Source organism: Buteo buteo, chromosome 8, assembly GCF_964188355.1.
Source record: "Buteo buteo chromosome 8, bButBut1.hap1.1, whole genome shotgun sequence".
NCBI classification, from domain to species: domain Eukaryota; kingdom Metazoa; phylum Chordata; class Aves; order Accipitriformes; family Accipitridae; genus Buteo; species Buteo buteo.
In genome coordinates, this window is record NC_134178.1 from 30,729,444 (window position 1) to 30,873,622 (window position 144,179).

The window sequence follows — 144,179 nt, forward strand, 5'->3', positions numbered from 1 at the left end:
TGTCTAATAATAAGTTGAACACATGCTGTGGCCTTTCCATTGACAGGGGCTTGCCTTGTGTCTATTTGGCAGCATGTTTTCATCAAATGTATAGGGACTTTTCATCTCTCTGCAAGTTTAGTTAAAACTGGGCAATGAGTTCAAAAGGAACTCATGGGGACTAACAGACAGCACGATCTTGTAAGCGTCATTTCCCAAGGAAGCTGGATTTAAAGACTAGCAGCTGGCTATGTGGTAGGCTAATTCAAACCTTCTGTAAAAAAAAAAAAAAGTGAGAAAATATTTTTTTTAACAATGTTAATTAGCAGAGTTTCAGTCAGAGGGAAACCGACTCCCCAAATTATTTTTTTTTCATGAATAGGGTCTAGAAGAAGGACAGTTTTATGTCCTTATATAACTAGAAAAAATTACTTTTTTAAAGTGCCCTTTTTTATTAATTACTGGCGATTTGCTTTGTCAGGGATTTCCACTGCATGGTATCTCCTCTGAAGTAATTGCAAAATCATTATCTCTTTAAGGTTTTTTTGAGCAACATGACAGAAGACTCCTATAGCCTGTTTTCCGACGGGAATTTTTATCCTTCTTGATTATCAGCTGTGTTCCCATGACAATTCCTTTACTCACGCATCCCAGAATTAGCTCCTAACACGTTCCAGCCTGATGGTACATCAAGCCCACTCAGTGCTCTGGAAACTACATGTATGCAATAGGCTCTGAATGTGTGGGGAAAGGAAGGTCTCTAATTTGGGTATTAAGGCTATGTGATTGAAAGATGGGAGAAGAGATGGACAGAAGGGAGTGGAGGAAGTAAAAGATGCTTAGGTTTATTCCTTTTTTTAATTTTTTTTTTTTAAATTGAAACGCCTCATGTCTGTAGGATAACTTCTATATAATTACTATATACTTTTGGTGAAATGGAACACTTGCTTGAAAATGACTTATCAATTTATCTTCAGAGTCAGCTGATAAGGCAAGCAGTTCTATATGTTGAGTTAACTTTCCTGCAGCTTTCCTTCACTGCACCCTCAGTTTACCTGGAAGCTTACTGTTTCCATGAGGTGCGTAGGCGTCATTTCCACTTTAAATGCTGCTGCATAGCTGGGTGCATTCCAGATGCAGAACTACATACTTTTCTAAAGATTGCAAGTAATCTTTGTCAAAACCTGAGCAAATCCTAGCAGAGATCTACTCAAAAGAAACACCTCTGTGCTCAGTTCTAGCTGCCAGAACAGTGCCAGACCTGATGGTGTACATGCAGCAGGGCCACTAGCTAAGAAGGGAGCATCTGGATACTCCACTACTGCAAGCTAATTCAAGGTCCGTTGACAAAAAAGGCTCCCAGCAGGTGCTGAGTTGGCTCCAGACAGCACTGGTGGTTTGCTAGGAAGACCACCATCACACTCCCATGTTTTGTGGCCCACACTAATGTTTCTCAGCCAAGGCACGATGAATTCCAGCCAGGAGTCCTAATAGATCTTTGTGGACAGCCAACACTGCTAGCAGAACATGCCTAACTCTAATACAGCTACCTAGAGAGCTGCTAGCTAACTTTTTTCTGCCAGTAGTTGAAGTTCACAGATGAAAGCCCTTCTGAGGCTTTCTGGACGTTTTAACCCCAGCCTGTTCTCATGAAGCTGTCTAGATTGTAGAAGTAAAGCTTTTCAACATGTCCCCATCTGAGAACAGCCTACCATCTCACCATCTGTCACAACAGCATTTTCTAACATTTTCTTCTCCCTCTTGGTGCTTCTTATGCCTTTTCAAAGTTTGCCCTCTGGCATTCTCCAAATGGCACAGCAGTGACATTAAGCAGTGACAAATACACCTCGGGACACCTGCATTTATGGAATATCAAAAAGTCTCCTTCCTCCCAGCTAACCACCTTTTCTAACTCAGTATGATGGTACCACAAGGGTTAAAAAACCAAGCTTATTATAATGGAAGCATGTTTACCAAGATAGAAGTTATAGGAGAAAATGCAATTGAGACAGTAGTTTGCTTTACAGTTTGAATGATGCTCTGAGCTTTCAGCTACCTTTACCTTTTGTAAGATATATTACCCAAAGATATTTAAAGATGCATACAGATTTTAAGATACTCAGTTTACATTAATCACAGTCTCAGCACTATTAATGATTTGATTTCAGAAAAGTTATTGCAAAAGTATATTTTTGCTACAGAATTCGTGCAGACCTTCAGATGATCTAAAACCAAATTTAAACTAAAGATAATACATTCAAAGGCCAGAGTGTCTCTCTGAGGGATCACCTATAAAAGTAATATTGACCTCTCATCCTCACAGAACCTCTGTGAGAATCCTTCCAACAGAAACATTGCTGCCCATTGCACCAGCTGCCATTGCCATTTCAACAAGACCCTTTTTGGTCCTTGGTGGCAAACCTCCTGATTACATCTGCCCCCCACTCTAAGGATAGCCAGCAGAATTGCACAAGGAGGTTACTACTTTTTTCTCTGCCTCTCACCAATTTCCCAACAGCCCTTCCACCTATTCAAAACCACACAGGCACCCTCCAAGTCCCTGTGCCAATGCTTGTCTCCAGGCTGAGCCCAGGGCTCAGCTTAGCCCAGGAGGAGACCATAGGAGGGGAATTCCAAGAGTGAGGGAAAAACATCGCATTAGTGTTGCTGTGGAGATGAAAATTAGCACAGTAACTATTGTGTTCTTTTTCAAAGCTTCCCAGTCTCCAGCTCTAACTCCTTCCCCCACTCCACCACTGCTTCAGTTCTGTCCCAGCAACATGTCAGCACACCTGACAGATTTCTGGGTCAGGAACTAGGAACTAGGAACAGCAGAACATATAAGAACCTGAAGTCTGGCCAGGGACCAGAAAAGGGGGAGAAAAAAAGTGAAGGAAGGTCTTTTAGAAAGAGGAGAGGATAAAAAGAAAGAAAAAAAAAAAACAGAAGATGGTTCTAAGAGGCAGGGACATGGAAAAATATCTTTTGGAGATGGTGCAGAAACAGACAGAAATGCAAAATATTTAGGTACCATATGGTTACCCTCTACTCTTCCTTAATGAAGCTCTGTCCCTCGTGGAGAGCAATGCACAGGCTGTACACCACTCAGCAGTGAATACCAAGACCGTCATCTTCCCTCCTGTATGCAACAGCCTACCCCTTTTCTTCATCACTGAGAGGAAAAGCAAAGCTTCTAGGAAGCAAATACAACATCACACTTTCTTCCAAGAGGAAGAGCAAAAGTCAGAATGAATTCGGTAACTTTAAACATAGTTTTCCACATCCACATTGTTACATTCAATTAGATGGTTGTGCCATTTCTGATGGGGTTTATGTTCCAGTGCCCTGAAGCTTGCACTGCTTATGTACAAGTTGTTGACATGAGTTCAATACCCTTCCATAAAATCACCCATGCTGTAAACATAATGCCCTACCCCTCTACAGACACACTGGAAAAGCATTAAAAAAGGGTAATAAAAATTCAGTTGAACTTGTAGGTGAAAACTAGGAGGACAAGGTGTTTCTGATCCACTAGGCTTCAAATTTAACCACATATGCGAGAGACAGCATCACCAGCTGTGTAAAGTGTCTCTGAACGTATCTTTCACCTGCCAATAACTTTGCCTCTTGCTGCCGCAGCCATTGTGCAATGAGTCTCGCTCCGCTACCTCTGGCTCTGCAGCAAGCACTACCTTTGTTCTTTCAATCTTCCAAAATCATATTCCTCTGCAGCCACCAAAAGCACAGCTGAACTTTCATTTTGCCTAGTTAGTGAAAGACACCATAAACCAGTTGATAAGCAGAGGATAAAATGTGCCTCCCAGGAGAGCAGCAGGATGCCTGGCCTGGCCTGGCCACCCCCTGCCTGGGAGTGGGGCTCCAGCCGCAGGGAAAGCAGGCTGCAAAAAAAGCCTAAATGTGGCTAGGGGACATTCACACTTAAGCCATTGTTACATATCCTCATCCTGCATCACGTCCTTTCCTAAAAACGAATATTGATTTTCTGAGCCCAGAAACTGAGCTATTGGAAGTTCATTTGGTGCAGGCAGAGCTCACCAAAACTACCCCTTAGATCTTACCCTCCTTTGTCCAAAGTGACATAGCAATTGGCTGTTCATGCCACCTGGCTGTGCAATGGCACACACAGAGAGCAGCATCCCCACAGTGATGACTCTGGGCTTCTCGCTGCACCACCTTCCTTCCCTGCTGGCTGACAACAACTTGAAAATGGGCATAGTTTGCAAAAGACACATGAATGATACAGCTGACTCTTGAGTCTTTGCTGCTTTCCAGTTCCAGCATTCCCAAAGCTTCTTATACAGTTTCTAACTGACCTGTGAGAGTAAAAAATAACACACAGCAAATTGCCTCCAGCCCCATGATGGGAGAGAGCACCATGAGACTAACTTTTGGTGTGGTGTTGTGGTGTCAAAGATGTACTGCTGCATGGATTTAGAAGGGTAGTGAGAAATAGCCAATTTTGGCTATTAGTTGCTGTGCAAAAATTTTCAAATAAAACCATAATTTCTCATAACTTGCCCTTGTAAGCAAGCCTTCAAAAGCAGGAAAATGAATGTGTTCCCTTCAAGAGTTTAAAGAGGAGGGAGAGTCTTCACTCATTTACTGAACTATAAAGGATATTTTGTGGGATGATTTCCTTATCTTTATGCCTGGATTTTTATGTACCACATGTAGAACATACAATTTTTTAATAACAGAGTACATACTCATGTTTCTATTCAGGGGTCACTTTGTAGATAAAACACTTGGATGAATGCCTAAATTATTTCAATTCTCAATCACATGGAAAGTCAATACAACCCAAATACACAAACTACAAAGATGGGTTTGGAAAATGCTATGTTAGGCTGGGGTCATACTGTCTTAATCTAGGTATTTGCATCCAGATGATGTCACTGAGACGTGTTTGGTTTTGCAAGGATGATTGATTTAATTTTCTCTCTAACATCATGAATGGTACTAATCACTCTGTCTAATTGTGTTCAATGATGGTATCAGTTAGTTTCATGGTGCAAATAAAATTTAGCCCGATGTCTCAAGAACCTGGGCATCATCCATATTAAAAAAGCCTTACCACACGAGATTTCTTTTATGCCTTTTTTAAGCCTGAACACAATATGGTTGGCATCAAGGTATGGGGAACTTTTGCATCTTTAGCAGGGGCCAGTGTGGACTAGTCAGTATGTCATGAAACAGCTCATATTGATCACAATGATGGTCTGTTACATGCAAAGCCATGCCTGGGTCTTTGACTCCAAACAATACCTGAATGACAAACAGTAGAGCTTCTCAGTGTACTCCGTCCCACCTGTACCAACTTTATCCTATAGGAAACACACTACTTCCTTGGCCTCTGGTACAAATGCCACCTGATGGTTAGTGAAAATGTCTAAGGTTATGCAAAAAACAGAAATCGAGGCTGAGTGATGTAAGTTTGAATCTTGAACAGGCAGAGTCATGCCACACCATCCAGTGGAGAGCTACTAGATGGTGACAACTGCTTTCTCTCTTCCATGGAGTGCAGCGCACTTAACATCAGAGGTTAAGCCTTTTGTACATAATAGCATGTAGGGCATAAAGTATTGCTGGGGTCTCTTCACTGTCATGTAAAAATCACAAATGTTGCAGCAAGTGCTGTGCTTTGATTGCAGTGTTTTTCAAGCCCATTTTCACTTTCCCTTGCACTTGCCTTTTAAGCTTTGATCACAATGCTGTACAGCTAAAGGCACCTGAGAAACAGATTGCTAGGCAACAGATGCTGCAAAGGACAGCTTCCCCTCCCCTAGCACCGAGGTGGCAAGAGACCTTCCAGTGCTCAAAGTTACCTGTTACAAAATATTCAAGGCAAAACCAGCTTAGTGTTACGAAGGCAGTCAGGTGAAGCAAGAAATTACTTTGAAAGTAGGAGTTAGAAATAAACAGCAATAGGAAAAAGAGGCAATTCAAGCAAATGAAAGAGAAACATGATGGGAGGCAACGAAAGACAACATCAAATAAGGAGTTGTTATTAAATGTGTGGGAGCAGGTAGAGAATATGAGGAAAGAAATAAGCAAAACACAGGTACAAGGCAGATTTGAAAACTTGTGCAATAGCATAAAAATATATATAAGCTTAATTTACTGTCATTCTCATAAAAGTTTATTCATTGCTAAAGTTCTGTTTACTGTTCATTTTACACCACCATGTCAAAAATTATGTCTACCATGAGGAAACTGATATTACTGTTGTGTTTTATTTCTGAATTACCGAAGAGAGTACTTTACATCATTTCTACTCAGTCCATAAATGTCATCCATGGAGTAAATAGAAAAGTTTAATTTGATCACCACTTAGGAGAGAATGCAGAAGCTACATAAAGCTACGTAAATCTTTATAGAACACAAATTGGTATTTCACCCAGAATATAACTTGGAAGCCAACATATAAATGCAAGATGGTAGATACTAAGCAATGCTAAGTAAGCAAAGGTAAAGTTGCATCTGTCTAATGGGAGTTTCCTTTAGGATAACAAAAACGAGCTGCTAAGGTAACCTGACCTGTAAGTTACGAAGCATAGTGCAGTACCGCATTTAGGAAATGTGTTTTCCTTGTTTAAATCCTTAATTGCTATTTTAAATGTGTAAATGGGCTTGCCCAGTAGGATGAACAGTAGCAACAAAAACAGATGCTCAGTATGCAGAACCATCAAGAAAGTACTGAGCAGCAAAGCAAGCTGAGTGTTAGAGATGAAGAAATGCCAACATACAGTGAAAATTAGACTTTGAAAAGGATAGTAAAACGAATGGGGGGGGGGAATGGGGTTGCTATGCAGGAAGAATGAGAGAGAGATTAAAGGTAAACTAGGTACAGCACAAAAACTAAGTAAATACTCTGCCTCATTTCAATCAGAGAAGATGATGTTGAGCATGGAACAGAAGGCAGAATGGCTAAAGGGAATCAGGTTAGGCAAATTGCTAAGGAGCTTATTTGGTCTTTTGAGACCAAATAATTGTTACAGCAGAATTCTGAAAGAACAGGATGCAAAATAGTAGGTACAATAACTAGTATTTTCAATAATTCTGCTGGGTCAATCCATTCTTAAATGACTATACAATTGCAAAGAGGTTGCTGAAAGACTGTTTGAGCTTGCCAAAATACCAGCCAAGATGAGAGTAGGGGTTCTGTCTACAAACATATCACTGAAGTAAAAAAACAGAAAGGGGAAAATTATGTTTTAGCTAAAGGGTGATGTCAACATGAGAACAGACACATCATGAAATTAAGAAAATGTTTCTAACCTTCAATGCAATGGGGTTTGGAAACAATCTTCCAACAAGTGTAACTGGCAAAGAACTAGTTAGAAATTGAGTTTGATCAGTTTGGAAAACAGATTTAGTGATAAATTTGCCTGAGGCAGGTAGAAGAGAGGCCATTCCTAGTCCTTTTTTTGTGTAAATTTGTAATTAAGTCTCTGTGATTCCTCTATGGTTTCCTAGACATTCAACTAGATAATATTCTAGCATTCATTAATAATCCTTTGCCTTGTTACTACTTGCAGTCAGTTTAACTACCATCCATCTTGCATACCTCTCACTCCAGCAACAAACAGGGTACATGTATTCCCTCACAAGGAAAACTTTTCTGTTGGATGTGCTGACATGGCACAGACTTTTCTAGTTCTGCCAGTTGTTCCTTGAGCTGAAGGAGGAAATGGAGAAGTTGAGTCCTGGCTGCTGTAACAGTGGTTGAAACCCCTAGATGGCTCACCCAATGCTCGTGTAATCGACTGCACCCACGCTGCCCAGATGAGAGACACATTTAAGGAAAAGCAACCAAGTGTTTCCCCTCAATCCATTACTTTGAAACTTTAACAGAGTTTATGCAAAGTTTGTCAAAGCTAAAACAAAGTATTGAGAGCGTTGAAATATGAGAGTAGAAAGGAAGGCACAAGTCTTTTCAGATATTACCTTTATGCTTTTCAAGTTTGGAGTACATGGGATATTCCCTCCACGGGTTTAACCAAACTTAAGTATATGTTTTGTTTGTGAACCCTTCAGCCAGCTTTTTGCCGCTGACAGATCACCTTGGTAAATCCCTTTCACATTTGCTTCAACATACCCATTCACAATATCTGACTCATTTCACAAATATACTCTAAGGTTTCTTATTAAAAAGCCTTGCAATAGTCTAAGAGAAAAAGGCTTCTGCAAATAAAGAATAACATTAACTATTCTATTTTTGGAAAACAGGAGTGCAGTGCCAATTAGCCTGCAGCAGTCTGAAGGCAAAATTCCCCATCCCCTACCAGACAAGGTCACTGGAGTTATGTGTGCATGTTGACACAACCTTTTAATGCATATACCCATTTAAAATAATTATTTTGCATGCTAAGCTGTATCTTCTTCCTCTAAGTTCATCTGCACTGTGTAATGGATGGCTTGAAATCCAATTTAATTCATTTTTGTGATGCAATTTTCTTCCATGTCTACTATTTTCAGTGCCTATTACATCTTCACTACTTCTGAATGTATCTTATTAAGTAGCAATTGCAAATATTTATATCATAAATGTCCTACACAAATGTAATTTCTCCTTTTAGTCAACTCTAACTTCGGTCATTCTTGAAAGCACAAAAAACCCCTGTAGAACAAATATGCGTTTCAGTTGTACTCCATATCCCAGTCACTGATCAAAGACATTTCATAGCTAACCTGTATTTATTTATTCCTAAAACCAAGGCCTTTTTTTATTGAATCTTCTTAATGTATTTTGCCTTTATAACAATTTTATATATAGTTATGCAATTCAATTTGATGACAGACTTTTTTTCAAAGCTGGAAATGAAATTTGCTAGCATCTTTCTTCTCATCCTCAAAACATCAGTTTGAGGTATTTGAAACACCTCTACAAACCAGAGTTAAAGAGAGAAACAAGAGAACTGGGGATCATGTAAAGCCCCAGAGAATCCGCTCCCCTTCTTCCCCAGCTGAAGCGTGGAAGGGATCTGGAGGGATGCCAGGACATTGTTACCCTTAGATCCCACACACACAGGAGGGTTTGAGGACTGGGGTTTGGGCAAGTTTTGCTTGGTTGGTTGGCTTTGCAGCCTCTGTATGAAGTTCTTCCTGCCTATGCGAGACCAGTTTTTTCAAAAGAAAAAAAGATTCAACTTTAAGAAGAAAATTCTTATATTTATCTGCCTTAAAACAAAACAACAACCAAAAAACCCAGTCTATCTTAAATCCAGCTACTTCACAGACACTTCTATTAAATTGTTTTTTCTGCTCTTCTGTTTCACAGAAGGGACAAGCTGTTTATCAACAAGTTTTTTGTGTTGCCTTTGAAGGGATTCTGGACCTGACTGTCCCATTCTGAACAGATTTAGCTTTATCACAACGAAACATTCAGGAAAGTGTGGTAGTGCTTTCTACTTCCATATGAATGATAGTTCTGCCTGCAAAGTGGCCATAAGAGCAGCCAGCAGGAACTTTTTAAGTTGTTGTCTGTCAGTTATTTCCATGTAAAGTATACATTATTTGCAAGTTAAATTTGTTTTGTTTTCCCCAATCTGCCAGTTCTACAAACTCAAGCTGACAATCAAGCAAAGTTCTTCTCATGCATAATTACCTTTAACAAAGAATCCTTTGGCCAAATTGATTCACTGACACTTGAGCATTTTGTTTCCTCTCAGCACTTTTTGCACAGCTGGTGCAGACCAGAACTTAACAAACAATGCTGATATACAAGAAAATGTTGAACCTGGTTTATTGTCAGCACATCTCCTCTGCTGGGCTTGCACATCACAGAAAATAGTTAAAACATCAGCTTTAAAGGCAAGCTAGTAGCTATGACTTTGAATACACATAAATAACATGCCGAGTAGGCGGTAATTTTACATTGGAGTGGGAGATGTTAGATAAAGTCTCTTGTCAGTGCAGCTTTTGAAGTACCTGGGACTGAGTGCTGCTATCTTTCATGTTTATTCCACTCTGCCCTTTGCTGTACACATGTAGCACCTTCACTTTACCCAACCCCATGAAAAAGATTTCCGGGACAAATACGTTTTCTGGGCTTGGGAAGAGATAATTAGAAAATTAGTTCAGTTTTGTTCCTTAAGAAACAGTGAATATTTTTAGTGCCTAAACATCTCACTTTTGCTTTCATCTGCTTTTGGCCTTAGAAAGCTGGAAAGTTTTATATGTGTTGTGCATAGGTAATAGCATGGCCTGAACACAGGTAGGGTGTTCTCTATCTGATACAATAAGCAGTTATTTTAAATTGAAAGCAAGAAACTGATAACTGGTACTGAAAGAATGAAAAATGTGGTTTATAAAACACACTTTACCATATGATATTTGCCTTATATCCAAACCAGTGGGCCAAGAAAAAGTTGATTTTCATTTGGAACACAGGTTGGGGATCCCTGCTCATCCCATGCCAATATTCAAGTACTCATCAACAGGGGTGAACTGATCTCCCCCCTTTTCTTTGTTCATACAGGGTAACATACACTGGTACCTGCAATCAGTAGTTACTTTTATTGTACTGCTATCTGTTTTTCATAATAATTAATGGAATCATATTACAAACTGCTGGTGTAGTACTGAGGAAACACCCATAAATTCTGCTTTGCTGAAAGACCACTATGCAACACGTAATATCTGTGAGACATCCATGTTGTACCCACTCACATCCAGAAGTCAGCCAATCCTTTATGCCTAAGTGATTACTTTCAGTGACAGATGAAACTGTCTTCCCTACTTCTCCAGATGCATGAATTTTTCAGTTTATTGCCTTTTTGCAGAAAAGGGGATCAAAGTAGAAATGGTGATAAATATCTCTAACTCCATCGATACCAACATTTTCAGACATAAAAATGAAGAGCTTTAAATATGTTTGCACAAAGATTCTTTCAGCATTATACCGATCAGCAAGAATTTATATACGTACTGTTGTCAACACTGCAGACCTTTATAAATACACTCAAAGATGAAATTGTCAGTTAATAGCAAATAATCCTAACATTTGCTAACAGTCAACCAAGGACAGTTTAAAACAGACAGATAGTTATTTACAGCTGTGCCAGATGGGACAGTTTGAAAAATGTTTAACTACTCTTTAGTTAGCATTTAAAATATATTCTTCAACATCCTTGAATATTTTTAAATTGCAGAGATTTTTTATTTTTTTAAGTAAAATTTAACTGCAAATATTTTTATGTTACTGCTGTCGAATACAATTATACATGCCTGTAAATACAAGACAAATTGCCTACAGAAAACCATTGCTGGAGTTCACGCAGCAGAAACATTAAATATTAATAAATGAATACATCAATTTTAGTAGTAAGTGACTGAACTTTGTGGGAAATTTGTGTGTTATTTATTGTAATACATTATTTGAACATGACATTTATACTGCACTATACATTGGGGGGGATTAGTGCCGTCTGTGTGTCTAGCTCTCAGATAAACAGTCAATAACAAAACCTTTAAGGAAGGGGCATTGAGGTGGCAGTGTTTTGATTCAGTGTTATCTCCATATTTATTTAGACCCTCCAAATCCACTGCAGGTCTCTGCTGTTTTCTTCCACCCTCTTGCAATATCGTCTAAGAAATATAAAATCATTTTAACAACAGATTTTAGCAGAATGGCTAAACTGATGGGGCAGAAACACCATGGCATGTAGAGCTGGACACAGCTTTATGGCCTAAAGCTAAAGGAAGTATTAGTTTTTCTAGAAAGACAGAAGCAATCAGTAAAATATGATTGCAATGTTCTTTCTCATCAAACCTTCAGCAAACCACTAGATAGATAGCTCATACTTAAGCAGCAAGCTATACTGTTTTACAAGCCTTTAACAATTTTGTTAACAGTGTGTGTGTGTTTACAGGTCATGTACCTGACGAATATGCCTGGGAATGTCTGGGGGGGGTGGGGGGTCCTTCAAAACAGGTATGTAAACTAAAGCATCTGAACTGCATAATTATCTTGTGTTGCCCCTTGGATATGATTCAACTTAAATCCTCAGGGACATCTCTGGGGATGTCAAGACTTCAGTCTTTGGGTTATCTGCTAAGGCTTCTAGCAGTGTTATCAATTTTTTTTTTAAGGTACAGCCCCTGATCCACTGAAATCAGGGGAAAACTAATTTTACATACACTGAAACAGCCATTGTTAGCCTGGGCTGGATTTGAAGTGGCAGCCTAAAGAGGAAGCTTTAGTCCCCTGATTTCCAGTTCCCTACAGCCTAGGGACAAGAAAAAAAAAACACGGAGAAAGGAGGAGATACAGGGAATTAGTTTGTCTTCTACTTCCAAGCAGCAAAAAGAGGAGGTACTGCAGGGGTGAATACATAAATATTCTCCCCTCTTTACCACATCACCCCTTGCGCACACTTACTCTCCACTTAGAGGTAGAGGGAGGAAGATGACAGCAAAAATAGCACCTCTTATTTTGGGAAGAAGAAAGAGAATGCCTGTAGCAGGACATGAGCCGATGGGTCTCTTTGTGGACCATGCAAGCCAATGGGTGCAAGCCGATTCATATTCAAACTCCTCAGGGACTAACCCTCCAGAGCAGGCTCAGCCAAGGTTGCTTTGGCTGTACAACAAAATATAAGGAGGGCCAGGGACAGCTTCTGGCCATGAAGCACAGGGCTTTGGGATGACTCCCTTCCCTATGGCACACTTTCTGCACAGTTCTGCAGTTCAGAATGCCAAAATCATGCCAGCGTTGGGTTTAGGGTGCCATGCTGAGGGGTGGCACGAGGGTTGCTGGGGTGGTGCTAGGAGTGCCCCAAGCACAGGGCCCATACCCAGAGCAAGCCCCATCCTTTATGTCAAACCTCACAAAGCCACAAGGGAACTCTCCTGCCACCTGTGGCGAGGCTTTCTCTGCTCCTCTTGGCCTCACCTATTCAAAGGGGAAGATGAAGCAATTTTTGGTTTTAAATGCACATAACACATTAATATGGTGCATCAACATGCATAAATACAAATCCTGAAGGTTTCATTTTGATGCACACCAGTAGCTTATGTTTCTCTCATGGCATTGCCCAAAGCATGAATTTTAGCACAGCTGCACTATAGAATCTTTGAATTTGCACTGGTATTTTAAATATGACTTCCTTACACAAATTCTTATTGCAAGTGTAGGCATTTTGGATGTATGTCTAAGAAAACCAAGCAAGAACTTAGTCTAACCTTTTATTTGTACCAAGTAGTTTGGACACACTATTTTATTAGCTGTTAAATCATCTAGCCTATGCACTATTTCTACTGTTATAAGCTGGAAACACAAATTGCAAGATTCTTGTAGAGGGGAAAGCAATATTCTTTATACTTTTTCACTTTTGGTTTGTCATGTGTAGGGCGTGGTACTGTTTCAGTCACTTCTTGTATACACATATGGCTCCTGTGATTGTAATTGTGCTTATACTTGTCTTAATCTTCAATACAGAAAAAGAGAAATATAAGTGGGGCTACATTCCAAACTTGCAACTAAAAAGTGGTTCTGGGTTTTTTTGTTTTGTATTAATATTGTACTAATGTTGTGGTTTCAGCCCAGCTGGTAACAAAGGACCATGCAGCCGCTCGCTCACTCCTCCCTGCCCCTCCTCTGGTGGCATGGGGAGGAGAATCAGAAAGGAGAAAAGAAAAAAAAAATACTGGAACTTTGTGGATTGAGATAAGGACAGTTTACTGGGACAACACAAAAAGAGAAGTTTACAACAATGACAACAGTACTGATAAAAGAATATATAAAATGAGTGATGCACAGTGCAACTGCTCACCACCCGGAACCTGACGCTCTGCCACTTCCACCACTGAAAGCCAAAAACTCCCCCCGAGCCCATTCCCCATTTATATACTGAGCATGATGTCACATGGCATGGAATAGCTCCTTGGCTAGTTCAGGTCAGCTGTCCTGGCTGTGCCCCCTCCCAGGTTCCTGTGAAAAGTAACTCTATCCCAGCTGAACTCAGGACATTATCCACCTCTTATTCTATAGCATCTACATCATGCCCAGATCCTACATTTTCCAATTAATCACCACCACTTTCCTTGTCTTTGAGAGAAAGAGAGAGAGAGATGTATATGGACACACACACACACAAATAGCATTCCCTTAGTCTATGGGCCATCCCTCTAATGTGTCCATCAATTTTATTTAGTCCATGACTTTGGGGCTCCATCTGTTGTAACAGTCCTTCAGGATAGGAGAGATGGTGTGAGGTGTTGGATTGTTGCATGCTGCCTCTGGAGCTTGTGGCTGGTATGTTTGGTGCAACCCATGCCCTTGGTTTGCACGTTGAAGATGTTGATCTTGAGGAAATTGCTGGGCGCCAGCTCAAGTTCCATCACTGTTGCACTTGGCTCAGTTTCAAAGTCCATCCTTCATTCATTTGGGTAATTCTTACTGTAGTACCCTTGATATGGCATATAGCCACTATAGATGTAATGACATACATTGGCAGGTTATTTAGCAGTTAACATCATACAGCCTAATTCACTGGCTATTCTCTCCCAAAATCAAATCTTCTTGAGCTACATGTTGAACTTCCTCCTTCTGCATCACCCACCAAGTGCACCCAGGTCCTTGAACAAAAGCAATCCCATGGATGGGTTTGTCTCTGCCTGAGGCAGGACTAACCCAGACTGTCTTCCCTAACATACTCTTCATGTGCACTACAGGAACTTTATCTCCTTCTACAGTATGTGGAAGTCTTGGCTGGGCGGGGCCAGCCCAATTGGCAGATCCTCTGGTATTAACCAACCAGGTGGCTTTTGCTAAATGTGTATCCCAATGTTTGAAAGTCCCACCCCCCATTGCTCTCAGTGTAGTTTACAGCAGTCCATTGTATCGCTCAATTTTCCCAGAGGCTGGTGCATGACAGGGGATGTGATATACCCACTCAATGCCATGCTCTTTGGCCCAGGTGTCTATGAGGTTGTTTCGGAAGTGAGTCCCGTCGTCCAACTCGATTCTTTCTGTGATGCCATGTCGTCATAAAACTTTCTCTTCAAGGCCCAGGACAGTGTTCTGGGCAGTGGCATGGGACACAGGATATGTTTCCAGCCATCTGGTGGTTATTTCCACCATTGTAAGCACATAGCGCTTGCCTTGGCGGGTTTGTGGGAGTGTGATATAGTCAATCTGCCAGGCCTCCCTCTATTTATATTTCAGCCATCGCCCTCCATACCACAGGGGTTTTAGCCACTTGCTTGCTTAATTGCAGCACAGGTTTCATATTCATGGATAACCTGTGTGACAACGTCCATGGTCGAGCCCACCCCTCAATCACGAGCCCATCTATATGTTGCATCTCTTCCCTGATGGCCTGAGGTATCATGGATCCACCGAGTTATAAATAGCTCACCCCTATGTTGCCAGTCCAGATCCACCTGAGACACTTGAATCTTGGCGGCCTGATCTACCTGCTGGTTGTTTTGATGTTCTTCAGTGGCCCGACCCTTGGGTACATGAGCATCTACGTGACGTACTTTTACCACTAGTTTCTCTAGCTGAACAGCAGTATCTTGCCACAGTACGGCAGCCCAGATGGGTTTACCTCTGCGCTGCCAGTTGCTCTGCTTCCATTGCTGTAACCACCCCCACAGGGCATTTGCCACCATCCATGACTCAGTACAGAGATAGAGCACTGGCCACTTCTCTCTTTCAGCAATGTCTAAAGCTAGCTGGATGGCTTTCACCTCTGCAAACTGACTCGATTCACCTTCACCTTCAGCAGTTTCTGCGACTAGTCGTATAGGACTCCATACAGCAGCTTTCCACCTTCGATGCTTTCCCACAATGCGACAGGACCCGTCAGTGAACAGGACATATTGCCTCTCATTTTCTGGCAGATTATTATACTGCAGGGCCTCTTCAGCATGCATCACCTCCTCCTCTGGCGACATTCCAAAATCTTTGCCTTCTGGCCAGTCCATGATCACTTCCAAAATTCCTGGACGATCGCAGTTTCCTATGTGAGCTCGTTGTGTGATCAGTGCGGCCCACTTACTCCACGGGGCATCAGTTGCATGATGTGTAGAGGAGATCTTCCCTTTGAACATCCAGCACTGGCAGTCAGGGTGCTAGGAGGAGCTGTGTCTCAGTACCAACCACTTCTGAGGCAGCTCAAACTCCTTCATATGCTGCCAATATCTCCTTTCCAGTTGGGGTATAGCGAGCCTTGGATCCTCTGTATCCTCGACTCCAAAACCCCAGGGGTCGGCCTCAGGTCTCTCCAGGTGCTTTCTGCCAGAGGCTCCAGGTAGGGCCATTCTCCCTAGATGCGGTATAGAGCACATTTTTAACATCTTGTCCTGCCCGGACTGGCCCAAGGGCTACTGCATGAACAATCTCCTGCTTAATTTGTTCAAAGGCTTGTTGTTCTTCAGGCCCCCATTTAAAATCATTCTTCTTCCAGGTAACTTGATAGAGAGGGCTTACAATTAGACTGTAATTTGGAATATGCATTCTCCAAAAGCCCATGACACCTAAGAAAGCCTGTGTTTCCTTTTTATTAGTTGGTGGAGACATAGCTGCTATTTTCTTGATCGCACCTATGGGGATCTGATGACGCCCGTCTTGCCATTTTATTCCTAAAAACTGGTTCTCCAGTGCAGGTCCCTTGACCGTTCTTTGTTTTATGGCAAAACCAGCCTTCAGATGGATTTGGATTATTTTCTTCCCTTTCTCAAAAACTTCTGCTGTGTTGCCCCATATGATGATGTCATCAATGTACTGCAGGTGTTCTGGAGCTTCACATTTTTCCAGTGCAGTCTGGATCAGTCCATGGCGAATGGTGGGGCTGTGTTTCCACCCCTGGGGCAATCAATTCCAGGTGTACCGGACGCCCCTCCAAGTGAAAGCAAACTGTGGCCTGCACTCCGCTGCCAAAGGAATGGAGAAAAGCGCATTAGCAATGTCAATTTTGGCATACCACTTGTCTGCCTTTAATTCCAGTTTGTATTTAAGTTCTAACATATCCAGCGCAGCAGCACTCGGCAGTAGTGTGACTTCATTCAGCCCACAATAGTCTACTGTTAGTCTCCATTCCCCATTAGATTTCCGCACGGGCCATATGGGACTATTGAAGGGTGAGCGAGTCTTGCTGATCACTCCTTGGCTCTCCAATCGGCAAATCAGCTTATGGATGGGAATCAGGGAGTCTCAGTTGGTGCGATATTGCCGCCGGTGCACTGTCATGGTAGCAATTGGCATTTGTTGTTCTTCAACCTTCAGCAACCCCACAACCGAAGGGTCTTGAGAGAGACCAGGCAGGGTGGAGAGCTGTTCAGTGCCCTCTGTCTCCAATGCAGCTATACCAAAGGCCCAACAGTACCCCTTTGGGTCCTTGAAATACCCCCTCCTGAGATAATCTATACCAAGGATGCAGAGGGCCTCTGGGCCAGTCACAATGAGGTGTTTATGCCACTCATTCCCAGTTAGACTCACTTCAGCTTTCAATACGGTTAGCTCTTGGGATGACCCCTGTCACACCAGAGATACAGATGGGTTCTGCCCCTTTATAACTTGATGGCATTAGGGTACATTGTGCACCAGTGTCCTCTAGAGCCTTATATTCCTGTGGGTCTGATGTGCCAGGCCATCGAATCCACACCATCAAGTAGACCCGGTTGTTCCTTTCCTCCACCTGGCTGGAGGCAGGGCCCCTCTAGTTCTGGTCAGAGTATCTGTTACTCACTTTTCTCAAATGTGAATCAGAAGTCCCTTCAAGAGGATCAGAAATGAGATCAGCCCTTCTACTCTGTCTGGGGGACTGCTCGCGGGAAACTGGAGTGGCATTTTTCCAAGAAGAATCCTCTTTTCTGATTGCTTTTTCTCGCAACTCACATATCCGTGCATCTAGGATTGAGGTAGGTTCTCCATCCCACTTTCTCATGTCCTCTTCATGGTCACACAGGTAAAACCACAGGTTTACCCATCGTGTGTACTTTCTATCTCCTCTCTCTTGGGCAGAGGAACGCTTACTCCTAATAGCTGCAATGCGGGTCTGTACAGGTGGGGAGAAGGACACATCCACTTTGAATTGCTGGAATTCCCGGGACAATTCCTCTACAGCTGAGACACAGGCCCATACGGAAGAAGAGAGACTTCCTTCGTATTGCTGGAGTTGGACAGCCAGTTCGTCCACCGTTTGTCCATAGGCTTCTTTCCAGGACATTACTGCCAATGAGTTGGCATAGGTTGGTGGCGCACTTCATAGAAGCTTCCGCCACATGGGTCGTGTGCATTGGACTTCATCTGGATCTGTGGGTGACTGCCCATTTTCTGGATCATTATAAATCACCTCCAGCACGGCTAATTCCCTCAGATACTGGACACCTCTCTCCATGGTTGTCCACTTGCCTTGGTGACATGTAACATCATCCTTGAATGGGTATCTTTCCTTCACACCTGACAGAAGTCATCTCCAGAGGCTGAGGACTTGTGTTTTTCTCCCAGTCACCTTGTCAATGCCCCCTACCCTAGACAGGGATCCCAGCTGCTTGGCTTCCCTACCCTCTAATTCCAAACTACTGGCCCCATATCCCAGCATCAGAGCAGCCAGGTAACAGTGTGCTCACCTAGGTGGCAGCCAAAATCTTTTCACATGCCATACAACTCACTCAGGGATAGAGATTGGGTGATTATTTCAGGTTCTGCCTCTTCCTCCTGTTCTCGTGATGACCCTAGTTCACTTTCATCCTTCACTAAGCAAACTGATTCCTTTGTGCGTTTCTTCTTCTGTATAGGAGGCAACTGATACTGGCACAGGGTGGTTCTCTGGTTCAGCTGCAGTGCCTGTCACCGGGATTGGGGTAGCCACGGTGCCTGTCACTCTGTTTTCCCTCTCTTCCCCCTGTGGGTGCTGCCTAATATCAAGCAGTGTTTGGTAGATACCGGCCAGGGCCGAGCACAGTGAGGTAAGTTGTGCATCTCTGGAATAGCCACAGCATTTTCCTTTCAAATATTCTACGACTTCATGAGGGTTCTGTAGTTGTTTGGGAGTGAAGTTCCAAGCCACTGGAGGTGAGAAGTTCTCTAGATACCTGCCCATATCCTCCCACATGCTGTGCCACCCATGAATATCCAGCCTTTGGGGCAGATCTCTGGGTGGTACTCTTAAAGAGCCTTTTTGTAGCCCTAAACAAGACCTGAAACATATTCAGGAGGCATAGCACTAACAGCATGCTGGCTTGCACATCCCAAGGATATTCAAAATTCTCAAAAGCTGTTGTAATTGGCCGGAAGGAGAGAAGGGAGGATCCCCCTGACTTCCCCATGGATTGGGTGCGATTACCAATAAATTCCGATAGAAGGCGCCCGAAGTATGGAAATTATATCATTGCTGCATACAGATACCAGCTTAACCTCATGACCAGTGATGTAATAATTTCATAAATCGACATCAGTCACCAGTGTAGCAAAATGATAATCCCGATCCCTCTCCCAGAGGTGATAAACGTAACCGCAGGGAATACATAGAGCATACAAGAATTTACACAAGGCCACCATGTGACCAAATGAACCAACATTGTGACTAGCAAGTATTTAACTACAAGAAATGCGTATGACACATTTGTTTTAACACGCTCTGGCCAGATCTGTCGTTGTCTCAACCCTTCGTGCCCCACGTTGGGCGCCAAGAAGGACTGTCGTGGGTCCAGCCCAGCCGGTAACAAAGGACCGCGCAGCCGCTCGCTCACTCCTCCGCCCCCTCCGGTGGGATGGGGAGGAGAATCAGAAAGGAGAAAAGAAAAAAAAAAGAACCAGCACCTCGTGGGTTGAGATAAGGACAGTTTACTGGGACAACACAAAAGGACAAGTTACAACAACAACAACGGTACTAATAAAAGAATATACAAAAAAAAAAAAGAATATACAAAACGAGTGAAGCACAGTGCAACTGCTCCCCACCTGGAACCCGGTGCTCCACCGAAAGCCAAAAACTCCCCCCCAAGCCCATTCCCCATTTATATACTGAGCATGATGTCACATGGCATGGAATAGCTCCTTGGCTAGTTCAGGTCAGCTGTCCTGGCTGTGCCCCCTCCCAGGTTCCTGTGAAAAGTAACTCTATCCCAGCTGAACCCAGGACAACTAATAACAGTAGTCTCTACCACTCAAGAAGAACCTTGAGTCAAAAATGCAATATTCCAATGAATGGAATACCTCCAGCTAGAGGAATTAAATATTTCTTTTGCTTTATTTTCCAACTACAGTTGCTCTAAAGGCAATGGTAGAAGTTAAAGCAATGGTTAACCCATTGGATCGATATCCACATCATTTATACTCTTCTGGTCTTTTTTTACCCTTCAGCAGATGAACAGGGAAAAAGAAGAATAAGGAACAGAAAGAAAAAAGCCCTCAAAGACCTAAAAAGCTGAAAGCTGAGTTTAAGTTCTCTTGTTCTCAATTAAAAATTAAATTTGCAAGATAATAAACCCATAGTTGTTAACTCATCGTAGTTTCAGATTTGGCACAGTCCTCTGAGTACTGTGCACAGCTCAGGAAAGGTCTATATCCTGTTTTTAAAGCACTCACTTGAAACATAGACTAACTAAACAATGTAGGTTCTGTATTCTAGTTTAACATACACCTTCAAAAAAGTTGTGTTATTAGGGAACACATGTTTTCCAGGGCTACAGTGGAAACTACAGCAAGTTACACCAACTGTAACAGATGAAGGCCCCCTAAAAGACTTCTTTTCCAGTGGCTCTTGATTGTTGTGAAGAGCTGCTGCTGAGCACAGGTCTGTACTCTCTGGTCAGAGCTGCAAAGGTCTAACTGACCCCAATGTAGAAACTCAGCTATTCAACTCCTGTAGAAGGTTTCAGGCTAAGGATGTGCAAATAATATGAGCTACCTAGCACCTCCACTGCCAGGTGGGTTCTGGATTATACGTTTAAGTGCATTATAAAGGAATTGCCCTACCCCCACATTCTCAGTAGAAAAAAACCCTAGTTTAGTAGGTGAGATTTGCCAAGCAGTATTGCTGACCCACTTTAAAGCATGCTAGATTTATTGTAGCCTATTTTCACCCCAGCCAGATATTCAGACAAAAGACAGTAATTCACCAACCATATCTTTTTTATAAATCTATTTCTTTTATGAAGTTATATCAGTTGGTGCCATTGCTTGAGACAAGATTTTTATATGTGGCTTAGAAACTTATGTCTGAGCAGGTCATTCTATACTCTCTTTGTAGTCAATGAAGAGAAAAAGACAGAATGCAAGTCCTCTCATCTGTTTTAAACATTTTGGTTTCAGATGTAAAGCATGCACCCTAGAAGGGCTACTGAATATAAATGGAGCGCAAAAAAAAAACCACCAACCGATAGTTAATAGATGTTTGCATTACCTGCATCCAGAGAGCAACAAAGCTGGTGAAGGGTCTAGAGAATGAGTCTTATGAGGCGCGGCTGAAGGAACTGGGGCTGTTTAGTCTGGAGAAAAGGAGGCTGAGGGGACACCTTATCGCTCTTTACAACTACCTGAAAAGAGGTTGTAGCGAGGAGGGTGTCGGTCTCTTCTCCCAAGTCACAAGCAATAGGATGAGAGGAAAAGGCCTCAAGTTGTGCCAAGGGAGGTTTAGGTTGGATATTAGGAAAAATTTCTTCACTGAAAGGGTTATCAAGCATTGGACCAGGCTGCCCAGGGAAGTGGTTGAGCCACCATCCCTGGAGGTATTTAAAAGGCACATAGACATGGTGCCTGGGGACATGATTTATTGGTGGACTTGCCAGTGCTAGGTTAATGGCTAGACTTGATGATCTTAAGGGTCTTTTCCAACCTAAATGATTCTGTGTGTCTACATTTAACCAAATTAATCTCTTCCCTGGAATTTTTCAGACTACACTGCTGAATTTAGTATCATTAGAAGTAGAAACTGCATCTCTTCTTTTAAATGGGTGGATTAAAATTATTTAAAAGTCATGCTCCTCTCAGTTTGGTGTCACTTGAAATGCTGTGTAAAGTTCCCCAAGTAAAAAGAGACTCTCTTAACAGTAAAAATATTCTCAGTCACAGATTGAGCTGGCCCGGTACACTGAAAGCAGGATAGAGATCTTGATAGCTGATTTACAGAAGATTTATTCATCCTAAATGCTTTAAAAAAAAAAAAAAAAAAAAAAAAAAAAAGACTTAAACCAAAAAGCTCATTTCAGGGAAGCAAAATATGAGATAAACACTACACTGAGCCTAAAGGATGTCTGGCTGTCTGTGGATCTGAAAAACTTTTAATTTTACCATGTATTCTCTTCCAGATGTTAAGATTGGTCACCCATGCTGCTGTGATTTTCTAGCTTCTAGCCTTACAAGATTCATTAGCTGTTCATCAACCAAGATGCATATATGACACACTGCAAGAAAGATGGTATTGCTGTTATGATGGCTTTTAAATAACAGGTTCCTGACATTTGATATTTGTTGGATCCCATCTCTTGATCGCTTAGCTTCCTTGTTGTTGAGCAAATAGTCTTTACTCACATTACCCCTTCAAAAAATCCTGCAAGAAATTCTTGACACACCAAACAATTCTTGCACGGCATTTCTTTTCAGTATAAGTATTGCATTTCAGCATTTCAGATATAAATTTTGTATGCAGCAATTTATTGTCTAGCATTCTGTGAATTTGAATTCATAATGCTTTGGTAAAATTCTTAAATTTTCAGTTAAACTTTTCTTCACAAGGCTCTGTTTGCCTGGTCCGCTTAGCTGTCCACCTCCTCCTATTATTAATTTATCTACATGTACTTGTCCCAGTGGCAACAATGATGTTGCTTAGCTGGTGCTATTTTTAATCATCAAAACACTTTGCAAACATTGTCTTTAGAAACTGCATGGGTAAGATTTTGGAGTACCCCTAGTGCCTTTCACTACAGAAATACTGAGGAAAGTAGATGGCATAAAGCTTCTGCATGAGCAAAAGGTTTTGATTAGAACTCGCATCTCTCTATATTCAGACTGTGTTTGAACCTCTTCTTTCCTTGCCAAGCTCTGCTTTGGTGATGTAAGCCAGATGCAATAACAATCCTTTTCTGAAGTATTTTTACATTATGTAGCTTTTGGTGTAGAATTAGGCTGTTTCATTTTTGTGTGTCTCGTCAAGGGGAGAACATCATCTGCCCTTCCCTCCATCCTCCCCTGCATCCCCCATCCCACAACCTTTTCAGCATCCCTCACAGTTCGATACTCCTTGAGAAAGTAGAGATTTGTGTATGGTCTCTGCAAGCCTATCAGATGTAGACTTTTGGGAGGTGTGGATTGCAATTTTTTTTAATTTGTCACTATTGGGGAACAGAATAGTGGCTTTTGTTTTGTTAGAAATAGTTTAAACATTGCAAATAATTTCAAGTTTTTGCAATTAAATGTATTTTGTTTGATTGTGCCATTTGTACATTTAGCTCCTTCTTCCTCATAACTAAAAGATTATCTGATGAATAAATATCCTAGTTATAGACAGGATATCAGAGTAAGGTGTGGAATATTTTACTACAAAGCTATAGTAAAACTTTGAGATCATCCACTAGTATGGCAACTTGAAGTAGTTCTTGTAACAAGTGTCTTGTTTTTGAAAGTATCTACTCAAAACAAATATCAGGGATCAAATGATGTCTATTTAATAAGAATCCATTCACCTTATTTTATAGTATTTCTACTATATTCAAAATCATATTTCTGTTCACTTTTACACATATTAAATATATAAAAGTCTTTTAAGTCTGAGTACTTGTGTCCAACTTCAATTACCTTAGTTCTGCTTATTTTGTTTTATTTATAACTTTAATCCAAAATAGTGGATATGTCAACCAAAACCATGTCAGGGCTTGCCAAGCTGTTGTAGCCCAGATCACCAACGTGCATGAATCACGCTGTTAGCATTTCATATTCTGGGTCATGTTTTTAGGCTTTAAATGTGGCTCAGGAAAGTTTGGAGGTTTTATTTAATCAACGAAAGAGATTTATGCTTTTCTTCCCCCCAGATATGATCTAGCAGAATGCTGCCCAATATGACTGGAGCTCTTGGGTATCTATGCTGATAGGCAATAACATGTTCTCATGATGAAAACAAGAAGGCATTTTACAGTATAGGAAATGGAGTTGTATAATTAGGGATCCATAATGAGAATTCTTACTATTTCCATGGAGATTATGTACTGGAGATGGCTAAAAGGAGGAAAATCAGGATGCACTGGTCAATCAGTGTATGACTGTGAACTGTTAGTGTGATGCAGGCGTGGAAAAAGCTAATGACATTTTAAGATGCTTTAGGCAAGATAGTTTTGGAAGAGAAGACTGTCCTTTTGATAGGCTTCACTGAGACACTATTTGGACCACTTTTCTGGTCATTTACATTCTGAAAAGAATTTATGTAGGCTAGAAAGGGTACAGAAGAAGAACAGAACGATGATTAAAGGAATGGATTATTCAGCATATTCAGCAAAGAAGTTACAAGAGCTTGGACAATTTTTCCTTGCCAAACAAAGTTGAGAGGGGGCAAATAGGAAGGTAAGAGAAGATCAGTTTCAAAAATATCAGCAAAAGTTCAATACAAACTGGTAGTGAATCAACTGAAACTGGAAGTTGGGGGGGGGGGGGGGGCAGGGGAAGTGCTTTCATGCTTATCAGCATAAAACTCTGGATCAACCTTCCAGACAAAGCAGCTGGGACAAGGAACTCACACTGCTTTAAAACAGAGTTCAATCACTTTATGCAGGAATACCTAAGATTTGCTGCAGACAAAAAACCAAGTCTATGCTACAGGTCTTTAAATTGCTGGTGCAGAGGTACAGCCAAAAAATTTACTTGCATGACACCTATACTGTATTAAACCTCTGCATCAGAATTTCTTTTGGTTACCTGCCAATAGCAAGAAAGTTCTTTTTGCCTATGACACACCATTTGTTTTCAGAGGTTTTCTTCTCCTTCCTCTGAATCCTGTCAGATTAAGTCTAGAGTGTTTTTCAGCATTCAGCTTTATTGCCCCAAAGTTGGCCCCATCGATTGGCTGCAGCTAGAGACAGGCTGCAAGTAACATGTGCCAGCCTGCCTGCCAACTTTCAATCCCCAGGACCAGGGCACCAGCTCCTCTCCACTTCCCTCAGGCTAAGCCAAACCAACTCAGCCCCAGCTAAGAAAAGCAAAAAGATGAGCCAAAAATCAAAAAGCAGTCCCTTAACTTTAACATGAGATACAATTTTTTGGACCTCTGGACGTTTCTCACATCATATTACCTACTACTGCAATACTTAAGGCATTTGCAATACTCTTATTTGTCCATGGCTTCTGTCATTTTACCACATATAGCCTGCGTTTGTAATAGCATTATCAAGCAATTTGTTCCTGGACTGCTTGCAAACATGCAAAGTAGACATTTTGCAGACCTTCCAAATCAGACACCTGTGGTCAAACTGCCTGTGCATGCGGGACGCTGGTGTAAGCCTTCAAAACCATTAAGAGCACTTAAAAGAAATTTAATTCTGTTAAATAATTGTAGATGTGGAACATATGTTTATGGAAGTGCTCTGAAACAGCAGTTGAGTTCTTCTGAAGTTGTTAGTATTTACTTTAGGCAGAAGCATTTTTCAAGCTCTGCTTCAAATAATTGGCAGGAAGCCCTGTAAAACTTACTCTGAGAACTGGATTGCTAAAACACCCAAATCAATTTCCTAATACTCTTTCAGCCCAGACTCTAATTTTAACACCTCCCCCTTGACCAGCAGCTCTGGCTGACAATAGTTAACTCCAGAGATTTGCGTCTATCTGCATACGACAATATATTCAAATACTGACTGTACAGAAAGCCCAGAGTGTTTCTTCCTCTCCACTAGAAGGCTGCTTGCTGGCCTCAGCCTCTCCCCTGCTTCATTTTAGAAACTTCCCCTTCCCTAGGTGGCCTCCAAAACCACCTGGCCCCACCCAGTTCCCTGACCTCCCCTCCCAGCCCATTCCATCACCTTTCTCTGCCCTTGCCCACCATAAACAGGGACCACATTGATTCAGCTGGGCTGATCTACCCATCGTGCTCCTTACCTGAGCCAACCACACAGGGCAGGAGGGAAGGCATTCAGCATCCTGTTTTATGGTGCTATTAATCATTGGAATTGTTTTTACTGAACAAAACATGCTGCAAAATCAGTAGGCAGTAATCCTGACTATTATCATTTGTTTCATCTGCAGTGACAAGGCAGTATGACCTAACTGCAGCTCTCCTGTAGTTCAGTTATTGTAGATAACACAGCTGTCATTTTCAAGAGTGGTCTTGGTGGTTTGGACATGCTGCTGACAAAAATAACATGGGAATTGTGAGTTCAGTGTCATAGCCAGCTTTAATGATTAATTCATTCCTCTGGTTTTGTTTAGTAAGATCTAAGATCTCTGCTTTTAATTTTATGTAATCACAATACTTGCTGGAAGAGAAGAGGAATCTTGGGGATGTATGCAGGAGGATTCCTTCTCAAAACAGGAGCGGACCAAAAATGAAACCACCCTGCCATATAAATGCAGGAGTGAATTCTACATAAGAGCAGAATTAGTATGCTGATTGAAAGCAAACTGAGGGGGAGGGGGAGGGAAGCTATATCCCTTATTTAATAATAGTTTTTCATTACAGTTTTCAAAAATGTGGTCTCCTCTAACCATGCATTACTTCTGAAATGGTCTAAAACATGTGGTGGAAGTTCCAGGTGTGGGAGTTGCAATATAAGCTATCAAGGAAAACAATATATAGATAGATACATACAAATCAAAATAGAAGAAGATGATCTATTTAATCATTTACATAGGGCTGCAGTACATTATGATTTCTAGCAAATACCAATCCCTGTAACACCAGTTTTCCTCATAGAATAGTATTTTTAGAGGCAATCATAGACCAATTAGTATTAATTAAGATCGTAAAAGATGAAGTATCATACAGGAAACAACTCTCAAGGGTGAGAAATGGTGTAACATCAGGTCTATAAAGCATCTGCCTGCTTAATGGGTTGAATCATGTCTAAGCACCTCAAAACCACCCTGCTAGGTAGGAAGCTAGCAGGATCCACACATGTAGTCTCTTGTATCCTGCAGATACACTCAACCTGGGGTTCTTTCATACTTCCTAAGAGTGTGGCAATGAAGCCCAAAACACTGGCTTTAAACAAGCCACTGTAAGGATTTGGATCATGTCACCCAATGGATCTCCTCTTTCCATATGTTGTTGTTCACTTTTGACTTCAAGATCACAAAATGTTTTCAAGCTAGGGAATCTGAGGGAAGTTGTGAGCTAGGTATACCTAGTGATGGGCCCTTCAGCTCTGAATTTTTCTTTCCCCTTTTAACAGCCACATCCTGGAGATCAGCATTGTCCCTGCACACTGCAAGTGTGTTCTTGGTGCACTGTCATCAGAAAAAAAAAGAAAAAAAAAAAGAGGAATTTGAAAAATGAGAATGAAATATATACAGATGATAATTGATGGTAACAGTAGGGAAGGAGATTAAGCAGGATCTTTGTTAGGGGAATTCAAGCCACCAGCAGCCCTGGAGCTAACATCCAGCAAGTAAAAAAGAAGTGACAACAAATGTTACAGCTCTGAGCCCAGCCAGCCAAACCCCTTGAAGCAAGAGGTTGCAGAGCGTGCTGATGCACTCAGTGTCCTGACAGTGAGTCTAACCCTTCTCTGGATAGAAAGGCAGATCAGGGAGGGGAGAGCAAGGTACAGGAGATAGTCAGTTCTCATATATACATATTTTGGAATGGGGTGAGAAGATGAATCAGTTTATTTGAAGAGTGAGATTATTAAGGAGGTTTGAACAGCATGTGCAGGAAAAAATCTGATTATGCAAAATGGAGGAAAAAAAAAAGAGGAATTAAAAAGATTCCAGTGTCAAAAACACTAATTTGTTGGAAGAAGAACATCAGCCAGCAGGTTGGACTGCATACTGAGTGGAAAGCAATGAGGAAGAAGAGAGGGAAGAATAATAAGAACAAAAAGCAGCAGCAGCTAATGGGATAAGTTTCTGTGAAAACGAGCCTAAAGATTCGGAGATGTATATGCAAAAGTCCCTGCCATGTAGAGGTCTAAATGTGTGTAGGAGGAGGGAGGGGGGGTCACGCAGGCAAAACCTGACATCAAATATTGATTCCGTCTATTGTCCAAACTTTTTGAAACCCCATCCTAAAAAAAGCATGTTTTTACAGAGACAGTTTTATAGTAATTTCTTCTCTTCAAACCCTGAACCCTACAAAGAAATTCACAAAGAAAGTTTTTAAAATCATGATAGAAGTAAACACTCATATCATTAAAAGGTGATTGTTAAAACAGATGTCACTTTAGTTTCTTTTCACTTGCCAAATTCAAGAAACAGTGTGAAACAGAATATAAAATGCTAGAGAAAGAGCTCTTTGCTAAAAGGTCATTTAAACCAGGAACTTCTTTGAAGATGTAAAGCCACTTCAGTATTATTTAGTCCCAGTCACTCAGCAGGGTGTCAGCAGTGAGGGACCTATTCTGTTAACAGATAGCCCTCCAGACTATGCCAATACCTGAAACATTGAAAAACACCTATTTATGCTTTTATATTTTACAATGATCACAAAGAAAGGCCTTCCCTGGTTTCTAGGTCTTAAGCAACAAAATTCATCCAGTTTTGTAAGGAGATCTCTCCTGCAGATGCTCTAGTGAGCCTGCAGAGCAGAGTAACAAATGCTGGGCCTTTACTCACAGCCATGTAATCCTGTTGACTCCTGAAGAGAAAGTGACACATACAATGGAGATCAAAAAGTACTTAAAGGCAGAGGCCCATATCCCTAGAGACAAATGAACAGCAGAAGAAATGTTCTGAGGCATGAAACAGCCAAAAGTACAACTACAGAAACTAGGTAAAGCTAAAGTCTGGCAGAGTTTGGGTTTTGGCATTAATGAAGAAGTTACATAGTCAAAAGAAATCTTGTTAAACACCTGTTCTTTGTGTTTCCTGCTGTTGCATCCAAATGTTATTTAAATTCTGTTCTTTCCTTAATTAGTTTTCAAGTTGCAACATCATGTCAGCCGCACAGTCAGTATCTTGCTTCTCCTTTTGTTCAAGCCAGAAGCAACTCTGCTTTTATTGAGAGCTGGCTACTCTTGGTGCTTCAATCCTTCACTTACATACAAATAAATGTATAGATATAGATATATACATATAATAGCCTTTTACACATTTTCTTCATGATCGATAGTAGCTGGACACTTCTTTAACAGATTATTCCTGTTCTTGTAAATGAGGACCAATATCCAGAGATTTGAGGACACACAATATGAAATTATTTACTTAAAATGCTCAGAACAAAAGCCCCTTCAAAAAAAAAAAGAAAGTCAACTGTGTCTTGTCTTCTGCTAAAAAGCATGGGAGAAAATGAGACTGCAGTGATCTCAAGATGTTAAAGGTGGCCAGGTCACTTAAGCAGGTATCAGATCATTTACTGTAAGCATAACGGAAAGCCTGTAGTGTGCTCAGTTTTTGAGAGGGCATGCTTTAAGTCAGGGTGTACCCTGGAGACAGGAAGGAGAACAGAAATGAAAAGAGAAGCCCTAAGAAACTACATCTGGCTTTTGTCTCTTCCCTCACACTTTTCTCCCTCACTGTTCTTTCTTCCACTCATTTTTTCTCTCCCCACTCCTAGCAGCCTCCCTTGAAAACTCTGCTCTTACTGACAGCATCCAGCATTCAACCCTGCTTGCAGCTACCCTCCTCCCAATCCTTCCTGCATTGCTGGAGCCAGCTGCTCTATTTTATTATGAAGCCTTTCCTTAACCTGCCATGCAAGCCTGTTAGGAGGCAAAAATAAACACAATTATTGAAATCCTGTTGCCAAGCTCCTTAGCTGCAATCCTTCCCTGAAGTGTGGCCTAAATCAGAGTGCAGTGACATCTTCCTCCTGCAAAAGCACCCATATGCCAGTAGGTTTTGTCAGCAGAAGTCCTAAAGGTCCTGCAGCAGCCAGCAGTAAACCTAAATCTTCAGATCAGCATCAGCTATAGACATTCACTAAGTTGGCATTACAAGCTATATGCTCAGATTCCAAGTCTGCCAGTGCCGGAGCCCCGTAAATCCCGCTTGGCTGGCACAGCAGTGCAGAGTCACAATTTGCAGGGAGTCACTGTCCTCCCTCCTATTTCCCATGCAACAGCCAGAGCAGTAAATGTCACTCTCCCCATCCCACACTTCTCCCTGCCCCACCACTATACTTCCCTCTGCCTCCCTCTCCCATGTCTCAGCCAGACCTGACCCTCATCCTTGGGTCAAGGATTTCGACTTTGTCTCCGCCACTGACAAACCTTGAGCATATTCTCTCTCAGGTGTTACTGTCTGCAGTACTAACCAAGGCACTAACCAATGCAGAGACCTTTCCCACAGCATAAACCCTCCTGGGCACTAGCCTTCATCTATCCCTGTGGGTCCTGTGGTATTTAGGAATGAACCTACTTCCTCGAACTCTTTAGGCACAAATCATAAACCCAATACTAGCATTAAGCACATCCTCAGCAATACACATAGCAGTCCATGGCTAGTTATAAGCCATTTGTCTCATCTTCACCCTTCCTTATCCAAACTCTTCTTGTCCTGCAGAATCCTCTGTAACCTGAAGGTTATGGTTAAGCTGAGGGTGAGCAGCATCCCTCTGGCCAGCACTCTTCCACCGCTGCATCGCCCTGCTCTCTTTCCTGTGCCTCTTGCTGTGGTGAAGTAGCTTGAGAACAACAAGCCCAGGAAGGTAGGGGAGGATCCTGGCTCACCTCACTCTTTCATAGGCAAATAAGGCCTGCCACCGGCACATTTTGGCTGGTCTGCTTTGCCTTACAATCCCCACAAGCAGATCAGATGCTGTCAGAGATGGAGATGACAGCACTTGCTAGGAGCAGTCCCAGAGCAGTCCCAGTCCTCACAGGAACCACCCTGGGGCCAGTGTCAGACCTCCTTTGCATCGCATGAGGCAAGATACAGGGACACCAACTATCAGGTCGCACATTTCTGAAAACACACAGCCAGGTGTCCAAGCCTTGACAGGTGCCATGCTGGCTAAAAGAGGCTTCAAACAAGGACCCGTCTTAAAACCCTAGGATCATTCCTGTTTAAATTTCCTTGCTTAGGGGATTTGCTATTGTAAGACTGTTATTTTCCTCCTGACTAGCCGGGCTTGCAGTCCTTCCTTAACTCTCCAGTCAGGATAATGTGGCATTTGGTTAGTCTGGCTTAAGTAGTACCAATATTGGAACTATTTTAAGGCTCCAATATTGGAAACTATTTTAAGAGGTGGAGGGAAGGTGTTCAAGAGAGGGAAGCATTACTCGTGATTGACAAATAAGCAGTTGTGTCTTCAGAAGCCAAGTGGGAAGGTATGAGCCTGAGATTTAAGAGAGGAAAATAATGAGATTAAATACTTCTTTGCCTTTTCATTATACATCCAGTTTTCTTAACGGTGTTTTTTCTCTGTAGGAATCTGAATATGAAACTGTGAGATGTTCTGCATATTGCCCTTTTACAGCTTTTATCTGAAATCTTGCAGCGTCAAGTTTTGGCTTCAAATTCTTGAACAGTCTATAAACAATAGTGGAAAATCTATGGTGGAGTGAGTGCAATAGAATTCTCATAAAAAATATAAAAGAAAATATTCTTTTACTCCCAAACAAAATGCTCTATGGGCACTTACATATTTTCAGTATAAAATTGATTTAGCTAATCTTCTACACTAGCACTGTACTTAAAATCAATTGCATTTTTTCCATTTTAAAATGTTCAGATTTTGAAGAATGATTTTCCTGCTACCTGTACATTCCTGCTATCTGTAATGTAAAGGGATGCTAATGACAATGAAAAATTTATTTTTCATGGGCTGGAAAGGAGTGGAAATCCCATTTCAATTATGGTTAATTATGGTAGCTTTGCTACCTCTATCCCCTCCACTGAAAATGCATGCCTCATTCAAGCCTCTTGTCCTTCTTTGACCTCTCCTTGCTTACCTAATGTTTTATTCATTAGTAAGATGTGGCAGGAAATGTCATGTCATTAGTGTTGTATTCATGTACTTTGAAGACCATCTACCACTTTGTGACAGATTGTGTGGATTCTTCCATTAACAAATCAACAGATTTACTCATTTCTTTAAAAAAATATTTAAACCTATTGTTACTACTTTTAGCATGTAGCTTCTTCAAGGCAGATATTTAAATATTAATAAGTTTTAGGTCCTAAAAGTTTCTAACAAGGTGAAAGTACTTCTGCAGGTCTTGTAGTCTGATCAGTATCTCCCTCCCTCTCCTCCCTTTTCTTATTGTTAGATGCTCAGTTTCTCAGATGTGTTATACATGGTAAATTGATGAGATATGTCTTGAAATTCCCAACTTTTCTGTAATATACATCTGCTCCAGAGAACTGGCAAGCCTAAGAAGTTCAGCTGCAAATGCGTCAGCCTGAACCTAAGAAGTACAGATTGAAGGCAGTGACTCACTAGTTCACGATGGAGTAGCTTTGTGCAGTCAACTTTTTCCTACATTAAACAGCTCTGGGAGAAAAAGTTGGGGGCGGGTCTGGGAGCTGGTTTGGGGGTTTTTTTGCTTATGTGTAGACTTCCATTCCATCTTAGCCTCTGGTTTTGTATAAAATGAAGTAAACTTAGCTTTCTACACAGTGGGGAAAATCTTCAGAAAAGACATTTAATAAACTCATTGTTCTACCATCCATTTTTTCTTGGAATTTGCCATGATAGGCTCGAGTGTGCACAGATGGCCCCACCTACTCTAAGAAGGAAAAAAGAAAATTCTCTAGAGAGACTGATCTGATGAATGTGTGTGTGTGTGTGTGTGTGTGTGCACTTTTGTTTAAGCAGGGAGAAACTGGACGAGGTGCAAGTGACCATCCTTAACATTAAAAAGTTATCTGGTTTCTGATCCATAGTGAAAGAGAGCATTGGAAAATTTCAAATCTTTCCACTGAGATTAGACAACAGATAGTGCAGCTATCTCAGCTGTCACAGGTGAGGGGGCCCACAGCAACTGGAGCAAATGAGAAATAACATAGTTTTTACTCATAGCAAAAGGCTAACCACTAAGAATTTGCAGCCTGTAGCTGGAGGCTGGGGTGCTGGGGTTGAATGTTTTTGTCTGAGAATAAATAAGAGCAGCAACAGTCTGTGACTTACACTGGAATATAGTAATTAGCATGCCGGATCAGATTTGTACCTCATCTTTAATCAAAAACAGGCAGAACACTGAGGTGGCCAGGCCGGGTTGGAGAAGGATAAGGAAGAGGAGGGCATTTTATATATTTGGCACTAGACATTGAACTGCATGTTTTTTGAGCTCTAACACATCATTTTTTAAACTAAACCATATTGCGAAGCATAGGCACTTTTAATGGATAGAAAGATGTGGCTTAGTACGCAATTAGGTGAAAGACCTTGGAAGGGTTGTCCATGAATATTTTTTAATTCAGGCAAAATCCAGACATCTTTACCTAAATCTGTACTCTCTCTATCTGATAAAATTTATATCCTCAATGTAAAAGAAACCTGGCTATTTCTCACTTCACTGTCTTTTAGAGAGAAACGCAATTACTTTTGTGCAGCTTTCAGGTACAAAGCAAAAATAACCAATGCACAGTATTTTCAAAATTCCCTGATTTCAGTAGCATTAAAAATTAATTTCTTCATAAAAGAAGTCCTACTTTTTCCTTATCTAATTACAAAGGTCTCTACAATGTTCTCAAATACATTCAACAAGAAAACGCCCTTTGTGCAGAAAGCTAAAAAGTGATTTATCACTGCATATAAAAACAATGTGCTTGAGATATAAGCTCAGGCAGGCTGCTGGCTAATTTTTCTAAACTGATGCAGCTTTTGGGTATGGCTTCAGACTGGAGTCCTGAAACAAAATGTAATTTAGCAGAATGGAGAGCAATTATTTCACTGCATATCACCATTAAATAAATCTGTTTCAACAGGTAGTTCTGAAAGTGACATCCTTAGCAGCTCTATTCATCAGGGACCCACAAACACCAGTCAATTTTCAAAATATTGAGTAGAAGTTGAGATTCTTAGGTTGCCCAAATCATATCTTCCTTTTACAATGGTACTTACCCTTACAAATATCCATTTTCTGTTAAGCTGTATGAGTTGTGGAGGTGATTCTTTCTGTTACATTCTTACAACTTTGAGGAAACTCTGGTAAGAAACTGCTTTGGCTGAGGAGGAGCTTTCGCTCCGGACGCATCCTGCTCATGTACTCCTCCCTGCACCTCCCTGGCAGCAGCTCTCAACGTTTGCTCCAATGCAACCCAGCATTGCTGAAAAACAAATCAAACAATGATGGAAATAGTCCACGCCCGGGCTGGCTGAAGCCATTTGTCTTCAAAAAATACTTACAAAGAAAGCAATCCAAACTAGTGAAAGATAATAGAAATGCTTCCCAAGACTATTTATGCTAGATCTACAGGCTGTTTGTTTGCCTTCTCTGGAAGAAAAATATAATCAGTATCCTGGGTATATCCATCACCATTTCTATGACCCTCACAGGAATTTTTCCCCAAAAGCTATTTGGACAGCAGCACCTGCATCAGGAAGAAAGGAGTTAAATAATCTGAGCAGGTTTCTATAAGCCGCTGTGCTATCCAGTACTCCAAAATCTGATAGTAAAGGTGAACCAACAGAAAAGTTGTCTGTCTCCCCACCAGTTGCCAAACCACTGATAAAGTTTACAGCAAGATTTCCTTTCTTTTTCCAATAACTTTGTTTATATTAAGCCCTGCCTCACCAACAGCTATATATAAAAACAGTCATCCTTTCAGGAAAGTTTGACGTATGTGATTGTTTTGGTAAAAAAGTATTATATAGGACTAAAATGCTGCCTGCTTTAAAGATATGCCCTTTTGATATGTAAGATATTGCTCTGTGAGAGATTCAACATACTTAATCACCTGTTATACCAGTCAAGAAACAGCATATAAATTTTAAAATCCTAGGCCGTGTCCTCTGTCTGTTAATCCCTGAGCTTCCTCACTAGAAGTGCTCTTGATTGAGTGATTAAATGACAAAGATCCCATTTTAGTAACACAGCTTTCACAAACTGATACTGGTGTACATTATGAATTCAGATGACCAAGAAACAGCACGTTACATCAACAAGTCTATTTAACACAACTGAAACTGTTATTTTCCTTTAATTTTGAGGAGACTAAGCCATTTAATTCTTTCCTCTACTAAATCACAGGTTGTCTTCCAAATGACTGACTTCTTAGAAAAGAAAAGTTCTCATACCCCAAAATGAAAGCCCAAAATTTGGCATGGGAGGGAAAGAGATGTGGAACTCTGGTTACAACTTTGTTGATTGGTTAGACAAGGAGGTAATTTTACTGCATATTTTCTTATCTTTATTAATTGAAAAACATCCTTTCTCCTTGAAAATGAAGTTCAAGCTCTTTTTCAGTCTTAATCAAGAAATTGTCCTTTTCAGTTTCCTGATCTGTCAAGATTTGACAGATAAGTTCTGAAAATTGCAACAAAACTGTGTGATTTTCACTAGCTATCTGAAGATAAATTCCCTCTGGCTCAGTTTTGCCATTTTTTGAAACTGCTGAGCTACTTTTTTGTCTTGTTGCAAGGCCTGAAGAAAGTAGGTTGTGAAAGAAAAGAATCTTTTTTAAAAGCAGATGAAGGGGCATTTATGTTAAATTCTTTCCTTTACTTAAGCAATTTCTGAGGAACAATCCATACAGAGAAGTACAGAGCAACTCTGACTACTTAGCTTTGCTTATTTTGTCTTATCTGCCTAGCCTTCAACCCATCAAAGAATGTTAGGGCTAACATGAAGTGTCCTTCCCAGTAGTCCATGACCTCACATGGGAGTTTTTAGGTTCTTTATGATATAACATTTATCTTCATGAGAGAAAGTTCTCTCAGTCATGGTTAATCAATGCCTAGAACCCTAAATTGTTATAAACGTATATCCATTATTTTGATTTGTGTTTCATAATTGACTTGTCCTGAAGCAAAAGAGGGGGAAATACATGCTGACATAATTTTGTTCAATTGCTACTTAAGTTATGTAATTCCTTAAGCTTATTAGTCAAATTGCTACCCGTTGTTGACATGAAGTAACGGTAATATTTGCAGATGGTTAGGGCTTGTGTATAATTTCCACACTCACAGGAAGCCCTTGTATGGTATATGTGATGATACAATGACAGTAGTCAGAAGTTTACAGTCTAACAGACACAACAAAAAAATTGCAGAGGAGGAAGATACAATCCCGCAACTGAAATCTGGCATTTTTTTGAGTTTAGAAGTGATTCCTGTTTGCAACTGCCCCTTCTCTTGTGCTTTCATGAACCAACTAATTTTGTGTAGTCCTCATGGTCGAAATAGCTCTTTAGGAACAATGTACAATACAGAAATCAGTCTTTTAGCAGAAAAGTTAGTCTTCCATCATGCTCAACAAAAAGCAATTTTCCCTTGCTATAAGATGAGGACAGATGTGGAAGCCAGGGTAACTTCCTGAAGCAGCAGAGGTAGAAGCAAAGCATCCACGCAGTCTGAATCACGACAGGTTGGGCAGCCTCATCTTTCTGCTGCTCCTGCCCGTCCCTGCATTAAATCCTCATCTGCAATTAGTGATGACATGTTCTAATCCTCTTCATACAAGCTATCAGAGGATTGTAACTTCATATGGGAAATATCAGGGGAAGAAAAGCTCAGAACAAAAATCCTTTTTTACAAAAGCATTCAATAACAAAGAAAGAAAAACTAAAAATAAAGAGCAGACAGACTGCATAGGAAGGTTTGTTTAGAACTAAATAACTTCAGAAAAACAGCTTGGCTTTCAATTTATTGCTGTTCCTTTGTGGGATTGACATCTTGTTTGAGGGTGCAATTTATGCTTGCAAAATTAATTTCATACAGAAGTAGTCATACTTGTGAGTAAATGTTATGCTCTTCAGGTAATAAAAGAAATAATGATAATAATCAGATTTGTTTCTAGAATTGAATGGCAGCTTAAAAATTGTCAACAAAAGTTAGTCACAAAGAAGATCATCCTACATATTTAACCCTTCACATACTGTTAATTTTCATTTTTGCTGCCACCTTCTTCACCATCAGATGGCAAAGATTTCTTTTCATTTCATGGAAATGAATATTTGAAAGGAATCATTTATTTATACACAGATGATATCATGTAATGCTGCATCCTCAGCTTCAAGGTCAGATATATTTATTGTGCTCAGATAAATTACCTATTATTATTATTATTATGCCTATCCAGTGTAAATAGATTTTTAGCATAATTCTTTTTCTTTCATTTGCAGCAGGGAGTTTTTGACGTTTGAACATAGGCTCTTCCTTCCTATTATTTTATGCATTTGCCCTCTGGTCATTTTCAACCCCTGCAGTCAGAATAATGAATTCCTCTTTATTGCACTGTCAGAGTGCTGTTATTATCGTGGAATTTTTCTTCTCCTGGAAGGCTGTTTTGTAAGTTATTTTTGAAAAGCTATACTACATATGTGTTTGGGATTTATAGGACTGTAGTGATCCATCACCTTCTTGCACATCCGATGCAGCCACTGTAAACTCAAAGAAAAAGAGGATTCTCATCCAACAATGGACATCAAGCCATTCTGGGAAGTATTATCTACTTCTAACTCCTTGCCCCTTTTATGCAGGAAACACAAACTCCGCTCAAGATCACAGATAGATTTCTGTTTGCCTTTGCAGTAAGGCTGTCATTTTCTTTATGCCACCTCCAGTTACTGCTGGCTTTTGAGAAGACAAAAATTTGTGTGTGATTCTGAACCTAGGTCTTCTGCATGATAGCAAATGGTGCTGCTAGTTGAGCTTTTAAAACAGCTGTCAGATTCATGTAAAGCTGTTTTTTTCCCATAATTATCTTAGCACAAGATACCATTTTAAAAGTCTTATTTAGCATCCTCCACACAGTAAGAAAGTCACTTTTAGTCTTGTCATGGAATTATTGCAGATGCTATTTTTAATCACAAAAAAAGCTTGCCTCCGTATTCCACACATTTCACAAGACTCTTTCCATTGCTTTTCACAAGACCAAAGCCCTCATAATATCACTGTCTTTGCTAGGAAAGGAGGGCTGGAATTTATAGTTCTGCTTTTTGGTTACTGGCAGACTTCAACCTGACATAATAAATATTCAGACTTGAAGCAGGAGAACCATGAGGCTTGCAAAGCGATGGAAGCAATAAATGTACTTCAGAGGTGGAGGCAGGTCCAGAATTACTTCTGCTGGACTACTTTCCTAAAGGTAGTTACTGCCACACATAAACTGAGATTACTGGGATTTTGAGCAGATGTGAAATGATTTTATATTGGGTAAAACCAGGTTCATTTATGTTTAGAAATATTAAGTCCTCATATGTACAAGACAACCCTGTTCATCTGGCTTCTGTTTATTAAACAAAATGGTGAGTTCATAGGATTTCAGGCAATTTCCTAATTTTTCCCTTTACCTGAGGGTGTTCTGCCATAACAAAAATTACCCTGGTTGTAAATTGCATATCAATGGTTCCCAAAAATCCTTATTTCTGCAGTTCTGTAATGTCGTCTTCTCCATTCTCAGTTCATAGGAATCACTATTCTATAAACAGCCTCAGTTACTGATTGAACATTACCTATTTTTTTCAGATGTTCCTAGAAAGCTAAAAGAAAGCATAATTCCACATGAACTTTACCTGCTGGGTATGTAAGATTCTCCTTGGAGATGTCTGTTCTGTTCCTGTGCTGAACCTCTAGGTCCAGGGTACTTACATTTTAATTAAGCTGAAAATGATGGCAGGTAAAACAGCTACATCCATACTGCTGTATCCTCAACAAGGACTCCCACATCCATCCTCCCTTCCCATCCAGACAAGGTCTTCACAGGAGCTTGTGGGCAACTTGCAAATATGCCTGCACAGGAATGCCTGGCAGCACTCCAAGCTAGATAACAAGGTGCAAATAGTGATCTAAGCACCCAGGTGGCCTCCAGATCCCCTTCAGAGGACACTCCCCATTTGGACAAGAATTAAGTCATTGGATGACATGCCAACAGTGAAATTCTTGACTATGTAAGCACACACCTTTCAAAAATATTCTTTTTTGCATTAGAGGACCAGGAGAGAAAAAGGGAGTGCAATTAGGAAGGGCCTGAGTGCAGAGCCAGGTGCTTGCAAACACAGTTGAGATGAGGATGAAAAGGTGAAGATGCAGAAGCTGGAAGGAAAAGAGGATGGGAAAAGGATAGACCGTAGGGGGAAGGCATGTACAAAAAGGACCTCGAGTCTGTCAAGAAACGGAGCCTTCTTATTTGTCTAGAGAAGCCAAACAAAATCTCTGAGGTGTGTAGGTGCTACCTAGACATTCCAGTACATATAATTTCTTACCTTGGGATGAAACATTCCATACAAGATCTCAAAAAGGAACAAAAGCCAGCTTCCCCTGCCTCCACCCCTTCAGATGGAAATCCTTCTGAGTATTTTAAGTTCACCCTAAAATTAGCCTGACTCTCGTGCACTCTTGTATTTTCATACAGAACAGTTTTGCCATGTTTGATGGAGTGTGTTGAGAGAAAAGGATGCAGACAATGGTTACGCTAACAACTTCCAAGCAAACCCAGACAAAAGGGCTACTCTGCCTTGATCAGTTGCTGCTGATCATCCATTGAATGCTTAACGAGGTAGAGCTAAGTACATCATTATGTCCTGAGCACTGCATGTTCCCGTAGAAGGTCATGCTGCCCATTCTACCTTCTGTCCTTCCTGGCCTTGCCTACAGATAGAGAAATCTGCATTGCCGAGGAGAGCAGGGCAAGAGAGACCATGGGCACTCATTTTACTATTTAAACTCTATTATTACTGCCAATAAGTTACATTTTGAAGCTTAGTGCTCTGTACTGAGCAGGAGACTAATTTCTGAAAAATGCAAGTCTTACGTCTACCAGCGGCATGGGGACAAAAGTACTAAGAGCTTTTACTTCTCCATGTTTTTTCAACACATACAGGACTGATGTTATAATTCATGATTTGCTGGGTGCCTCCCTAGCAGGGAGGCTATTGCCCTTCCTTTAGCAATAATGAAACCTGGACTTCCAAAAGTTGCACTGACAACCTCATGAAACCACATCAATGACTATCCCAGCCTAGGCCATAGGCCATAATATCAAGTAGATAGTACAACAAATAGGTCTGTAACCACCCTCAAAACCTGCCCCAGAGTACTTTGAGCTGCAAGAACTGATCTGGCACCAAGTCACAGTCAAACGTTAGTAGAATTATATTCTAGATAAATTACCATGTTATTTGATAATGTGTGAAAAATTACTAGGTTTTATCCTTTTTTCCAGGAAATCAATGATCGTTCCTTATTTCTTTTGTCACTCTGTCTTCTTTTTCTTCATTTTTCTTACTGATTGCTCTTCTGCTTTGAAACAAGAACTGCTTTTGATATCTGATTTTCTACATTTTAAGCATATTAGCCATTTAAAGTTTTTATATTTAAAATTAAATTAGTCTATTCTTGGTAGAATCCTCTATTTCTGCTTCTCACAGTGCAGACATTTCACAATGCATACTCTTTTGCAGTATATTTCTTCTTTAGGCAGTTGCTTACTGTGAGACAGTGATAACTGGGGGGAAAAAACCTTAACAATTTGATAATGCAAGAAACAATGCCTTGCAGTTCAAACAGCACATGCTCTGGCATGTTTATGTCATTAGTTTAATAACATGAGGCCTAACGCTGCAAAATGCCAAGTGCCCTCAGCTCCCACTGCAGTCAGTAGGAGCTGACAGATGCACTCAGGTGCTAATAGCATGAGATACACTAAAACTACTGGCTTCACTGAATGGCACAGGCTTCCTCCTCCTTTTCCTTTTACTGACCATTTATCTTCAGAAAAGTCCAGGTCAGTTTGTTCAACTCCTTGAGTTCCTCAAGTGGAGCCAATTTCTGAAGTGTCAAATCCTGCAAGGTTTTTGCTGGTCATTATCATTATAAAGAATTTCAGACATTGCCAGCTGTGCTCTTACACGAACTCTGTGGGGTTTTCCTAACACTGGCCTCTAAGCTTTTAAAGAATCATTCCCAGTTAGTTGAAGAGGTCCTGCAAATTACAGTTTAGGCCTTCTGAAAAATTTTTTTCTTCCCCTGAAGTAGAGAACCTTCATTGTCACTTACAGAGTCTATTTTGATGAGTTTTTTTGCTTTCTTGCAGGTTTTTGGCAGTATCCAGTGTTGGTAAGGGTCATTTAATTCCTACTTCCAGTCCAATCCCCAGGCTTCCTGGCACAGAGGCAGCTTTTCCAAGGCTATTCCAAACACGAGAGATGGTGAGTTGCTTTCTACCCTCACACATAGAGACTCTACATGTGGGTTTGTGAGGGATATACCTATTTTAAAGATGATCAAATTCATTTAGTTGGGTCTTCCACAGGGGTTCTGCAAAGCATGTTGAATAGAGTTTTGCTGAGCTCTGTGAGATTGACCTTTCCTTAAAGTAGTGCAGGAGGAGAGAAAAGTCTACACTGTGAAAAGCCTAAATAGAGCAGGCAAACATAGCCAGGTGAGGGTTGACCTACGGGGTGATTGCAGGCTTAACTGGGCAATGTGAGTACACACAGTGCAATGGAAAGCTGCAGACCAGCCAGGGAAAAGATGTCAAAGAGGACAATCAGTTGAGAAAAGAAGGGCAGTGGCCAATGGAGGGATGACTGAATAAATGAAGAATGTCCAGCACAGTGTGAGAAGCTCAGGCACTGCAGGAGAAGCTTAGTCTTCAGTCCTAGTTCTGACTGACCTTCTCCACAGCCTTGGATGTTTAAAAACTCAACATCCACTTCAACTGAGGGGAAGAAAACAACGGTGGCAATATAACGCTTCATTTCACAGGTATATTTTAAAGACTTAACCTTTGTAAGACATTTTGAAGATGAAAAGCACAGCAGCACTCATTACTTTACTTAAGCAAATTTCTCTGTGCCTACCTGAACCTAAAATCTTTTTATATTAGCTCATCACAAAGATATTTTGTGAGAAGATTTTTCTCACTTTTGTGTTGGCCTGTGGTCATTTCATGCCACTGCATGCCTGTTTTTATTTCTGGTTTTGCCGTGTGCAGTTTTGCAAAGAAGTGACTTTTCCCATAGCATGTAATTGTAGATTTTTAACAACAACAAAGATGAAATCCCCAAATCCTTGTTTTCCGTAGTGATTCAAATACAACAGTTTAAAGATAACATTTCATAAGGCACTTAAAACTGGCTTGAATATAAAAATATTTTAAAAGAGAAAGGTAAAACTTCCTGCAACAGTGTCAGGAGACAAAATTGTCATTTAATATTGAGACATCTGGATAATAAAGTAACAAAAAGCAAATTAAAATCTTCAGCAGTCAATTGCCTGAGCAAATGCAGATGAAGTATGATTGCTCATAAGCAGACCTGAAAATTGCACGTGGGAGTAATGTGCCACCACTCAACATCCGAAGACATTCTTTCTGGCGTATTTAATCTCATTACTTTTTTGCTAGAGAAAGAAACAGACCCTCAAGGCTGATGTTTTCACATGTTCAGCACTCCTTACCCTCAATATAAGCGAGTATAAATTCAGAGTCCTAGCATCTCAGGATTGTGCGCGCAATCTCAGTGTCTGAAAGATCCAGCAGGGTGCACTTTAAAATTCTTATTCACACTGAGAGAGGCAAGGACAAGGTTGCTGTGCTTGTAATAACAGAACAATTAAAAAGTGTGACTGGGTAACTGCAAAACTGATGAAAATAAAGTCACCTAATTGTTTCATGGTAACCTTAATGAACATACAGATTTTAGTGAAAAATAGGTCAGAATACAGGCCAGTTTCTGCCTTTACAAGCCTTTCCTGCTGCCATGAATGACACGTACAGAAAGACAGCCAAAGTTGCCAAACTTGTATGATTTTATACTTCTAAGTTGCATTTTGCCTTGGCCAGGAATTCCTCCAACTGCCAAATTAGAGGATGAATGAGCCAGGTCCTGGAGGTATATGCTGAACGGGAGCTCTTCTGATCTGTGACCTCACCCTATTGCTGCCTAATTTAGTTTTTGAAAAGGGGATTAAAGAATGCATCGTAAATCAGGAGAAATTCATTGCATATCTGTGATGAGACTGATGTACAAGGCAGAATAACTGTCAAGGCTTCAGGAAAACAGCAAGGTAGGTGATGGTCTTTGTCTCTAATGGAGTTTTAGCCTGTGAGTTGTGTGCTAGACTGCATGAAATGCATACTCTGGTCTATACTGGGTTCAGCTATGAAAGGTAGCAGCATCTGAACCAACTGCAGGTAGGGACATAATGCCTCTCAGCACAGCTGTGCACATAATACAGAAAAGGATGAGTTTTATACTGTATTTGGGATGTTCAGCTGATTCAGGTGTGGGGAATGTTTGGTTTGAAAAGTTCTCTTTGCTTTTCCTTACCATTTTTAAAACATACTTTCTTTCTTACTATTTATTGTTTTGTATACAGTACAAGAGAAACTTTGGCTGTTCATTTATTCTACTGTAATACCTGAGGTGACATTATAGAGAGAAATTACCTGGTAGGAAAAAACAGAAGGGAAATATAAACAGGGCTTTTTTTCTTTTGGTGATGGAAACGGATTTGCTGGCTGCATGCCAGTTTCCAAAAGACAATGACAGACTGGCAGCTTAAAGAAAACAGGTCTTGACAGCACACTTTAGTGCACCAAACATTTTGTAACCTTTTGTGTTATATGAAGCACTTTCATACCATCTGTGCTCCAGCAGCAATGGGTTGCTCTGTCCCAGGCAGAACCTTTTGTCTTTGCATAGTCACAGGAGTCAATAGAGCCAGATATCAGAATTATAAAACTTGTCTCTGGCTGGATGTATGCAGTGTCTGCTGTTCCTGCAAGCCCTCTCTATTCCTGACTTCCCACAGCCTGTCAAGAGCAGCAGCCCAGCTCAGCAGATATGCCAGCATGCAGAGAACTATCAGACAGGTACAACTGTTATGTTAGTGCCACTTTCTGTTTAATACTAGCTTGACTTGCTGAAGAAAAGAAGTAACATAAGCAAAGGAGGAAAAGGGAATGCAATAGAAAGGCAAGCATGTGTCTCATTAGTGCTTGCTATGTGAGTTCCTTATATTCTGGGGAAGGTAAAAATACTTCAGTGATGAAAACAGCGGCTTTTCAAATATTTCTTTTTTAAAAAAGGCTCTATAAAGACAACTTATTTCTAAGATAAATATAGGTAACACATATACTATCTGCAACTTAAATAGAGACCACAAGGGAAATTAGAAAGCAGAGTATCCTGATTACATTGCCTTCTTCAAGCGGTGCCGTTTGTCATTATTAAATAATTGTATGTTTCCTAGTATTGGAAGAAGAGAAAACATTAATACTAATACTTACATAAGTAAAATAAAGGATTATTCCTTATAGCACTATCAGGCCCAGTTTTTGTGCTAGTAAAATCCCATATGCCTCTGGCAATGTAAAAGTAACTAAGTTGCCATAATTTTCTTTGATTTCTCAGAATTTTAAAAAAGAGAAGGATCTCTGAAAAAGCAGCCCCTCTCATGCAGTAAGCCCTAAATGCAGTGTCTGCTTTCAGTATTGTCGACTTTGAGGCTCAATACTTTTCTCGTTATCATCACTGTTTCATGGATTTTTCTTTAATGAATTTCTGTGCTCAGGCACATAGCTATTTTCTTAGCTATCTTGCTTCATTATTCTGATGGAAGCAGTCTTTTAATTTAAAACATTATTATTAAAAGTAATGCATGAAAGTCTTACCTGAAAGGTGTATTGTTTTGGCAATAGATGCAAATCAAAATGCAACTGTCTAGATACTAAATTATATATTTTAATGGAAGACTTTGAGTAAAGCTTAGGAGGGAAGGAGAAAAGTACTTATCAGCATTTATCATTTAAATTACCAGCATATTTGTAGACTATTCATGTATTTCTTATACCTCAATAAGGTCGAGACTGAAGCTAGTTCGATGGACAGCAGTTAGCTTGTCATGAAGTCTCTGTCCTTGGAACACATTTCCACAGCAGTATTCCAAAAGGACAAGCTATTCTTGTCCTAGCACTAGTGTCTTTCAACATCTGATAGGTTTATATTATGCCACTTTCACTTTTGTAATCCACATAAATATTTACCATCTATTTGTCTTTGAATGTGCACCAAATTTTTTTCTTCTTTGTGATTTTATGGGGTACTCAATATCCCTTAGGATAGGGGTGGTCCATAAGAATGCATGCTAAATAATGCCTTCACTGGGACACACATCAGACACTAAGCTGTCCAAATTATATTTGGTTTTACTTTTAGTTTTCGGTCTTGCAAGGTTTTTTTCTCAGCTCAATACAATGCAACTAACTGTAGTTTACTGAAAATCCTGAGTTTTACCAAATAGTGGTTAGAGTGTCCTGTAGGCTCATGCTGACCAACAAATTCACATGATACAAGTTCATCTGTACCTCAGCTGAGAATATGGCATGGAGTTTAAGCCCTGCAGTGCTCCATGTAACTCAACCCTTAGCTCTTCAGAGGTGGTGTGTTCTTTACTGCTCAGTCTCCTGCAGCCACCTCAGTCCAGAGACCTTTGCAATGCCGCAGAGGTTGCAGTGATTTCTGTAAGGCTGGGATCCAGGATAACGCATCCTGAATGTATATGAAGTCAGAAAATCATTTGGGCTCACAGAATCTTCTAAAATATGCAAGACGACTGTCTGGTACCTTAGTACTTCCCAAAGGGGAATATAATGCAGACTTTTAAGTGCCAGCCTATCAAGCTCACATATTGCTGCCCATGTAAAGAGAGCAAATATGCTCCAAAACCTCAAGGTCATGCAGTATTTAGCTTCCCTGTACAAGCACCTCCAGCAAGACAGAGACATAAGCTTGTCATGTCACTGTGTAACCAATTCATATCTAATATGCAGTTTTGTTTGGGTTTTTTTTACTGATTTTTGTATTTGATTGCTGTTACTTGCCTGCTGTCCATCCTTCTGTTTTATAGCAGTCTGTCACCTGAAAGCTAGCTACAGAGATGTTCATACACAAAGTCACCATGTAAATATTAGCATTTCCCTATTTGTAGATAGCTCAGCTAAAACAGTTTCTGGAGTTTGTAGACAGCAACAATGCTGGTAGGTATATGTTTTTTCCTCAGCACTGAACTAGAGTTCATTCCAAACTTTTGGCTGTCTGGTTTCTCCTCTGATCTCTGTACGTGCACTCTTTTAAGATGTGCACTAACCTAGTCTTTTGACAGCTGAACCGGGAGTCATCATGGTAGACAAAAGTTAGGATTTAAATGGAAAACTGAAATGCAGATAGGCCTTGGTTGCAGAAGGGTTTCACTTTGGCGTAGTATTTGCCCCCATTAATATAAAATAATAGCTTTAGCAGGGCTTTTTGTTCAAATATTTAGGACTTCCCCTGACATTCACTCAAATCTTAGCAGCCTTAGCTACATACAGAAGGACTGATAATTTTAAAATTGTTTTACTTTCATACAATAAAGTTCATTCCAAGAGTTTTATTAAAATTCTTACCTGCTAAATTTGACTCTGAGGTTATTTTAATTATACTGGAACCTTCTAACTTGAAGTTAACAAAGTCACGTAGATGCTGCACTTCAATCAGAAATTCCAGAGAATTGGTACAGACACTAAGGCAGAAGAAGAGGACCTATCAGAAGATTGTACTTAATGGCATTTCTGTAAGACATCTGAAAAGCTGACCTTTGCCAAGTGCTTCTTTTATCATGTATTGCAAGAAATATGTTACTTCTTTAGGTTATAGCTGCAGTAGACTCTATCAGCTGAAATCATGCAAGTTGTAATTCTACTGAAGTCAGCGTACTCGGGGGAGGACAACTTTAGCTACAAATGAATAGGGTCATTTACACTTGAGCTAAGGGAAGGCAAGTTACTGCTATTTCAGTAAAATACATACATAATACATACATATATAATAATTGGGGGGAAAAATCATTCAGACTTTTAAAATGTGTTTCTAAAAATGATGGTAACTACAATATGTTTGATAAGGTTGTGTCCTGTTTTGAACACAGTATTGTCATCACCTAAGCATGTTTAGTTGAATTGAACTAAGCTCTGTTATTGCAGATAGGGATGGTACAGCAAAGCTCAGCAGGTTCCCTTTTGAAAGGCTCAGCAGATAAACACTCAAATTTGGGATTTTATTCAGGACCTAAGATATAGTAATAGGGTGTTTTTCTGTTGCACTGCAGTCTACTTCAGAGAAGAGACATCTCTATTCCTTTCCAAAATGTGGGATTCTTAGGATACTAAACATCAGGATGGTGCTGTATTAGAATCTATTCCTGCTGACTATCTCAGTAAAATTTACAAATTTCCCAGCAGAAAATTGTCATACAGCCCTTATTGTTCTCAGTCAAAGTTTAAACACTTAGTATCTGCAAATTTAGGGTAGGATTAATCTGACCAAAGATAGACATCTGTACCTAAACCAATTACTCCAGGCTTCCTTTAGTAGCATTGGAGAGGAAGAGCCACTCGTAAGGTGCGAGTCATATGGTCTAAATAGGTCAGCACAATCTCACCTCAGTATTTACTTCACTCCTTTGCCCATAAAGAGTGCCAAAGGGTACCTGTCTAGCACAGATAAAAGCATCGTGTTGCTTTTACCTTACACAGACACCTAAGAGCAGGTGAGATGAATCCTACCGACAGTAGCTGGAAAATTTAGAAAACTGGAGAGTTTCATTTCCCTTTATATAAACAGGTGCATGAAAATTTCTCACTTAGAAGGAGTGGATAACTCCAGGAAGAATGGTAGTTTACCAGAAACATAGTGAATAAATAAATAAATAAATAAGTAGTTTAAATTCATAGAGTAAATCAACATATGCAAATACCTTTTGCAATCTCCCCAGTGCAGGGGAATAGGTAGCATGATCTGTTCAAGAAAAACTGGTAAACTTTACTTTGGTAAATAGCAATCTCCATGTGTTCTTCTGGGCGATAGCTGTTGCATGCCTTAGGAGTCCTTGCTGCAGAGTTTTTAAAAAGGTCTCTGTTGTTGTAAGCTCTGTCTCTCATGCCAGCTAGGGGCTATACCCCATAAAAATCAAATCTTGCATGTAGGTGTTGTCCTGAAAGAGTGTGTTGGGTTTTAATTGAGCCTATCACTAGAAATTTCACCCCTGGGATCTTTCAGGTCCTTGGAAAGAAAGATCAATATCTCTACAGAGGAAAAATGGGAGGCAGCCAATTGAAAATACTACTTATTCTAAATACAGGATTTCTTGATATGGCTGTAACCCACAGCAGGTCACAAAGATTAACCTGCTAATAAAGAGTTGTTTAACGAAGCACAATACTTGAGAGTCATACTGCTGACATGCTAGAGATGATGGGGCACCTAAGAGACTGTCAATGTTCTGGAAATGGGCTAAAAATACACTGCCTTGTATTTTTCCTATGGAGTAAACAGAAATGTAGCACTGGTATTCTTTGCAGAATTTAGTTGTCAAAAATCTATAAAGTCTGTACTCAGCCTGTACACATTGCGATTTTTTCTTTTTTTTTTCAGTAACACAGGTTTCATTGAGCTTTCACAAAGATGTCAAGGCCATGTGTTTCACCAGCAAGGTTATCCCATGTCAAATGTCAAGGTCATAAAAGTCTGCTAGTATTTCTCAGTCAAGGAAAATATTCACAGGTGTTTTACATTGGCAAAATGACTTAACTTTTCTATGTCTGCCTCTGGAAAAAAGGCTGCTGGAAAATTTTCTAACATATATTTCCTGGAAATGTTTCTTTCTTTTCTTCCTACTCTTAAAAAAAAATAACCCAAGACAAACTGCAAATGTCAAGCAGCTGGTTAAGGTTAGCTTAGAGAGTAGAGAACAGTAGAGAAAACAGCCCTGAAAAAAGGGCTTTGGAATGGAAATTTTCAGACAGTCTTAATCAAATCTCTGCCTATCCCTGCACCAAGCTGGAAATGTAGATTTAATTCTGTATTCATTAAGATCACAAAGGGACTTGCTATTTACTTGACGAGACAAACAAATGTCCAGTTCTATGAGGTCAGTTATGAGTATAGTATTTCCTTCACTTTGGAACAGGATTTGTTTTAAAATTACAAATACGTATACTGCTAAGCTGGACAAACATGCACATTATACCTTTAACTATCTAAAACACTAGCAGCAGGATAGGAAAAAAAAAACCAAACAAAATTAGAAATTGCCTGTTTAAATATAATTAAAATTAAGACAAATTGCATGACTAAGCAGTTTACATTTTGTTACTGCAACTTACAAAAGGCAACCCTAAAATACAAAAATGCTGTGTTTGACCAGGAGGAGGCATTAAACCCATATTTGAACTACGTGTCTTCAGTTATCTTGGTCATTGTCTCCATAACATAATTTCTAGAGTTTAGTAATTAGCAGTTATTGCACTGCTCCGTTACATAAAATAAAGAAGCAGCTGAGAAACCTGGTGTGGATTCAGGCAGGTATTTAAAATAACAGAAACTGACCATTTGGCAACAACGCTGATGGCCAGATGCTGAGATGCTGCTCAAGAAGATGGTTTTGAACTGACTCATAAGAAGAAAGGGCAAGACTTGACAGTTTTGCTGCTCTTGCTCACAAGTGCAGAGATGTTGCTGTTTCTGGACTTTTTTCTTTTCTTTCTCCCTTGCTGCTTTTAAGACACACAAACATAAGCCCCAATCTTCGACACTTGCAATTTCTGTTTTAAAAGGATAGAACAGTTGCATGACTTGGAGGCTACAGATGTATGTCACACATAGGATCAGACCCTCAACATGCCCCTGTAACTCAGTGACTGTAACCAAAAGCTTAATTGCTGCACTGCATAAGCTGTGACTGTATCTGAGGTATGAAAGCATGAATAGGAAGGCCTGCATAGAATTATCCTGGAGTGGTTATTTGTTCATAATTGTGTTATTGCAGTAGTGCCTAGAAGCTCCTCTCATACTGAACAAACATACAGTAGTAAACAGTCCATTTGCTAAAGAGCTTTCAGTATAAATTGGCAAAATGAAGGCTTGGGAAAAACTGGTTTTGAAAGTAATTGTGGTCCTGCTTAGCTAGACAAATTGTAACAGTTCAACTAAAGACCTTCAGAAGCTAAAGTTATGCCAAGCAATTGAAGTCCACATGTCTAGGGGTATAATAGTTTACATCTGCCTTCCATCAAATGCAACTTCATTTGTAAACTTGCATCCCTAAAAATATTTCCACAAGCAACTGTTTTATTCTATACATAACATGCATATGTTCCTGCACCCAGGTGTCCTTGGGTCATACGTCATGACTTGAAGCAGGTTAAATAGTGTGGCTTCAAACCCTCTGAAAAACAGCATGACTATGAACAACCTCACTTCAGTCTGAAAAGCAGATGGGCCAGCACTACCATCTTTGCTGACAGCAAGCTATGGTTTCAGCCTGCATTTTTATTAAACTGCAGTACCAGAAAATGTCAGTGGTTGCTGGTGTGATAAGCATGATTAAAACTGCACATGCAAAATCCCTGTTCCTGTTTGAGTGGTTTCTCTTTCTTGCCTCACTTCAAACCCCTGACCACTATTGTTGGACTTCAGTTCCCAGAGTGATACCTGTTCTCCAACCTTCCAGCTTTCCCTTGTCCATCCACACTAGTAGTTCCAAAGGATTTTTCCAATTGCTCCAACAAACTGACCAGAAATATGGGGGATGCATAGGAAAGGGGAAGTTCTTTTTCGAGTTGTTAGCAAATTGTCCATGGAGAAAATTAAATAGTAGTCCTCACATATGATCTATCCTGCCTAGATTTTGAAAGACAATCATTAGGAGATATAAATAACATTTTTTCCATCAAGAATGGCAGCTTTGCACCTTCACCAGCTTCTGTCCCTATTGGAAAGCAGAGAGAGAAAAAAAACCAAACAACTTTCCATGGATTTGAAGGAACCCTGTGCTCTCTGCATTTTGCTTGTAGCCTCTGGAAGAGGAGAGCAGGGCCAAGTGAGTTTGTGTTTGGGGGTTTGGTGCCTTGCTGCTGTTGCCAATTGTGGGTGGCGGGATTACAGTCACTTGTGTTGTAAACACAAAGGTGCACAGCCTAGCAGAAGCACAGAGTATAGCCATGCCTGTTTCAAACAAATTAGCCTTCTGATCTGCAAAATAATGGAAGAACATTTCTTGGTATCTTAGATACTTCAGTGGTAGAAATAGCTAGTGGCAAAGTTTAGCAGCTTATCCTACAGAAGGGAAAGTCATAATTTTGTGGACAATAGGGAAGTATCCATGTTCTTGAGCTTATCTTAGGATCTAACTATGAAAACCCAAAGCATATAGAGGAAAACCTAAAAAGTCAAGCTAACTAGAGGCTTTTTGTACTTTGACGTGCTGGGCTAACTTTCTGACACTTGTATCTCTCATCCAGTTTATTCACTCATGAGATACATACACAAAATGATTCATGGTAAGTGACAGCTTTTATACCTCAGTGTGGTATGAGCTCTGGTACAGCAGAGCACTCACTTATGCTCAACTGAAGAAAGGCAAAGTTTAAATCAGAAGCAAGTGAAACAAATGATGATGCTGATGGATGGAAATGACTGAGGCCTCTGACTAACCACAGCACAGAAACCATCACTAAATGGAAGCTGCTACTTTTGTCACCACTGTGCGATTACAACTTGCAGGTGATACTTTTGAGTTCTCAACTGCAACTACACTTTTCATTTTCATGATTAAGACAATGCTGCTGGATTCACTCTTTCACTATCCCAAGACACACCATTTGTTTGTCGCAGAACAACTCAATGAGAAAAAGAAAACTTTTCAGCCTGTGTTCTCCAGGGCTAGAAGCATTCTTTCAGTCAATTAACCATCTGGCAAAAGCTTTCTAGCTTGAATACAAGAATCCCATGACACTAAACAGAACATATTTCACTGCTATGAACCAACAGAAATAAGATCTTCCATGTCACTACACAGGTTTTTTTTCAGTAAGGCACAAAAAATGTGCTGGTGCTGGGTCAGACCCTTGCGACAGGCTCTAAACACCGTCACATCAGGACAGTCCTACTCAAAATGGCTTAGAAGTTCCTGAGATGGAGGTTACACATAGAGTCATCATGTTCAATAACAGTGTTGGATCTTTATCCATGAATTTGCTACCACCCATTTTCAATCTAGTTTTATCATTCAATGTTTCAGCATCCTGTGGCAATGAATGCTGCAGTTGTAATAACTTCATAGCCAGTGTCTCATGAACTCTGTAATAGGGCATGTCCTCTGTTATTAAAAATGTGCTTGCAGGTACTTCCACTGCTTCCAGTGGAATTTCTCTGTAACTTATCTTGCATAGCTAAAGGACAAATTTGTTACTTTAGGCCTTATAAACTGAATATGCATTATATTGAGTGCAAAAAGTACAGGAGAGGATTTTGTTTGCACATTTCAACTCTAAACAGTTCTAAATTAAATGACTTACCCTCACGTAATCACTTTAGTAGTGGAAATCAAAATTTGTAAACTTTGTCCAAGTTTAGGATTCTCCGCCCTGTGATAAGCACCTGGGACTAGCCAATACAGTTAGAGCCCTGAAAATGATACATAAAAAACATATTTAAAAATTTAAACAAGTCTGTCACAACTGTACCAATTTTGCTTAAGGTAACCCGAATTTTGAAAACTCTTGCTTGGACTACCTTCACACAGGCATTTTAATGCGGGGGTGGGGGGGGTGGGGGGGCGGAACAACAACACAAACCTATTTGGTTATACTTTAAAAATAACAAAAAAGAGCTTTCTTAAGAAAACTGTTAGAAATTTTAGGACCCAAACAGAAGACTAGCACTTATATGAATTCATTATTTGCTTCAAAACAACTTATTCAGAAGTAATGGAACAGAAACAAATTAAAATGTCCTTTTAGATTTCACTCAGGGAAGATATACTTTTATAGGTCTTTGACTCCAACCTTTTGACAGCTAAAATTAGCTTTGCATTACTGAAACATATAATGCACCATCCTTATGATAGTCAGATATAATACAGTAAATACTGATTATTTTTTACACGAGGTGTACAGCAGAAACATTTGTGAATTTGTATTAGTTTGTGTCCATGAATGATGTCTAGCTGTCATTTAGGCTTCACTATTTCCAAATTTTATTTAAAACTGATGTTTATGTCAGCTTTAGTAGTTTTTTGTTTTTTTGAATAATACTTATATGTATATGCACATTTATACAAATATTACTTTAAATCATTTTGATATAAAAATAAACATTTCCTTTATCTCCTGCTGCCTGCCAGACAGCTTGCTTATAGAGGGAAAAAACACATCCTATTTCAGATTAAACATGTTATGTATTTTCAGAGAATGCAATAACCTTTATATAATAGCAGAAAACTGTACAGGAAAGTGATGATTTTATAGTGCCATAAAATGTGTCCTTTTCCCAGGATTTTCAAGACTGCGATATACAGGTTGATACAATCAAAAACCAACTATGTAATGTGGCTGACAGTGATGAGAATGACGTAAAACTATCATGTGTATAACACATAAGGTGGCTGCTTTGGGGTTTGGTGGCTTTCTTAAGCAATCACTGTTGGGAAGAAAACTCTGTCAGTGCACAAATTTTTAAGCCCCTGCCATGTCACACAGCCCGCTTGTCCAACATCCCTGACTATCCTGTTTATTCCAAAGGCTCTGATGTATTTCTTAATTAAATCTTGACAGTTAAATTGTAGTTTATGGAAACAATCTATGGTGGTTTGCGAGCCAGTGTCTGTGCATATTAAAACAGCACTTGACCAGATGGGGTTTTTAGAGTTCAGTCAGGTATGCCTTGAAAGCATTATCAAGGGTAAGTGGTAGCTATTTGAATAATAAGTACCCTATGTCTGCCTCTAGGATGAAATACAAAGCTTCTCAGGAAGCCTGCAGTGCTGTAAAGCAGTCATAATTTTGGTATTTTGTTCTGCTGCAAGAATCCACAGTTTACTAAGACACCAGGTTACTTTTCTGATCCTTTTCCCCCAGTAGCAGTGGTGTCTCACCAGCCCATGAAGCCAGAGGTGTTGTTATTCCCATTCTCTTTAATTCCCCTCTCTGACCTATATTCACTCATCTACTTGTTAGTCTTTCACTTATAAATAGACTTTAAATGTTACTGTGTGACTTCAAACTTATGTTAATAGGTAACACCACCCACTCCTACTAAAGAGAATACTATTTTTCATCATCTTACAAGTTTAGAGACACAATTAAGATAAATTTGAAACACTTTAAACATCTCAGTCCAAAGGCATGCACATTTCAGAAGTGCTCTTATTAATATCTTTGTAATAATTTTCTTACTTCTTACAGTTACAGAGGTGATTTTTGTTACTGAAAAACAGTTAATATTGCTTTTCAAAGGATGGTGTCGCAAAGTTAATCTCCCCCTTGATTTGAAATTTTGTTTTTCGTTTGGAGTAGTGACAGTTTGGACCTTGCTTGCCCTGTGGTTGCCCCTTAGTTCTTACCATCCCTTTATTTGGCAGAGCTGAGAACAGACATAAAGGTAGCTGTACTGCCAGCTGCTTACAGGACAGTAGCTGGCATGGGATGATGCTCTAGAAAGGCACAATTCATCATAGCAACTCATTTTACTTATAGTTTCATGGTCAGCACAAGAGCTGAAGTCAACAAGCTCTCCAAGTTTGAGCCAGAGGCGGATCTCTTGTGTCCTTCCCAAGGAGCGCTTGCATACTTGACCGCAGGCATCACTGTGAACAGCGCCAGACTTAGCACCTGCAGGGGCAGTTTCTTTGCCAGTTTTTTATACTGGGCAATGCTGGAGCCGTGACCAGGGCCAAAGCAATCTTTGATTTGAGCCTATAATGCCCTCTCTGATGGTCTTCCCAGGCTCGTAGCCCTTGTGGCACAGGACATAGTTATCATATATTATTCTTATCATGTGTTTTTTTAGCTAAAAGCTAAGAACATGAAAAGCCATATCCTAGCCTACCAGAGTAACATTTTTATACCATGACACTTGTATTTCATGACTGTGATATGGCGTGAGGGTGTAAGAATTTGAAGATACAAAGGCTGCTCTTGGAGAGGCACAGACATGGTGCTGCCTCTGTACTCTGCTGGGTAAAAAACGGGCTGGATGGCCAAGCCCGCAGAGTTGTGGTGAATGGAGTTAAATCCAGTTGGCAGCTGGTCACAGGTGGTGTTCCCCAGGGCTCAGTATTGGGGGCGGTTCTGTTTAGTATTTCCATCAATGATCTGGACAAGAAGATTGAGTGCAAAAAGTAAGTTTACAGATATAAGGGAGTCAAGTTTATTGCATGCACAGTATTGATAATAAGATCAGAGCCCTGGAGTAAAACAGGAGGGAAAAAGACAATGAAGCTGCAGTGCAAGGGCAGCATATCCTCAGGACAAAAAGGGAAAAGGAGAAAAGAGATTGACTGAAACCATAACAGGAGAGGCTTCATGAGATGTAACAGTTCACAATCTCCCAAAGCTTTTTCTAGGTCCCCTACAAACAGGGGAGCGATGGAGGCTGTTTTTATACATTGCTCGTTGGGATCAGGATTTGGGAAAGGCACTAGAGATGAAACACAAAGTTTAGGGGAAGTCCTCTCCCCTGCATCTGACAGATAATGGTGACAAAGTCAAACAGCAGTCCGTCAGTTCTGTGGGTAAGACAGAATTAAATAGGACGATTGTAAATCTCAGATATATTTCAATATAATTTAAAAATAGTAGCCTGCTAGTTAAATAAAAATAATAGATGTTCTTTCTGGAAGAAATTAGTTTTTTCCAGGATCCTAAATAAGATCCTAACAGTAATGTCATAAAATGAGATATTAATATTTATACATGTAAATGATAAGAAAAGGAGAATTTTAAGAAACACATTTTACACAGCTGCAATTTAAACCATAGATTTCCTTAAATAAGTGTAACTGTAAGAAATAGTATTCAAGGAGCTTAGACAAATTACCAGACTGATATTTCTAGATGCAAAGTCATTAAAAATATCTTCAGAACAATCTCCAGATTAAAAGTGACACACTGAAGGATGATTTAATTTATTGTCTGACATTGAATAAAGTAGGTTTCTGTTGCCTAGAAATGTAAAATAAACAAACTGCAAACACCCGAAGTGCAGATTCCAAAGGAAATACACTGAAACTAAAAGCATTTGTTGTGAATCTTCCTAATCTTAGGACATACTTTTTGCATATTATGCTTTTTGCATAATTGGGTTTTGCTGCTGTACCTGAAAAAATGATCACATTGTAAAAATGGACTGGTTAAACAAGCGACATTTTTAGGCTTATGTGGGAAGATAAGTAGTCACTTGGTTTGTATGCATACATGTACATGAAGAGCATACAGAAAAAAACCTGCAAGCCCAAAACCGCCCTATAAACACTATGTCAACAAATCAATATATTGTTCACTTACAAACAATCAAAAGTTAGAAAACAACAAGCTTAAAACTGTCATACATCTCGCATTCAGCTCCTTTGCACACTGGCTTTTTCATACAGTCTTTCATTGGACCACACTATTTCCCATGGACTCTGCTATACTTATTGGTCAAAGAGACCGTGCCCACTGAACAGACAAATCCTATTACCTTTTCCAATTAATACTTTTTCCCTCACTGTGCATTAGAATTGTTCACTCCCTCGTGGTCTTTTTCAGTGGTGTTCATCACTGTAGACTTCTTCTGAAGCCCAGTGAAGGCCTCTGCCCCAACCCCATGTGGGCTTGCAGCATTGCTCTTATTTTGAAAACAGAAAGAAGACACTCACCATTATCTACTAATTGCAGGATCCCAGATTAAGAAGAGCATAGGCTTAGTTGCTAGAGGTTTTTGAACTGCACAGCACTTTTATTTTTACTTAGAGGATATGCGTCCTGGATATCAGCTTTTCAAAGCAGCTTATCACTTCTGCAAATCAGAGATGGGGTCTCAAGTCAAGCACTGAAGACTACACAGAGGGACTAGAGCTTTACTTAACTGACTTCAGAGAGTTTGTAGGTGATATTAGGACAGAAAGAGGGCTAAAACGCATTTTAAGATCCAGAGGCAAATGTCTAATCCTGAAGTCTTTATTTTCTTTCCTCTTTTATTACATACGCTTTGATTGTCTAACAAAGCAGGCAGAAATCTGACACACTACTCCCTTCTCTATAAAATTCTGACTTACACCCTCTTAGGTTGCACCATCTTAAGGTTGCACAAGCTACACCTGCTGTTTTCTCTCAATACAGTTATTTTGCAGAATCTTCTTCCTTTTAAAAACAACACAAAGGAGAGCCCTGGGAACATCCATCGTGTATCCTTACCCTGACACACAGGCTTAATACCCTTGGATCGTTACCACCAGCTTCTTTCACCGAGCTAACAGAGCAGAAGAAAGTGCTTTAAGTTGCTAGTGTCTCTAGGCTGACCACTAGCAGAAGATGGGCATGCATTTTGCCAGTGGGTGTTGCAGCTGCTGGCTGATAGGAAACAAACATAGATAGAGATGGTGGGCACGGGGATTTTTTTCCCAGCTTTGGAGAGTAAGCACTAATAACCAGCCACTTCCAACCTGTCTCTTCTCCACCAGTTTCCCTCTTCACACTAGTCTGCTCAGAGCACTTTCCCAGGAGGAGAAGTCCTTTATAGTGGGATGACCATAAGTCTTCCCCCTCACTGTCACTTCCCATCTCCCTTCTCTCAGAGTTCTGAAGGAACTGCTGCAAGGACTTTAATAGTGACAAAATTATTCAAACTGCTGTAAGGATTTTAATAGTGACAAAATTATACATTTTTCCCTAACCTCCTTCTCTGAAACAACCCAGCAATTTTAGTTCATCCTGCTACAATTCATTCTGAGGCACAAAATCAGCATGACAATTCTTTTTTCTTCTTTTTTTTTTCCCACAAAGCTACAAGAAGTCAAAAATCACATCTTACAGTGGAAAACATGTGGGTAGTTTTAGGCACCATCCCCTGAATGAATTTCATTGTGATTACATTCAACTCTAAGGTATGAAGTAACAATTCTATTTTTCTTTTCACTCTTCACTAGCAAACCTGGAGATTCAATAATGTCATACAACATATTGCATTATGACAGCAGAGTGCTGATATGTCCTACACAAGCATTTGTCATTTTAGGTGTGGGATGGTTCTTCAATATATTCAACAACACTTTAAAATATTTGCCTAAATTAGATTTTTTTACCTTCTGTTACACAAATCCAGATTCTTTTCATCCATACAGGGACATTCAAGTTAAATGGAGCTATTATCAACACTAACAGAAATATTTTATAGGAAATGAAAAGCCCTATGAAAAACAACAGGATGCAGAACAAATACTGTATTCTCTTGCTTGTATAGTAATAGTAAAAATATGCCGGTCTGACCAGAGGTTTTTAATTAACTAAGGAATAGCCAGACTACTGGTATAAATATTGTAGTGCTCCCTGTTCTATTCAGAAATGTGCACACTCAGAACTAAAATACTTACTCTGTTTGCAATGACAGGTCATCCATTCCTCTGAAACACAACTATTAACTAGTGCTACAGGTAACATAACTGAAGGGATACCCAAAAAAAGTCTATAGTTTAATGTTAAAGTTAATCTTACATTTGGAAGGCAGTTGTCTACAATCAAGATAATGCTGTTATTTTCATGCCTTGCTCCCAGCACTTTTAATGAACAATGCTCAGGATATGAACACATTTTGAAGAAACAGTGATCTAGAATATCACACATGTATCACTTTTCCCTGCCCAAAACAGCTGCCATAACTGCAGTACTTCTATATGTTTCCAGGTTAGTTCTTATAAACGATATCATAGTTTAGACATGTCACCAGCCTGTACTAAGATGCCTGCAGAGAGCAGCAGTGATTACAAAAGTCATTCTGGAACATAAAGTAGCGAAGGTTGTATTGTATAGTTTCTAACATTGCATTTGACACCTTATGTTCATTAGCTAAGTCATAATTTATTAGAATAATTTACTAAACAAAGTTTTGTTAGTGTGTTTCCTTAATTTTTTGCATAGTTTACTTTTTGTTTTCTTCCTCAAGTTAAAAGTTATTGCTATTAGTCCTTGGTGTGGAACCAGCCTAATTGTTTGCACTCAACTTATTTGAAACTTGCCATGACTTGTAGAACTGAGAAAAGTTACTACTTAAATACATTAGGCAATGAACTTTACTTTTAAAAATATATATACTCCTTGTTTTCCTTAGAATATTCCTACTTTTCTTTTTTTTAAACCTTCCCTGAAGGTCTACAACATTAATATCTACTGAACTTCAAGTCTTGTTCTGGAATGATGGTCCAAGCACAGACCATTGCTTTTCTCTGGTAAATGCATCCTTTGTGGCCCAAATCTGACAACTAGACCCTAAACAAAGAGTATTTGTGGCAAACTGGAGAAAGAGCCCATTTAAAAAGAGATAGCCATTGTCCTCAGTGAATCTCAAAGCACTACGTTTAGGTAGGAATAATCACCTGCATAAAGCTATGAGGAACTCTGCTGAGAGGAACCTAAGGGATCACGAGCTGGACATGAGTCAGCAATGCCATGCTACTGGAGGGAAAAAAAAAAAAAAAAAGGAAAGAAAATATTATACTGTAATGTAATACATAAAACAAAGATATAAAAAAGCATCAAAAAGAATAAAATCCTTTTGCTCACCACTAACACGGCATCACCCAGACCACTCTATCCATTTTTGAGCACTGCACTTTGAAAGAGGCAGGGACATATTGAAAAGCACCCAGAAAAGAAGAAGGAAAAAATTCAAAGAGCTAGAAAATCTGGCCTAAGAAGAAATATCAAAGAAATTAAGTTCTTTAGTCTAAACAAGGGAAGCAGGGAAAAAGCATGTTTGAAAGCCTAAAGGCTGATGCAGTAAGGGAAGGAATAAAACAGTCTCCATGCCCACCCAGAGCACAGCACGAAGGTGTGCATGGCAACGAGGAAGGTTTAGCTCAAATTTTTGTGACTGCGTTGGAAGATCGTGCCTAGGAATTGTTTTATTTCTATTGCTGAAGTGCCTTAAATGAGAGAAATGTAATTATTTGTCAGATGTGACAGTAATATTGGCATGGTGGCATAGTCAAGATTACTGCTCAAATCTGGTTTTCAAGCAGATTATATTACTGCCTTGCACACACAATTTTCACAGAACAAGTTTTGCCTTCACAGAAACTCGAAATTGTGACTAACATAATTGAGTGTTTGGCTAGTGTAAACAAGGGGCTTTAAGGGGTAGTAACTCTTTGAATTTTATTTTTGTCACCAGCACAGAGACTCTGACTTTTTGGATAGTTTTCTTCCAACATGTTTTATTTAGATTCACCATTTTTCAAGAGGGGTTAAAAAAAAAAAATTAACACCAAACCCAAACTTGTGGTCCTCAGAAGTCTATCATTGCTCATTTCTGGCAAACTCAACAAATACTCAGATTTCTATATAAGCTTTTATTTAAAAAACACTTATCAAACATACTTACACACTTGTTTTGATTTTATCTACTTCATGTCTTCTTTTTGATGCCCTCTCTAAGACTCTTCAAATTCAGTAAATTGTCTGGAGGACAAAACATCCTCTGCAGTTTACCAAATTGTGGTAAGGTTCCTACCTATCAGAAGAATGCTAATGCAGGAAGCGGGGGACATTTCAGACTAAGGGCTTGTTACTGGGTTTCAGAGAACATAATTGCACACTTGGGAGGGAGTAACTTCTTAATTACAGTCCTCTGGGGAGTGGGAGGAATCAAAGTGCTAGCATGTCTGGAAGGGACTTGACACAAGTAGCCAAAGTGGCCTAATCCTATCAGTGCAGAAAACACTTGATCTGTACTCAGAAAGCACCCCGCCTTCTTCAGGCACTCTATAATTAAGTACTTAAAATTTGCTCCCTTCAGTGCACTTTTCTGTTTCTGCTCTTCTATCAGCTTCATCACTTAAATCATCAGCATGGTTAACCAGTACGGATTTCTACTTCCTACCTTACGCATGCTCCGGTTTCAGTGGAGGGACATGGGATCATGGCTAAGGCACGGGGCTGGGGTCAGATGCAACAAATCTAAGAGTTCAGCTACCATTTTCTGCATGACCCATGCTCCAAGTCTTAGGCGTTCTACCATGAGACACGTCAGCTGAACGCACACAGGAATACTGAATGTATGAAGTGATTTTAGAAATAATTGATTTTTTAGAAGTTAGGGCCTGGACATTGCAAAGAACTTATGCTTGAGAACAGTGTTGAAGCATATGCTAATTATATTTATTTCAAAATCTCATCCAAGCTTAAAAAGAACTAAACCACATTGCTGGATCAGGACATGTGACTGACTAAAAAAGGGACTATCCACACCATTTCTAAAGTGTGTCATTTAAAAAGGAATGCAGTTATTCATTCTTCAACTATCAGCCAACCTGCAGCTTATGGCAGTTAGAAACAAGCACTTTCTGCTTTTTCATAACTGTCTATGCATGCATTTCTTGTACTCTCCTCCTTACTCTCTAGCCCTAGACCCAAACAAAATCAGGATCTTGGAGTTGAAAGAGAAAACACTCATAAACCTAAAGGTGGTTTCCTTTACAAAGCAGTGTGAAGCAGGTACTTATTTTAGCTAGAGTGCTGTCCAGACCTCCAACCACCACCAATCCAGAGACCACTTTGTAAACCACTGTTCTGGATCATCTTTCATACACAACCCACATTTCACAGGGGAAAACAATGCAAGAAATTTTCAGTGTTATTATCTGTAAGTTAGCTTCCTGCTAATACAGCAAACCACTATATCCATGACAGCTAGTTACCACTAACACCACCAGAGGTGTCCTCTGACTTGGGTAAACTCACCCATGACTGGAACAGGGTGGAAGATGATGAAATTGCAAGCCTAGGCATCTCTTTGTATAAAATGGGTCATTTTTTAATGCTTACCACAAAGAAAGGAAAGAAACAAGGACAATGCACTGTAGAATGACTGAAGCAATCTTTTTTAAAAATTGTAACCTGTAACTGCAGAAAACTAAACGTCTGCAGACAGCCTTATCAAACTTCAGTTGAACTTTGGTGCTAGAAAGACATACCGTACAAGGCCAGTGCCTCATTAATACAGCCACAGCACAGCAATCCATGAAGGAAGAAATGGGGGAGGAGGACTGAGCAAATTTAGCTCTGAATCCCACTGAAGAGAATGTCACACTCACACCCCCTCAGCAGTGGGCTTTTCATATGGCTGGATCCAGGATGGTTAGTGGCTGAAAAGAGAAATTGCTACTGCTGAGAGCGAGCACACCAGTCAATCATCAGCCTAGTGCCTTTTTGCTGCTATCCTTCTCAGTAGTAGTACATCTTTTCCCCTGTTAAAATACGTTCCCTTTAACCGAGTCCTCATCTGGGTTGAGATGGCATGTATTTGCTTTGTAGGAGAAAGGATAGAATGAGGCATGTTGATTTCATGTTGTAAGCTTTGGTTGAAGAGCTATATCAAAGCGAAGGATTTCTGTGGTTTTTCAAAAACAGGTTTTGCTTAATAGACCTTTATCGCTCAGTGAACAAAGTGAGTCAAATATGTGTTTTGCTGCAAATCCTGTAGGCAACACTAGCCAGAATATAACGCATATACTTATCACCACATAGCACATACCGCTTTCTCTACTGTAAGCAACAGCCTAAGAATATTCCTCTTCCATTTCCCCATCATGTAAAAAAAACCCAACTGTTTCATCTTGGGGTCTGTAAACCTTTATATGAACTACTTCCAAGACATCCACCAAAAACAATTAGGGAGGCAAAAAACCAAAACCATCGCATTACTCGTGTGCGACATCAGAGTTATCAAACTGGGACTTGCATTTCTACTGGAAGATTCTTAGTAGTCTACAAATTGAGTGGCTGAGCGGAATGTTGAAAAACACTGCAGAAGCTGTGATATCTGCATGGTCAACAGCAGAAGACACATATCCCTTGAGAGAGGTCATGAAAATAAAGGAAATAATGTGCACAGAAATATATCCATTGGAATGTTATTGTCTAAAATATTAAAGTGGAAGGTCTGATGAAAATCTGAGAAAAATTGGGACTATCTGTAGTTAATATGATGTTAACAAGGTTAACAAGAAAAACACAACATAGGTTAACTGGCCAGAAGTTACTCTATTTACAAATAATGGAATCTTAATAGAGGAAAAAAGGCATGAAGACAAGCCAACATTTCATGCTGAACAATTATTAATGTACCAACAGTCTGAACATTAAGGTTGCATAATGAGGCTAACTGTCTGTGGAGCTGGTTCAGTCGTAAGACTGTTCTCTGCTTAATGGGTGCCATAACCATTAAAGAGGAAACACAACATTTGGAAGGCAGAAATAGACACAAAGCAGAACATCATAGCAGACAAAAAGCTCTTGTTCCATTCAGACCTGGGCACTGCACAGCAGGGTAAAAAGAGAAGACAATTGTAGTCTCTCTTTATCTCCCACTGTCCTAAATTCTGAAAGCTAAAGCCAATATACACTGTCTCTTTGCAAGGAAGACCCCCAAAAGCCAACCTTAGCTTAGGGAATAAATCTTCCATGGTTCCCTCTACAGTTAATGAATAGAGAAATGTCCCTCAAGAGAATAAATCAGAGCAGAAACTTGCCTGTAAATTTTCTGGATTACCCTCTAGGATACTAGATTAGGAGAGGTGTCTGACATGACAAAAGGCAGAGCTTCAATCCAAAGGGACTTGGCCATAAATTTGAGGCCTGGGCAAACAAACATCATGAAGTTCAACACAGCAAAGTGCAAAGCTATGCACCATGGGAAGAATAACCCCAGGCATCTGCAAAGGTTGGAAAACAAATGGGCTGATTAGCGGCCCTGCCAGAAAGGTTCTGAGGTTACAGTGGATGCCAGATTAATATAAACCAACACTGCACTCTTGTCACAAATAAGGCACATGACTGCATTAAGAGAAGCATGTCCAGTGGATTGAGAGGTTATTATTCCCTCCCCCAGTCAGCACTGCTATGGTCGCACTTGCAGTGCTTCATCCACTTTGGGGATGAGGGATGAGTTCAAGATTGATGTGAAGAACCTGGAGACAGTCCAGGTGCTGAGATGGTCAGGGCCCAGGGGACATGGCTTGTGAGGAGAATTTGAGGAGCAGGGCTCATTTAGTCTTCAAAGAAGGGATGATGCACTACAACTACCTGAAGGGAAGTTAAAGACGACGGAGCCAAACTGATTTTGAGAGTGGCAGGCAATATAACAAAGGATGACATTCACAAAGAGTGTCCTGAGATGTTCAGGCTGGAGACTAGAAAAAACTTTCTCACTGGGAGGATAGTGCAGTACTGTTGCCCAGAGAGCTTGTAGTGTCTCAGTTATTGGGGATTTTCAAAACTCCTCTAGGCAAAGCCATGGCTGACCTAGTCTCTAATGTTAGCAAGCATTCAGCTACAAAGAGGCTGGAAAAGGTGACTTCCAGCTGTTCCATCCAACGAAGACCTCTGTGATTCTGTGACTCCCCACAGAAGCCTCATTATTAATGGGTTTCGGGAGACAAGCATCCTCACACAGAATAAAGCCATGTGAGTGAACCTCTCTTTCTAAGCCTGCAGGAGAATACAAAGCTTCAAAACTCTTTGGCCGTTCCTATAGGTTGCATAAATTAGAAATAAAAGTTCACTGCACTCTTTCCTATTTCACCTAACCTATCAATATTACAAACAGTGCTTCAATGTAAGCATCTGTAGGATCAGCCTCACACCCTGCAACAGGAAAAAAAAAGCCTTTGAAAATAATGTGGCAAGGAACACAGATATTCATCAGCTACATTAACAATTTCTCAACAATAAACAATTTAATGGTGAAAGTAAAACGGAGTAAGTTTCAAGTTGGTTACTGCAGGCTGGGGAACAAATTAAGCATGGGGCACAGTTAACAAAATAGATCTAGACATCACATGATCGGTAACTGTAGGTCTCAGACAAGTCTCTGGCAGTATTTTTTAACTTGTTTTCAGTAGTGGAGTACCTTATTTAAATGAGAGGATTTTGACGGTCACTGCATGTCTGCTATGGGAGGGGAAAACTGCATACTTAGTATTAAAGCAATCTGAATACATGCCCAGAATTCAAAAAAATGGGTTTTTGTTAGAGATTTCTTTTAACACACATTTAGAGGGTTATTTAGCACAGTCCTCTCCCACATTTGTGGTTTTTGCATTTCTGTATTTCTTGAATAACATCAGGAGTAGGAATGTTGCAAAATAGCAAGACAAGGTTTTTCAAGGTATTTGACTAAGCCTGAAGCAGGAATTACAATATTTGACATCCCACAGACAGCTTGTTATTTCAGAAAGTTTTGCAAGTTCAAGGGACTTACGTGCTATTCATTGGGTAAACATTCAAAATTGCCAAGGCTTATCCAAACAGAATTTCTTTGTGATTAACACAACACTAACCATCCATGTCATATCTAAAGAGTAGCAGAATCGTGTCACAGATGAAATAATAGATACCCCTTCCTTGCTTCCACATCTCTCTTGGGAGCAGTGTACTATAAAGATTTTTATCAGAACGACCGCAATAGCTTCAGAGGCAAAGAAAGGAACGAGTTATAAAGGCCATTCCATACAAACAGTGCTAAAGCTCAGATTTAGCATCTTCAAAAGGATCAACCTTCATTTCTGAAATTCAGACCCCATCTCTCTCTCCCAAGGGCGCATTCTCCCGGAGGGGATTTCAGTAGTAGTGTTCCTGTTCTTAAGCACTGCAGGGTAGAGAGCATTACTGAATAACCCCTCAGGAGACCAGAACAGAGTAACTCCTGCCCTGTATTTCTCATCTGTACAATTGTAGGGGGCAAATGAGAAGTGACATTAGCTGCTTGCTTGATGTTTCAGCATGGGCAGTAAGATGTGGATAAAATTAATCTGTACTTGACCAAATTAGAAATGGGTAGCCATACCTGCTTGAATTTATGCCAGTAGACTCAGTAAGTTAGGGCAGAAACTAAGCAGCAACTTATGAGATTGCCATCATCACTCAAGAGCTTGGTTTATAAATAATAGTTGATTGGCAGCAACTCAAACGGTAAGAGATAGAAAGATTAATGCCCAGTAAAAGGACTTAGCAGCGTTGTTTCTTGTGGAAGTACAAATTACAAGTGACAAGGTGCATCTGCAACACACTATCAAGAAGTACGTGGTTGTACTCACTTTGGAGAGGAAAGGGCTCTGAGGTGAGATGACAACTCCTACATTTTTACTGGGGCAGGATGGGGGAGGGGAGCAAGGGGGCTGTACAGCCAGAGGCATTGCACTGCATGGGAAGCAGCAGCATACAAACCCAAAAGGGTTAGGGCTGAGCCAACGTCAGCATTTCTCACACTCTAAATGCAGACAAGCATTATAAACAGTGAATGAATGCCCACAAATATATACATATCTTAACATAGAAAACAATGTTTACCTTTCTAAATAATTTTGTGTAGCTCATCTACAGCTGTAGTAAAATCCTGACCTTTGTTAAGATTTATGGAGAGAGTACTATAAAGAAAAAGAACAAAAAAGCTGTTAAGGGAAATTTCTAGAGAACTTGAAGTAAGCACTTCAAAAAAAAAGAAAGACATCAGATTTCTCCATCTGTTTTTACCCAGTACACAGGAAGTACATTTTTAGTTAATGCACTGCAGGATCAGTAAAAAGACCTTGACTATTCTTCCAAGTCCTAAGGCTGTCAGAGACAAAAATACTAATTTTGCCATCAGTAAGTCAGTCAATACCTTAAATAATTAAATTGATTAACAAGACAAGCCTGTAGCTAAAGATGTCACCATGAACAGCCAGTGGTGAAAATTAGGAGAATTCCCTTTTCTTCCCTTTGAAAGTCTTCCCTATAAAATGTGAGGTGGTAGGCATTATTGTATTATACGCAAATAACTCGTCTGACTATGTGCTGATACAGATAATAAAATTCTAGCTATGATCAACCCACTTCAACACAGAGGGAAAGTTTCCCATAATAGGATGCCTTCAGCTATAAATTTTTGCACCCTCTGAAGAACAATGATGCATTATAACCAGAAATGAGGCCTAGATCCTGCCCTTAATCTGTAAGCACAACTACTGACATTATTTCTGAAAGGCTTAACTGGCCTTTATGAAATTACATGGCTATCTTTCTGCTCATCAGTGATGAACTACCAAGGGCATTGCAAAGACCTAAGTCTTAATAGAACTTCTATAATCTAGCTACTGATTTACTGATTGCACAGTATCCCCAAGCAGCAGATAAATGTTGTGTGACTACAGTTTTGCAGAAATCTGGGCCTTTGGACAAGAGCAGAAGCCTAGCAATAGGTTAGAAAGCACACACAGCATGAGGCCAATGCAGGATAGATAAACCACTGAGCTGTCAGGCCAGTTGTCTCTCACGAACCCAAATTAACAATCTTAAAATTGCCAAAAGTTCAGTTTCTTTCTTGTCATAACCTAAAGTAGAATTCAGCCTTCACCTCATCCTACTCATGGCAAAACTCAGGTCAGCTCTCTCTTTTCCTTCTTGTGCCTTCTCTAGCTATGAAATGAGGATTAGCCATAGATAATCTGGCCTCCAGGTCTTGCAACAGATAGATGAAACTGTACCTAGTGTTAGAAACATTTTGCAAGCTGAAAGCCTCCTATCTGTCAGTCTTTCATGATCTCTTTTCTACCAGAACTAGAAGATGGACTTGTTGTGACTCCAAAGGAGAAGGGAGACAATTTTATAAGTTATATGCCTGCTTATCACTTCAATTTTGTTAACTTTCGGGTTTTGTTACAACTTTGCTGTTACTCCCTACAATTTTGCAAAAATTGCCATACAAAGTCAAAAGTTCCTGTTTTAAAAGAATATTTCAACGCTGAAGCAATACTCCGGAGCTAAACACTGCACCCTATACTTCCTCTTTAGATACCTGCAATCACTACTGACTCAGCTTAAGGAGATGGTTAACTCAAGGGCTAAGAGTCATTACAACAGCTGCAGTGGCTGCATGGCTAATTATTTGGGGAGCTGTACCTGAAAACAAAAAGGTACAGAAGGGTTGCACACCTACCTGTTCTTTCCCTTATTTTCAAACGCATTGAAATGTAGCCCCTTTGGGGCTTGTCCTTGCAAAGCAGATAGTAAATCCATGTAGCAAGTTGTTACCCTGTGCCTTTAATCGCAAAGTACAAGTAATCACTCATTATCATGAATTTCACAAATATCATAAAAAACATCTTACCTAAGGATTAACAGATTAACAAACAGATTCGTTTCAAGCAATCTCCTGTTCTGTTACCTTCTGATATTTAGAAATAAAGAATCTCTAGTTCACTCCCGTTAGAGTCTCCCACTCAGTAATCCCTTAAGTGGGGGCAGTCCTTATAGGGACCTTTAGCCAGGGCAAAAGTATTCTTTTAAGTGAGTAGGTAATCCAGAAAAGAAACGGAGGTTTCCTCGGTGGAACCACAAAGGGAAGAAACTGGTAAATTATTTTGTAAAAGCACTTTGTTTCATTCGTATCGAACATGAAATTAAATGCTCCAAGCAGCACTGAAAACAGTAATTAACTTTCATCTTCATGTAATACCAGTGACATTTTTCACCACAACATGCATGGTGTTGGAAATACTGTTGCTTAGGGTACTGAACTTATTTACAACCAGACAATCACAAGTGAGGGAAAGAGAGAGAGAAATACCAAAAGATAACATATTCCCCAGAACATTCAGTAAGAATAGGTGAACAACACTGGGAGGCACTTCCCACATACACAGCCATGTCCAGCTGACAACGAAGCTGAAAGGCAAAAATGGTGTTGCACCTCCTGCCAACCTATAGCAATAACTTTTCTTGCAAACAAAAGAGATCTCTGCTAAAAGGCAGCATGTAAAAAAAAAACCAACAAATGCAACACCAAAAAATCCCACAACATCTGGAATATTAGGAACAGTTTTGACTATGCCACCCCTTCATATGTGCATTGGGGCTGCTTTTTTATTTCGGTAGTATTTCTGTGTTCCCTTGTCAGAAGTGACGCTGAAATGAAAAGGTAGAAAAGCTTGAGACCAAATTCCTGCATGTCTCCCATCCACTCCCCTTGCCACTCCGAGCAAGGGGAGAAGGGGGTGGGGCGGCAGAAGGAAGAACATGCGCAAGTGAGAAGATCTGTTAAGACCACATTTTAACAGAAACCACTATAAATAAGCACTTGGGGAAATCATAGCGTGCGGTATGTAAGAAGTGAGCGCAACAGCTGCGGTCGGCTCCCTGCCCCAGTCCCAGAATTGACAGAGTGGGGAACGCAGCCTGCTTGGCCTGGTGGCTTACAGGGCCAGCATCGGCTTTCTGGGGTGGTGGTGTGTGCATTTGCAGGATCTGGTGGGAAAGTGTTTGAGTACTTTGAGATCTTGGTAAGCTTAACAGTAGTTGTTTTTTAACAGTAGCTACTTTTCCAAAAAATGTTAGAAGGACAACAGTGCAGAGGAAAAGACACTCTCTTGGAGTATTTTAAGGATTTTCTACAAATCAAGAAGTTGTGGCTAGTATATCAAAACCTTTTAGAGTGTGAATGTTTGGAAGATCCTGGCCCTCACTTCAATTATTTATTCTCCTGTCTCCAACATATCCTATCTATATGCCAATGCTACATATCCACGTTTGACGTATAAAATGTGTTCAATTAGAATGAACTACAATTGTGTCATGAAATTAGGTATAGCATAGCTGTGCAACATCTTTGGTTTTTTTCCCCCATAGAGAAGAAAATAAGTTTATATGCAAAGAGATCACACAAATCCCTTCTTTTGCCTTTACAACCTTAAATATACTAGACCATAAACACGTATACAACATGTGAATAATATATATATCCTAACATTTGAAAGAGTGATAAATATTATCACTAACAACTCTAAAGACAATACTTCCAGGAAAGATTTCCAACCTTTACAAGGTTTCCTTGGATTTACAGGCACAAGTTCAGATGCAAGATTTATCCAATAAAATTCTCCTAGAGCTCCTCTCTGATAATTTACTCCTTTGAGTCCCTGTGGGACAGCATCCAAACCCTTCATAGGACACCCTAGCTTTTCAAAATCTCCAGACGGCTGGAAAAAGCAGTAGTTGGCAATGTTCACAGCTTTATGCAACTTCAGTCCTCTTCTTCATTAGGAGCTTTCAGGCTAAATTATTAAAAACCTGGCAAAATTACTAGGATAGTGTTTTCTTAACACCCCCAGGGGACTGATGGGTTTCTTCACAGCCACTTTCTTTCCTGGCTCTCTTCTCATTGTAAACTACTTCTTTCCCTCCTTTGAGGTCCCACTGTTCAACTACAAAAGGAACAAATGACTCCTGTGGGTGCCTCACCAGGCTGTCCCTGACAGAAACTACTGTTGCTGACCCCAACACCATGCACATCCAGGGGCTCGGTGGTTCTTGCCCACCCAGCTTACAAAAACCCACACACTTCAGCAAGGTTAAAAGCACAAAACATTCCCAAACCATAAACTGCATATCTTCTACCTTGTTCTTTGGCCGATTTATGCCACTTCAATACCCCGCTGCAGGCATGCTGGTTGCTGTCATTTGCTTCAGGGTTTCATGGGTTTCATTGCAGGAGGCTTTCTGTGGCACCTGGCAGCAATGCCTTTCCTTGTATTGACCCAGCTTTAAGTGTTCATCCTGGGGCAGGAGACACGTAAGGTTGTGCTGGCTGTTTTAACCATCTAGAAAACTACACAGTCAGATAAAGTGATCCAGGGAAAAGGGTCTTTGATTCTTAAAAGGAAGTAATTTACTAGGGAAGAGAATAATTTATTTGTTTCTTAGAGGAAGCACTAATCCTACTAAAGCCAGTGGGCAGTGAAGAGAAGGAGGTTGAAATAAAACATCATCATATAGACCTGCCAAACAATCCCTACGGCCCAGCTGTCCAGAGTATTGCACTCCAAATCTAATTTGGTGAAGTCAATGCACCTTATTTGCAAGACCTAGGCCAGCAAATACCCTCAATCTCTGCAGATGCAATCAGTGAGAGGAGGAGAGCTGACACTGAACCTTGAGACTGAGGCACAGTCAGTTTCTAGGACAGAGAACATAGTACCTGTTGGGCTGTGAAAAGCCCCAGGAGGGTGGAGGCATCAGAGGGGTGAAGGGTTTAAATTGCCCAAAGGCATCAATAAACAGTGTTTCTTCCTACTCCAAATTATTTTCTAGAAGTGTATTTATTGTTCCATCTCAACAGCTCAGAAAAGTTTTTGTTCATCAGACAGATCATCAATACGTGAAGCCAAGCTCTAAGAGCAGAATTGGGTTTTGTCGACCTCCTGACTCTAAATGAGGATAACCCGATTGTGAGCTACAGCAAAATAAAAAGCAGCTGAGAGGAGAGGTTAAAAAACAAAATTTAAAAAATCAAACCCCATCACTAATCAGGTGTTCTGGAGCTGGACTAATCTTTGTTTGATACCTTCAGTTTTGACTCAAGCATCTTAATTCAGAATGGTGATGCTCTTGCTGTAACCAGGCTGGTAACAGAGCCTTTCAAACCTGTCACCAAGACATCACAGTGATACTCCATCTGCTTCTCAGCTGAGGTTTTTAAGAGACACCACCCACTCCAAGGTGGGGTATCAGTCTTTGTAAATTTAGAGCTAGACACATCCACTTCAGGGACTGTGCCCTGCACTCTGCATAGTCTGTGGTATTCCTGGCACTGGAGGTGTAGGTGGTCAGAGAACAAAATAATATTTAATGGGCTGGGAATCAGAAATCTTGCAACACCTTGTAAGAGTAGTTTAAGATATTTTCAATACCAGTGACTTAGAGGCAGAGAAATTAAAAAGTAACCGATTTATTTCTTTTAAAAAGAAAAAAAAAAAAGTCTGCCAGACCTTCCAGCAGGTTTAGCACAGAGATTGGGCAGTTTTCTACTGCTCTTTATCCTCCATTAGCAAAGGTTTTAAAACCCAAAATACTTTCTCTTCTTTAAGAGAAGACAGCTGTGTGCTTTGCAGCACTGAATAGATTGCCTTGCCATTTCCTGTAGGCAATCATGGTGGTTTAAATGTATCGGGCTGTCCCTGGTCTGAAGTTAAACGCAAATGTTTCCACAAGGCAGTAAATCTAGAGAGGAAGGGGAGGGGAAAAAAAATCACTATGAGAGAAAAGGTTCAAGCACATGGTGGGGGAAATCCTCCTAAGCAGGTGCAAGTTTCAATATTTAGGGTAGTATGGGAAGGGAGAGATCCCTATGGAGCTGCATCTTGCAGCACAGGCTGTGGAGTGCAGAAGGAAGGAAGGTGCTTGCAGCACCTGTCCTTTTTAGAAAATCCTTGTTCTTTATAATGGTTCCTAAGGGGAGCGATACAAATTGGGCAGCCTCACACTGGGACAACACACTTTCCAGGAAGGTTGCCTTGTTCCTTTCTCAATACCGCAGATGCCCACATACAAAGCCACTGAAAACCTTACCTTCTAACTAGGAGCAAGCATGGGTACTACTGCCAACCAAAGGGAAAGGCCAATCAAGAAAAGAGACAAGAAGAAAAGACTGTTACCCCAACTCAAGTCATTAAGCATGCCAGCATACCCACTAGAAAGCACTCCTCTGCTCTCTTCATCTCTTTTTGAAGGTAGATTTTATGTTTGGCACTCCTGCTGGTGTAAACACCTCTGCTGGAAAACACACTCAATAGGCAGATTAGGGAGTACCACTGAGAGCAGAGGGGAAGATGACAACCAAAGCGTAGGCTGGGGCAAAGAAGATCTAGAGGTTTGCTCTGTGCTCTTTCCCATCCATTTCCTCCGGAGGTTAGGACAAGGCACTAAGCCTTCCTATACTTTCTCTTCTTTTTTGAAAGAACAAGGTATAATATGAAACTACCTGACACTGAGAATTAGTTTGAAAAGGGCTTTAAGATAAGGTAATAGAAAATTATAGAAGTAAAGTCTGTTGGTCATCATTTATTAATACACATTTGTCTTGTCCATGGATGGACAGTAATGCTGCCAGATCCACACACCAAGTGGTAGCAGTTTCATCCATTTCAACAAAATGGAACAGAATATATGTTCCTAAAGAAAGACATCTGTCACACACAGTATGGGTAACATTTGTCCTGTCTCTGGTTGTGAAAGCATAGAAGTAGAAAGAAAGTACAAGAACAAAGAAAGTACAAGAACATTGACAAGAGGTTGCCATTCATCAAAGCACACTGTTTACACACTGAAATAAGTATTTTCAAAATGCTAGCAGCATCATGTTAATTAACCTGGAGAGCTAAGAGCCCTCAAATTTGAGGGCCTCAGTAGGCCATTTCAGGATAGACAATCTGGTTATTTCAAGCAACTGAGTTTTGACAAGATTAATGATATTTGACAAATTAGAGGTTCAAAAGGTAAGAACAGGATCATTATTGATGTTGAGAAAATAGGTTTGCAATTTCTTATACAATGATGAATAGAAGCACTACTCCTAGAAATAAAGCTGTCTGTAAGTCTAACATTGAACAAGTACATTATGCTCTTACCAGACAGCACATATTTGTTTATACTAACTGCAAGAAACAGTACTAAACCTCAGTGTGGCTTTAGGCTTCTGGAAATCAGTAATGCCAAATTAAGTTTGTCCTGTAATGAACTAGATGTCAGCTGGCAAGTTCTCCAAGATACAAAGTGATGAGCAATGGCATCCCTCCAGAGGGCATGACCACAGCCTTCAGTCACAGACCTCCACCTTGAATCCCACATGGTGGCTGATGGCAGTCAGTTTGGGACCTCCATGTCCCCAGTCCCCATGTCCCAGTACAGCATCTGTTGCCCACTGGGTGACACTCACTCCTGCTCAGTTGATTCTAGCACAGGGGAATCATTAACTCCTCTCCTTGCCTGCATGGGACTTGAGCAGACTTCCCTTGCACCCTTGCCACACAGTAAGAATTAGTAACAAGCAGAGCAGAGCAGGACTGAATTGAAACCCTGCCAGGCAGGACACCTGGGAGGCACCGAGTCTGGGAAAAAGGTCGTGATATTCACCTGCTGGATCCAGAGAGGCCCTGGAGCAAGTCAAGCGCCAGATCACTGTGCCCTGAGGGTGGTTTGGGTGCTGCCTTGCTGTTAAGCTCATTCTTCCCCATCAGAGCAGCAGTGGATATTTTGGTAATTTATAGTGGCTGCCAGACTCCATGGAAAAGCGAACACTAAATCTCCAACCTAGACTCTCACATAGAGTTAGCCTTCCCATTAATTAATATACTAGCCTGCAGCTGCCCTACCTGGCATGATGGGCCAGAGAGATCCTTTTAGAATAGAAGGGCAGCGCAGGAGAAGCAAACTAACAGTCCTCTGACTGCAGCTTTTGGGTAAGCACTCTGTGTGTATGTTACACAGTACATTCACCTGGCCAGATAAATTTTATAACTACTTACTACTGACATGTCTTTATGCAGATCCAAATTTAACTACTAGAAAAGGAAAGCAGCAAGTCTATTCACTTTTTTTTTTTTAAAGTCAGTCTCAGTTCTTAAAGAATATATAGGCCTGTTTAAGGATGCTATTCCAGTCCAGAAAGCTCTAGGAAAAAATCAACTGCCTTGTATTGGCTTTGTGTGGCAAGGTTGGGGGGGGGGGGAGGGCGGGGCTTACAGGGGTGGCTTCTGTGAGAAGCTGCTGGAAGCTGCCCCTGTGTCCGACAGAGCCCACACCAGCCGGCTCTAAGATGGACCCACCGCCAGCCAAGGCCAAGCCCATCAGCGATAGTGGTAACACCTCTGGGATAACATTTTTAAGAAGGAAAAAAAGTTGCTGGGACAGACAGGAACAGGAGCTGTAGAGAGGAGTGAGAACATGTAAGAGAACCAACCCTGCAGACACCAAGGTCAGTGAAGAAGGAGGGGGAGGAGATGCTCCAGGCGCCGGAGCAGAGATTCCCCTGCAGCCCGTGGTGAAGACCCTGGTGAGGCAGGCTGTCCCCCTGCAGTCCATGGAGGTCCACGGTGGAGCAGATATCCACCTGCAGCCCGGGGAGAGAGGACCCCATGCCAGAGCAGGTGGGTGCCTGAAGGAGGCTGTGACCCCGTGGGAAGCCCACGCTGGAGCAGGCTCCTGGCAGGACCTGCGGATCTGTGGAGAGAGGAGCCCACGGAGCAGGTTTTCTGGCAGGACTTGTGACCCCACGGGGGACCCACGCTGGAGCAGTGTCCTCCTGAAGGACTGCACGCCATGGAAGGGACCCACGCTGGAGCAGTTCGTGAAGAACTGCAGCCATGGGAAGGACCCACATTGGAGAAGTTTGTGGAGGACTGTCTCCTGTAGGAGCGATCCCACGCTGGAGCAGGGAAAGAGTGTGATGAGTCCTGCCCCTGAGGAGGATGAAGCAGCAGAAATAACACATGATGAACTGACCGTAAACCCCATTCCCCATCCCCTTGCGCCACTGCAGGGGGGTAGGTAGAGAATCCAGGAGTAAAGTTGTGCCCGGGAAGAAGGGAGGGGTGGAGGGAAGGTGTTCTGAGATTTGGTTTTATTTCTCATTACCCTACTCTGGTTGATTGGTAATAAATTGAGTTAATTTTCCCCAAGCTGAGTCTGTTTTGCCCATGACGGTAATTGGTTGAGTGATCTCTGTTGTCCTTATCTCGACCCACAAGCCCTTTGTTATATTTTCTTCCCCCTGTCCAGCTGAGGAGGGGGAGTGATAGAACGGCTTTGGTGGGCACCTGGCATTCAGCCAGGGTCAACCTGCCACAGTCTTTTTTGGTGAGTTGGCTGGGAAACAAACCCAGGTCAACTGCTTGGAAGGCAGCTATGCTCACCACTATACCACGCTGGGCACCAAAAAGGACTGTGGTGGGTTGACCCTGCCTGGGCGCCAGGTGACCACCAAAGCCACCCTATCACTGCCCCCCCCCCCCTCAGCTGGACAGGGGGCAGAAAATATAACAAAAGGCTCACAGGTCAAGATAAGGACAGTTTAATAACGTGAAAGTAAAGGTCGCATGTGAAAGCAAAGAAAAACAAATGATGTTATGCTCTACTTCCCATCAGCAGGCGATGTCTGGCCACTTCCTGGGAAGCAGGGCTTCAGTACACATAGTGGTTGCTCCAGAAGACAAAAATGCCCCCCTTCCGTCTCCCTTTACTTAGCTTTTATATCTGAGCTGACATTATACGGTATGGAATATCTGTTTGGTTAGTTTAGGTCAGCTGTCCTGGTTATGTCCCCTCCCAAGATCTTGCCCAGCCCCAGCCTGCCGTTGAGGGGGGCAAAAATGTTGGAGAGACAGCCTTGATGCTGTGCCAGCACTGCTCAGCAGTAGCCAAAACACTGGTGTGTTATCAACACCTTTCTAGCTACCAGTGCAGAGCACAGCACTACAAGGGCTGCTATGGGGAGAATTAACTCCATCTCAGCCAGACCCAATACATGGCCCTATCTTCATTTGCAGCTGGGTCTAGTCTTCTATAAAGGGATTTGCTCCCATAAAAATAGATTTAATTTTGATATCATTTTAATCTCAGAATAAAAGAAACAAGTTCTTACAAGCATAATGCTTGACTGCCAAAATTTTGTAGGCAGCATGTGCTACTAAATGTAGTCATGAACTGACGCTTTCATCCACAAAATACTTTGAGCCTTCATTTTCTTAAATGTTGTTTCAATAGGCTGTTCAGTACAGGTCATTCTCCCTTTCCTGTGGTACCTCAGCTTTCACTGCTCTAATGAATAGCTTCTGCCCAAAGGAGCTTGCTTTCAGCTGGGCTTTGCAGAGCAAGGTGCTAACCAGAAAAGCAGACCAGAAGCTCGTACTGTTCTACACACTCAGTGCTCTCCATCCAGCTGCTACTACCTCCTGCCATATCGGAGCACACAACTGGAATAATTAACTATTAGCCACAAAAAGAACTGAGAAGTATCTTTCTTGCTAACTGACCTTTCGTAATAGGCTTACTAGCTGTATTTATGAAGGTTTGAATATCCCAGACTATTTGCAGCTGAAAACTGTTTCTTACTGAGCACTTTATTCTTACGGAGTACATTGTTTCAAACAGCCAAAACTGTCTTCTGAACCAAAATAAATTGTGTAACTTTATAGTCTGGTAGTGTAAATCAAGATTATTTGCAAGTTCTGGTCTATCAAAACTGTCTTAAAAGATGCAAGTTAATTTTTTTTCTGAAAAACATGCTTTCCTTTGTTTACCCCTAAAACAAACTGCAGATACATTCACTCTGAAGCCCATAAGTAACAGCTGATGCCCAACTCAGTCATATTCCCCTTCTACTAAAAGCAGATCTTACAGAATTTGATCTTCTATAAGAAAACACAAGAACATATTTCCCCTTACGTTACTCTGAGGTACTTAAATTTATGGAAAGCTATTTGTGACAGCCATCAATGGCTTCCTGGAACTGGTGCACATTGTATCAAGCAGAGAATAGCATTTCTATGGCAACTGTCTCAACACATTTCACAAAATGGATGAACAAGAAGCAGTCATCACATTTTATGTTTTCCATTTCCTCAGTAGTATCTTGTCTTTCCATTCACCCAACTCTTTACAGCCAAGATAAGAAGATGACACTTTTCAGTTAAGCTCCATAGAAGTTGTTGGCTGCTTGGCCATTTGGCCGTTAAAGCTCCGAACTGCTGCTGCTAAGAGATCTGCGTTACTATTCCTGCTTCTCCTTCTGACCCACAGCAAGGCATAGCCATCTATAACTTTAAGTACTCCCCTTTTCCTAGGACATCAGACTGCCAAGGATGTCCGGTTTATCTCTGCCAAAGCCCTTTCAAACCAAGGCGGCCACCACCTCCCTGCGCCAGCTGCCACCACCAGCCGCACAGAGGGAGGAAGCTCTTGGCTCATCCCAGCACAGCTGCTGCCATCGGCCCTGCCCTGAAAGCCGCAGCCCAGCAGTCCTCTGACTTTACAGTGCAGCTCAGTTCCTGCCCCCTACACCTCCCCTTCACCCTCGAGGCAGCATTAGTCACACTTTTTCCCACGCTTCAGAGGAGATCTGAGCCAGCTCTGCAATGCCATAAGCAGCTTGCCCATTTCTGAATCATACCTTTACTCCAAAGGGCTACAGAAAGGCATTGTTCATGTTCGCTCTGCTCTTCTAAACGCTTCTCTTCAGTGCACCTAGTACAACATAGAAGACATTGCTGTATGAGAACTGGAGTCTGACAAGCATGAAGGACTGACGAACTTACATTTGGGGAAGAAATACACAACAGTACCATCAATAGGGAGATTGGCCTTCATGCTGCAGGCTTCCATATTTGTACTTGTGCTTGCTGAGACTGCAATGATCTGAATGCAGAGCCAAGCTGCTCAAATTTTGGAGTTTGAGGAACAAACATAATGGTTATTTTTAACAAGTAAAGCAGTCTCTGCAGTCAGGAGAGACCTGGAAATCTTCCCCCCACCCCCTCTTTTTCTTTCTCTCTCCCTTTTTCTTCCTCTCTCTCTTTTTCTTCCCAAAATGGTGACTTTAATATCCTCAGAGAGAGAAAAATATTTAAAGCATTACGTGAAAACACTTCATTCCCCTTTGAAAAGGACCATAAACAGCTGCATCTCCTCATTCTGCACCTCAAACTGGATATCATGGAAAAGACAGGCAAACAGCCTGATTCAACCATTCTGACTTTCAAGGTCTCTTTTAGAAAAATGTTAAAACTTTTGCTGTTTCTAAGACTGAAACTTGTCAGACACAACCCCCACATTTCTTTACGCTTTGTTCAAAACACAAAATATGTAGTTTCTTTTGTTAAGGAACTTTTGCAAATCTTTCAGAGAATGAGCAAGTTCTGCCTTATTTCACTTTTGTTCTGAATAGTGTCAGTGTGCTCAGACTTAGAAATACTGCACTGACCTGCTCTAAATGTAAGCATGGAGCTTGCTTTTCTGCATGTGCTTTTCTGCACTTACTTCCCTGACACAACCACCCTATGATATCAGCGAAAGGAATCCAGAACAAAATTGCGCTTAGGAGAATGTGATAGTGCTTCTTAGGTAAAATTTCTTCCTAGCCCTAAGCAGGTTGATTTTTTTTTGAGGCACAAAATTAGCACTTCTATATTGCAAGCAGGCCCATGTATATATTGTCCTGCTACTAAAACTCTGTGCAGTCAGGATGTGAACTCTCAATCTTCAACAAATATACTCTCGAAACAGAAAATGTGCCCATAGTCAATTTACTGTGGACTACATGAACACTATTATCAGTTTTACATACTAAATTTGTACTTGGCTTACTTGGCTTATTACTGAAAATGTCATTTAAAAATAGTTATTTTAAATATTTCCATTAGATACCTAATGGATTGCCTAAGCCAGTAGTCCAGCAAATTAAAAAAAAATAAAAATTATCAAGCCAGTAAAACATGCTTGCTTAGCAAATTTCTCTCCTGATTTGTCCTTAAGGGTCGCTTACTTTATGTGCACACACACAAAGTCTTTCTAATAATCTCCCTTTCCCCATCATTTAGCATTAGCTGTATGCAAGTTTATATTCATTATATCAATGAAGTTGTCCATACTTTAATACTTACCACAGAAATTAATGCAATAAGTCATGAAATTGCTGCTTTAAAAGCAGCCATATATTTATTACAAAAACACATAAGCTAAATATTTATTGCTGTGCTGTTACTGCTTCAGGCCACAGCATTATGTTAACCAGCTTTCTTGTACAAATTAGTTTTATAGGATTCAAAATAGAGAGAATAAGATAATTGGAGAATAGATATTCTATTAATGAAACAATGCCATTATTGCAGAACTGACATGATTATTGCAGAAATCCTTGCTCATCTACACTGCACTGTAGTATCTCAGATTGGATTCTAGAGGCCTGGACCATCCTCCAAGAAAAAGAAGGTCCGCAGAGGACCCTCATAATCCTGTAACTCTTAAAATCAGCAGGGAATTCATAGAAAATTAATATGACAAGGTTTTATATATATATATATAAAAAAATAAGGAAAATTAACATGACAACCCCAGTGTGGTTTGACATCACCCACTTAATTGTTGGCTTCTGAGGACAGCCAACTCTGAGAGCATTTGCAAAGGAACTAACCAGTTTGAAGAAGGCTCAAGCAGGGAACAGAGCTCAGGTACAGCAGGGTGGGTAGAGATACTGTAAAATATGAAACTTACTATGTTTCCGGGTGCACAGGTCTTAGAAATCTCTGCCAGTCATCCTTTCTAAACACAAAATAACTGCAAAGTAACTTGCAAAGTTCCCCTTCCCCACATACAATGCTGTCATTGCACTGCAGGAGCTTGAAGATGTATGGAGCAGCAATTTGGGGACTCTAATCAGATAGAAGCATTCACTGTGTTACTTGAAAATGAAGAAGAATCTTTTATTTACCAGCATTATCAAAACTGCTACGATGCAGGAAATATTTGTGTCTCTCCTACTAAAACAATGCTCCCCACTAGCCTAGTAGTTGTAACCTTTAAATCCCAATCTCTAGGTCAAAGGAATGAGCCAAAAATTGCAGTAAATTGTCAGAGAGCATTTTGAGATTGTGCAACTGAATGCACAAGACAGCACTAATCTGATGATGAGGGGGTGAAAATCTGATAAGATTTTCTGAAGCAGATGTTTCTTCAACAATCCCCCCTTAAGCTGGTAAAATGGTTAATATAATCTTGAATCTGGCAAGAAACTTTAAACCAGTCAATTGGATGTTTCCTGCAGAGAAAGTTATAAAATATTTTGAGCTGAACTAAGGGATAAAATTATATAAAACATTGCTTGATTTAATACATTTTACACAGATTTAAGAAAATTAGTCTAACTGATTGGAAACTACCAGAAAGCCAGTCTATCAGCACACATTACCAAAAGTAACTTTCTATGATTGTTTAATTAAAAAATGCTAAGAACAAACACATGTTCAAATACAGATTAAGCTGCAAAAGCTCTTGAAGCCTGTTGCAAGTACCAGCATATTAGATCAGCTAGCACGTAAAGAGAGTGAAAGACACTGTGTACCAGCTTCCCATAGAGGAGCCTGTACCAGCATCACTCAGAACGGCCATTTTAAAATAATGGCCCAAAGGAGCTTCTCCAAGTTATTCACATATCACGTAGGAGGAAGAGTGTGAGAGTTTTTGGAAATAACTCCCAATAGCATCAGTGTGAAGAGTGAGGTAACTGAAATCCACAGGGTGAGGATGGCTCTGAGCGTGCCTTGTCAGACCTTCCTGGCTTGAAATGCTGTCTTGGGGAAAGTGTGGGCAGAGGGGGTACTGGCAGCAGTGCAGAAGGAGCAAGTGCCTCCTTGCTGCACCTCACCTGGCCCAGGGCAGGCTAGAAAATGAGTTGGGAACACCAAGCCATGGTGTCGGAGAGCAGCTGCTGAGAGGAGAGATTCACCACGCCCCTCCATCCCTGCAGTTTTTGCTTTGGTGAAGGCACATGGCGTGCAATAAACTCTCAGAAGTCCCTCCAGCAATGCAGGAGGTAGCAAAGGGTGATTTTTGTGCAGGCTGCCCAGCCCTGGCAGCAGGGGTCCCATCTTTGCCTCCAGGTGTCCCTTTCAGACGATGCTGTTTCCTCACTGCCCCCTACAACAACTTCTCCTGCTACGACCCTATGGTCCCCACAGAGCTACAAGGAAAGATACCTATTTATTTCATCTTTATTTTTTGTGTGGATATATACATTCTTCAATTTTATATATGTATATACAATGTTTGCACATAGGCACATACTTCAAAATTATGAGCAGCAAATACTGCACAGCTGAAGTTCCCTGCCTTCAAATGCCAAGGTCTCCCTAGAGATCCCCAATACTCACACATCTGCTGCAATTTCCTCTGAGGGAAACTTCTTTCATCCCAGAGGACATTTATTAAAATGCTGAGACTTTTCATTTAGGGCACTTTCTAATTAAACTACCAATCTTTAATGCTTCTGCCTTCTACAACTCATTGTTCTTTGCACAAGATAAGGCAGTCACAATTCATTGTCATTATAGAGACACATATCAGTTAAAAAAAAAATATATATATATATATAATTTAGCAGCTTACAAGTTCATGTCCTTGAAGTTAGAAATACTTTTATAGTTTAATATAGGTAAATAGCCAGCCTTTGCTCTGTTAGACACAGACCCTCAACACATCCCAATGTCCATGGCATGGTTTAAAAACATATAAAATCCCAAAGAATTTAATTATGTTGTTGTAGACTCACTAAAAGTTCTTTAGATCCATAAATTGGGCCATTACCTCACATCTGAGATTTCCATATTCTCATTTATGAGAAACTGATTATTACAAATAGGATAAAATCCAAGTGTCACCATATACTATTTTCCAATTAGAAGAAAGAAGAAAAAGGAGAATTTTAATGTCAAAAGGATTACAGGAAAGGGCCTACCTTTTAAGCAAGGAGTTACACAGACAGGCTGAAATGAGATGAAGCATCAGTCCCCTATTGCGTCTCCACTGAGTTCCCTTTTACAAGGACAGCTAGAGAACCCCTATGGGATAAATTCCCCAAGAGAAGTGATCTCGACATTAACATTACTACAAACACCCTGAAAAATACTTCTTGCATGCCCTTGCTCTGTTGGTTATCTTCATTGATGAATCATTGCAGCCCTGACATCCCCATAGCTTTCAAGCACTTCTACAACCTTCTTGGACCACTATGTAACACCACTATTAGACATGATAAATATTCTGCTTGGAAATCTATCTGCCAACTTTCTGTTATTGGTATCTTGGGCAGGATTCATTTCCTCTAGCTCTAGAGGTCCACACTGCAGATTTCTATATCTGAATTAGTCTTCCTAGGCTCCCTTTATAATCAGTGGGGAGAAATAAGCACCTTCAGGCATAATTTATCTGACTCAACTGAAATATTTACTTTGGGTTGAGAATAACTGCCCTAGAGATGCCTGCTTCTCTGTGTAGGGTGACAATTCAGGATTAGATGGCTGCATTTAGTCAAATAAATTCCACCATTTGTGTTTTAAAGCATTATTTTCCCCCCATGCTCCCAACATGGAGCATGACACATGGGTACCGAAATCTTGCACAGTCATAAGGGGAACCTGTACACAAAATCATGCTAGAGTTCACCCTCTAAAGAGCTGCTCTTGTCTTGAGAGTACAGACTCAACATTTCCCAACAGAAGGAAATCATCAGTTTGCTCTAATTAACATGGCTGAACATGTATACTAAAATGGACTTTCTCCATTTGCCACCCTTATGTTCAATAATTTGACAGAATACTTCATGCTCTTAGCTGCCTATTTCAATCTGCAACACTCTCTGAATAGCACATGTAGCTAATTGTTTTGTCTTAATTCACTGCCAGCTTGCTCTCTAATGCTCCAGCATGGTATTTTTTTAATTTTGAACACAGCAGAAAGCCCTCCTACAAGGAAAAGTTCTCTGAGATTCCCCATGGGGCTTTCAAGCCATGTTATGGGTTTGTGTGGCACAGGATTTTTGTTAGCGGTGGAGGGGCCGCAGGGGCGGCTCCCGCAAGAAGCTGCCAGAAGCTTCCCTGGCTCCAAGCCGGACCCGCCTCTGGCCCAGGCCGAGCCCATCAGCGACGGTGGTCACGCCTCTGGGAGAACAGTTAAGAAGGGGAACTGGACTGGAATGTGAGAGGAACCCCTCTGCAGACACCGAGGTCAGTGAGGAAGGAGGGGAGGAGGTGCACCGGAGGAGGGGATGCCCCCGCAGCCCGTGGTGGGACGGGACGGCAGGCTGTCCCCCCCCAGCCCAGGGAGGGGAGCGGAGGCCCCCCAAGATGGCCGCGGCTCCATGGGAAAGCCCGCGCTGGAGCAGTGCGTGACTGAAGATTGGCCCGCGGAAAGGACCCGCGCCAGGAAAGTTCGGGAAGAGCTGAAGCCCTTGGGAAGGACCCACGCCAGGGAAGTTTGTGAGGAACTGCTGCCCGCAGAAAGGACTCGCGCTGGAGAAGTTGGTGAAGGACTGTCTCCTGTGGGAGGCACCCCACACTGGAGCAGGGGAGGGGTGAGGACTCCTCCTCCCCCGAGGAGGAAGGAGCGGCAGAGACAAGGTGTGGGGAGCTGACCCCAATCCCCATTCCTCGTCCCCCTGTGCCTCTGGTGGGGAGGAGGCAGAGAGAGCCGGGAGTGGGCTTGAGGCGGGAAGGAGGCAGGGCTGGGGGGAAGGTGTTCTCAGGGCTGGGTTCACTTCCTGATAGTCTTGTTTTGATTTGATGGGTAGTAACTTAAATTGATTTAGTTTCTTCCCCAAGTCGAGCCTGCCTTTTGCCCGTGACCATAAGTGGTGAGTGATCCCTCCCTGTCCTTGTCTCGACCCACAAGCCTGCCTTTATATCTTCTCCTCATCCCACCATGGCTGGGGCGGGGGGGAGTGAGCACGCAGCTGCATGGTGCTTCATTACCGGCTGGGCTGAAACCACGACACCACAGTTCATGGATGAAGAAGCAATGGGAGGACATACACCACCTCCAGCCATGCTAGAGGTGCAGGAGGCGGCTGTCATTCCCACCCTCTTCCTGAGTGATTATGTTTAATCCTTTTAACCAATGCAGACAAGGAGACAGGGTGCCAGCTGAAGCTTGCCCCTTTGGGATTTATAACATGGGTGGCTGCTAGCGCCATTTCTCTCCAGCTTTTAAATGGGAATTTCCCAGAGGGAACACAGAGTGGTTGCTTTGGGAACCAGCTGACTTTCCCAGTCCCCAAGTCCATTGTATTTAGCATCATTAGTGCAAAGACAGACCCACCTAGGTTTTATTTTGTCCATGCACTCAAGCAAGGTACCACTATGTTAGAATAAATATTAACTGTGGATTTTTCTTCACTATGAGGACCTTAAGACAAGGGATAACATTCTCTGACAGAAAAAAAGTGCTTTATGTTACTTTTAATCCTTCATCCACTTCTGCCAAGAAAGACAAGCTTACTCAGTGTAAAACATGGATGTAAAGATCAGCCTAAGAGAGGAAGCTGCCAGTATTAAATGAGTTTTAAGACAGCCTACTAACTACACGGATTGCTCCAATTTTCTTTCCTCAACTTCATGTGCGTAGTTTGCTTGCTGAGGTGCCAGGTGCGCTAAGGATAATGCCAGATCCCTTTGTGGCCTTTATGCAAGCACGTGGCATGGATAACCTGCCCCAGCACAACACTGGTGATGCCTCATCTGGTGCTGGGTCATCTGCCACCCTTGGCAGAAAAGCTCTTCTCTGGTCCCACTGCTTTCAAACAATACCTCTTGCCAACAGCAGTGAAAACAAATGTGTGTCACAGTTTAGCTTCAGCCATCTGAAATGGAAATGGGATTGACTTTCTAGTTAAGCACCAAGCTAACTTGGCAAGGAAGAGAATGTGGCCCTTCAAAGCACAGTTATTTTCAGCCACACTCTTGTTTCTGGAAAATTAATTTTCTTGCTAGAGAAAATAAGAGCTGGAGAGAAATCTTACAAAAATTATTCTTCATGGATACATTCTTGAGTTACATCTTTTTATGTAAAAGACCTTCAACCTGTACCTCTGCTTTGGATACAAGAAAACCCAAGGACCTCCTTCTGTCTTATTAGCCTTAAACACATCAAGGAGTAGTTAGTCAAAGAATTTTTCCACTGGCTTTACTTGGAGAGAAGTTTACAGCCGCTGACCAGCTAAATTGTGTTTAAGTTATTTGTACTCTGTTCTCTTGTTGCACTAGCAGCTAAGAAAATTACTGCAGCCTTATACAAGGCATGATAAACATTTTGATTTGGTATGTCTGAATCCATGTTCATAGAAGTTTAAGGCCCTTAAACTTAGATGGCCTTTCCTTGTAAGAGACACCTTTTGGCAGGGCGATTGTAATGGATCAGTTAACAGGTTCAGCATTTGATTTCAATTCACCCTGCACATCCATCAAGGCTCCTAAGCACTGGTGCTTTATGAGAGCAGGTGTCTTCTAACTGCCTGAACAGCTGGCTGGGAAACAAGTGCTTGCACCTTCAAAAACTCATCTACAGTTCACACCTGAGTGAAATCATAATTGCTTCAAGATAAAAAACATTATAAATGCAAAGTACCACTAAGAACAGTAAGTCATTCTTAATGGTAAGCTCCTTGCTTCAAAGGGCTTTTCAGCATCCTAGATGCCCATTAGATTTCCATCCACTTCTCCAGGCTTAATAAATCAGCCAGTGTTTTCAGTATTCCCCCTTACACTCATAAGGCCTGCATTGTACTTTTGCCATCAAAAGAAGCCCTCAAGAAGTTCAAGCAAGAGATAAGAAGGTCACCTGTAATCTTTCAGTGCACTTAAGATGGGTTTCTACCTTATGGATCAGAAGCACTGGACATGAAAAGCAAATCTCCTACCCAGAAGATGTATCAGGAATGATTTGCTGCTGGGTTCTCTGCTGCAGAACTAATGGACAGTGCTCAGTGTTCAAATTACTTGCAGACTGTACAGAGATTGGCAGGGAAAATGTAACCAACTCACTGCTGCCAATTGGTATGGACGGGGAAGGAGCCAAATGGGAGCATTTAGTCAAATTGCACAGAAAGATATCCTAAAAGCTGTACAAAACAAAGGACTGAGCTCAACTTGTCCTCAAGACACTTTTGCCACTAAAGCAAAGGGAAAGTACTTAGTCTACCTCTCCTGGAGTGCTAAGTTGTCCTTTTTTTTACATTGCTTTGCAGCTAAACGAAAAGCCAAAAACATGTCTTTAACTTCACTAGTTTCTATGTTTCTAGTACATGAGGAAGGAAATAGGAGGACAGGAAATATTCAACTTCTTTCCCTGATCGTAGATACTCTGTTGCTAATATTATCAAACATCTGAAAGGTTAATAAAAAAAACCAACCAATTAAAATGTCATGTACCATTGGCAATCCAGATGTCCAAACTCAGAAAATCTCTATAATTAAAGCTGTATGTATGTGAATTTTCCATCACCGCTCATTATTATTACTATCACAATTCTATGTACTGAAAGAAGGGCTACATCTCCCTTATAGAGAAGGTTTATTTCATTAACTTCATCTGTATATGTAGGAAAATTGAAGTAGTACCTAGAGGAGCAGAAACACCATTAAGCCGAGGTATTGAGTATACAATTGAACAGATAAATACAGTCCCTGACACAGTGTTTGCAATATAGCAGATGAGGGAAATACTATTAAACAATACTTAATTCTTTTAAATCACTACAATTTTAGATACTTAAGTATAACATTTCCTAGGGTTGATACTCAATTGCTCTAAATATTTAACCAAGATTAATTGTCCTTTAAAGATATGCAGGAAGTCAACTAGATGTTGAAAGGCTTTCTCAAAAATTGGTACATGAGATTCTTTATCCTGTTTCATGAAGAATAGGAGATCTTTATGAGCTTTTCTCTGGTCATAAACAGAGCTTTAAGAAGAACAAGCAGTAGATTTTATGCCTTTTGGCTAAAGTTAATAAATATAGGCAGTCTAAATTAATAAATGTAGGTAGTCTTATGACTATAGCAATAGCACTAGAAGCTTCTTTATAGCTGGTAAAACATAATTTTTAACTGCACAAAACAATGTCCAGAAGGAGGCATTTGGATTCCTCACCCCCTACCAACTGAATTGTTAATTCTCTAGCATCCATAGCATACACAGAGGAATAAAAATACCCTGATTGAACAGGACACAGGATTTGAACATGCCTTTAAAGTTCTGATCAAATGGTCTTAAAGGGCAGTAGACTCTTAGATGAAAAGCAAAGGCCTGAAACAGCAAGAATTGCTCAGGCTGACATTTTTACTATAGTCAGAAGAAAGTTCCTGTGCTCATCAGTCTTTTTTTTGACAGATAAATGATCCAAATATTGCTTCTCCCAGGGGTCCCAAGCAACATTTGCAACATTCTTAAAGGCAGTTACTTTTTAGCCTGCCTGCTCTGAGACCACACATATAAACATGTAATAGCATAGCTTATGAAAACTTTTCAAAGGCAATTGCCTTTCCCGTGACACACCTTTTGCCAGTTTTACATAACTGCTTTTAAAGTGCAAGTGGAGTAATCATCATCTATGGTAAACTGAGAATATTAAAAAGATCTCTTCCCATACATAAGTCATTGCAATTTATAACACCATTTTTATTATCAACTTGCCATGCAGTCAACACATACAGCTGAAGAAGCCTGAAGAAATAACTGTTGTTATTTTTTATTTTTATTCTTATAAGATGAAAGTGGTACATATAGTTGCAGTCAAAAACTGAATACATCAGTTTCAGACTGGAAAATAACTTTGTCATGCCATGGAATCAAGCAAATTAAGAGCCCCCACTATTGATTTCCTAAACAGATCTCCTCCCAACAATTATACTGCAAACTTTTGTTAGCACAATTCCATCAATGACGCAGCCGAGCTTCCTTCTAAGGCATAATTCTTACCTACACAGAAACTCAAGAAAGCACACTCAACAACAGCTGAATAGAAGGTCACAAGTACCTCTTCTCTACTCTTACACGTTAGCAAAAGAAGAGCCTCCAAGACACCAACTTCTTGTACTTTGACGACCGGTCAATATCCTCCCTCCGGATATTCTGTAACAACCATCATGGCAGCAAGAGTTTTCTAATTACATTACGCTGGAAAAAAACCCCTGCATTATTAAGTAACAAACAGTTCTTTCCTTAAAGCCTATTAAGGCTAACAGACCTTAAGCCTTGGTCTGGCAAGTGTTCAGCTAGACAAGGGAAAACATGTATCATACTGTCAGTGGCACAGGGCAAGGACCCCCAGCTGGAGTGCATCTATTTTTCTAGCTGGAAGGAAATTTCTGGGGAAAAAGGACTGAGAAATAATCGCCTTGTGTTCAAAATGCCTGATATGTCTGATGAACAAAACCCCTTTTTGTTGCATTTTGTTATCCCACCAGAAAAGGATGAGAGAAGAGAGAGGGATCTGCTGCTTCCCTGAATACAGCACTGTTAATAGCAGTCCCCTGGGGCTCCAGCTATTCACTGCAGATTTGTTTCAGAGACCCAAACTTGTAATAATCACTTGTCTTTATAAGGTTACCTTGAGCGATGTACAAGCATTTGACTGTGCTAACATCTGTAAATACTGAGCATCATTATTTCAGGGTTGCTCTGCAGCACAACTTTTGGGGGATCATTAGTGGCACTCCACACCACAGCATCTGAGCAGCCTTTGATGAAACTAAATTGCTCTGATTAAACTAGCCCACAGTCAGACCAAAGGGATCTAACAGATTATTTGAACTAGATACTTTCTAGCTTAAGTGCATTTTATTCCTTACTTCAGTGTCGTGGTTTAACTCCAGCCAGCAACTAAGCACCACGCAGCCGCTCACTCACTTCCCCCCCATCCAGTGGGATGGGGGAGAAAATCAGGAAAAGAAGTAAAACTCCTGGGTTGAGATAAGAACGGTTTAATAGAACAGAAAAGAAGAAACTAATAATGATAATGATAACACTAATAAAATGACAACAGTAAGTAATAAAAGGATTGAAATGTACAAATGATGCACAGGGCAATTGCTCACCACCCGCCGACCGACACCCAGCCAGTCCCCGAGCGGCCAAAAAAAACTGCCTCCCCCCCCTTCCCAGTTCCTAAACTAGATGGGACGTCACATGGTATGGAATACACCGTTGGCCAGTTTGGGTCAGGTGCCCTGGCTGGGCATGAGAAGCTGAAAATCCTTGACTATAGTCTAAACACTACTGAGCAACAACTGAAAACATCAGTGTTATCAACATTCTTCACATACTGAACTCAAAACATAGCACTGTACCAGCTACTAGGAAGACAGTTAACTCCATCCCGGCTGAAACCAGGACATTCAGTCACTCAATTCCAGGACTATCCACACAGCTGACAGTTTTTAATATATTTATGAAGCACAAGTACTGGAATGTCCATTTTACATATAGAGACACTTAAGTCATTGATTCACCCAAGATCTCCTAGTACCTTTGCAGTCACAAAGGAACAGAAGGGACCCCACAACCCCACTTGGCACCAGCTGCTGGGCATCATGGGTTGTGTGGTCTCCTGGGCGTGTAGGGTGAATGCCAGGGTGGCAAGGAGATGCCCTAGTGTAGAAGACAGAAATCAGTTCAGGGAGGCTTGAAGGTGCCAGCACACTTGCTTGATCCACATTGCCCTGCTGCAGCATCAAACAGGGACCTTCCCAAAATAGTTTTGGTACAGATACCAACTTCTTCTAACTGAATAACAATGTCTAGTGTTTAAACTAACTCATCTATTTCTTAAGCCTGGAGAGGCACACAGTTGTCTAAACTGGGCAGCAGCAAACCAGCAAAAAGGGTGGCTGAGTTCACTGCATTGGGCAGAGGCAGCTGCTTTTGTCATGCATTACCCATATGAACAACGAGCTCCATCACTCTTGCTGGATATTGCTGCAGAAGCAGCAACTGCAAAAAGAACACGCTTCCTTCCTGCCCTCCAACTTCAACACTGCTCACTACAGGAAAAGTAATTATCTGTTAATCATCACAGCAGTCAGAATCCAACATAAAAGCAGCAGATAGATAAAAAAAAAAAAACCAAAACAAAAAAACCCAAAACCAGACCATGTCAGGTACCCATTTACCTAAATTAAGATCTTTATCTATTTCAGCCTGGTAAGGAGGGTAAACCTAGTGATCCCATTAAATACAGCTGAAACACATCTTAGAGCAATGTTTTTCATCATAACAAAATGTTAATCTAATGACCCTGTACCATATTTGATGGTTATCAGAAGCAGTCAGATTTTATTTGGGGGGTTGGTTTGTTGGGGTTTTTTTTCCTTGTTTGGGGAGGGGGTGGGGGCTGTTTTTGTCAGGGTTGGTTTTGTTTTGTTTCTTTCTTCAGTGTCTCATCTCCAACTGAGGTATATGAGAAACTTTCATGGCATTTAAAGGTCTGCAGCATTTTTTCCACTGCTAACTGAAAATAATAGGGAAGCAAGGACTTCAGTACATTTGAGCATTTTTCCCTCCCACAGCACCATCTCAAATCACATTTTCTGAAAGCTCCTATGGTGATTGTTATAGGGGTTTTCCTGGTTTTTTTAATTAAAAGTCAGATTTCAATTAGTGGATGAATAACTGGTTATGTCTGTGAGGTTTTCTTCCATGCAGTGCTGCATACTTTCTAGTGAATTGAGAGTATTGACAGTCAATATTGTGGTCAAAACAGGTCATACTGGAGTAATCAAAAGGAAAAAAAAAAGGTGCAATCTTAATAAAATGTTATTTCCAACACAACAGATTCTCAGATTTTAGGACAAAGTTAGCTGCATGGCCTAAATTAGCTCCTAATGCCTCCTAATGAAAAAAAAAAAATCATTATCAGAAACAAAGAGAACAAAGCAACTGGAATAAATTATCTGCAGAAGGACAATATTGTGATTGCTTGCCTGGATCTAAAGCAATCCATTTGAATTATCAGAAAGGATAATAAATGTTTCAGTAGAGGTCAAGCAACAGCAAACCTGGGAACTGTAGCTAATGGTATTGGAACTTTTCAACACCAAAACGCAGAGTTAAACACCTACAAACAGATGGAGCTTCCAAGTAAAGACAATATATTTGATTTCTTCAGATGTTGGCAACCACATTCATTTTATCTGTTCCAACAGCTTTTCCTAACATAGCAAGTCACTGACCAGACCCTGAGGGCTCATTTATCCCCCTGCTAAGCAGGGGCTATACCTTGGCGGTGGAGAGGAACACACACCCCTCGCACACCAGCACCCAGGCACAGACAGCAGCGGGAGCAGCGGGAGTTGGAGCTTGCTGTGCTTTAACAGCAGATGCAACAGGGCTCCCACCCTCCCAGGGGCTGAACGTCTTAGTGGACCCCAAATAACCACCCACAACGTTCAGGGACTAATGCCACTGCTGGAGGGCAGATTCTTCCCCATCCCTCACAGTGCCTGGGTGCATAGTGGCCTGGCCATGCTGAGGGCCACCAGGGCAGCGCGGTGCCCTCCCTCCCCAACCAGCCCTGTCCCACAGCCCCCAGTAAGGCAAAACAAGCCAAGGACAGTGATGAGGTCAGCCACAGTGCGGCCACCCCCAAGCACCACCCCAGCCAGGGCAGAGAGTTTTCTTGTCGGAGGGAGCAGGGGAACTCACAGAGGTTATAGATCTCCCTAAATACGAGGATATACATGTGAACTGCCTACAGCCAAAGCACACTCTGCCACCACCCACTCCCAACCATCATGTCACAACTCTGGAGTGCCAGGCAAACAAAAAAGTTTATTTGGGTGCCCTTTTGGATTGACCAAGCATGCTTTTATGCTGGCTGTTGTATAAATAAGTGAGCATAAAGTTACAGTAGTTCCCATCCACATCAGACAGGAAGAGGCTGCACTGGCTCCTTTACCTGAGATATCACTGCCTGTTCACAAACTCCCTCTCCTGTTTCATTTTTTTCTGGTGGGTTTTTGTTTTACTTCAGGGTTTTGGTGGTTGGTTTTGTTTTATGGGGTTTTGTTTGTTTAAAATGCATGCTCCGAAGAAACCACACCACAATCTTCAGGACTTTAATCTTCAAGCATTGGAGAGGGAGCTCACATCCCACAGGATTTATGTACTTAGACAGTCCTTACATTCTGCAGTGGATTGAGCCCAGTGGTCTTTTTTAGGATTTGCTACACTACATATTATATCACAAAGGTGCTGTAATATAGCTGGATGGGTCATATAAAATTACTGTCATCAGCTCGTGATTTGGCTATTTCTCCTCATGCTTGCTAATTTTGCTTGAAGCCGTAGATAATCATGTCAACTGATCAGAGAGCACCCTCTTTGTGTATGTGTAACTGCCTGTAGCTAGATATGTATCTTTTTAAGAAAGCCTCTAAATCTTGGGACTATGAGGGGAAATGTTTGATATATATGACCTAGCTACATCCTAAAGATTGTGAATCAAGAAACAAAGAGGTAAGAAGAATCCCAGAATGTAATGTCATCACTTAATGGCTAAAAATGGGAAAAATTGAAATTAGAAAAAGAAACAAGAGACTATACAGATGTGGAGACTCACTTCATTGCTCCTTTCCAGAAGGGTTAACATTAAAATATTCTTCAGCTTCAAAGAGCAGAGATTCATTCTGAGCACTAAGGAAATGTAGTTTTCAATAATGACTTCTTAAAACAGAAAACATAGAAATGACGGGCAAAAATATGATGCAATATATACCTGTGTACCTGCATGAGGGCATACAGTGTGAGACCCTGTACTATATTTCTCATTACTTGTCAACAGTCTATTGCTGTTAAGTGTTAAAAGCCTTTTTTCATAAATTTCAGTGGCTTCAAAGGGTAAAACTGAAAAGGCATTTTAGCAGAGAGCTTGAAAGTTGTAATTTGGTCTTTTCCAGTCTCCTGGTAGGAAAAAAAAAAAGTTTCTCATGCTATAGTCCATAGTTAAATCCTCCAGCTTCCCAATGTGAGAGTTGGGCTGTAAGCAATGCAGGGAAAGGAATTCAGCATTTCCAACAGTGCTAAGCACAATGCTGCTCCCATACATAACAAACAACCCAGATCATACAGAAGCAATGGCTCACCTTTGATTTTTCCAGGCCTCTTCCAGTCTCTGAAGATCAGTACATTAACCATTTGCCTCTGTCCTTTACTTCTGCTTTTTACCATGTTATTATGTGTAAGGACATCTTATAATCTTTATCTCTCTCAAACTACAGGGGCCATAGACAGCCTACAATTGCAGAGAATCCACTGGAGGTTTCTGAACTCTCCTAAAGCAGTTCAGAGTACTGATGTGCCTTCTTGTGCATTTGGGCAATTAGATACAGTCAATTTAATGCTTTTCTTCACCACCAAATTAATATTACATGTTGTCATGTGCAAGTACAGTCAAACACCTTTTTTTAAACAGTCTTTGTGAAATATTTTTAAATATTCCACCTATACACCAGGATTACTAAGAAATGTTCTTATGTAAAAAGACAAATTTCATTTTCTCAGCGAACAACTTAAGGAGAAAACAGCTGCTAAAATTATTGTTTCTTTACATTAGTATTATAATCTAAATCTAAAACATAGCTTTGCTCAACCGTCTTTTGAAACTGCGTACATTTTTCTTACTCAGAAAACAAAGAGCTGAAGTACTACCTACAAGCATCCCTAGGATAAAGTAGTATCTAAGCTTCTCTACGGTGTTGAAAGCTTTCATAATCACAAAGTTATGTTTTAAAAGGTCTTAGAAAGCCAATGTCAATAGAATCTTAAGGGGGGGGTGGGAAACAATAACAGTAAAAAAAAACACCTTTGAAATTTTGTTTGGAAATAGTTTCAGGCTTATCATTTAAGATTCTTTAGCTGCATTATCAATGAGAAGTTTTGGGGATCAGCTGATACTGGATAATCTTGTTAGACAATTGCTGTCTGTACTGAATTCCTGGGACAACAATAAGATTGTTTTTCATAATTAATTCTGAATTATCTGCTTACATTTTAAGAAGCCAATCACAGTCATCTGTGCTCTATGTCAAGTGTCACAACTACATTGGAATTATACAAACAAAAAAAAGTTGTGTGTGAGGGTCTGTTATTTTCCTATAAGAAATGAAGATGAGTTCACAAAGTGTTAGAGAGCTTAAGACCTTATTTAGTAATCACAGTGTCTGCAACAGGAGATGGATCCAGGAAGCTTCCTAGGGATTCTAAATCCTTGTTTCTCTGTTTGGACACATTTTAACACTGTCCTGCTGCTATGAGCTTTCTTGGAAGTGTTGTACCCCTAAAAATATACCCAAGGCCAAATGCTTCCAGGAATTAATCAGCAAGCTGTGATGCCAGCTGACCACAGAGACAGTCATTCTCTGCCAAAATGTGGTGCCGAGATCCCTGTCCTGACCACGCACAAGTCATTTCCAGACCAGGAGCCGGTCTGGGCCCAGCAGCAGCTGCTCTACCTCGCCTCCTTCCCGTCCTTACCACAGCAGCCCGCACAGAGCCAAGTAAATATGCCAGCTTGCTCAGACAGCCCAGAGATCCCAAATGTTGACTTCTACTGCACAGACATGCTATTTGGCATCCTGGTTCTTCAAAAAAATTACTGTATTGGTATATGTTCAATGTGATTCAGCAGCAGCGTGAGATATAGACGCACAGAAGTACTATACGGGGGGTAGGCACTCCAGCATTCCTCCTCCCCAGGTGTTCCACTTCCTTAAGTTCTCCCCAGAACTTTCACAACTGATGCACTCTCCCTCATCTCCATAGCTCTCCTCACCACACACTTGATTTTATGCAGACTGTCCTAGGACCTATTTTTCCAAATACTGGTACTTTTAAAGGGGATCATGTCGTAATGTAGTAATAAACTGAAGTAGAGAGAAAAGTATGCTCAAGAGCTGTAGAGTATTTTGAAACTGTGAAAAGGAAGAAAGCTAAAGCCCAATCTGCACTAGAGAAGTTTCACCAGCATAACTGCATCCCAGATCTCAGACACAGGCCTGGAACAAAAGCTTTTTTGCCATTAGCACTTACACCAATTCACTGAGTGAACTAAACTCTTCTGGCTAAAACATTCAGTTGTGTCAATGCTAGGATTTAAATCCTTAAAAAAATAGTAATTAAAAACCCAACACAACTGGAAAAGCATATGAAAGCACCAAATAAGGACTTCCTAGGTATATAGTACCACCTCTCTTTGAAAGATACAGTCCCTAGGCAAGTTTCCTGTGGTGCTTATGGAGAGCCTGACCAGTTACCTGCCCACATTAATGCTCTGCCTCCACACAAGAGAAAGCACATATGAGAATGGCTCTGTGTTTTCTTATTACCAGCACTGTGATACCCCATGCAGAGTATAGCAAAAGTCACGTCCTTTTTAGTACGGGCCTAAATTCAAAGGCACAGAATCTGGATTTTTGAAAGATAGCCCCCAGTCTAAGTGTACACAGTGGTGAATAAATCAATCTTTGTAGAAACATCTAAAAAACATTGCCGTGCCAGTTAGGAAGCACTAATCTCAACAGTATAATTATAGCTCTTTGCTTCTTCACTATGCAAGATCTACCAACAGGAGTCTCTGTTTACCTATGAAGGAGGCTAATAGCTTGGATCTCTTACAGGTTGACACAGTACCACATGGTGTGGTTTCGAGTCCACTGCAGGTCAGTCTGTCCACTGCATGTCAGTCCAACCACTGCAATCTAAACCAGCCTGCCTTAAGGACAGTTTAGCTACTGCTTCTAAAATGAAAACTCCTGGGCAGGTTCCCAGGTTGAGATTTTATCCAACAGCTCCAATACAGGACCTTCCTGTGCAAGTAATTCAGATCCACTTAGCAATATTTCCCCAGCCTTCCACCTGCCTGTTCAGAGCTCCACCTGTGCTCTCAAAGTTAACTTTTTCCATGCTAAGCTTTGGCATAGCAGTTTCAAGAAAGACTCTGTGAATTACAGACCTTAACAAGACCACCCTACACAGGCCACACTCGCTGCTTCCTTGGGGTCTGCAGTTTACCAGCATTTCAGACAGGAGAGGGTCTGTTGTGCCATTCCCCCATGGCATGTCGTTCTCTGTACGGTGGAAATGGGGTGGCAGCCCTCTGCACAGAGCAGGGCCCAGGTCCCTTTGCCACCAAGGCAAACTGCAGGAGCTTGCACTCATACTTGCCCTTCCCTTCCTCACTCCCTTTACAGGGTCTCTCCCTATGGCTGCTATTGTTCACTGGTAGAAGTCATCAGGGCAAGGCAGCCTGGCACCCTCTGATAGAAAGCATTTTCTGAAGGAAAAAACCAAACATTTCTCCACAACAAAATCTTTTCCTATGGATGCATTGCTTTGGGAAAGCTTTCAACAAATTCTGCCTGATTTTCTGGCAGCACGTAGATCCTTTCCTCTGTCTTTCCCAAGGAGACTGGAAAAAAACATTGAGTTCTACTTCTGCTAAAAAGTTGATGCTCTTAATTTTCCTCCCACTTCCAAATCCATGAACTTTAAGGACTGTTTTGTTTGTTTTGCTTAAAGTACTTCTTGGCCAGGGCTGCACACACATCATTCAGAGGAAATGGCCTGAATTGTTTCAGTCCTGATAAAGAAAATATTAGAGAACTGCTGTTTAGTGCAAACCCAATGCAGAGTTTACTATCTGATAGGGTTATTCCATCACATGGATAACAAGACCTAGGGAAAGACCTTCAGTCTATGAGATGATCAGATCAGGACTAGAATAAAGACAAATGACACAGTGAAAAGAAGTACAGGGAAAGACACTGGGAAGTATGCAGTAAGATAGTCTTTGTAAAAAAGCATCAGTCTCCAAAAACTAGGTAGACACGAGACTGGAGTTGATGTGAATTTTGCCATCTCACCAAATTGTAAGTGATTAACCACAGACTTGTACTGTTCTTGTGTCACACAGAACCTCTACTGCAGAGAAGGAGCACATTTATGAGTCAACTTCACTTCTCTTTCAACAAACTCTTCTGAGACCAGTTCTCCCTCAAAGTTATCCTGGTGAACAAACAGCAGAAAAAGAAACATCCTACTGTTGGCCCAGGTAATAGTTTGAAAGTTATGTTTTCTTATACTGTAGACTGAAATAGAGATCTTTTCCAGAAAATTTGCAGTTTCAAACACATCTGAAAACATTGTTTTATTACTGTCCAGGAGTAAACAAGGTAGTTTCTTCCAGTTTAATAAAAGCTTTCACAGTTATTGTATAATAAAAACCCCATTTGATAAAATTTGCAAGGAACTAAGACATAAGGTGCCCACATTATCTTAGAAGTCAGATAATACAGGAGCTATTCCAACAAAATGCCTGTTAACTAGAAGACATTTCATTAGGGGGTTTGGGGCTTGTTTGGGGGGGGGATGGGTGTAAGTTGAACTCCTCCTTGTAATAGAGTTTCACAGCTAGGTATATCAGTGAAAAAGGTTTGCGACTTAGAACTGTATACACATGTGTTTTCAGAGAGCTAGCAAAGAACACATGGCCCCAAAGCATAAGGATGAGTGGGAAGTGGGAGAAACAAGGCTGTGTTTTGTTACCATTCAAAGGAAGTAAAACTGCCTCTCAACCTCCTTGCTCCAATGCTGCTTTGTGATTCCTACAGATTTCAAGCCCTTATCTGAAAGGCAGTGTTTTGAAACATAAGCAAAGCCATTCTGCATTTTCACCTCACTGTACAAATTTAGTTGATAATCATGAAAGCAAGCCACTCCTGCACAGTATGAAACTAGTTGTACAAACTATATAGAGATGGGTGAATAGTCACTTCTTTGATTCACTGCCAATCCAGATAAAAACTTGAAACAAAAAGAAAATATTAAAACTTTACTTTTCCTTCAACAGAACTGAAATAAAATTTTTAAACATCTTTTCCTAATACAGAAAATTTTTGTTGAATAGAACATTTTAGGCTGTTAGAGGCAAACTAAAGATGGGTGCCAAAGAGTGGGGATAGGAAGTGAGTGGCCCACTCATGATACAGAGGGTCCAAGTTGAGATCGTGACCACCCATCCAAGGGGGCATGTGCCTCTAGGGACAGGGTGTTGACCACATGGTTACATGGGACTTTGTCTCTCAGTATAGAATACTTGCCATCACGAAGGTACTGTTTTGCTCAGTGTAGAGCTCACATAGGGGGATGAGGTGCCCAGACACTACTTCATTTCTCAGATACTTGTTTACACAGCTCGGAACATCAGCAGCAGAAGAGATGGCAGGAAGCAGCTCCCACAGGCACTATTGTCCAGGAGCTGGTTCTCTGGGGCTCTTCCACACCACATACACTATAAAAGGCAACTATCCAGATCACTTTTCCAAGAGGTCTGGACTAGGAATTCATACCAGCCTCAAATAAGAGAAGAAACTGAATCTCCTCATCTAATGAATTATAGAAATAAATCACTGCCATCTCCTCTGAAGAATTATGAATATGGGTCTGAAATTTTCCCTTTCTCCAGCCAACATAATCAAATTCATAACAGGTGCACTCTCCAGTCACCCAACAACTGAAGCTGCATTTGGGAGGTGGGCTTACTGTTTTATACAAGTCTTCCTGTGGACCATGCTGTTCTTGCTGCTCCTCCTTCCCCCCTCCCAGAGGGCTGGCTCAGAAGCTGGCTTGCTTCCCCCCATCCCCCTCAGCTAGATTAAAACAGATGGCAGAGGGACATGAAATAGAGAGCAAACACAAATGAGTGATGAATTTTCCAAAAGGAGACAAAAAAAAAAAATCAAACCCTCAACTTCAACTTTAGAAGCAGCAAGGAATGCATAATTACTTTCTGACCACAGTTCTTCCTTATAAGCAAAAGCAGCAGTTGCTACAGATATGATGACAATAAGCAGGGGAGGTATCCTCCAGGCAGGCTTGACAAGCAGCATAGGACTACACTGCAGTCCAAGAGGTGCAAGTAGAGAACATGGCAAAGGCATCAAGGAGCACATCACAGACTAACCCCACCTATGTAGCAACTCTGCTTCCCAAGTAGGTTTTGCTGAGCACTCTGCTCATGGTTACCTGGCTGAGTTTAAAGCTAGCTCAAGTGGTACCTTCCCAGGAACTGCAGTGACACCTTTGAAATGCAGGAGGCAAAGAGCTGCCCCCCTGAGACAGAGGTACAGGAATCCCCGTTTTGTGGGGTTGTCACATTTGGGCTTGAAGAGTCTGGTATTTTGCAGACTGGAAAACACGGAGCACTTGGTAATGCTCATGAAGTAATGAAGCAACGACCAAAGCCTCCTGGAGTGAGATGTGTCAAAGAAGTCACAGCCAGCATGCTGCAATTTATACAGCCTCAGTAGGAAACATGAAGGTGAGTTAATTACACCAGTGAGATGAGGACAGAAGCTATTTCAGTGATTCACTCTGCCCCTTTGCCAGAGATTACTGCCCTCATTCTGTTCCTGACGCTGTTGGTGCTTGCATCTCTCTTACCAAGGCACAGAAATGGACTTTTCTTTGCCATTCTGTAAGAAATCAGAGTGCCTGTGCTTAGGCAATAAATGCATTTGTGCATCTCTAAGCTGGAGACACCTATTTTCCAGGACTCTCAGATTTGTTTCCTTCATGTGTTATACTGATATTGAGGGCACACTGCAAAGCCTGTCTATTTACCCATGCTTCTCCCAAGAGGTGCTTGGGAGGCAGAATTCTGTATTATCTTTAGTTGATACTAGTTCAATTGATTTATCTGCAATTTTACAGTTATTTGTGGTCTGTTTCTAGAAATGAGTCTGTTGTGACCTTCTACAAGTGGAAATGATAAATAACACCAGTTAACAGAAACTCAAACAGCAAAACCTAAACAGCTTTTGCGATATTCCTCCAGTTTACCAATACATTTCAGGTCCAGAATGTGCTTAGTCCCATGTATTGAGACAGTACCACCCAAAACAGTGAATCCAAAGCATTACTTCAGCATGCATATACAAATACTTGCTGACAGATTAAGAACTGGAAATAACTCTACCTCCTAGGTAAGTATCAGATACAGAGGGGGAAAAAAAGAAAGATTTTTAAGCATGCAGAAATGCAGATCATATAAGGAAAGCCAGCAACCTTGTGATTTCTGCATCGCACTTCAAACTACTGATAGACATCTACTTTGCATTCCAGGAATGGCAGGTTTGCAGCAGCTGCCTTCAGCTGGCAAGTGATTTCCCTTACAAACCTGCCAGTCACCCCTGCCTTGTCTCAGGGGATGCACTGTAGCTTTAGGAGCCTTAGAAAGAGTTATTGTGAGGAAAGAATTTAAGGACAGGACACTAAGAATCAAGTGAAACTGCCCCTCTCCTCTTCCTCATCTGTTGGGACGCTAGGGTTCAGGCTCAACAAAGTATATATCCCCTATCAGATCCAAGTACAAGCTCACCCTTTTTAAACAGATTTGTTTAATCCAAAAGAGTATTACTTTCCTGTACTCGTGTTTAATGTGATAGATCATTACTAAGCTAATTGTCATTAGTACATCACATGGTTGGTAACTAGAGACACACAGCCATATCAGGAAGGATTTTTACAAGCTCATAAATGCTGGTTTCAAAGCAATTTTAGTTCCCAAGCAGGGCTGGCACTTATAACTACTTTATCCTTCTATGGTTATTTTAGTCTTACCTCCAGTAAGTATCTAGTTAGCCTATACAGGAACAGATGATAAAACAGGGTAGCTGAAAACACAGTCTTCTCTTTCATCAGGAAAGGAAGTCTGTAGGATCAATTTCCACAAGAGCAAGAAAGCTGGCCCTTTAACTGGCTTACAGATCAGTTTGGCCAATAAAGCAAGGGATCCTGCTAGCAGGTGAAACACTTCATTTCAAAACCAGCTAAAGCCTATTTGAGCAAGAGACAGGCAGCATCTATCTGTGCCACTGGCACAACTTTGTGTTTACTTAATGGACAAAGGCTGTTACTACTGTCTGTAGCAATTTAAATACCCTTAGTTCAATCAGTTGCTCATTTTGCTTTCTGAGTACTGTTACTGGTTTTAAATTAAAGGCACATTTCGCTAAGGAACCCACATGGAAAAAAGAAAGCAAACATCCCCCAGTACACCCAGAAAACTTGTGCTCAAAAGCAGTACTTAAACTCTCATCAGCAAGTTTTCTTGCTGCCAGTACTTACAGCAATATAAAACAAATGAGGCCCAAAAATCAAGAGCTGTAAACTCCTAAGAGTTCAGCCTAAATTCAGAACCCCAAACAGTAGGGTCATGATGCCCTTCCAAAAGGCATTCCCAGACATGTTTCTCCAGCAAATGGTGTTTCATATTAATTTCCAGGTTTACTCAAAAGCAAGGAATGCTGTTTTCCAAACCTGGAAGGACAGACTAATGCTATTGAACAGGAGCAATCTTGTTACTATTTGGTAAATCCCAGATATAAATGGGTGGTCATAGGCTTAATAACATATACACAAGCTCCTGCAAAACTGAGGACCAACAACAACATTCCCTTTTCTTTGAGTGGACACTAGACAAATTTAATGTTTACTCTTGTGATAAGGCTGGGCAGACATTTTCCCCCATGCCCTCTAAACAACATCATTAGGATGATATATGTGCTTTTACAGACAAGGAAGTATTTACATTCTGGTCACCTCATCATGCAATACCCGGGAGGGAAGGAAAAAAAAGATTTTTATATGTGGCTAATACCTCAAAAATAATAATTTTCATGTATCCAAGATAACAGACAGGCTTTATTAGGTGAACAGCAGCTTCCTTTGTTTACAGGGCTCTTGTTCAGCAATCAAAGGCTAATATTTTAATGGGTCAACTGAAATACCATACTACTTGTATTTTAATACCAGTTATAGATTAATTTACTGTGTGAAGATCTATAATGAACACAAAGTACAAGACATCATTTTCACCAATCTTAAATTCAGGACAATATCATGCAATCAAAGCTTCAAGTCTTTCCAAAGTTTTCCAACGACAGTTGCATAATGAAAACGTAATAATAAAAGACAACACTTCCAACTGCAGCAAGAGCAGCTTCCATGGAATTTGAGGTATCAGTGATAAGCTGACAGATTCATCTTAGTCCTTCAAGGGGCCACTGAGTTGCAAGTTCCACAAAAGTAACATTAAAAACATCTGGACTGTAATAATTTCTTTGAAAATAGTTACATGTCACTGCTGAACCCATTCAATAATTGTTGAAATACAGATTTCTCTTCAGTTCAGCATGGCTGCAAGTTTGTTTTCATTTACCAGAGTAAATTCTCTGCTCAGAGAAGAGAGCTCCAAGTATTCCGTGCTTCATTTTGAAGTCTTATGTCAGGTATGTGGCCATAAGGAGATGGCCACACCATAGAGCAGAGGAACTGTGACTGTTCTGTGAGGCAAGAGCTCAGTAGACTCACATGGGGATAACAGCAAAGTCCGAGCTGGAAATATAGTGTGTAGGTATGCCAGTATGCCCGCAGCACCTGGGGGTATCACCTGAGATTAGATCTTCCCTGCACTAAATGCATACAAGAGATAATTCATGCTACTAACAGAAGGCAATACAAATATGCAAAGTAGGGTAGCACAGAAGTACTCCTGTAGCTATTTTACAAAGACTTAACTTGAGCACTTTAATGAATTTGCTCAAAAATTGACAAGGAAAGCCTACAGCAGAGAGGCAGAAGCCAGCTCTCCTGCATCCTAATCCAGTGCACCGTTTCCAGGATCATCCTTCATACTTCTAAAGTGGTTTGGTTGCTTGCTGAGGACAGAAGCCAGTGATGGACGCTGATTGAACTGAGTTCAACTCCGCAAGAGAAAATCCAGAATTAGTTCATCCTGGAAGTGACCACAAGAGAGAGAAGCAGCAGTCCTTAAATGCTGCCAGTGTTTCAACTCCCCATATTTACAAAACAATCTTTTTAGGTAATGATCACCCAATAACCTTGTGCGAATTTCTGCCACAGTTAGCAGAGGATTCCCATCCCACTTGGACAGGAAAGCCACTAAACTTTGTGACTGGCAGTCCTCAGCAGCACAGCCACTGAATGGCTCTGTAACCTGAAAGGGAGCCACTACCTTGGAGGTCAGATATTGTCACCATACTGCTGTCTCCCTTGGATGGAGCCACACTCTTTGGTCTGCACAGCAGCCCTTGGGGACCACCCTGGACACCTGCTGCCAGGACTGTGAGGGCAACAGCAGAGGGTCTTAACACTCCACAGAGGAACAGGAGGGCATATGTCCAGGTGGGTACCATTAAAGAATAGGTTATGTCCCATGAACAGGACACCCCAGCACAATTATCTATCTAACAGTAGTACACTAGAAACTCAGTGTGGTAATCTCCAATCCTGCTGTATTTCCATGCTAGCGGCCCGAACGAAATCTGTGTACCAGCTGATAATCTTAAAACCACACAGAGAAGCATAATCACGGCGCATGGCAAGTAAGCACATTTCTGTCACTGCTTCTTATAAAAAGCCTCCAAATAAATGCCACACTAAGCAAAACCTACTTATTCCTACATACCAGTTTTGCAAACTCACCCATACCATTTTCCTTACTCCACAGTCCCAAACTGAATCATCTTTCAAAAGCTATTAATCAACTTTCATTATCTCTAAATTGCTTTTTGCTTGCTTGCAATTAAGTGCTAATACCCAAAGAGTTAGAAATTTATAAGGTAATTAACCATAATGAGTAACTGTTCTAAAATATGATCAACTGCCGGATATCAACAGAATTCTTAGTTTTTCCCAGTAAACTTTTTTCCCCATGTATTTATACAAGCTTGAAAATGAAGATTTATTTAGCAGATGTTGAACATTCACAAGATAATACTATATGTGCCTATTCCTTCTCTGGAAGGCAGCTAGCTATAGACAAAAATATCTGCAAACTAGCAATTACTGTGGATTCAGAAGCTTTTAAGGTGACACTGACATGATGAAAGATCTACTTTTATGCCTATGAAGTGTATTTCAAGTTCAGAAAGAGGGACACAGAGAGAAAGAGAGCATACACATGCTGTAATCAGCTCACATACAGGACAAGATTCCACTCAGCATTTGTAAATATCACCATGTAAAATACATTTCCTTTCCTTATTCTTCCATAAAATTAAATGTTGGTCAAGCAATGCTAAAAACCTTTTTGAGCAGGTCAATAACATTGTCGTGGTTTCAGCCCAGCCAGTAACAAAGCACCATGAAGCCACTCACTCCCCCACACCCCATCCTAGCCATGGTGGGATGAGGAGAAGATATAAAGGCAGGCTCGTGGGTCGAGACAAGGACAGGGAGGGATCACTCACCACTTATGGTCACGGGCAAAAGGCAGGCTCGACTTGGGGAAGAAACTAAATCAATTTAAGTTACTACCCATCAAATCAAAACAAGACTATCAGGAAGTGAACCCAGCCCTGAGAACACCTTCCCCCCAGCCCTGCCTCCTTCCCGCCTCAAGCCCACTCCCGGCTCTCTCTGCCTCCTCCCCACCAGAGGCACAGGGGGACGAGGAATGGGGGTTGGGGTCAGCTCCCCACACCTTGTCTCTGCCGCTCCTTCCTCCTCGGGGGAGGAGGACTCCTCACCCCTCCCCTGCTCCAGCGTGGGGTGCCTCCCACAGGAGACAGTCCTTCACCAACTTCTCCAGCGCGAGTCCTTTCTGCGGGCAGCAGTTCCTCACAAACTTCCCTGGCGTGGGTCCTTCCCACGGGCTTCAGCTCTTCCCGAACTTTCCTGGCGCGGGTCCTTTCCGCGGGCCAATCTTCAGTCACGCACTGCTCCAGCGCGGGCTTTCCCATGGAGCCGCGGCCATCTTGGGGGGCCTCCGCTCCCCTCCCTGGGCTGGGGGGGGACAGCCTGCCGTCCCGTCCCACCACGGGCTGCGGGGGCATCCCCTCTTCCGGTGCACCTCCTCCCCTCCTTCCTCACTGACCTCGGTGTCTGCAGAGGGGTTCCTCTCACATTCCAATCCGGTTCCCCTTCTGAAATCTGTTCTCCCAGAGGTGCGACCACCATCGCTGATGGGCTCGGCCTGGGCCAGAGGCGAGAAGTCGGTGAAGCTTCTGGCAGCTTCTTGCGGGAGCCGTCCCTGCGGCCCCTGCCCCGCTACCAAAAAAACCTGCACCACACAAACCCAAAACAAGCATATAAAGCATTGCTCAGGTTAGAATCTCAAACCAAATTAGTGAGCTGTGTCCAAGGTTATAAACAGTATATGAGATTCTTTTTCAGCGACTCCAGCATAATATCAAAAAGCTTTAGTTATGTTAATGAGACCCATTTTCCTAAGAAAAATTATTCACTTATTTCACGTATTTCCCTATCTGTGGCATCTAATGCAACGCAAATGCAACCCACTCACTACACTCCAAAATTTGTCAGAGAAAACCCCACTTAGGGGTTAATCAGGTAGATCCACATGCAAGAAATTGCAGGTCAAAACTTGCAAGAGGATGAAATCTGACCCTCTTACCGCGAGTTACAAGCTGTAGTCTAAAAACTTCAAAACTCTTACTTCAGCTGCAGTCCATAGAGTGCTCAGAAACCCTTCTTGATAAGAAAGTAGGGTGCATGTCCCCAGAACATAACTGAGAATTTCTTTCATCAGTATTTCCCTGCTTTTTGCTTCCTGCAGGGCTGTACGAGGAGCTATACTGTTTCCGTAGAGTCATTAGCAGAACAACTAGCATCCAAGTTTTCTGCAGTTTTCTTCAGCGGCAACCACAGAATAGCAAAACTTGAGGAAAAGTAATATGTTCTCAAGACTCTAAGCTATGTATAATATTTCAGTTAGACGATAAGTCAACCATTGAAGCTTTAAAATATATTCAGCTGTTTCATTTTAGAGCTGCATAAGAAGAAGCTCTAAAATGAAACTTTCAACATGTAATTGTTTCTTCTCCTGTTTGCACTGCAATGTTTCACATTTCTGTTTTCTCTTGAAAACTATGTCCCAGTTTAGAAAGCCCATGCTTATCTATACACAAGGAAGGACTTACATACAGCTGGGGAAAAAGGAGTTTATGTAAAGAAAACAAGAATTATGCCTGCTTCCTGTGGATTAAAGTTTTCAACAGTCATTACATCGCTTAGTGGAGTGGACAGTGCTAGCCTAAAGGGAGTATTAGTACTTACTTTAGGATGAGATTGTCCACCTTTAACCAGTTTCAAGACTCCACTACAATCCATTCAGAGTAAGTACTTAGCAGGAGGGCTGGCTCTGCACCCCAGGGGCCACATTGATGCCGCTGCCCTGCTCAAGGGACCAGGCTGGTTCCCCCGTGCAGCGACATGCAGCACCCCGCAGGGCAGTGCCATCTCAGGCACCACAGCATGCTCCTCTCCCCTGCCATGCAGACATGCCTTTCTCAACAGCAAAACCAAGGAGAAAGAGGAGGTCCCTATTCTGAAGGCAGAGCATCCCACATAGTGCTAGCCAGGAAAATCTGTCTGGAGGCAGAATAATTTCTAATAGTAAGTCTGAGGTTCTTGTAAGTTTGGGGCCCATAGTCTTTTAAGATGACAAAAAAATCAAGACTTCCTGGAGACTAAGGATGCACATTCTGAATGTTTTTACTTTTCCAACAGGTAACTGCTACTGGTAAAGATCACCTTTAAAAGGGAACATGGATTTAATAAACTCAACTGAACAAAATGGTACATCAGAAGAACTATTCAAATGGGTGACATCCAAGATTCTCATTTCCATTACCCTATCTGTGCTTGCACTAATGACAACGGCCATCAACTCTCTCGTGATGACTGCAATAATTGTGACAAGAAAGCTCCACCACCCCGCCAACTATCTAATCTGTTCTCTTGCAGTGACTGATTTCCTTGTGGCAGTCCTAGTGATGCCCTTCAGCATTGCCTACATTGTAAAGGAGACCTGGATCATGGGGCAAGTGGTGTGTGACATTTGGCTGAGCGTGGACATTACGTGCTGCACGTGTTCCATCTTGCATCTCTCTGCCATTGCTTTGGACCGGTATAGAGCAATCACAGATGCTGTGGAATATGCACGGAAAAGGACACCTAAGCATGCTGGCATCATGATTGCAGTGGTATGGATCATATCCATTTTTATCTCCATGCCACCTTTATTTTGGCGGCACCAGACGACCAGCAGGGATGACGAATGCATCATCAAACACGACCACATTGTTTTCACCATTTACTCTACATTTGGCGCCTTCTATATTCCTCTGGCCTTGATTCTGATCCTTTATTACAAGATATACAAGGCAGCAAAGACATTTCACAGAAGAAGTGTCAGCCGGATTGTAAGGGAGGAGGTAAATGGACAAGTCCTTTTGGATGCAGGTGAAAGAAGCACCAAATCTGCTTCAATGCCCAGCACAGCAGAGAAGACATCAGATCCCCTGGTGAACTGCGATAAAAGCAATATCACCCTACGAAGCCCTAGGTCTGAATCTAAGCACGAGAAGTCCTGGAAAAAACAGAGAATCTCTAGCACAAGAGAACGAAAGGCAGCAACTACACTGGGTCTGATCTTGGGGGCATTTGTGATCTGCTGGCTCCCTTTTTTTGTAAAAGAAGTAGTTGTTAATACCTGTGAAAGGTGTCACATCTCAGAAGACATGTCTAATTTCCTAACATGGCTGGGATATATAAATTCCCTTATTAACCCTCTAATCTACACAATCTTTAATGAAGATTTCAAGAAAGCCTTCCAGAAGCTTGTGCAGTGTAGGCAATATCTTTAAGAGCTTTTGTTCGTGTAAGGAGAACATGTTCATTGGTTTTTAACCTGTATAAATTTATATAACTGAGATGACATTTGTTGTATTTAAGGAAAAGCACCAAGACTCTGCATTTACAGTATGACTTTTTTGTATCAGTAGTACTGGAACCATAAATTGCCCAAGTTTTAAAGAGGTGGATCATCTGGGATCAGTTTTGCTCTGGAAAAAGAGGTAGCATATTGTGGCTCTGATCCAGTTGGGATTTGCAGAGCTGCCTAGCTTGAAGCATAAGGTATTACCTTAAATATGAAGGAAATATACACTTGAAGTAGACAAAGAAACAAAATTTGAAAAAAAGTAACCCTCAGTCACCAATGAAATTTTAAGTAAAACAACACACAGGTTCTAAACCCTAATGCAAATAAGAAGATAGAAAATACACCTTGGAATTAAAACATGATTTTATTAGTTTGACACAGGCCTGCAGCATAGAGCCAAGCCATTCCCAGCGAAAGGTAGTAGCTTTAAAAATATCTAGCATTATCCTATGTTGATTAGCTGAGTGCAGCTGCAGCCCTGTCTTCTCCCATAAATGGAGGGGTTCCCTGTGTTATGCCCTCGCAGCACCCCAGCAGTAGTCAAGGTGCTTTCATGGGTTACCAGTTTCATAGCAAGCCAATGTTGTGAGCCCTCTGCCATTGCACACCCACAACAGACATGGGCATAGCCCCAAGGGAAACAGCGAGACAGCTGGGGTACCTCCAGTGTGCTGGGTACACATAGTGCCTGGTGCTCTGAGACACCTCTTCAGTACGGACTAGGGAGGGTAAACTCATAAAGAACAGCTGGTCCTTCTCATGGAGATGTTAGAAGGGGAAGAAGCATGAGACACTCCTTTCTTCATGTCCTCATCCCTGCCTCACACACCCGGCCAGGCATGGCCCCTGTGACTTTCAGCGCCAAACCCAGCCACACAATTTGTGCCAGGGTCTCCAGAGCATTGCTGATGGTGGGTGGCTTGGTGAGGTTTGGTTGAGGGCCACCTAATGAAGAACTTGGGCTGACAGCTCCAGCTCATCTTGTTCAGCCCTCCACCCCAAGAAGCACAATATCCCTCAAGTCTTTTCTTGACTGCCTCAAGCACTAGGGCTGTGCACTCCAAGCACATGAAAAAGTAGAGACCATCCACGGTGCTGGCAGCGTTGGTCTCTGGAAAAGGCTGTGCAGCAGCTTCTCCAGTAAGAGCAGGGGAGTCACCTCAGTATGCAGTGCACACCGGGGCAGGGGATCCTGGGGGATGCTTACTGGCTGGCACCTCTAAACACCTCCTTCCCCCAGAGCATCTAGTCCACGCCCCCAGTCCCAGCAGAGCTAAAAGGACATTGTAGGCACTCCAGCCAGCCCTGGTCAGCTGTTTCAGTCAAAGATAACCACAACGAACTGTGGGCTTTGTGGGCTGAGTTCTAAGGCCTCAAAGATGGTACCTCGGCCAGTTTTGATTTACATGCTCTAGATGCCAAGCCACAGCACAAATGAGTGCAAGAACAGCCCTTGCCTCAAAATCAGCAGTGCAAGTTTGCCAACAGCTAAGAGTACTAACAGAGCAGTGGGCATCTACCCCTGAGTGCAGATGAGTCACTAAGAGCCACACCAGAACACAGGGATGGGTTTTGCACTTTTCAGGACAAACAGATTCAGGCTGTCACTAAGACCCTGGCTTCAACTTCATTGCCAGCCATTCAGTGCTGTCAGGCAGGAACAGGGACTTGAGGCTCCTTACAGGAACTACAAATCCACTGTCAGCAGCAGCAGTCTCCTGCAAAGGCGCTCTATTTTGGCACATGGGCCAGCAGCTTAGGGACATCACAAAGAAGCTGAGACATGAGACCACTACGGACACCCTTAGTTTGGGAAAGTTATCACTGGTCATTCCAGCTGTTCTTCCAAGAGACTTTCAGCTATTTGCATTAGACAAGAAAACTCAGAAAGAAGCCATTACTGTCATTTCTCTCTCCCCCTCTCCCTCCCTTGTATTACCAACTCCAGAGTTTAATAATTTTTGTATTTTGCCCACTAGCTACCAGCTGACACAACAGCTGTCAGAGGTGTTTCCTGCAAGATGATGAGGTTTGAAACCTGAGATATTGAACTAATTTGTTTCTGTCACTTGCAACTTACTGTATTCTGCTTTCACATCAAGGTCCAAATGAGATGCTACTCAGAAGTAATAGAAATGGTGCATTTGCTTTGCTGTTGATTTTAACCCAGACAGAATCTAATGGAAAGCTCACTTGTCATGCCATGTAGCTCTAGCGCAGCGGTAGCACAGCTAAATTTTGAAGATACTAGGATGCAACAGAATGGAATTTGGCTCATGCTCAGTGCAAGCTAGCACGCTTTACTACCATTGCAGTCAGAGCACAGCCTCTGCAGCCCACATGACCTTGGCAATGGCTGCATTATGCTAAAAGAAGAAAACTGCTTTAAACATCAGCTGTGCTCTACTGTCTCCAGAAAGAGCCATGGAATTCGGCTTTCTAAAAGGATTAGCAGATTAGCAAAAGACAGCAAAGGAAACCCCACTGAAACATTTAAGATTGAAGACCTCAGTTTCTCACATTTCCTGAGTACTGAGTCATAATATTGGATATCTAGGGGCAGGACTTCCTCTCCCCCTGCTTCTCCCTTTATGACTACTGGAGGGTGGAGTATATTGTTTATCATCTTACACGTAAGAAGTTTGACAATATCTTGTGAAATCAAATTGGAAGGAAAAAAGGGGGTTGCTTTTGAGGAGAAAAGATACTTGAAATACTCATATTTAAATAATAATGGATAATGCTCAAAGAATGGAATGATATGTAGATAAACAGAAAATAGCTGTCATTTATGCACTGTTAACAGTATTATAATCGGAATCTAATTTAGGGTGGTTTCTTTTGTATCCTTTTCACTGAGCTGTATCTGCTCACCCTTCAACACCCCAGTGGTGGAAGATGCAACTACAAGAAATCTAAGCAAATGAGTGGGTAGTTATCCTATTAAAAGCACTTGTGGCTTGTGGACCATCGTTTCTTGGTGTCTGACTGCAACTCATCACTCATTCTCTAACAGAATCCACTGTGCTGAACACTGTATCACACAACCCCACACAGTATCATTTCATCTCTAGCATTTATCCATGCATGTGTTAAGAAAAAATGTGAGTTCCTTTTTCAAAATGCATAAAGGTTAAGATTTCTGTGGGATGCTGTTTTCCCCTCCCCATCCACTGGAGCTCAGCGCTGGATTCAAGGAGCAAGATTTTATGAACTGGACCTAAGATTTTTTGCAGGTAGCTCCGTGCCTTGTGAGAGCTCAGTCTCAGCAAATAGAAAAAATTATGTCTGGTTTCCCATCTCTATCAGAAGACTCTGTGTTGTATTGCAGGGAAAAGGTTTACATCTCCTCTAAGGTTTGCACAAGCTTCCTGGATCCCTATCCCTGCTGCAGCTACCCTCCCTGTTGCTGGTTGCTGCCCACCCATCCACGCATCTAGTTTAGATTTCTTCTAATACCCAGAGAACTGGATTTGGAGCAGCTGACCTCCTCCCACTTCAGCTTTCACAGAGAATGATTCCTGAAGCAGCTGTGAACACTATATCCAGTTCAGGTGGATAGTTTTTGCTAACAGCAAGCAGTTAAGTACACCTCATTATCCTGTACTCATTTCTTTGCCTTTCCTCCCTGCCAGATGCTTTATTGGTGTCCTTTTCTCTTGAGGATGGCATATCCGTACAAAGGGCTTGGGGATACAAATATACTTTTGTTTCAGTGATGCAGTCACACTTGTTAACACGTGACTGTACCACCCAGAAACACCCACCTCATCCAAATGTGCTTTTGGCAGTCACTGTCTTCAGCTGGTGCGTAATTGTTCTTGGTGCTAGGGAGGTACACGGAAATAACTATGTGCCAAATTATTTTCTCCAGTAGTTACAAACTCAGCACATTATTGCTAGGCAAGTACACATTATTATTTGGCCTTTGCATTTCAGATTCCTTTGAAGAAGGGAAACATAAAATCACCGCTGTAGCCCTTAGAAGGAAAGGCCTTTTTTGAACTCCACACATCAGAGAGTAAACGCTGCAAGAAAAGTGAGATGAAACCATTGTAGCAGCCCTGTAATGATTAAGCATAAACCTAACACTGTGCCTCATCTAGAAACAAGGGCTGCACCACTGCATAGGCAGCTGTTCTCAAACAGAGAGTTAATGGGTCAGCAGTCATCTACTGGTCACAGCAGGCACTCAGAAGCACTCCAACACCCAAGCAAGCAGTAAATGGCATCAGCTGGTGGCTCTCATATTCCTCCTCCAAAAAGTGCTGCTGCACTACAGGGGCAGTACTACCTATAGCAGAACTGCTAAAAATTACCAGCAAGATGTTGGTATTCCTCCCCTGCAAAATCCTGAAATGAATTAAACAGATTTTTTTTCTTTCTGGATTTTTCATTGTCTTCTGGTGAGACTGGGTCAAATTTCATATTTTCCTCCTCAACCAGGAAGGCTAAACCTCTAAAAGAAATATAAACATTTCTTCAATCTACCATTTCTAGCCGTCATTTGGTGACTCAAGAAATGAAAGCCTTGATGATACCGAGCTTGGCTAAAAAGAAAGATTACAGAGAACAGAACAAACAGAAGTCAGCAGCATTGGCATGAACAGTCAAGGTTACCAACTAAATTCAAAACAGCATTTCTGGTGTCAAGTCCCTCACTTATAATGGAGACCAATGACTGAAAGCAACCTTATATGCTCAGGAACTTACTGAAGTATGAGTTTCCTAAATTCCAGTTCTTTACTTCATGTTCAAGAGAGTTACTTCTTAAGAAAGAACTTTGCAACTCGGGAAAATTTCAGAGGAAAATATTTTTAGGCAAGGAAAAAGTACTGTATTTCATTAGTCAAACTACATTAGTACAATTATGTATTAAAAATCTTGCTAAGGCAAAGTCAAAGATGCTTATTGAATGCTGTTACTTTTTATCCAGTAGTAGCTTAAATCAATTGTATCCACTCTTTAAGGCATACATTTATTTAAACCATAGATTTGAAGGTATTCATTGTTACATACCAGATGGGCAGCAGTAACAAAATTAGCCTCCATTTCCACTTTAAAGCAAGTTAGTTCCTATACATGCATGATACTTTCTCTCACTAAATTAAACTTCTTCCTGTTCTTCCCATACACTCATTGATTTGAAAATCAGAGCAGCATTTTATGATTTGGGTTTAAAGACAAAAAAATGTTTAATGCCACAAAAAGCGCTAACTGCTAAGATAATGCTAGAAGAGCAATTAATCTTTTAGCTTTTGGTTTAGACCATGACTGGTCGTAGACATTTAATGCAATAGCTAGCTCTCTGCTGGCAGCTCTCCAAGATGCAAAAGCTGTGGCTAATTTGTATGACAGCAAGCATCTGCTAAGCAACTCACTTTTTGCTAAGCCTGGTTTCCCATATTTCATAGTACAAAGCTGCATAAAATAGTCCACAGCCATGAAATAAGAAATTAGCCAGTTTATACTCCAGTCATTTCTAGTCTGACAGTTACTAGAAGATAGTTGCTCCAGAAACACACGCCATTAACCAGCAGGAGCAAAGCTGTGTCTTTATCTACAGCAAAAACAGTCACAATCTTTCACATCCATCTATTATTTTGGAGGTAGCCAGGATGCAGCCTGAACTGATTTGTGACCAGATGGGCTCAACACAGAGTAGCACTGCTCCCAAACCAGATGCAAAAAGAGATGTCTTCAATGAGAATGCCACCTGCAGCAAGCTTAGTCAGTACTAACTAGTAACAAAAGAAAGAGCAATCCAGCATCTGGCCCATCTTCCCGGGCAAGGGGAGTTCGACCAGACATCAGACTTTAACGGTCCCTTAATATCAGTTCCTGCAGCTTATTGTCTATCCTAACTGAGCTGGGCTCTTTCAGCCCTTCCGGCATGTTTAGCAAGACAATGTTGAACTACCTCACCAACTCTGTGCTGGTCAATATGGAGTTTGCATGCCACCATCATAAAGTTCAGCTCTGAAGCTTGAGGTCATCATTCAGCTTGGGTAAATGCAAAACATTGGAATTTAAGATGATAAAAATTCAAGTTAAGGGTTTTCAGATTGTGGATTTTTCTTCCACATCTACTTTGGCAGCAAGTAAACTGCGGTCATTTTGAACCCAAAACAGTTTTCCAAGCAAGATATATCTATAACAAGTAAGCATGACCTTATTTTTCACACACATAAATATAAGGTATATTACTATTGGACTGTTTCTAACCTCATTCATTGATGGTCTTTTGCATTTTGACAAGTATTTCTCCCATCTTGTTTTCAAAGTGTGGAAGAAATATTAGTTAACTAATTATCTGAGGTAGGTAGGAGGTCTTATCTCCCTTTTACAGGCAGAAAACCAGAAGCTGACAGAAGTGGGCACCCAGCACCTCAACCTGGGTGAGGTCCTGGGGTGCCGTTCAGCATAGAAAACAAGAGAAGAGAACAAAGGGTGTTTCTAAAGCTAGTGCGAGACTCACGGAATCACAAAATGGTTGAGGTTGGAAGGGACTTCTGGAGGTCATCTCATCCAACCCCCCACTCAAGCAGGGCCACCTAAGGCAGGCTGCGCAGGAGCATGTCCAGATGGCTTTTTAACATCTCCAAAGATAAAGCCTCTACCACCTCCCAGGGCAACTTGTTCCAGTGCTCAATCACCCCCATGATAAGAAAGTGTTCCTTACATTCAGATGGAGCCTCCTGTGTTTCAGGCCCATTGCCTCTCATCCTGTCACTAGGCCCTACTGAAAAGAGCCCAGCTCCATCGTCTCTATGCCTTCCTTTCAGGTATTTATTCAAGTTGATAAATTTTCCCTGAGCCTTCCAGTCTCCAGGCTGAACAGCCCCAGGTCTCTCAGCCTTTCCTCATAGGAGAGATGCTCCGGTCCTTTCATCATCTTAGTGGCCCTTTGCTGGACTCTCTCCAGTATGTCCACATCTCTCTTGTACTGAAGAGCCCAGAACTGTACCCAGCACTCCAGGTGTGGGCTCACCAGTGCTGAGGAGAGGGGAAGGATCACCTCTCTTGACTTAGTGACAACATTTCTCCTAATGCAGCCCAGGACAGCATTGGCCTTCTTTACCACAAGTGCACATTGTTGGCTCACGTTCAGCTTTGTGTCCACCAGGATGCCCCCAGGTCCTTTTTGCCAAGCTGCTTTCCAGCTTGTCAGCCCCCAGCATATACTAGTGCATGGCATTGTTCCTCCCCAGATGCAGGATTTTGACCATCCTTTTGTTGAACTGCATGAGGAATCATATACTACAGTCTGAGGGAAGAAAACAATAGCTGTGGAGTGAAGCAAATCAGAAAAGGGGAAGGAGGAACAGAACACGAAGAGACAAAGACTGAGCAGTTTACTCCTTATAGAGCCAGGCAGCCTTGAAATAAACTTGCTTGAACTCATCACAGCTCAGATCCAACTAACAGAAGTGCCAGTTGACTTTGAAGCTGCCTGGCACCTCTCAGGAGCTGAGAGAGGGAGAGGAGGTTGTTTTGGCATCTTCATCTCACACAAGGTCAGTACAGCACTCGATATCTGAGCACACAGGATCCTTCTCCAAGACTAGTGTGACAGTACTGGTCAGCACCAGGCATGCACAGCAGGTGAGACTGGGGAATTGCAAGTATTGAGATTTTAAAGGCCACAAACAGCAGAGAAAAAATTTCAGTAGCATCAAGGTACATGTTTTAAAATCTTACCTACATGTCCACGCTGCCCCCTTGCCATTTCAAAAGCCACCTTGAGCACAGGAAGAGTGCTGAACGGAGACTTTGCCCCTTGCTTTAGACATGGCCAGGGATACACGCTCAGCTTGCTTTATATTCCACAAACACAAGTTACACAAAGTCAAATCACTACCACATTTCCTGTCCCTCCTTGTTAAATACCCTGGTGTATGCCAATCCTCCCCAACCCCTGCCAGCTTGGCCTTTGCCTGTGTCTCCAGCTCACTGAATGTGGCTTTAAACAACTTCATAACTAGTTTACTTCTCTTTTTTCTTTGACTGGAGAAGAATAACAAAAAGCAACTGAGACAGTATCCAAGCTTTAAACCTGCAAACAAGACAGAAAAGAAAAAAAAAGCAGTCTGGATTCAACAGAAAATAAATCAAGTAACACTTCTATGAACCACCCCTTCTACTCACACCCTTCCATGCTCTGACTGTTCTTACCCACAGCAGAATGCACACCGTGAGTGAAGGGTAAGAGTTATTTCAGTAGAAGGTTTGACTTTTGTGTTATTGGACAAAAGAGCTCATTTAAAGATACTTCAGGGGAATGAGGAAAGCTATGAAATGGTAACCTGTTCTGCCTTCTCTCATCCTTAGCTGTACAAGGAAAACCAAAGGAGGAGCGATACATTATAGACTAATGCGCAGACAGGGAAACACAGCACAGGTGAAAGAAGCATCAGAGAGAAGGAGAAAAGCCCAAGCAGCAGAGCACCCTTTCACCGAGGGCTGGATTTGGCCTCAGTTTGGAGGGAAGCTCTCAGGAGGCAGAGCAGCTTTGCGTCAGCCACCAGATGCTTCGTGAACGGTGCAGCCGGAGCCCCCGCTCCACTGGTACGGCCACCTGCGGCACCAGCGTGGGGGCAAGCAGAAAGCCGTGCCCTCCTCGCAGCCACCCTCCTGCATATCCAGGGAGGCAAAACAACCAGATGAGCAGGCGGCAGCTCATCCCTCTGCTCAAGAGGCACCTTCGCTCTGACAGGCCTGAGCCGCTGCGACCTTCAGGCTCGGTCGCACTTACTAAGTGCGCTTTGAAAATAAAAGCCAGTCTATCGGAAGGCAAGAAATCGCGTCGCATACAAACGGGGGATTCTGGAAACGTATAGGAGAAACGAGAGGCAATTCGCAAATCGTTCGAGCCGTCCCCGGCCACTCGCGCCGAAGGAGAGCCGCTGCACTGCCAGGCTTCGGGTCACGGCCACTCAGCAGGAACAGGAGCCGCCAGCCCCGCAGCGGGGCACGCCTGGGCGAGCCGGGGCCGGCGGGGACGCCGCAGCCGGAGGACCCCGCAGCCGGAGGACCCCGCAGCCGGAGGACGGGCGGGCCGGCGGCTGGTTCCCGGGCGGGCGGTTCCCCCTAGCGGCCCCGGCAGCGCGGTCCGCCCGCCCGGCCGCCTCCGCCGGGCCTCACGGCAGCGGCTCCGCCGGGCCCCGTAGGGTCAGAGCGCTGCCCCGCTCGCACCCTTCCCCACGGGCAGGCAGGGGCCGCGCATCCCCGCCGAGGGTCCCCCCGCACGCTTGGCTGCCTGCCGGGCCTCGCTCGAGCAGCTTTCCTCCCCCAAAGGCCGCGGCTCGCCCGCAGGGTCAGCTCCCGCGCAGCGTGGGCCCGCCTGGCTGACCAGCCCCACTGGCCGCGGTCCCCAGCACGGCACACCTCGCACCTCGCACCTCGCACAGCTCCGTGGGCGTCTCCGTGGGCAGGGCGGTGCGGTTGCACCTTTGGGTGGGGGTTAGCGCCTTGGGCCTTAGCACGAAGGGCCCGACGAGTTGGGGAACCGTTAGCATGGGATCCCTGCCCCTCCCGGCAAGGTTGTCAGACCCCGTCTGTCTACTGCGCTCCGCTTCACTAGGGCTTGATCGTTAATGACCAATGTCCAGCAATGTAGAGACTTACTGCAGCTAGGTACACAGGCACACGCACGAAGAAGAGTTTCAGCTGAAGGTTGATTAATGAGCACAGCAACAAAAGCAATCATTACTAGGACGATAACCCAAGAGAAGCCACCCAGCAGGTTGAAGACTGTAGGTGGGAGCAGGGTGCAGAGCTGCGATACAGCTTTCCCCTAGGTTAATACCTCCGCAGCGTGAGGATCCTGCGACAGCCAGCCCCCAGCCACAAAGTGGGTTTCCTAGGAAGGAGAAGGGGCGTGATATTTGCTCCTTCTCGTTGCTGCTTCAAGATTGACATAGTTTACTTCTCTCTAACCTTTTGTTAGCTGAATGAGACTCTAGGGCATTTCAATTAAAGTTGATGAGCTTAGAGAGTCCAGCAATGTTTGTGAGACCTCCCAAGCAAAGCTCAGGAAGGACTGTCATTTGAAACAGTGTGCAGAAACATCTATGCAGTTTGAAAATGTACACAGGGAAAAAAATTACAATTCACCAGAGATCATCTCCCCTGATAACATCTAATAGTACAGGCCTCAGCGGCAGGTTAAAAGTTTCTAGAGAAGCTGTTTCTTTTGTGGTATGTTACTGGTTTTATTTCAGGATTAAATTATAAAGAGTCGTGAACAATACCAAGCATGTAGGAAAGAGCAGCTCACCTCTCCATTTAAAGGAATGATGTTAATTATAATAACTATTTTTGATTTGGACTGATTTGTGGTTACCAAGCTAGAGGTTTCATTCACTGTTGCTCTTCATCTCCTTTTGCTATTGCACAGTACTGTATAATGCGGCCAAAACTTCCTCATTTCTAAAAGCCGTAACCCTACTTATGCTGCACTGGTGTAAAGGACAAAGCCAGGCACAGGGCAGTGGAGAATTTTGCTCTGAAACTATAGACTGATACTGACTGCAATTTCATTCTAGGAAAGAAAAACTATTCACACTTCAACATATTTTAAGTCTTACTGTCTTCACATATTTTCTGTTAAATTCTACCAACAGGCTCCCTGGATCTGGTGGCATACTGAGCAGCAGGTTACAAATCAGCAAGGTTTGCAGGGCAGTGGCCATTTAAGAAAGACAAACACATTCGCAAGAGCAGCAGCCCACAAATTTGAGTGCTTGTCTTCCCTCTTTGCTGGACTGCATCTGGACTACCCGGTTCTGAGCTGACTGCAGCAGTGGATGTACAATTACAGCCTATGATGTGTACTCCATCAATAAGCACTGCCTAACTGCCTGAAACTCAGACAGCCACACACTCATGACATAGTTTTTGGCCTTTTATGACTGGTCTCAACAGAGAGGCAGATGGAGAAGGAGGACACTAATATAGAGAAGAAATCTGTTAAAATACAATAACAATGTAGAGGTGGGAAGGAGGAAGTGTGAAATTAATAGATGTCTTTGCTATGTTCCTGTCACAAGATCACACTATGGAAGGGCAGAGAAAACGGACTGAAGAGTTTTTCATATGACAAAGCCAAGTACTTGCAGGAAGTCCTAGTTCATGATTCCCTAGCCAGCTTTGAAAAAAAAGAGGATTATAGCAATAAAAAAAAATCTTTGGGAGCATCTGAGGTGTGATTCAGATGTAATATCGATGCAAATTGCAGGTACTAAGTAGAGAAGCTTTAAAGTCCCAACTGAGACTGGAAAAAGTAGAAAAACAAACATGTATAGGCCACACAAATATGTGCACATAAACATAGAGAGGAAGTGTGACAAAGGAGCTTTTCTAGAGTTTGAAATTAACACATACAAGGGATATGTGATGGAGATCTTTTCTGAGCAAGAGGAGAACTCAGGAGCTGAAAGAACTCTTTCTAATTCCCCTGGTATTTTTCATGCTAAGGAATTTTCTCTTTTGCATTGCCTAATCTTTGACTTATACACAAGTGCTTCAGTAGGTCCCTGTCAGCTGTCCAATTCCATTCCTGTTACTGGGAAGGTGAATCTAGAACTGTAGCTTGAAATTTTTATTATTTTATTTTAAATATAGGCAGTGCAGGAGCCACTTGAGCTACTTTGCGAAGTGGAAAGGAAAATTATGACACATTTTCTGACTCCGGTGCTTCTGTCAACATCTCTTCTCCTTTTTTCTCTCCCATACGGTCTCTTTCACTGTCATACACGCAAAAAAGTCACCAAACCTGGACATTTCTTTTCTTTTCCAAGTTTTGTTGAATTCTAAGGGGGAGTAAAAAAAAAAAACAAACCCCAAAGATTACTCCACATCTTTCATAAGAAGTGTGAGGCCAGTTAGAGTTATCTATGCTGCATTTCCAAGGAAATACACATTGGCAGTATGATCCCATTTCATTACCTTCTGCTGTGGGATATATTGCTGTAAAGGAAATAGGACTTGGGTAATTACAAATATTTAAACACCCTAAAGTTTTAAATAATGGAGGGCTTATATTTTAAGGTTCTTTAAGGAGTTGTACAAGCAATAGCACTACTTTCAGCATGGTCATAACATGGTGCAAACCACATCCTCCTACTCAATAGCCTGGGAAAGCATGGGTAGAATTTTTTTGGCCAGATAATACTCTTGACAACATTTAACATTCATTTGATGCAGAAATAACACAGGGACTCTTTCTACCTGCAGCATTTCACCATATATTCAGCAAATATGAAGTAAACTCCTTCTCTTGTTTCCGTATACCAACGTGTTTCTTTCTGTCACAACGTGACATACCCAGAGAAATATTCTAGCACGGGAGGTCTCTCTGCTCAAACACATCTCCTGGAGTTTCATTGCTGCAAGACGCAAGAAGTTCAAGTGATATCATCAGCATTGCAGGAGATCACAGACATAAAATGAACTAGCTTACTTCTCTCATTGCAGAAGGTATCTGTCAAAGGCCCTAAGGTAAGATGGCATGCGTTAATGGTCTAAAACAGGTAAGGACAGCAGCTTCCCCAGGCCCTGGGAAAGGCAATGAACACTCATGGTGAGCCAGGCTGCTGAATGTGGCTGGAAGCACAGCCAAAAGCAGTAAAATCCACAACCCAGCATGGAGGGAGAGCAGCACCTTGCCAACAGGCCTCTCTCTGTTCAGCTGAGCTGGTATCGTGCTGCCTGCAACTGCAGGAGGACAATGCTGTCTCACAGGGACATGCTGCCTCTTAGGTCCACAGGCAGGGAAAGGCCAGCCCTCACAGACAGCCAAGGAAGCTGCAGGCCCGTATCCCTACAGTACCTCCACTTATATACCTCCTATACACGCTGCTGTCATTAAGCTATGTTAAAGGTCTGGGCACTTTGAGACTTTTAAGGGCCTTCTTTTATGCAAGGAAACCCCCTGCTGACCAATTAGTACAGCTTGCCATTTGCTTCGCATCATGCTGTGGGAAAAATGCAGAGGAGACCAGCATGAATATGGTCCGGTTGACTCTGATCTTTGTTGACAGGAAGAGGCATTATAAGTATCCCTTCCCTCAGCAAAGCGTTTTCTGGTCTGGATGTATATACATTTAGTTGCTAAGTTACCTGAAATGTAAATACAAAATAATCCTTTACTAATACAGGCAAAGACTGTAAATTCTGCACTGTTTCTCCCCTGCTCTCTTAGAGGTGTATTTCTACACAATCCAGCCTTGAACATCAGGAGCCTCAGAGGTTTTTTTCTAATTCTGTTGTACTGTTGTATTTAACACAATCCCCTTTCCTGTTGTGTCTGAGCTCTTCATTGCCTTTATAGTGATTAAAATTATGCATCTCCACGAGAAACAAGAAAGTGCTGTTGTCCTCAGTTAGAGATGAATAATCAAAGCAGAGAGAAAAACTACTTGTCTGAGACCATGAAAGAAAAGAGCAGCAAAGAATTAAACCCAAGTATCCTCTCTTACTATGACGTTATCTTATTCTGTTCTTAATCTTCATTGTAGCAATTTTAGAAGTCTGTAAAATGATAAAGTGAGAAAACAAGCAAGGGAGCTCCTTTGACACAAAAGTGCAAGGTCTAAAGTAGAGATTTTCTAAAAGAATATACAGGTATTTATTATTTTTAGCTAGTCTCATTATTGTTAACCCCTACTGTTCGGAAGCTAAGGCTTCAGAAAATAGTACTTTTCAGAAAATAGAATCCTTTTAATTTGCCATTGGCAGGTGTGGTGTCCAGGTCCCCTGAGTTTTTCAATCATTTTAAGACCCAGGAACATCAGATTTCTTCTGTAGTCACACAGTAAACCAAACAAAAACTGGGACTCAAACAGCTGGGATTTTAAGGTAAAACAAAACACACAAAAAACAGAGACTGTAGTCAGCTTGCGTTGTCAGAGATATTGGAAACTGAAAAATGACTCACAGGAGGGAATTTTGTACAGTCAGGAGGAAAAATGTTGAACTTGTCTCTATGGAAGTTCAGAATCAGATTTCCACTCCATCTGTTCAATGTTAGGCTAAGATAACTCCCCAGACTACCACTTGGTATCCCAAGGAAGGGGTGTGATCTTTCAGCCATGGTTAACTCACCTGCAAGGCCAGCTGCATGTGGTTCTTACCCCCCCCAATCCTGCACACATACTTTTTCTACTTACAGACCACTGATTGTGCATGATGCGAAACACAAGCCCCACAGGTTCCCCTGGCTCTCCCAAACCATGGGGATATGATGAGAGCTTCAGAGCTGAGGGATGCTCTCACCACAGCTGTTCTTGCACACAGCCCGAGAGCCACTGCCTAGCATTTGAAAGTATTTTGCAAGACCAGCTGCTGAAAATTCCCACTTTCTCCCTGAGCTTCTTGATCTTTAAGATGGGTCTTTGTGCTGGGTAGCCATTTTTCTGTGTCATTGGTCTCTGTGTGTTCCTACTGCCATTTCAAGAGCTGGCTGGAGCTGCCGTTTCCTTTGGTTCAGAAGAGAAGTCCCCAACAGCTTTAACCTAAATAAATTCCAGTCTTCATTTAAAGTGAAACCTTGACCTTCTTAGTCCATTCTTCACCATTTAGTTCCCTCCAGTTCTGCATGGTTTTCTGTTTCTAAACTAAATCACAACCCACATTCCAGGTCACATCAACTAAATCAACCTCACTTACTCACTCAAGGTTTTTTCTACAACCATCTCCTTTAAGTTGTTAATGTTTTAGAGGTATCACCTGTTATTTGTCCATTGACTGCTCTGTTAAAAAGATATTTTTATTGTCACACCCATGGCCTATGATTGCTAATGGTTTTCAGTCTCAATGACAGAGAAATTGAAATCTCCTGTGACACAAATCTCAGGAGTATTTCTCTCTGATAGCATTAAATAACTCTTTGTTTATATCCACATTCAACTCCCCAGTCTATCCTAGAAGGGCCTCCTATGACATCGTTTCCTACAATGACTTTGGTCATAACAAATCTACTTTATCCACATTATCACTCTTTTTTTATAATTTCTTAACATCGTTAAAATATTATTCTACTCCTCCACTACCTGTAACTATTATTTCTATCATTTCCATAGTGTATTTCCAACATGATTGCTCCTTGTCAGGTAATAATCACTGCTGCTATTCCACCTCGATGCAGTCAACATCATATTCAGTTTCATGGTCTGCGCATCACCTGCAATACGCTTGCCTGGTGTGAATACACAAATGTGTCTGTTGTCTCCTATTGACCACATACTTTCTAGCCATGTAAAAGTAAATAATTTGCCTACTGATAGTGCCAACCTCACTGCATCTGGTAGTGCTATTACTCCTTTTTTGACCTTCTCCTTTTATTATAAAAACAACTGTAAGTATTTCACTAGTCTCCCAAACCCTTTTCCTCATTTCTTAGTTTAAAGCTCTTCTCATAAGTCTTGTTAAGTGGCATCCCAGGAAGGTATGACCTCAGTCATTTTTCTGGCTTCAGGATCTTTTTCAAACTTAACACCCTCTCCCAGGTCCTTTCTCAGCACTGCACTCTGTGAGCCTCCCACTCACTAGTGACAACCTAACCAGTTTTTCCTCAACAAGGGTCCTTCACACTCCCAGATGTGCTCTTTTGGGGGCAGGTGAGAATCTCTGCAGTCTTCTCCCTGCTGTCCTTCAGCCTGGGCAAAGGTTGGTACAGCCTCCCCTTTGGATCAGTTTGTCTGGGTACCTTTAGCCAGGCAAAAAGAGTAACACATACATAACTCTAAAGTGTAAAGAAATTATTTATCAGTGGAAACACATAAAAGACAGCTAGGGCCTTTTTGAACAGTTAGGCATAGCACTGCTGTGCTCATGACACTGGTAAGGCATCCAAGGGCCTTTGCTGGCCAAGGAGAGGCAGGCAGCAGGGGCAGCATCTTCCCCCACACCTCCATGGGACAGATCCGCAGTGCTGCTGGGGTGTCCTCTGCCACCAGCTCTGTTGACACTGGTGGCATTGACAACCTCACCAGTGTTTTCTGGCTGTCCAACTAGCCTGACCTATTTTGGTTTGTTTTGCTTTTTCCTTCAGGACTTGATACTTCTCCATGTTGATGTTCTCCCTCTTGAAACCTTGACCTACTACCTCTCTTTTTCAGGACCGAGCTGCTTTCCTCACATTTGCGACTTATTTCTGCTTCTCTTGCTGCATGTGAAGTATTTTTTCTTGCAAGGGAGCAAGCATTCTTCAGCTCCACCACAGTAATCCCTCCCCGCCTCAGCACCTAATTAGCAGATGCTGTGATGAAGGACCATGTAGCCTCTTTTCCACCATATCATTGCTTCTCCACTGGCATTTTATAACACTGCCCCTATCTCCACGCATAGCCCACAGGGTTTCTGTCCCACTCCTCATAGTGGAGACACTTCATACATAAAAACCCTCCAGTTCATGTGTCCTATACCTTCTGCCTCCGGTTTTTAATATCTCTGGGAGCCTGTTCATTTCCTTCAGTGCTCACTGAGCTGAACTTACTGTTCTCCATTCTGCGGCCTCCAGAAAAAATTCTTAAGGAAAAAAATGGCCACAGCACAAACCCCACCACCCTATTAGCCTTTTTATTGCTTTGCTTTCATGTCAGGTCACAGCTTCTTCAGGAGGCACATATGTAAATTTTCAAGAAGTGGGTTTCAACCACCAGCATAAATTTTTTTTTCACAGACCATAATTAAATTAGTGGAACTCATTGCTGCAGTTTATTTTGGACATTAAAACAAAAAATAGGTTAAGAGATTGGAGTCATCATGCAAGGCAGGTATATCAATGGCTATTAAAAGATGATTCAAATGCAACCTCCATCTCACAGAGTCCTACATCCTTGACTGTAAAAAGCTACGCAGGATTTTCAAAGTGCAAGAGACCTGTACTTTTCTTTGGTTTTTTTCTTCACTGCTGCTGGCCACTGTTCAAGGTGGGATACAGCATTGAAGTTAAACCTTCTTTGAGCAGAGATTTGCTGCAGGTGATGTCCAGAAGGCCTCTTCAACACAAATTATTTCTAGACTTTATTTATATTTTCTCTAACGTAATATGGATGTTTGAGTTTTTTCTTACCATGAAGCAATAGCCTCCTAAGTAACTGAGAAATAAATTATTTGTGATCAAAGTAGCTACTTGTGAATGCTCAGCTATGAGGATCTAGCCTACTTAGTACAAACAATCTCAAGCTCCCTCCGTAAACCACAAACTGCAACTACAGCAGACAATATGAAATGCAGCTGAAAAGAATCACTAAGCTACAGATGGTTTACTCTTGTTAGACATGAAACCGAAATGAGCAAAGCCTAAATAGTACCTCAGAATGGTAACTTTCTGCCACTCTTAGTAAGACATGGGGACAGGGGTTGTTTGCTCTTATGTTTCACATGGCAGATAACATACATATACCAAAAATTAAACTAAACCAGAAGCTTTTATGCCTCTCCATTTATTGGCTGTTATACTGCAACAAACAAATAACATTTTTTTATCAAAACAAAAACGTGGGAATCATGAAAAGGGGCTTGATCAACAGCCCTGTGGACAGAAACTGTCCTATGTATTGCTGAGATGAAAAGGACAGGTGAGTTTCCTCTTTGAAATAAAAATGTCATTGTCTAGCATTGCAATTCTGAATCACCCTGTAAAATACAAAGGTAGAACAGTCCAGAGCCATCTCCAGGATGTCACTTCTCCTGTATTCCTAAACGAGAAACGGATTTCACAATGTCTGGGCTAGCTTGTTTCACAACTGACTCCTTATTCGAACTACAAGGCAGTATAGGGGCATTCAAGTATTGGTTCACAGCAATTGTAGTCAAATTCCACCAGGGCTGAAGGGTCGAAGGAAAAAAAAAATCTGAAGACCCAGCAGGTAGTGTCCGTATATAAAAGGGGTCCTGAGTGTGAACTCCAGAGCTGGGACTGGTCTTGACATTGTATCTAGTACATCTATTCTAAGAATTAGAATTTTTACTTTTTTTTGAAAATATGCTAATTCTCATTTTCACTTAACCACAATGGTTTTCTAAGTACAAGCTGTTGTGCAGTAACAGCAGAAATAGTGTGCCTTTTTTATATGTAACTACTGAAAAAGTCAAATGGGAGTCATGCATTTGCAAATAATTGTACAGATTGACATTACTTCATTGTCTGTGGTATTTCAGCATTTGTGAAGAAAACATGAAGCTTAGCTGGCAACAATGGCTCCTGTGTTTTGTTGCTGAGCAATCCAAGGTTAGTAGGTCACCAGAAAAATCAGTCTGTGATGCTTTTTCCTAGACAGAAAGAGACATAGCAGAAGCAGAGCTGATATTTGGTCCCATCTTTTCCATGCACTTAGTTTCTGGAATAATCAAGACAGCTCTTCAATACACGAGCACTGCAAATCGGCAATTTTCAGTGCCTTCTTGGAGGTAATGCTCAAGTTTTTTCTTGCATATAAAATAGATTTTAAAAAATCACACTGCAGGAAGAGCTTGTTTAATAAAAGCTATGTTTATCTCATCAGCTGTGTAGCTCAGCAGGAGTGGTTTGAGAGAACCATGGGTTGGGAGATTTTATTTTGGGCTAATCACACTTTGATCCTGTGAACTGAATGCCCATTAGCAGCTGGAGAGCATTAGGTGCTTTAGCACTATCAGAAAAGACCTAGTATTTTCTGTATGCTGCTTGGCAACATGAACCCAGCAGAGTAAGCACAGACCATCGGGTGTTTCTTTTCAAAAGCACATTCCTGACCCAGGCTAACACTATGTGAATGCATGTGCCAGAAGATAACAGCTACAGAGGAACTGCAAGGATAGAACGTATACGTCAGGTTTAGTGTTTAGTGGTTGGTACATACAGAGCTCAGGTCATATTTTTGCTTATTTGACAACCCATATTTGAAATGGCATTTTCTAAGTATAGAGGGACAATGACAGCTGCAGCTGAGCACTAAAGTGTGTTTTGTGTTTAGCAAAACATATCTCCGTGCCTTAGCGTCTTCTTATTCTTTCTCCTTCCCTCCTCTCTCCTGTACCCTAAGCTTTTTCCTGCATCACAGTTAACTCCAATATCAACAATATCAACAGCAACAATATCAACAGTTCCAACTAACAGCTGCAGCTGGGCAGTAATGAACACTAGGGATTAAATTTTTTTGCCCTACACCAGACTAATATCAGGACAAGAGATCAGATTAAAATACTCAAAGGAACAAAAAAAATTCCAATGGTCTGAGATGCACTTTACAGTCAAAGTCAGATGTGATTTCCATTTCTGTAGCAGCAATTCAGATTCCTTTTCCTTAAGAAAGAAATTATGTGCAAACAGTATTCTAATAGAACACAATGATTCTGAGTAACACAAAAGGAAGACTTACTTCAGGTTATGGTTTCCACAGCAACTTTTAATTTTATCCCTCACGTCTCTGTCTAATAAGGTCTTTCACAACATTTACCCATAAGGAGATGTTCTGTTGATGGGAAATTATTAAGAAAGTAATTTCTCAAAAAAAACCCATAACTTTTTTCTGTATATAATCATAACTTCATACACAAAGAAATGTACATATGCATAAAGTTTTTGCACATATGTGTAAGTTTTTATTTTTGCTAAATACAGCACCACTAAATAGGCGACCAGTGTTGATTACACAAAAATGACAATGATAAATGATGTCATAGTAGGTGCACCTGGTAGAGGTTCAGAGCAGAAGGCAGACAGTGCTCATGAAGGTATCCTAGCTCTGCAGGCACTAACTTGCCTTATTAAGGAGGCAACTCTAACAATACTGCTGCTATGCAATTCTAATCTTCCTGATTTCAATATTTCAAGCACGTTGAAAATAAAGACAAGCAGCCAGGCCAGAGCTTTTCCGTACTTGGCTCACATTTTTTTTTTTTGCACAGAGCACTCCTCTCTTACACAAGAGATTAAGTCAGTGAAAGCAAGACATTTATCTACTAAACACATTGTTCTGCTTGTGGCCGCTTATTTCACACAAAAGCGGGGGATGCATAGTCCAGAGATGATAACTAAAATATAGAAGGGATTTCAGTGGTTTTGTCCTGGGTTTCTCTTTCATATGCACGAATGGAAATCCAAAATATAAGCACAGCTAGGTAGAATCACTACACTAATGCATATAACTCTTTGGGACTGTGGGAGCAGTCAGACAATAATCAGTCCAAATGCCCTTACCTTTGCTTCTTCACCAATACTTATTGTCAGCTAAGAGAATAGAATGCGTGGAAAGAAAATTTTGAGAGCTCAGTACAGAGTAAGGAGAACGTCGCTCTGGATGTCAGAATATCTGGAGATGTATCATCAGCATAAAATGCTTTAATAGTGTAGGGTCTATGTTTACAGCATCATATTTCGTATTGTATCTGTGATAGCGGATAAGCCTTATGTGGTGCGTTGACCTTGGCTGGCCACCAGGTGTCCACCTAGACGGTCTGTCACTCCCTCAACAGCAGGGGAGAAGGTACACTGAAAAAGCTTGTGGGTCAAGATAAGGACAGGGAGATCACTCACCACTTACTGACACGGGCAAAACAGACCTGACTTGAGGAAATTAATTTATTGCCAATTAATAACAGAGCAGGATAGTGAGAAATAAAAACAAAATTTAAAACACACTTCCCCACCCCCTCTTCTTCCCAGAGCTACCTCATTCTCCCTATCTCCATTAGTGCAGGGATATGGGGAATGGGGGTCAGGGTCAGTTCATAAGGTTTGGTCTCTGCCACTCCTGCCTCAGCCTGTTCCCCTGCTCCAGCATAGGTCCTTCCCGTAGGCTACAGTACCTGACGAACTCCTCCAGAACAGGTCGCCATTCTTCAAAAAGTGCTCCACCGTTGGTCCTTTCCACGAGGTGCAGTCCATCAGGAAAAGACTGCTCCGGTGTGGCTGCCCCCACAGTGTCACATGTCCTGCCAGGAAACCTAGTTCTGCATGGGCTGTTCTCCGTAGCCAGAGCTCCTGCCAGGAGCCTGCTTCAGCACAGGGTCCTCCACAGACTGCAGTGTGGATATGTATTCTGGCATGGTCCTCTGTGGACTGCAGGGATCCGACCTACTTCGTCATGGTCCTCTGCATAGGTTGCTGGAGAATCTCTGCTCCAGCTCCTGGAGCACATCCTCTCCCTCCTTCCCCACTGATCTTGGTATCTACAGTGTTGTTTATGTCACATTTTTCTCACTCCTCTTCCTCAGCGCTGCTCTGCAGGATTTCCTATCCTTTCTTAAATATTTGTCACAGAGTCTCTAGCGGTGTTACTGATGGGCTCAACTTTGGCCATCCTGGAGCCAGCTGGAACTGACTCTGTCCAACATGGGGCACAGCCCCTGGTTTCTTCTATCAGAAGCCATCCCTGCAGCCCCCCCACTACCAAAACCTTGCCAGATAAATGCAAGACAACTAATTTGTTCCTTTAATTTTTTTTTCTTTTTAAAAGTTTCAGTAATAAGAAAAAGTTATATTTTCTTTGATGTCCAAATATCCTCCTATTCTTACCTGAAAAATAAGATGGAAGTCCTGCTCAGCTGAGACATGCTCAGCTAAAGCAGGGACCATTTGTGTGGTGACTTAACATAGTTTGAAAAATGCTCAGTTACAAGAAAAAAACCCTGATGGTGATCGGGAGGACACTGCACAACCCTAAACTTGCAGACACTGATTGCTAATCCTATCCTGCAGTGTATGCCATAACACCCAGGAATGCACCAGAGCAGCATGCACCTGTGTGCAACACTGAGCAGGCAAAGGCAAAGCACTCTGGAAACAGTAGAGTCCTTACTTCAGAAGTCAGTGTTCAAGCAAAGGGCCACCAGCTTCCCAAGAGGAGTTGTGCACTCAGACAATGACTCTGAAGGTGCTTGTAAGGCATAACAGTCTCTTACAATATTCCTCTCTGGTATCCAAAGCACCAAAACTAAGAACTGGCAACAATGTGCTGGAATGAACCCTTAGTTAGTTTTGGATCTAGAAACTGGCACAGAGTCACAGAATAGCTGAGGCTTGGAGGCACCTCTTGAGACCATCTAGTCCTACCCCTTGGTCAGGCAGACAAAGCACGTTGCTGACAGTTGTGTCCAGTCTGGTTTTGCGTATGTACATAGAAACAGTCGCCATGACACCCTGTAGGAAGCTCCAGGTCGTCCAATAGAAATGAAAGTCCACAATCTGTGTCATCTGTTGACACAAAACATTTCAGAACAAAACTGTCCTTCCCCGGCCATCCTGAACATACACTCATGTCCTCTGTCACAGGTAATCTGCTGTCCCCCTCTGTGTTCCACAAGAAGCCTGTTTCGGCAGAACATGTTGCTGGACTTTTTATAGTAACTGAGTTGCCAGAATTGGGCCAGTATTGAGTATTTCCTGAAGCATCGTTTGGAAAGTGACAAAATTATAACCTAGAAAAGCAAAGAGTGATTGCTTGACAGTCTACATTTGTGTTTTCCTTGTTCTGCTAAGATGCAGACAGTAGGATCTTCTTGGCAGAAGGTTTTGTAGCACTTAAGTCTAAGAAAAAATTTAGAAAATATTACTCCTGATATAACATCAATCTAAACCCACAGAAACAAGGAACAAGAGCAGAAACTCCAAATCCCCCATGGAGGTAAGCCAAAATCCCACTGAGAAGAAATAACTGCAAATTTCTATTGGAGCACAGGAGTCATATGGACATACATGGGTTACATCACAGAAGACAGATACTACCATGACTGTACCAGCCTAGGATTTGCTGCAAATTCCCAAATTCAATCTAGGCTGGTAGTTCTAGATAACTCAGGAGGAGGAGGTCAGCCCACTTTTGAAGAGTCATGAAGATACACTCCAACTCGAGCTAGTCCTGTGACTGTTCTGTAGCACTACAAACTCATCTAGGCAGTCCCTAAATTCTTGTCTTTACCTGCAAGAAAGATACTTTTGCTTTGAGAGACGGACTGGTTCCCATTTCTTTTTCAAAGAGAACACAGAAGTATGGGAAGTTTTGTCTGAAGGAATACAGATGATAACAGACTTGAAAAGTTCTTGCAGAAGCTTCCTGCAACAAGATGCACAGGTCTGGGTACAACGTCTAAAACTGTGAGGCAAATTACCAGTCAGGTGTCCGTGAAAGCTGCTCGGGCTTTTGAAGACTTTTTTCACCAAGGATATGGAATGCAGGCAGTGAGACTCAGGTCAGATATCCCAAGCAGATCCCAGTGAAAGGAATAATGTATTTCATTCCTTCTCATGCAGCAAAAGATTATTCCTTATCTCAGGCTATTCCAGAGTTCTCTACACCAGGCATCAGATGAAATACACTCAAGGCATAGGAGCCTGGATCAGTGCTAGAAAACAACACAAGCCTTCACAGAAAAATAAGAGAGCAGGAATCAGGAGTCAAAACAGAGGCCAATCAGACTAGCCCTTTCCGAACAATGAAGTCCATGAGGCTTCTCTGACTACTGTGTGCTAAACTCCAAACTGATTTGATAATATAGTCAAAATCACTAGAAAATACACAGAAAACCCAGCAGCAGATGTAGTGACAGATTCATACTGAGAAGAGACACAATCTGGACGAAGTGCAGTAAAAAACCTCCATACGCTCTTTGTTGTGCAAAACCACAAGGAGTATGTGGTTACCTTCTTTCTGTAAAAATATTATTGCTTATAGGATTAATCAGGTAAAATGTCATCTACTTTCTACAGTGGAGCTAAGTCCACCATTTCTTGGTTATATACAATGTTATTAACAATGTACAGCTAAGACATAGGCATAGTCCCATTCAGAAAAAGCATAAGATTGTATCAGAGATGTTCTGTTATTGTGTCTTAATTAAGTAAAAATCACTGGTAAACCAAGGTTGCCTGAAAAGTCTCACTGATAAAGGCCTGCTTAGTTTCTCTGCACTGGATGCCTCCAGGTGCTGTCAGTGGTACAAGGCAGCATGTAAACTATGGAGGAAAAAAAATAAACTGGCTATGATATTTTTGGGTAAAAATAGAGAGATATCTACAAGGACAAATAAGACACTGCATAATATACATTTGGGTTTGGTAGATGAGCTTAGATTTGCAGAAGCTGAAGCACAAGACTAGTCAAAAACAAGTAACGTTCTATTACGTGTAGGCCAAAAAAAAGTAAATTAAGGAGCTGTACACTAAGTATATCTCTCAGGAGAAGTTCACTGAAAAGCTCTAGAAAAGTCATAACAAGTCATAATTTGAAAGCTATTTGTCCCCACCCCCTTCAACAAGAAAAAAAATCTCATGAAGAAAAAATTTCATTGAGACGCTCTGGCACCTGCTAATGTAACTCAATAGAAAACGCAATTGTATTCGTTCAAAAAAGAAACAGGAAGAGAAATGAGTAATAAAGTAGTTAGAGAAGCGAGAAATCAATAAACAGAGAAAAGCAGTGCATGAGGGCATTGGGGAGAGAACATTAAGGAAATAAACAGAAAAGTGGTAATTCTTAAAGCACCATTAAGAGCGTAAACTGTTCCAGGACAGAGAAGTGATAAGAAATATACTAGAAGTTGTACTTAGTTAAATCATAAGCTCTTTGCTGCCTCCAGCACATGAAATTTGCATAGATGTTGTGGACAGCAAGTCAAGTACCTGAGGACAAGTTTACATTCCTGCTTTTGGCAGGGAAGGATCTGGTAGAGGTAGACCTGACCGCCAGCCCAGCAAAATCCCTTGTGATGCACTGAGGCAGGCCTTTCCCTTGTGCCCTCGCACCGCTGAGGGGTGTCTGGTGAATTTTAGCCCTTTGGTATTGTCCTGGGTTTCGCTGGAATGAAGTTTATTTTCTTCTTAATAAGTGGCGGGATGGTGTGTTCCAGATTTAGGATGAGAATAATGTTGATAACACCCTGACGACTTTACTTGTTGCTAAGCAGTGTTTACGCTAAGTCAAGGATTTTTAGCTTCTCATGCCCTGCGAGCAAGGAGACTGGGGATGCACAAGAATATGGAGGGGGACGCAGTCAGGACAGCTGAAACAAATGGATATTCCATACTATATTACATCATATACAGTACATAAACTGGGAGGAATTGGGTAGGGGCACTGTGGCTCGGGGATTGGTTGGGCATCCGTCAGCAGGTGGTGAGAAATTCTACAGTATAGTGTGTGTTTTGTATAGTCTCTTGTGTTTTCCATTCTTTATCTTTGTTCTATTAAATATCTTTATCTCAATCTACAAGCTTTACCTTTTTCGTTTCTCTCTGAGTGTCCACTGCTGTGGCGACTGAGTCAGCAGCTGTGTTTTTGTCTTAACATGACCAAAACACTTTGAAATATTGGTATTTTCAGCAAAATACATGATAATGAACAATGATAACTTTTCTGTAAAAAATAGGCAGGCCAGAGGCAATCCAATTTAGGCATGTAGAGATAATGGAAGCTTTAGACATTGATCTCTGCAAGTCCCACTCCTGTAAGTCAAATTGTCCTGAATGCCATAGAAAAGCATATCAGGAAATTAATAATTCTAACTTCAGAGCAGTGTCTGACTACTTTGCAACAAGAAGGTATGAGCTGCTAGGCATCCGAGTTGTAAGAGTTACCAGAAGAAATGTAGCAGCACATGTGTCCGTGGGTCCGCCATCCCCATTCATTTCAGGGATCAGGCCCCAAGGTATGTGCTTCGTGTTCACTATTTGCAAAGAGTTTTGCACCACGTCTGGGAGCAGTCTGCAATGCACACATTTAGCTCGGCTGCTGCCATAGTTTCTCCTGAGCAATGGTCTTCTCCTGGGAATTCCTCAAGTCCCTCCACTGGAAATTAAGTTAAAGAACACAGAAAGACTTTGAATGCCCTGGGAGGAAGAAATATCATATCAGAAGACTCAAGAGGTTGATATTCTGAAAGCTGTTCATTCTCAGGAACTGAAAAGCTTTTCGGGGACCAGAGATGTTGTGTTGTTGCTCTGTTCTTAGTCATCTTCCTTAACTATCTGCAACTGGTCGATGCAAATGCTGCTGTGGTAATGGATTGTTGGTTTGACTTTATAGCCTCCTGGTATTTTATCTTTTGTGAAAGATAACTCTGCCCCTCAAAACACATACATGAAGTCCTGTACTAGCAACTGGAGGAGGTGTAACTCCAGCTTCGCAGGCTCCCCATTTGTCTTATACTTGCTTGAATCAGTGGAAGCCACAGATGCTTTGTAGGTCTGAAATTCAACACAAACAGTTCATGAGCTAGTTTCATTCAGTTCCAAATACGTAAAAGTCTAAAGCTTTATTATATACTGGGAAATAGAGGGTAAACAGCTTTCTGAAAGAATGAGAAGTAGCTTAATAGAAGCAGCTCTCAAACCAGTTCAGAATAAGTTATACTGAACAACTGAAAATTTCAGCATTTACCTAAAGATAAATAGCTTCGAAGGTTCCTCCACAGCAGTGCACAGGTTTGTGGTGTACGCATGTAGACTTCATCTAGGTATTAATACTTAGAATAGTACTACTATTAATGTCACAACAGAGCGGGGGTTTTTCCCAGGAAAAAAGCACCGTACTGCAGGTGAGTATTTTTTCTGGCTTTTTTTAATCTTTAGTAGGTGTAGTTGAACAAAGTAAGTGGGCATCTCCTCTCTTCTCAGAACTATTTAGCTTGTCAACACCATCGCATTTAGAGACCAGCTTAGTCCTGTGAAGTTATTACATGACCTAAATTGCATAACTGACATATGTAGCTACCTCGCAGCCAGCCTCTTCAGAAATCACTGTAACGAAGTGTTGGGAATGGAGAGTAGGAGCAAAGGATGAAGGAGAACACCACCACTGGCCGTAGCCTGTTCTTTTCCTTACAGAAAGAAAGAAAAAATTTGCTTGTCTACTGTATGTGAAAAAACTAGCCCATGTACCTAACAGCTTGGCCTTGTTAGGTAAAAACCATCTGTGGCTCTCACCAATGTCAGCAGACGTATGGGGAGAACCACTGCTGATCATGAAGCCTTTAAAGCCTGAGAATTCCATGTCAGAATACCCAGGGACAATTATATTGCAACTTGCAGAAACTAAGGAAAGGATTTCTTTTTTAACTGTGGTTAATTGTTTCCCTAACTGCACAGCTAGTGGGCCACCATGGCCATGATCAGCAGCTTCTGCTTCTGGCCCCACAGAATCCCACTACACTTCTGGGTCAGTAAATTCAGGGGCTTCTCACTCACTCAATGTCAATACTCCAGTAACAAAATCTACCTACAACACAGATGTACCTTGTGTACATATTGCACCTTGCTGTTTCCCAGGAAGAACCTCAGAACCAACAACCCACAAGCTCAATTACTGCCTTTACAGCTGTGCATAATACAAGAAACAGTGTTCCACACAGTACTCAAAGGTGAACGGGAAAGAGCTAGTTTATATGTGGACACTTAATTGAAGTAAGAATTGGTACGTGTCTCAGAACCACCTTTTTTCTTTTCTCATGAAAGCTTCCTTCCCGTATTTCAGCTGGAGGTATTAGCTTCCCAGTCTGCAGCAAAATGTGAGGGAACTGCAGCACACACCCCGAACTGCATGTAAAAGAATGCTGGAAAGCTCAGATAATTCCCACTTTAAAGAGAGCAGAAATAGCAGAAGAACTAGTTTCTAGCAGAAATAAAATGGCAGATTTTTTCCTCCCTCACTCTTGACTCAACTCTATGTGGTTTAGACAGTGCCAAGCAGGGGTAGAGATATAGGACTACCAGGCCTCTCTCTCCTTCAGCTGTTCACTGCTTCTCTTTCACACCCGAGGGAACATAAGGTTTTCTGAAAACTACAGCTTCCTCCTCCCATGCTCAATCGGAGGGAGTACAATACCAGGGGAAGTCTACGGAATGTCCTTATTCAGGTTTGCGCTGCCTGAATTGCCTGCCCTTTTTGTAGACCGGTGGTCTGCAGGCGGAAAATGTGACATGAAGTCAGATCAGCTATAGGAAAGATTGATGCTGTAATGGCATTATGATCGTTGCTGGCAAAACGTCTGCATTTTCTTATCTTCTCACAGGGGAAGTTCCTGAGGATAGGGTGGCACAGGAATGCATGCTGCAGGCTAGAAGATGATGCACATCAGGACTTCTGGCTCCTTATTCACTGTCCTAAGGTGCTGTGTGAAAAGTTGAGACAATGCCTTACAAAAGAAGCGAGACAAAGGGAAATAATATCAAAACAGTCAACTAGCAGGAATTCTCCAGAATCAGGAAGCCTCCGGATGGCCTGCCACAAGGCCTTTGCTGCAGGTATTCACACCACAGACCGCAGCCTTTTTCACACCCCTTGCGCTCAGGCCTGCAGAGACATGGATGAACTTAAATTACATCTAAAATATCTTAATTTGGTAAAAGTATCTGTGCTGTGGCAATGGGCGCATGCTGCTACGTATAAAAATCATTACGTAAGCATACAATATCATGCGCAAACTTTTAGAGTGAAAAAGTAGCTATGGATGGTCAGCTTCACTAATGCTTCACTGATGATATGCCATTTTCATGTAACTCTCTTAATAAAGTGGACCCTTTCAGTAGGGCAGCTGCCAGGGTGCCACTCCCAAAAATTCCAGTTTGTGCAGGCAGATACAGCTATAGAGTCTTCCCACAAGCCCTTTTGAACAGGATGATTTTCCTTAGTGTGGCCATATATCACGTAAAATGCTGCAGGCATCTTACCTGGGAGTCCCTGCAACAGAACAACAAAGAATGCATACAAGGTCCAGATTCAATACATTGCAGTCCAGCAGCTCTGCTCAGCCAGGCCTCTGTACGTGTGCTGCAAAACTTCTCCAAACTAGCTTTAGTGCAGTTAATAATGGCATAACGCACAGTTATCTCACTATGGACATAAGGGATCCTGGCTGAATGCAAACTTTGCTACTTAGCTTGAAAATCAGTTTTTACTCAAAAAAGACATTTCAATCCAGAAGTTTTGCACTAGAGTCTGTATTTCTTTAAATGTTCTAGAAGTATGTATTTCACCACCTACTGAAATTTGTCTTTTTCTTGACCGTAAAGGGCAGTTCTGACATGGCTACCACAAAAACTTTTGGTCTTTCCTCTGAAATAGGAAAATGGCATTGACCTGGCAAAGAGCAAGAAACGGGCACTATCGGTTACTGAGCAGGTTCTCGGGAAAAACGCATCTGTGGCTACAATATAGTCAAAGACAAGGAGACGTCATCCCTCTGTTGTGAAAGAGATTTTTTCATTTGGGAAAATTAACATTTCTTATTATGGAAAGGCACCTACCTCACAGAATGCCTACAGTCTTTACTCTGTAACAGAATGTAATGTATACTTTAGAGACTGAAGTTTCTCTGTGTTCATGTTGCAGTTAGCAAGGGTATACACTCATGCTCCCTCTCTCAATATAAAATATCTGACTTCTTATTACTTACAGTCCTGCTGCATCTTCTAGCGCCCAGCAAAAATAAAAACATAATTGTCCTTAATCACTTTTCAGCTGTTCCTTACACTTGCCAGGAGGTGGAAACATAGCTACAGCAATCTGCAATGGAAGCATCATGTTGATATGTAATTGTACAGCATGCTGCCTGATGAAGAATAGTGCTAAAAATATCTCCAGTCTCAATTCGCGCACTGGAGCCCAAAACATATGATCCTATAATGCTCTTCCTGGCACCTGCATCAAATTATTTGGCTAGCACAGGCAAGAAGAGCCTGGCTCCCAGCAAATTGTCTCAGGCTATTTTAACAAATGTACAGAACAGCCTATTGGCATCTCTTTTTCAAAGATAAAAAATCAGTTCTTGTTCCTGTATTTGTACTCTGATGTGCAAGTCAACAAAAAAAATATAGAAATTCTGGAAAAAAAAATGTTTACCACAACATTGCCTGTTTCAGACTAGTGTTAAGAGGCAGGAGAGTTTCTTTACCTCTGAATATAGATTTTCCTTTTCCCTGGAAACACGAAGCTGTCTTTTAGAAATATCTCTAAGTACCCGACCAGCAAGTGGAGCTTGGCATGCTGCTGGGAAGGAGAAAAGCAAGAGTGCTTCGCTTGGCATCCATTTTCCAAACAGCTAGGTGCCTTGAAAGATCCTGATGTTAAGTAACCAAAAATCAAAAGCTTTTGTTTTGTTTGCTTGGGATTTGTTACTTTCCCCATCACTTAATACCTTAGAAGAAGATATGGAAGAAAGCCGTGGCAGGATTTCTGGTTGTTACACATTGTTCACTGCTTGGGTATGCTGTGGTCTTCTTGTTGGTGGGGAGGACAGAAAAAATTGTGAGAGTGAAAATAGCAATTAGAGATTTATCTGCACTTTTCTACACTGCAAGGAAACTCCTGTGTAGTCTGTACTTGCAAGAAGTTGGAGTTGGTTGTATGTCTGTTTGCTTTCTGTGTTATTTCAAATGTAACATCTACTCTTCATTTTTTGTTATCTTTCAGCTCCTTGTTGGCTTTCTAGAAAGTTCCCCATACACCTTCTGGTGCCAACCTTTCAGTTATGGGTCACATACCCAGGACCAGGAGATTTTATTGGCTTTTACCAGCTAAGGCCAGCTTAGCTAAAATTTCCTCTCTTAGATGACCCAGTAATTTTCAGACAGTTAAAAGACTCAGAAGAGGTTTCATTTTCAGAGTGTTGACAAAACCCCCCATTAATTCAGTTGGTCATTTAGCAGCATAGCAGTTAATATAAGGGGAATAATCACAGCTGCAAACTCACAGCCTCTGCCACTCATTAAAGCAATCAAAATCTTTGCTATTAGCACAAAGTAGTTCAGTGTCCCAGACACCTTTACTGAAAATGTATGCTCTCCTAGCTGCAAAGCCATTAGTTTCCACAGTATCCTATGTATTTCCTGCTTTAGGAACCTACCTCCTCAGGAAAGAAAAAAGCTTTCAGCTGTCTGTTTATACTATATCAAAAGATAAAACCTGTGACAGATTTTAACTATTGAAATCCTGATATTTTCATCCTACTTTGTTTAACTAAAAAAAGGAAACATGGCAGAAATACAGAGCATAAAAAACTGTCGTGAGGCTGCTTTGAGCAATCACTTTCACTTATACATATGCATGATCATGAAGGAAACATTTCAAATAAAGAAAATTCCAGGATTTCTCTTAGTGGTATGCAAATCATATTCAGAAGGCAAGAGAAAAAGTAAAGTTCAGTTTCACCGAAATAATCTGTTACACATGAAAAAGACTATATTCATAAGGAAAAACATATAGAGAAAATAAGCAAGTCAGATTAATGGAGTTCACAGCAACTGATATATAACCAGATAAAAACATATTCTGTATTTGCAACAGAGGTTCCAAAATTTCAGAGTACCTACCAAGTTTTCCCAGAACCAAATCAGCTTTGTAAATGAGATGCTGGGAAAGCCTGCTCCTCATCAAATCTGTGAAAACGGATACATCCTCTAGGTTGTCTGGAAGTGGTCTTTCACCACTTCGGACAGAAGTGCAGCAGGAACAGGCAGGACACAGGTGTGCACCAGGTGCTCTGGATTTCTAATAGTCCTGCTTGTAATGTCCACCAGATTCTTGTCTTTCCCCGATCATATGGCAGGACTGCATTTTTGGATGCAGTGATCCATGATGACCAAAAGACACCCTTTTACCGTCCCACTCTAACTCACTTTAAGACCTAGTTTGCTGAGTTCCCTTTTGTAGAATAGCACTTCAATGAGTACACATTATACATTGGCTTCTATAAATGAAAAATGGCATGTCATTTTTACCTTCTTATAGCTAGAAAAAAAAAATTTAAAAAATTAAAACAGAAGAGTTCTATACTGAATTAAAACATAAGGCTTTTTTCAATATAGCGATCACTATTTTTGTTAATTATGCTGTGAAGCAATTTATGACTAAATCTGAGGGAACACAAAGACCTTACTAGTTTTGTACCTCAAGATAGATGTATTCTGTTACTGTAAAGAGAATAGGTCCAGGTACCAATTAGTGAAAAGATGTACCTTCTTTTTTTCATTTTTTAAAAATAAAAATACTAACATGAAAAACGTCACTCAAATAAGGAAAAAGCAAGAAAACCTTGAGAAATCAACACTCCACTCTTATCTAAGCTGATTAAATATGTAACTTTACAGTATCACAGTGAATCAACAGGCTAACATAGTCAAGTGATGAACAAACAGAGTATCACCACTCACAAAGTTAACCCTAGGAGAATTTAAGACAATGACAACATCCTTAAGCTTCAGTTACCTTATTTAATATAAATGACTACCTGATTTAACTGGTCATTATCTACTTTTTCTTTACATCTTACTGTAACTAAACAGAATTAGAGAGGGTTCTTATTCTATCATCATCTTCTTCAAAAAGACACAGTGGGCTTTAAAGAAGGTGCGACAGTTAAATCACAGAGCAGCAGATTAAAATACAACCATTAGCACAAGAGAAGCTGACTCAGTGACAAGTTGTGGTTTAAGTTTACAAAATCATTAATGGACTCTGTTAGGAATCTGTCACGTACACAGACAAATGAAGTACAAGAGATAAAAGTACAATGCTCCCCCACAAAGGCAAAACAACAAGCACAAGAGAGTAGAATAAACTACTTCTGGTTAACTTCCTCGGATCTTGTCGTTGGCTCTATTGACTCAAATATTGTGGATCTCACTCCCACACGGACTTATTCCATTCAGGCTTATCCTGGCTTCTCCAATGGCATAAATCTTTAAATTCTTCCTCCTCTGAATGGTCTGCCCAAGGAAATACCTTAATGTACCTTCAGCTATGTTTGTGGATAACAAAATTTTTCTTTTCCCTTCTCTGGTCTTCTTGAGAACACATCCTGCTTGCTCCAGCTCTGAATGCATTTCAGGATCACTTAGTTTTTTAGGCCCAGGTATAGTCATGTCACTCACGAGCTTCAAGACAGGCAGTAAGCTAAAATGTAGGTGGGTATTTCCTAGAAACTTTGACTGGCATCGTCCAGTTGAAATCAGACACACAAGCTCTGCTGTCACTAAAACCAGCTTTACTCTTACAATCAAGCAGATTTTTATGGAGATTTATTTTGTCCTTAGTACTTAGGTATGATTTTCTGGTAGAGTCTGTTCCTTGTTTGGAATAAATATAAGCTCATAAGAAGCTCTACTGGCTTTTACACAGTATTAAAATAATTTATTTTCATACTGATTTTTTTTCTCATATTAATGTATTCTTGGGTTCAGGTAGCATCTAGATTTATATTCCTCCCAAATCTTATAACAACGGTGTTCAATAGTTACACAGGAAAATGGCTGCATTCTGCAGTGCCAAGCATAGCAGTAGCTATTTCCTTTTTGTGATAACAGATAACAAGACTTTCAAAGTGACAAGAAGTAATAAAAAGCAGGCTTTATTCCTCCCTCCGTTTCTAGTAAGAGTTCTATAATCATCATGTAAGCATCATCAGAGCAGAACAGAATAGCTCCCCAACACAAAAGCAAATATAAAGTGACCGAGAAGCCTTCAGGACTTTCCATTATGATGACTGATTTCAGAAACAGAGGTAAATGAATGCTATTCCAATTTAAATCTGCTGAAGAAGCAGCAAGAGTGGATGGACCCAGTAAGAAATCTGAAGCAAAAGTTAGGTCCTTGGCATACAGACAAGGACTCGAAATAATTCTCCTGGATGCCATGAAGAAACATCATTTATATTTACTGAGGCTCATGCACCTTACCCGTCCAGACAACAGTTCAGTATCTTTAGTATCTTTACTGATAAAGTGAATTTAAATACTTAGTAATGTAGATGTTAATACAGAAATCAGGGACATTTCCTGGATAGATTACAGGCTTGGGGGTGGGATGAGATGGGCCACAGGCAGCAGGAAGAGGAATGGAAGACGGGAAGAGATACAGATTCATGCTTGCTGTCATCAAAGCCTTAGTACCGGATACTTCTGTCTCACAGAGCTGTATTTTCTGAGGAAGAGTACATGTTTTCTGTAGTGATTGTATAAGAATCTTTTCCTCATGCACCTGAAGAAAATAGTGAAGTAGACCTAGTACTAATTATTTATACATTTCAAAAGCTTAAAAGAAAAGGAACACTGTCTACTGTCAAATTCAGAGATTCGTCTCCAGATGGTAAGAGATGTACATGCAACTGAGATCTAACTGACAAGGTTCTTTCATAGATCAGAAAAAAAACCAGTTTTATAAACTACATACACTAGGAAAAAGAAAGCTTCACCTGCTGAATGGAAAAAGCCAGACTACTAGATTTATAACTACTTTTTATGACTCGGCATCTTGCATGTCCAAAGAATATTGGATGATACAGGAAATAAAAGGCAGAACAAAAGAAATACATGTGCAGAAAATGCCCGACAGAAGAAGCTGGAAAGAAAAGTCTTCCCTCATGTTACGAGCGCCAGTGGGAATACGAGAATTCCAAAGGCATTGCCATTTCAGCAGCATTAATCAAACCAAGTTCAGTCGCTGTTATCCAAACAGTCTTGAATACAGCCTGATTGCTATGTGTGCATGTGAATATATATACACATGCATACAGCCATTTGCTATGAACAAATACATAGGTCCACCAAAAAGTCTACTTAGGTAACATAATTCCTTATTTTTAAGACCTTTGAATTTTTGCTTCAACAAAAATTTCCAGGTTTTAACATTGATTTCAGCCTGACATGACAGCAAAAGGATCTGCAGAGACAACCCTCGCAGTTAACTCAGTAAAAAAAAAAATTCATGATCAATAGAGAATATTTGTTGAATAGGTAAACAAGAAAGCATTGTTTATAGTATATATTCTCCAGTAAAAAGGTCACTAGGGAAGACAATTCAATATTTAAAGTACAAAGATCAAAGCCTGGGAGAAGAAGACTGCCACTGTAATTCTTTAGTGACAGCTCCAGAGAATAGTAGAATACCTTTCTTTGCTGCAAACACAGGTACAGCAAATAGAATATTTCCCCACGCCCTGTGCTGGATTTGGTTGGGATAGAGTTCATTCTCTTCATAGCAGCTAGTATGGGGCTATGTTTTGGATTTGTGTTGAAAACAGCGTTGATAATGCCGAGATGTTTTTGTTACTGCTGAGCAGTGCTTACACAGAGCCAAGGCCTTTTCTGCCTCTCAGCCCACCCCACCAGCGAGGAGGCTGGGGGGACACAAGGAGTTGGGAGGGGACACAGCCAGGACAGCTGACCCCAACTGACCAAGGGATATTCCAGACCATAGGACGTCATGCTCAGCAATAACAAGCTGGGGGAAGAAGGAAGGGGGGACATTTGGAGTGATGTTGTTTGTCTTCCCAAGTAACCATTACGCGTGATGGAGCCCTGCTTTCCTGGAGATGGCTGAACACCTGCCTGCCCATGGGACGTGCTGAATGAACTCCTTCTTTTGCTTTGCTTGTGTGCGCGGCTTTTGCTTTACCTGTTAAACTGACTGTATATCAACCCATGAGTTCTCTCAGTTTTACCCTTCTGATTCTCACCCCCATCCCACTGTGAGAGACGTGAGTGAGCAGCTGCATGGGGCTCACACCAGCTGGGGTTAAAGCATGACACCCCATTTTTTTAGGAAGAGATAAGCCTAAAATGCTAGAAGGAGGGTATTCTCTTCTTCTGCAAGTCTACAAACCAGCAGGATTCCAATGTCATTCCTCTTTGCATCCCCTTTTTTCCCTGACTCTCTTTGCCATATCAGGAGCATGTGGTCACCAGAAGAGAAAGAAAAAATTACCACTTGGCTGTGTGCAGGATGACTGATGAACATTCCTTTGGTAGCTCAAAATGGACTTTGCCTCATGATTAAGGAGGACTTCAGTGAACCAAATATTCGTATTACCAATCACA

General features: G+C 41.4%; 1 protein-coding gene across 1 annotated transcript; it reads left to right on the forward strand.

The window, feature by feature from the left end:
• The first annotated feature begins 41,322 nt into the window (after positions 1-41,322).
• On the forward strand, positions 41,323-108,308 carry HTR1F (5-hydroxytryptamine receptor 1F). The gene is made up of 4 exons (XM_075034738.1): positions 41,323-41,341; positions 97,529-97,666; positions 99,801-99,934; positions 107,170-108,308. The coding sequence occupies exon 4, from the start codon at positions 107,208-107,210 to the stop codon at positions 108,306-108,308; it is 1,101 nt and encodes a 366-aa protein (XP_074890839.1). The 5' UTR covers positions 41,323-41,341; positions 97,529-97,666; positions 99,801-99,934; positions 107,170-107,207.
• Positions 108,309-144,179: the final 35,871 nt, after the last annotated feature.

Bases quoted from the DNA above. Each gene is read 5' to 3' on its own strand.
- HTR1F (XM_075034738.1), top strand. From the start codon at position 107,208: ATGGATTTAATAAACTCAACTGAACAAAATGGTACATCAGAAGAACTA.